Source organism: Rutidosis leptorrhynchoides, chromosome 3 (genome assembly GCF_046630445.1).
Source record: "Rutidosis leptorrhynchoides isolate AG116_Rl617_1_P2 chromosome 3, CSIRO_AGI_Rlap_v1, whole genome shotgun sequence".
Taxonomy (NCBI): domain Eukaryota; kingdom Viridiplantae; phylum Streptophyta; class Magnoliopsida; order Asterales; family Asteraceae; genus Rutidosis; species Rutidosis leptorrhynchoides.
The window spans coordinates 606119590-606263768 of NC_092335.1; the positions used below are offsets into that span (position 1 = coordinate 606119590).

Below are 144179 nucleotides of genomic sequence, written 5' to 3' on the forward strand. Positions count from 1 at the left end.
TCTTGTATCCTGTCTACCCCATCCAAATAATCTTTCAAACATACACATACTTTCACAGCTTGGGGGGTAAGTTTTGACCTTCTTTCCGATATAATTCGACCACTCAAAGAAAAGGCCGATTCGGAAGCTACGGTTGAAGCTTGAACGGTAAATAAGTCACGAGCCATAATGCTTAATATCGGATATGTGTCTTGTTTTGTTTTCCACCATTTTAAAATGTCAAGGTTGTTAAATTGTTCTTCACTCATGTTTAGTGCAAAGTTTGCTATCTTATAATTTCCCAACTCGCTTGTGGGTGCCGATGTCCGTGCGCGTTTGGAAGCGTCTTCACGTACCAAGTTAAAAAGACTTATTTTGAGGTCTCGGCTCCTTCGAGAAGATGATCCGGGTTGGTCAACAATTGGGTTTGATTGTCGACCATATTTTGTTGCATAAATACCAAACATATTTTGAAAAAACTCAAAAAAACTGCAAAAAAAAAAAAGGCTGAAACTGCAAAAAAAAAAAAAAAAAAAAAAAACGGATCGGATCCGGATCCGGATCCCAAACCGGATCGGACAAAATCCGGTTTATATCCGGAAAAAATCCGGTTTTCTTGAAAAACTGGATCCGGGTGGAACCGGATCGGATCTCGGATCCGGATCCGGTTTTTGCTGTGTCCGGTTTTGCTTGGATCCGGTTCCGGATCGGGTCACCGGATCGGATCTGGATCCGGTTTTTTTGCCCATCTATAATCGGACATGATAAAACATCGAAGTACTAAAGCATCCGCTACAACGGATGGGGTTTGTTGGGCCCAATAGATATATTTTTAGGATTCACGTCAATTAGTAGACTGGTTTACTAATTCTTAGGTTACCAAGCAAAAAAGGGCATATTCGGCTTCGATCATTCAACCATATAATGTAGTTTCAATTACTTGTGTCTATTTCGTAAAACATTTATAAAAGCGCATGTATTCTCAGTCCCAAAAATATATATTGCAAAAGAATTTAAAAAGGGAGCAAATGAAACTCACAATATTGTATTTTGTAGTAAAAATACATATGACGATATTGAACAACTGAACAATGCAGAGTTGGCCTCGGATTCGCGAACCTATATCATTTGTATATATATTAATACACATAATCGTAATCGGATAAGTTTATATTTATAATTTATTAATTATATTATTTTTATATTATATATATATATATATATATATATATATATATATATATATATATATATATCATATATTCTTTTTGTATATAAAAATATTAAATTTGGTTATGTTATATGTTTTCCATATAGTTTTATATATATATATCTATAATCTTAATAATAATATCTAAAAAAAATAAAACTTTTATTTTCATAATCATAATACTTTCAATGATAATACTACTTTTAACAAAAACGACAGATTTTAAAAATAATGTTTATTTTAATAATAATAATAATAATAATAATAATAATAATAATAATAATAATAATAATAATAATAATAATTAATTAATTTATAGCCATAATTTTTATCACACATACAAATTATATTTGTAATTAAGTTTTATAATAAATATATATCATACTCATAATATATAACTTCTTATTTAAATTATTATCATGAAATTATCATTAAAGTTTATAAAGTTTATAATTATATCATTAATAATATTAATTATAATAAAGATAATAATATTACGAATACTAATTATACCTCAAAAATGTATACGGGCCAGAAGTTCTAGCTCACCAAAAGCCCAATCGATCAAGAAGTCCATCCTAGATTAATGGACTAGTCTGATTCTTTAATAAACCCAACTAGCAAAACTCTTTTTAATTATGGCCTAGTCCATTAACATCTAACTAAAACTATCAGCTCAAGTTTGAAATTTTTAGCCCAACAATAACAATCCACTTTAACTAAGTCCATTAATCCATTGTCTGAAAAATAAATCTGGAAAAGATTCGTTAGTTTTACGAGTTTTAGTTTATCATCATCCTATATCATCATCTATCATCATCATTATCATCACCATGTACTATCATCATCATCCTTTATCCACATCATCATCTAATCATACCATCATCATAACTATCATGATAGTCCTATATTCTTCTCACCATCATCTATTGTTTTCACATCATCATGCTCATTTTATCATTTCTGTTTCAAAACCGTCACCAACATCTACCATCTATATTATAACATCTTCGTTATTAACAATATTTCTTGTATTCATGTTCATACGTATCAATCTTCATTTGATCATGTATAGGCGTGTATATATCCACCCATTTTAAATCAGTACCCAAACTCCCTTTGATTAATAAAAAAAAAACGGAATGGGAAATCACTTTATCACCCCGCTGTATATCGATTGAAAGTATGATTAGACCAAACATGTCCCAACAAGAAAACAGTGGTCCATATAACTTTCAAAAAGTAGCTCATCCACTAAGAATTAATTATTGCAACTTGAGGTAATTGGTTCCAACGTAAAACACTTATTTAATATATCACTATATTGGTAATTGGATCGAGGATATATAAGAGTAACATGCGAAAAAGAATGCCTGGGCAGTAAGGCCGATATCATCAACAAAATAAGTTTCATGTTTGAGCACTCATTGATGAAGAAACTTGACAGAAAACCTCTAAACCGTTTAACCTCCATGGCCATCTTAAACGCCAAAGAAAGACGTTGAGTTGTCCAAGTCAAGCAAAAGAACAGGAACAAAGAGGAAGCAGCAACAAAGGACGGTTGATGGTGGTTAATGGGTAGCGGATTCTTGTGGTTATTTACAACGTTTGCAGCAGCAATAAAAGTCGAGCATTAGAAGAAAAAAAAATTTTGCAACGGCTGTGATGGTGTTGTGGTGATCAAAAGGCGGTGGTTTGTTTTAAATGGGTTCACCAAGAAGGATAGGAGAGAGATGCGGTGAGGGTTCCCGGTCATAATCATAAACGAAACAGTAAGTGAGTTTAGGGTGTCGGTTTCAATTGGTGGTGATTTAAGAAGAGAGAGAGAAGAGAGAAGGTGGTTTGTGGTGACCTTCGGTGGTTCTCCGGTGGCTCGTGGTGGACATGAGGACATCGGAGGTGAGGTGCTCAGTGATGGTTTGGTGTGATAGAGGTGATCGGGTATTTGGCAAACGAGAGTGGGAAGATGCAGTGGTGATGAATGTATTTTCAATATGTATCATCATGTACATATATAATAAACATATTCATATTATGATTAAAACAAAAACAGTAGGTTAATAATTTAATCACGGGAGGAAATAACTATTAGTTCTGACGATACTTCTCCACGGTCCGTGTATCGTGTACTATTTGAAATCAGGGGCGGATAAAAGTCTTCGGAAAAATCCTAAATTTTTAGATTAACTATATTTATTTATTTTGGTCATTATGGTATAAAATTCAATCATTAATTTAATAAATAAAAATTACATCAACTGTCCCTCTCATTTATGGGTGAAATATAAAAAATGTTAAAACTTAACAAATAGTTCCTAAATACATTTTTAATAAGCCTAAAATTTATAGAACTCATTTTCGTATCACCGTTTATTTTAAAAATTATATAAGTTTGAATTTAACTTGCTTAATATCAATCGAAACATCAAACGAGTATTACAATCATTTAATATTTATTTTTAATATACTTTATTTATATATAGAGATATATTTTAAATACTAATTATTATAATATCCTATTTTTATTTTATTAATTTTTAATAACAACAACATATAATACTTCAATTTATATTTCGAATTATTATTCATATATACATACATACATACATATCTATTTACAATTAATTGTTCGTGAATCGTCGAGAGCAGTCGAAGGTCAATTGAATATATGAACATCGTTTCAAAATTTTCTAGACTCAACATTACATACTTTGCTTATCGTATCGAAATCATATAAAGATTAAGTTTAAATTTAGTCGAAAATTTCCGGGTCGTCACAGTAACTTCCCGTTAAAGAAATTTCGTCCCGAAATTTGATTGGGATGGTCATGGCTGACAATAAGTATGTTTTTAAGACGTATATGAGCTAGAAATTAGAGTTTTATTGTGATGACCCGTCCTAATCCACCTGGACGAATACATCAACATCTGGTCCCATTGCGAGGTTTTGACCTCTATGTGATACGTTTTGTAACATTGCATTCGTTTGAAAAGGTATTTCATAAATGAATATATAAATTCTAGGTTTTTAACATCTGATGATTTTTACGTATAGACAATCACCATTTAAATGGTTTACAATAATACATCTGTTGACAATACAGTCAAAATAAGGTACATGGTAATGGTTTGGTGAATGCAAGTTTCTTGTATATAGCATGTATGACTCCAAGCACATAACTTGTATCACGTATCAGCAAACAGCGGAAGACTTCTAGAAACCTGAGAATAAACATGCTTCAAGTGTCAACACAAAGGTTGGTGAGTTCATAGTTTTAATATTACACATAATCCGTATATCAATGTGGATTACAAAAGTTCAGTTGTTTCATTCAAAACGTTTATCAATATGTTTTAAATAAAAGGTGGACCACAAGATTTCAGTTGTTTCATCCGAAACGTTTATCAATCGGTTCTACAAAGTTGAGCACCCTGGTAACTAAACTTTAATGTTTATATAATTTGTACCCTTTGTATAATCATCTTAATAATACACGCAAACCAACGTGTACGCTTCTCAAATAGCATACGTCCGTTAAAAGGCTAGTGCTCTAGCTCGGACGAGGATATCAAGCCCTATGGATCCATATACTACTACTCGCGCCCACCAGTTCTTATAACTGGCAGTTAGTAGTTACCAAAGCTAAGGGATTTTCGGTTCAAACTCAGTGTAGAATTTAGTATGTACTTGTATCCATTGCGTTTAAAATAAAGTGCATGTATTCTCAGCCCAAAAATATAGATTGCAAAAGCAATTAAAAAGGGAGCAAATGAAACTCACGCATATAAATATTGTATATCGGTTAATAAAGCATTTGCATGTATTCTCAGCCCAAAAATGTAGAAAGTAAAAGGGATCTTATGAAACTCACTGTTTAATATTGATATACAATATTGTAGGAAAGCACGTAGACGCATCGGAGATGATAAACACGAGGTTTGCTTCACAAAAATACCCCCAAACATTACCCATAACCTCCTTGGTAATAACCCATATTTTCCCTAGCTCTAGCTCGCTTGGAAACTCGTTTTGAAAATTACTTGGACAGCACTCCGTCGTAATATTTTATGTACATTATTATTTTTGTATCGCAAAAATAATAACACTAATAATAATAATAATAATAATAATAATAATAATAATAATAATAATAATAATAATAATATTAATAATAATAAATATTATACGGAGTAATATATGTGAAAAAAAAATGGAACGAATTCGACTGAATTTATAGATGTTTTCTGGATCCAGCCTCCATGCGATCGCATGGAGTTTCTTTGGTATGCTCATGCGATCGCATGAGCTTAAATGACAGCTCAAATTTGATTTGTTTTGTAGTTCGTCGACATAATTAAATATTAATATAATATATATAATTTATATAATTAATTATATATTATATTAAATTCACGTGCATAGTTGATTTGAAATTTTCGTTCCGATAAGCCGTACGTCATCACTCGACTTATGTCCCGGTTCCGGTTTCTCGAACGCATTTTCGTACGCTTAGAAAACTAGTACTTTTCGTTTTGTGACTCGTACCTTTGTCACAATATAAACTTAAATTATCCCTAAATTATATCACTCAAATTATAACTTATACATTTGAGTGTTTTGGTCATTTACTTCTATAAATCATCGTCTCGCTATTTGTTAAAATACATTTTAAAATAGTGTTTTACTGTAGTAAAGTTGCTGTAGCAAAGCCAATTTTTACTGTAGCAATTCACTGTAGCAAAGTCAATTTCACTGTAGCAAATAGTGATTTTCGAAAACACTGTTACATTTTGAGTAATGTGGCAATTTGAAAACACTGTAGCAAATTAGTGTTTTACTGGTTCATCTTAAACGCTTTAGTTAACTTATCTAAATATCAATCGAATCAATAAACGAATGTTACTATCGTTTACTAAATAACTTGAAATCATATATATTCAAATAGATATATAAACCAATAAGTTTAATGTATGGTATCATGCAATTAAAACTTTGTTACGTTTTCAAGTTATAGTATATATATGTATCTATTTACATATAATGGTTCGCGAATCGTTGAGAACAACCGAAGGGTAATTGAATAGTTCAAAATTTTGAGATTCAACTTCATAGGCTTTGCTTATCGTGTCGAAATCATTAATCATTTAAGATTAAGTTTAAATTTAGTCGAAATTTCCGGGTCATTACATTTATCATCATCGAGTAATATTGATAAAACAATTTGATTTGTGAAGAGTACGAGTGAAGCTATCACAAAAGAGTGAAATGAGGAGATAGAGATTCATCTTAGCTTTTGACGTAGTAACGGTTGATTTTCGGAATTCAAGGGATTTAGAGAAAATCTTGTAATAAGATTTGGTTCTTCGGTAATTAAGGAAATTAAGATTCTCTTTGCTTAAATGCGATAATCTGTTTCGATTGCTCTATCGGATAATTTACTATAAATCCACTCCCTTCGTTTCCTTTATATTTTGGAGTTCCATTCTCTTGTTTTCTCTTCTCGACTTTAAGTCAGACGAATAATGGTCCAGAATTCGTAGGTATGAAGTTTCGAATGAACATAACTAATGTTCTAAGAAAGAAATTGTAATAACACGATCTTGATTGGTTAAATTACCAGAAGTTACGGGAAAGGATAGAAGTTTCAAGAAAATATGTTCTTGATTTGTTTGGAGATTTAGTAGAATGTAAGAGTCGTGTAACATAGCACATGATGACATTATAGTCTGTGAATCACCACGTTTCATTAGAAACTCAGCATGACTTACTGTAATATAATCACGTTGATCAAGTGTCATTATATTATACTAACTTATGCATCAATTTCCAACACTACTTCAAAATCATTCATAATTCAAATTCGAATTTTTCAGAATTATAAAAACTAAAACAGTTTCTTTTATGATATAACACAGATAGAGCAGAGAGATAATTAATATCGTACAAGAATATTTATGAAGATATCTTCAGAAATATTGAGGATATTTACAATGAAAGATACGATAATATCGTAGAATTTTAGATTCAAAGTGTGATGAAGAATTCACAATGATTTAGAGCGATTAAGGAGTAAGGTATTCGCTAAAGATTTATCAGAAACAAAATTATCGGGATTCTTTAAATACAGGGTTTGGTCCTTGTATTTTCCCTTGATCTCCTTCATGGTTTGCTCGATTCATTTTTCAGTATCAAAACTTTTGAGCTTTTTCAGTATGCCGATCTTTATTATCAAACTTTTGACTGTTTAAATAGTCTTTAGTTTTTGCTGCTTCATCAGCTTTTACAGAACTCAGAGATATGATTCGTAAGCTAAAGTGCTTTTCAGAAATTCAGAGATTCCGAATTGAAATTCATCACTCCAGAAGATATATGTTATATATAGATATATAACTGGTGACGTAGGAACGCTGCAAAATTCGAGAATTAATGATTAATGCTTCCCGGTATTTGGTATGAACACTATTGTTACAAGATGTCAATGAGTATATGATAGGGTTTCAATAAATAAGTATAGCAATTTTTCGGAGAGATTTAAGCCATGGAGCAACGAGGTTGCTAGTACGTTTGTTGGTAATATTGCAGAATATAAAAGGTTTCCCGGTAACAATAACAATGTCAAACATATATATCAAAGTTATAATAAGGTTGATTCGAACGAAAAGTCGAAGTTGACTTGCTGGAGCTGTGACAAAACTGACTATTGTGAAAGAGAATTGCAATATTATTTTCTGTAATAACAATGCCAAATGAGCTAGCACAGATACATTTTAAACGTTTACTCAGGTTCCAAGAGTTTTTTTTTTTTGGGTGCATAACTATATGCATAAATCTTTCCTTCCGTAGATGAAGTGCGGTTGGTTCATCCTCTCGATTGAGGTGTTTTCAAGAATCATGAAAGGTTTGAACGCAGATAGTAATCGTCAAAATACAAATGAGGTTTAAGATGAAATCAAGTGGCAAACTTGAAGAAATGTTTAGTTTCATATGTTATAATCAATATTTTAATTCATTTTTAATTGTCCAATGTTGGTAGTCCACAATTAGTAATTCAATAATTCATATATAATATTCGAATTAATTAATACGTATCGTGACCCATTGTATACATGTCTCAGACTCAATCACAACTCAAAGTATATATATTATTGTAGAATCAACCTCAACCCTGTATAGCTAACTCAAGCATTACTGTATATAGAGTGTCTATGGTTATTCCAAATAATATATATAGATGCGTCGATATGATATGTCAAAACCTTGTATACGTGTCCCGATATTTAAAGTGCGTAAAATAAATAACAGAAATTAAATGACGATAAATAAAATTACAGGAATATAAATTGCGATAATTAAATTGCGATAAATAAAATGTAACCAGTTAGCTAGGAACAATTAGTGTGGATTCTTAACAAAATTTCTCATAGTTAATTTGTTTGTTTCTAACAAATTTTATTTTTGTCCAATGTTTTCTTCATTATGCCACTTGTTGGATTCTGATAGGTCAATATCCAAATATGAAATTGAATGAAAATGGTTACTCTGCGGTGAACGGATACGTATATCGGTGGTTGTAAGTAGGATAGTAAATGAACGTTGAATCAGATTTGAAGAATGTACAGTGTAACTTATTAATGTGAAATTTAAATATTCTTCGGGTATTACCTACCCGTTAAAATATTTTCACCATTAACAGTTTGTACAAAAGAATTTTTATTTCCAATCCTTATGAAAATATATATACATATATATTTTCTTCAGATATAATCATGGATTTAATGAGTTAATATAATATTAATCTCATTTGATTTACCGTTAGAACAAGAGTATATAATCTCTAAAATATTAGAGATTACATAATCGCCATGTCGAACGAAGATAAATGATGTAGAACGTCATGTAGAATGAAGATAATCGATGTAGGACATCATGTAGTATGATGATTATACTGGAGGCACAGACTGTGAGTGTGAGGCGTGTAGTCTTGAGGCTTGTGTTGCGGATGTTGTTGTTGGTGATACTGGTGTTGCCGGTGTTGCCGCTGGTGCTTGTAATCTTTGCACCATATTCTCCAAAGTCACTACCCGAGCGCGAAGCTCGTTGACTTCTTCTATTACACCGGGATGATTGTCGGTTCGGACGAGTGGATGAATAAGATCTAGAATCTGAATTAGTATATAATCGTGACGAGATACTCTGGAAATAAGAGAGAAAATGGTGTCTCGAATAGGTTCGCCGGTAAGTGCTTCAGGTTCATCGTCAAGAGGGCAATATGGTGGGTGGAAGGGATCACCTTCTTCTTGTCCCTAATAATTAAGTAGACTACGAACCCATCCCCAATTCATCCAGAATTGGTGATGACTAATTGGTTGATCCATTCCGGTTACACTGTCTTCGGAGCTTGAGTCGAAATCCATATCAGATTAGCTGTCGAAATCTAAGGAATTTGAACTAGTTGCGAGTTCCGTCTTGTACGGTTAGATAAAGGATTTTTGATATGAAATGATTTTCAGATATCAGATGATATTCTAATTGCATAGAATACCTAAATATAGTACAGAAGATCCCGTAGGTTACGGAGGAGTTTACGGAATATGTCAGGCAAAGTTTACAGTAGTAGATACGCTAAGATATGAATTAGCAGATACGCTAAGATATGAATTTTGTCTATACACTATTCATGCAATCAATGCAATAAGATGTGTCTAGACTAAGAATGATAAGCAGGTAATTTTCTAAGGATGATAAGTAGATGATTTTCGACACGAAATGATAAGCAAAACTTTTGACATGCAGACACGGTCGAAGTCCAGACCCACTAATTCATCTAAACAACTATCAGTTAGACACACTAATGCAAGACCTGGTTCGCTAAGACCACCGCTCTGATACCAACTTTCATGACCCGTCCTAATCCATCTGGACGAATACATTACATTTGGTTACATCGCGAGGTACTTGACATCTACATGATACATTTTACAAACATTGCATTCGTTTTTAAAAGACAAACTTTCATCACATCGAAAGTTGACAGCATGCATACCATTTCATAATATATCCAACTATAAATGACTTAATAATATTCTTGATGAACTCAACGACTTGAATGCAACGTCTTTTGAAATATGCCATGAATGACTCCAAGTAATATCTCTATAATGAGCAAATGCACAGCGGAAGATTTCTTTCATACCTGAGAATAAACATGCTTTCAAGTGTCAACCAAAAGGTTGGTGAGTTCATTAGTTTATCGTAATCAATCATTTCTATAATTTTAATAGACTACAAGATTTTCATTTTCATTTCTCATAAATATACGTCCCATGCATAGAGACAAAAATAATTCATATGGATTGAACACCTGGTAACCGACATTAACAAGATGCATATAAGAATATCCCCTATCATTCCGGGACATTCATCGGACATGATAAAACAACATCGAAGTACTAAAGCATCCGCTACAACGGATGGGGTTTGTTGGGCCCAATAGATCTATCTTTAGGATTCGCGTCAATTAGTAGACTGGTTTACTAATTCTTAGGTCACCAAGCAAAAAGGGGCATATTCGGCTTCGATCATTCAACCATATAATGTAGTTTCAATTACTTATGTCTATTTTGTAAAACATTTATAAAAGCGCATGTATTCTTAGTCCCAAAAATATATATTGCAAAAGCATTTAAAAAGGGAGCAAATGAAACTCACAATACTGTATTTTGTAGTAAAAATACATATGACGATATTGAACAACTGAACAATGCAGGCAGGGGCTGCCCTGGTGGGTGGCGAAGGGTGCGATCGCACCGGGCATCAAAAATTTTAGGGCATCAAATTTTCGGTTCATGCGATGTTATATTAGACAATTTTTGAATAAATTACGTAATTATGATGACTATATAATGTTTTAAGTAAAGAATAAGCTATTATTCAAGTTGATTAAAAAAATCAAGCTTTCTTAGTTTAACTTTAATGGGGGGCAACCAACGATGAAGACAAGTACAAAGAATTGTGGGGTGGGGTCCACATATCTAAGAAAATGTTTCTTGCTTCTGATTTTTTTTTTACTAAAACCCTTTAAAGTTAGTAAAATTTACACATAAACCCTTAAAGTTACTAATATTATAACTTCATTTCTACTTTTACATATATGGAGTCCATAAATATTTAGGGAACACTAATTTCTTTATATAATCATCAGCATCTACAGTAAAAATTATAAAAAGATTAGAGATAAAGATTTGTGTATACTAAATGTTTATTGATAACAAAAATATAATATTACAATCAAATTAAATTTTTTCACATTTATAAAAAACATAAATATATAGCCAAAAATATACTTCAAATCTTGTGATATATACGTCTTAATTTTTTAACAAATCTTACGAGTATATAGTGCAATGAAAATTATGAAAATCTGAAAATCCACCAACTTTTTATAATATATAAAGTTAAATAGTTAGTTATTTGTTTAAAAAGTTTAGTAGGGCATAAACTGATTATTTCACCCTGGGCATCATTATACTCAGGACCGGCCCTGAATGCAGGGTTGGCCTCGGATTCACGAACCTATATCATTTGTATATATATTAATACACATAATCGTAATCGGATAAGTTTATATTTATAATTTATTAATTATATTATTTTTATATTAATTATATATATATATATATATATATATATATATATATATATATATCATATATTCTTTTTGTATATAAAAATATTAAATTTGGTTATGTTATATGTTTTCCATATAGTTTTATATATATACCTATAATCTTAATAATAATATCTAAAAAAAATAAAACTTTTATTTTCATAATCATAATACTTTTAATAGTAAGAATATTGATATTAATAATAATAATAATAATGATAGTAAAAAACGTTACTTTCAATGATAATACTAGTTTTAACAAAAACGACAGATTTTTAAAATAATGTTTATTTTAATAATAATAATAATAATAATAATAATAATAATAATAATAATAATAATAATAATAATAATACTTATAATTAATTTATAGCCATAATTTTTATCACACATACAAATTATATTTGTAATTAAGTTTTAAAATAAATATATATCATACTCATAATATATAACTTCTTATTTAAATTATTATCATGAAATTATCATTAAAGTTTATAATTATATCATTAATTAATAATTAATAATATTAATTATAATAAAGATAATAATATTACAAATACTAATTATACCTCAAAAATGTATACGGGCCAGAAGTTCTAGCTCACCAAAAGCCCAATCGATCAAGAAGTCCATCCTAGATTAATGGACTAGTCTGATTCTTTAATAAACCCAACTAGCAAAACTCTTTTTAATTATGGCCTAGTCCATTAACATTTAACTAAAACTATCAGCCCAAGTTTGAAATTTTTAGCCCAACAATAACAATCCACTTTAACTAAGTCCATTAATCCATTGTCTGAAAAATAAATCTGGAAAAGATTCGTTAGTTTTATGAGTTTTAGTTTATCATCATCCTATATCATTATCTATCATCATCATATTCATCACCATGTACTATCATCATCATCCTTTATCCACATCATCATCTAATCATACCATCATCATAACTATCATGATAGTCCTATATTCTTCTCACCATCATCTATTATTTTCACATCATCATGCTCATTTTATCATTTCTGTTTCAAAACCGTCACCAACATCTACCATCTATATTATAACATCTTCGTTATTAACAATATTTCTTATTTTCATGTTCATACGTATCAATCTTCATTTGATCATGTATAGGCGTGTATATATCCACCCATTTTAAATCAGTACCCAAACTCCCTTTAATTAATAAAAAAAACGGAATGGGAAATCACTTTATCACCCCGCTGTATATCGATTGAAAGTATGATTAGACCAAACATGTCCCAACAAGAAAACAGTGGTCCATATAACTTTCAAAAAGTAGCTCATCCACTAAGAATTAATTATTGCAACTTGAGGTAATTGGTTCCAACGTAAAACACTTATTTAATATATCACTATATTGGTAATTGGATCGAGGATATATAAGAGTAACCTGCGAAAAAGAATGCCTGGGCAGTAGGGCCGATATCATCAACAAAATAAGTTTCATGTTTGAGCACTCATTGATGAAGAAACTTGACAGAAAACCTCTAAACCGTTTAACCTCCATGGCCATCTTAAACGCCAAAGAAAGACGTTGAGTTGTCCAAGTCAAGCAAAAGAACAGGAACAAAGAGGAAGCAACAACAAAGGGCGATTGATGGTGGTTAATGGGTAGCGGATTCTTGTGGTTATTTACAACGTTTGCAGCAGCAATAAAAGTCGAGCATTAGAAAGAAAAAAAAAACTTTGCAACGGCTGTGATGGTGTTGTGGTGATCAAAAGGTGGTGGTTTGTTTTAAATGGGTTCACCAAGAAGGATATGAGAGAGATGTGGTGAGGGTTCCCGGTCACAAACATAAACGAAACAGTAAGTGAGTTTAGGGTGTCGGTTTCAATTGGTGGTGATTTAAGAAGAGAGAGAGAAGAGAGAAGGTGGTTTGTGGTGACCTTCGGTGGTTCTCCGGTGGCTCGTGGTGGTCATGAGGACATTGGAGGTGAGGTGCTCGGTGATGGCTTGGTGTGATAGAGGTGATCGGGGTATTTGGCAAACGAGAGTGGGAAGGTGCAGTGGTGATGAATGTATTTTCAATATGTATCATCATGTACATATATAATAAACATATTCATATTATGATTAAAACAAAAACAGTAGGTTAATAATTTAATCACGGGAGGAAATAACTATTAGTTCTGCCGACACTTCTCCACGGTCCGTGTATCGTGTACTATTTGAAATCAGGGGCGGATAAAAGTATTCGGAAAAATCCCAAATTTTTAGATTAACTATATTTATTTATTTTGGTCATTATGGTATAAAATTCAATCATTAATTTAATAAATAAAAATTACATCAACTGTCCCTCTCATTTATGGGTGAAATATAAAAAATGTTAAAACTTAACAAATAGTTCCTAAATACATTTTTAATAAGCTTAAAATTTATAGAACTCATTTTCGTATCACCGTTTATTTTAAAAATTACATAAGTTTGAATTTAACTTGTTTAATATCAATCGAAACATCAAACGAATATTACAATCATTTAATATTTATTTTTAATATACTTTATTTATATATAGAGATATATTTTAAATACTAATTATTATAATATCCTATTTTTATTTTATTAATTTTTAATAACAACAACTTATAATACTTCAATTTATATTTCGAATTATTATTCATATATACATACATACATATCTATTTACAATTAATTGTTCGTGAATCGTCGAGAGCAGTCGAAGGTCAATTGAATATATGAACATCGTTTCAAAATTTTCTAGACTCAACATTACATACTTTGCTTATCGTATCGAAATCATATAAAGATTAAGTTTAAATTTAGTCGGAAATTTCCGGGTCGTCACAGTTAATATGGAAAATTATGACCCATTTGGGTCATAAGGGTCTATTTCCACCCGTATGCAGATTATGAAAATTTTTGTTACTTTGTTAAACGGTATGAAATTTGTTTTTGTATCAGTTATTGTAAAGTTTGAAACTTGATGTTATTTTAATATTTAATTGGAAAACTTTATGACGTTAATTTTGAATTGAGGATGAAAAGAGTAAGCTTATAATTTCATAATATTGGTTGGAATATATTGCTAATATGTATAACTTTAAATATTGATTTACTAAGCATATTTTTGTACACTTAAAATAACTCCAGTTTTTAACCCTATATGCTGTATTTTATTGGCATGCTTTATATCGTTAGATTTGTTTGCTGGTATAAAGATTTTTGATGTAGCCAAGTTTTAAAGAAAGAGGAAATGTTGAAGAGTTTTGCTGCTAATTTGTAAGTTAATATATCTTTTCTTCTTTTTTGGTTGATTTGATGAAAGTCATGTACAATAATTGATTTCTGATAAGCTGTTATGAATATAAAATAAATAGGTTGTTTTTCTTCTAACTTACAACACAACAAAATTATATTCCAAATGTTATTTCTTAATGGTGAAGTGGAGGTAGGAGTTTCTTAATGGTGAAGTGGAGGTGATATTGTCAACAATTATAAAGGTATGTTGATACCTGTGCATAGGTACTGCTGAAAATGCTATATTATGAGGTGAAATTCATTTACTGTTTAATTGAATAATGAGTCTAGCTATCATAATCCAACGACACTGATGCAACCTTCTTCTTAGAGCTATATACTACCTTATAAAAGTCTTAGTTCATGTGTGTGTGACTACTTATGAAATGTCTACAAAGATGGAATTATAAAAAGATAGAATTATCTGGTATTGCTTCCTTTATAGATGCTTTCATTTACTATATGAGAATTTTACTTTTCTTAAGAGTTATACGTTTTGTAATTATTTTATGGATCTTTTGATGAACCTCAAGTTGAAAGTTTAATAACTTTGTTATCTATCTAAATGTAGGAAGGAATAAAATATTTTGCATTTATTGTTGATTATGAAGATACATTTGAATCCATAAGGTTGTTTTCTGTTATCTATAAATGGACGTGTTTAAGAAGAAGAGAGACTAATGAACAAGAGAAACGCCCTCTACGTGTACAATTTGTCAAGTAATAATGTATATGTGCAGTAGTAATGTATCTATAGTGGACAACCTTAATTATTTAGTAATGTATTATGTGTATGTAATACATATGACCACTGTACAAAACCTCTTGAACACATACATATCAACGAAATACCTAACAAAAAGTTCACAAAATCCGCAGCAACGCGCGGACCACAATCCTAGTTATCATATATATTACTGACTATCATACTTGGAGTTTTTTTATTGGTCCAATTTTACCATTCACAACTTGACATTATTCACCTTTTTTTACTGTACGCTTTTTTTTACACATTTGTTTTTTTTTTTTTTTTAATTTTATCACTTGGAAAAACCGAGAGAGATAATATATATGAACATATATAACAACTATTATATCTGATTTTTTTGAGTCACTTTTTTTTATTATATTATACCTATATCTAAAAGAGATAGAGGTAATGAATAGTACCCAAGGATTTTTTGGACTTTTCCTTTTTTTTTTTTTTTAAACTTAACTAAATTTCGTTTTCACAACAATGCCCCCACACTTTCTCAAAAAAAAAAAAAAAAAAACAAATCGACACCCCATACAGGGGGTAAATTGTCACATTACCATTCTCATAAAAAATCTTAAATAAACTCCACCCAAATATTTAACGGGCAATATCTTCTCGCTCGCAATGAGTCAAATTTTTCCGACACCATCGTTAAACTCGAAATAATTTTAGGAACTCAATGTCACTAGCTATACGCAAAACGGACGATTTTTAAAAAAGACTAAATATTTGGGTTACTTTTCATACACGTTGATTTCGCGTTAAATTTTTAAAAGTCGACAATTCCATAGCGAAACGCGGAGATGCACATATGTTGTTAATTTAAAATAACATTTAAATTTTTCACGGGTTATACCTTTTAGTTCGACTCGAGTTGCGCTTCAACAACATCATCGTTAGCCACGAAATAATTTTACAAACAAAACGCAATAAAATACATTGAAAACCGAACCCTCAGCGCTAAGCGAGGGTTTGAACACTAGTTAAAATCATTTTAGCAAAAGAGAACCCCCACAACTCATGTTGTTATTATTATCAATAAAATGAAAACATGCAGCACAAAATTGTCGTTACAATCCGTTCAAGACGAGTGGCCAAAACTCCTTACAAAGTCAATTTAAGTACAAGTTAAACAAATAAAAGATTGCATCCTTGTAATTTAAGAAATATATAAGAGCACACATATTCAAGCCCAAAGCTTTTGTAAGCTGAAAAAATACAACAAAAAATAAAATAAGGATGCATGGTGGATACTTCAGGTCAGGAATAATATTGAGTGCAATGTTGCAATTCAGCGGAGTCGAACTCCTAACATCTCGCTAAGAGAATCAGGCCACTACTAGCTGAGCTACAACTCAATGTTAATAATATAAGTATGTTAATCTGTTAAAGAAGAATTAGTTATTAACTAATGATTTTTTTATTACAATCATCTGTATAGTATATACGATCATTTTTTTTTTTTTAACCATAGTTTGAGATCACTCAATATATATTCATTAATGTAAAATGTTAATCCACCTCATAGTGACTTCTACTCTTTTACCATCTGTTTGTCTTATTATCAACTGTCACTGCTAGAAAATCGCAAAATGGGGTTAACGCTTTTTCGGATGACATTATGTCGTCCGGAAACATCCAGTAAACGACAAAAGTGACTGCTTTATTGGTCAGCTTTTCTGAAAAGTTTGACCAAACTTTCCAGAAGACATGATGTCGTTCCGAAAAGTGTTTTTATTTTTTATTTTTCTTACGTGAAAAAACATTGGCTCCAAAAATTGGAGCAATGTCGTCCGGAATAAGAATCGAGTATTTTTGCCTCCATTTTTTAGCTTCAAAAAGTAATTTTTTGGCGCCAACCTTTGACGACATGTCGTACGGAAAAGGTGGTATATAAATCAATATTAACTTGTATGATTATTATGTTTACTTTTTTAATTTATTATTATTTATTAATGAAGTTTTTCTTAATATTCATACATATAATAGTTAATTAAAAATCTTATTATTATTAAATAAAATAAATATTATATTCCAAGTTGTGGGGGCGGTGTTAAGTACAAGTAGTTATTATAAGTATAAATATGTAATATAAGTATTTATAAATATATAATAAGTATTAGTATGTAATATATATATATATATATATATATATATATATATATATATATATATATATATATATATATTGTATGTATGAACATTGTTATGTTATTGTTGTAGGAACATGATTATATATGCTTAATGTTGTATGAACATTGTTAGGTTTAGTGGTTAATTTCGTATTAATAATACTTTAGGTTCGAAATTAACCAATTATATAGAATACCCGTCCGAAGTTTATTTATTAGAAATTAACTTTGAAAGGTCCTCTATTTGGGACTGCTTTTAGAGTGTTTTGTTTCTTTTAGGATTTTGATGCTTATAATGAATTTACTAGTTAAGAAAAATTTGCTAAACATTTTCCCTTTAGTCCTACAACTATGCATTTAATACGACATATTTGGAGAGTTTAGGAGAAATATTGCCGGATTTTTCTTAACTAGTAAATTACTTGTACACACCCAAAGCTGAGACAAAAAGTTTAGAGAGTGGGTTAGATTTCCTTCCATAGTTGGACTACATACCCTTGATTATATATGTAACAAGTTATTGTACTATAAAAGTTTTTGATTGTTGTTAACTTGATTTAATTAGGTAGCATCTATGATATGATGAATCATAAGAGTTGGATTCATACACGACATCAACTTGATCCTGTCTTTCATACTGGTCTTATTGCCTTTATTGAGAGGTGTAAAATGACACGAATATTAAGTTTTTTTTTACTTAAATGTTCCAATTTATAGGATTACATTATCTTAACATAATTATAATTATAATAATTATATAATAATAATTAATAATATAATTATTATTATACATATACACAATTGAGCAAATCCAATTACTATTCCTCAATAGTAAATTTTTTGTCCTTTTGTGTGTGTGTGTGTTTTTATTTTTTTTTTTCATCCCAAACTATTTTCGTTTTTGTTCCAACAACATCTAACCACCATACTTCTGGTAACACAGCTTTTAGAACCTACCCACATAGCTTTTAGACCTAAAAAACCTCATAAACCCACCCCAAACTTTGAACGCAAATACTTTCATTTTTTTAGCGAAATAAAAAGACACCACCTACACAAATTAACTCGCAGCATATTTTCGAACGTACAATTTTTACCAGCAATCGGTCTGAAGTGCACTGCCATACGCCACACACATAGATCATCGAAAATCTCTCCCGCCACTATTTATGAGTTTTTCCATGTAGTATAGATCTGTTCTTAAGTGAGAACAAAAGATATCAGCGACAAAAAAAAGGAAAGAAAGAAGAAAAGTCCGGACGTTCGGAGGATACCAGAAGCCGGAACGACGCTGAAAAAAATCAGGTTTTAGGCGAGACACATGAGAGAAGGCAGAGTCAACAAAAATGTAGAGACTCATAGAGCAAATATTCAGAAGATATTGTAAATGGTTACCTGAGAAGAAGACCGGAGACCAGAGAATCAAATGGAAAAGGCAAAATGAGATGAGTAGATTTTCAAGTAAGAGAGGAATAGAGAATGGAGCATGTGATGACTTTTTTTTAATACTAGCTACATAGATATAGCCCTTGCTCCAATTAAAGACTTGGAGTCATTAATAAAATATCCCTTTAATGTGTAACACAAATTACATTACAATTACAATTATATATTACATCAAAATTGGGCCATTCTTTTCTAACTTAAATTTTCAAACCTTATTAAATCATTCTTCTAATTTATACGGAGTAATTTTTATTACGTGTATAAAAATTTATTTACGTGTTATATAGTAATTATTTATAACAATTAATTTGATACATCTCAACAAAAATATTATACAATATAATTTGGACACCTCATGATAATTAATTTGTTAGAACCCATATAGTAATATATATGACACTATGTTTTTTTGCAATTGTATTAGATGTTTAATATGTTAAAACGAATTATTGTCTTATAGGTTACGTTAACTGCCTTGCTTCAATATATTTTTATTAGAATATATAATTGGATGCTACAATAAAATTTTACGTAAACGAGGGGTGGCCGCCGCAACGCGCGGCTGACCACCCTGCTTGTTACAATTACAATTGAGCAAATTTTTACTACTATTCACCAATTGTGACCGAGGGTATATTGGACATTTTACGCATATATTCATTTCACTCCAAAAAAACCTTCTTCATAGTTCATACCCAAATAAAACTTGGCACCTCCTGAAATGTCCCGTTCTTATTGATTAAAAACGTTCCATATTAATTGATTTCGTTGCGAGGTTTTGACCTCTATATGAGACGTTTTTCAAAGACTGCATTCATTTTTAAAACAAACCATAACCTTTATTTCATAAATAAAGGTTTAAAAAGCTTTACGTAGATTATCAAATAATGATAATCTAAAATATCCTGTTTACACACGACCATTACATAATGGTTTACAATACAAATATGTTACATCGAAATCAGTTTCTTGAATGCAGTTTTTACACAATATGATACAAACATGGACTCCAAATCTTGTCCTTATTTTAGTATGCAACAGCGGAAGCTCTTAATATTCACCTGAGAATAAACATGCTTTAAACGTCAACAAAAATGTTGGTGAGTTATAGGTTTAACCTATATATATCAAATCGTAACAATAGACCACAAGATTTCATATTTCAATACACATCCCATACATAGAGATAAAAATCATTCATATGGTGAACACCTGGTAACCGACAATAACAAGATGCATTTTTAAGAATATCCCCATCATTCCGGGACACCCTTCGGATATGATATAAATTTCGAAGTACTAAAGCATCCGGTACTTTGGATGGGGTTTGTTAGGCCCAATAGATCTATCTTTAGGATTCGCGTCAATTAGGGTGTCTGTTCCCTAATTCTTAGATTACCAGACTTAATAAAAAGGGGCATATTCGATTTCGATAATTCAACCATAGAATGTAGTTTCACGTACTTGTGTCTATTTTGTAAATCATTTATAAAACCTGCATGTATTCTCATCCCAAAAATATTAGATTTTAAAAGTGGGACTATAACTCACTTTCACAGATTTTTACTTCGTCGGGAAGTAAGACTTGGCCACTGGTTGATTCACGAACCTATAACAATATATACATATATATCAAAGTATGTTCAAAATATATTTACAACACTTTTAATATATTTTGATGTTTTAAGTTTATTAAGTCAGCTGTCCTCGTTAACCTACAACTAGTTGTCCACAGTTAGATATACAGAAATAAATCGATAAATATTATCTTGAATCAATCCACGACCCAGTGTATACGTATCTCAGTATTGATCACAACTCAAACTATACATATTTTGGAATCAACCTCAACCCTGTATAGCTAACTCCAACATTCACATATAGAGTGTCTATGGTTGTTCCGAAATATATATAGATGTGTCGACATGATAGGTCGAAACATTGTATACGTGTCTATGGTATCTCAAGATTACATAATATACAATACAAGTTGATTAAGTTATGGTTGGAATAGATTTGTTACCAATTTTCACGTAGCTAAAATGAGAAAAATTATCCAATCTTGTTTTACCCATAACTTCTTCATTTTAAATCCGTTTTGAGTGAATCAAATTGCTATGGTTTCATATTGAACTCTATTTTATGAATCTAAACAGAAAAAGTAAAGGTTTATAGTCGGAAAAATAAGTTACAAGTCGTTTTTGTAAAGGTAGTCATTTCAGTCGAAAGAACGACGTCTAGATGACCATTTTAGAAAACATACTTCCACTTTGAGTTTAACTATAATTTTTGGATATAGTTTCATGTTCATAATAAAAATCATTTTCTCAGAATAACAACTTTTAAATCAAAGTTTATCATAGTTTTTAATTAACTAACCCAAAACAGCCCGCGGTGTTACTACGACGGCGTAAATCCGGTTTTACGGTGTTTTTCGTGTTTCCAGGTTTTAAATCATTAAGTTAGCATATCATATAGATATAGAACATGTGTTTAGTTGATTTTAAAAGTCAAGTTAGAAGGATTAACTTTTGTTTGCGAACAAGTTTAGAATTAACTAAACTATGTTCTAGTGATTACGAGTTTAAATCTTCGAATAAGATAGTTTTATATATATGAATCGAATGATGTTATGAACATCATTACTACCTCAAGTTTAGTAGGTAAACCTACTGGAAGTGACAAGAAATGATCTAGCTTCAAAGGATCTTGGATGGCTTGAAAGTTCTTGAAGTAGGATCATGACACAAAAACAAGTTCAAGTAAGATTTTTACTCGAATTAAGATAGTTTATAGTTATAGAAATTGAATCAAAGTTTGAATATGAATATTACCTTGAATAAGAAAGATAACCTACTGTATATAACAAAGGTTTCTTGATCTTAGATGATTACTTGGAATGGATTAGAAAGCTTGGAAGTAAATTAGTAAACTTGAAGGGATTTTTGAAGTGTTCTTGAAGTGTTCTTCCTATGATGATTATAGCTTGATTCTTGAAGTGATTTTTGATGAAGATGATGATTAACTACTGGAAAAATACGTTCATAATAGTGTGGGTGTGTTGAGAGAGAATTAGAAAGAGAATTGGAAGTGAAATGGAGTGAATGATGAGTGGTAATTGGTGAGTGGTGAGTGGGGTTAAAAGGAGTTCTAGTTAGTTGACTAGCTCATGGTAGAAGTTAAAATTGATTAGTCATACATGACATAATCAAGAGTGGAATCCCATGCTAGTTCCTATTGGTATATACCCATAGTAAGTACGTTTTGAAGCTGTGTATAATACGGGTAAAAATACGACTAGAATTCTTGATGAAAGAAAAGAATGGAAAAGTAACTGTAACCATTTTCGTTAAGTATGAGTGTTTTGATATTTGTCTTGAAGTCTTCCAAAAGTATTTTAATACATCTAAATACACTACATGTATATACATTTTAACTGAGTCGTTAAGTCATCGTTAGTCGTTACATGTAAGTGTTGTTTTGAAACCTTTAAGTTAACGATCTCAATTAATGTTGTTAACCCATTATTTATTATATCTAATGAGATGTTAAATTATTATATTATCATGATATTATGATATATTAATATATCTTAATATGATATATATACATTTAAATGTCATTACAACGATAATCGTTACATATATGTCTCGTTTCGAAATCCTTAAGTTAGTAGTCTTGTTTATATGTATATAACTCATTGTTAATATACTTATGGAGATACTTACTTATCATAATCTCATGTTAACCATATGTATATCCATATATATATCGTCATGCCGTTTTTACAAGTTTTAACGTTCGTGAATCGCCGGTCAACTTGGGTGGTCAATTGTCTATATGAAACATATTTCAATTAATCAAGTCTTAACAAGTTTGATTGCTTAACATGTTGGAAACATTTAATCATGTAAATATCAATCTCAATTAATATATATAAACATGTAAAAGTTCGGGTCACTACAGTACCTACCCGTTAAATAAATTTTGTCCCGAAATTTTAAGCTGTTGAAGGTGTTGACGAATCTTCTGGAAATAGATGCGGGTATTTCTTCTTCATCTGATCTTCACGCTCCCAGGTGAACTCGGGTCCTCTACGAGCATTCCATCGAACCTTAACAATTGGTATCTTGTTTTGCTTAAGTCTTTTAACCTCACGATCCATTATTTCGACGGGTTCTTCGATGAATTGGAGTTTTTCGTTGATTTGGATTTCATCTAATGGAATAGTGAGATCTTCTTTAGCAAAACATTTCTTCAAATTCGAGACATGGAAAGTGTTATGTACAGCCGCGAGTTGTTGAGGTAACTCAAGTCGGTAAGCTACTGGTCCGACACGATCAATAATCTTGAATGGTCTAATATACCTTGGATTTAATTTCCCTCGTTTACCAAATCGAACAACGCCTTTCCAAGGTGCAACTTTAAGCATGACCATCTCTCCAATTTCAAATTCTATATCTTTTCTTTTAATGTCAGCGTAGCTCTTTTGTCGACTTTGGGCGGTTTTCAACCGTTGTTGAATTTGGATGATCTTCTCGGTAGTTTCTTGTATAATCTCCGGACCCGTAATCTGTCTATCCCCCACTTCACTCCAACAAATCGGAGACCTGCACTTTCTACCATAAAGTGCTTCAAACGGCGCCATCTCAATGCTTGAATGGTAGCTGTTGTTGTAGGAAAATTCTGCTAACGGTAGATGTCGATCCCAACTGTTTCCGAAATCAATAACACATGCTCGTAGCATGTCTTCAAGCGTTTGTATCGTCCTTTCGCTCTGCCCATCAGTTTGTGGATGATAGGCAGTACTCATGTCTAGACGAGTTCCTAATGCTTGCTGTAATGTCTGCCAGAATCGTGAAATAAATCTGCCATCCCTATCAGAGATAATAGAGATTGGTATTCCATGTCTGGAGACGACTTCCTTCAAATACAGTCGTGCTAACTTCTCCATCTTGTCATCTTCTCTTATTGGCAGGAAGTGTGCTGATTTGGTGAGACGATCAACTATTATCCAAATAGTATCAAAACCACTTGCAGTCCTTGGCAATTTAGTGATGAAATCCATGGTAATGTTTTCCCATTTCCATTCCGGGATTTCGGGTTGTTGAAGTAGACCTGATGGTTTCTGATGCTCAGCTTTGACCTTAGAACACGTCAAACATTCTCCTACGTATTTAGCAACATCGGCTTTCATACCCGGCCACCAAAAATGTTTCTTGAGATCCTTGTACATCTTCCCCGTTCTAGGATGTATTGAGTATCTGGTTTTATGAGCTTCTCTAAGTACCATTTCTCTCATATCTCCAAATTTTGGTACCCAAATCCTTTCAGCCCTATACCGGGTTCCGTCTTCCCGAATATTAAGATGCTTCTCCGATCCTTTGGGTATTTCATCCTTTAAATTTTCCTCTTTTAAAACTCCTTGTTGCGCCTCCTTTATTTGAGTAGTAAGGTTATTATGAATCATTATATTCATAGATTTTACTCGAATGGGTTCTCTGTCCTTCCTGCTCAAGGCATCGGCTACCACATTTGCCTTCCCCGGGTGGTAACGAATCTCAAAGTCGTAATCATTCAATAATTCAATCCACCTACGCTGCCTCATATTCAGTTGTTTCTGATTAAATATGTGTTGAAGACTTTTGTGGTCGGTATATATAATACTTTTGACCCCATATAAGTAGTGCCTCCAAGTCTTTAATGCAAAAACAACCGCGCCTAATTCCAAATCATGCGTCATATAATTTTGTTCGTGAATCTTCAATTGTCTAGACGCATAAGCAATCACCTTCGTTCGTTGCATTAATACACAACCGAGACCTTGCTTTGATGCGTCACAATAAATCACAAAATCATCATTTCCTTCAGGCAATGACAATATAGGTGCCGTAGTTAGCTTTTTCTTCAATAACTGAAACGCTTTCTCTTGTTCATCATTCCATTCAAATTTCTTCCCTTTATGCGTTAATGCAGTCAAGGGTTTTGCTATTCTGGAAAAGTCTTGGATGAACCTTCTGTAGTAACCAGCTAGTCCTAAAAACTGGCGTATGTGTTTCGGAGTTTTCGGGGTTTCCCACTTTTCAACAGTTTCTATCTTTGCCGGATCCACCTTAATACCTTCTTTGTTCACTATGTGACCGAGGAATTGAACTTCTTCTAACCAAAATGCACACTTTGAAAACTTAGCGTACAGTTTTTCCTTCCTCAATACTTCTAACACCTTTCTCAAATGTTCACCGTGTTCTTGGTCATTCTTTGAGTAAATAAGTATGTCATCAATGAAAACAATGACAAACTTGTCAAGGTATGGTCCACACACTCGGTTCATAAGGTCCATGAACACAGCTGGTGCATTAGTTAAACCAAATGGCATGACCATAAACTCGTAATGACCGTAACGTGTTCTGAAAGCAGTCTTTGGAATATCATCTTCTTTCACCCGCATTTGATGATACCCGGAACGTAAGTCAATCTTTGAATAAACAGTCGAGCCTTGTAGTTGATCAAATAAGTCGTCGATTCTCGGTAGTGGGTAGCGGTTCTTGATGGTAAGTTTGTTCAACTCTCGGTAGTCGATACACAACCTGAATGTACCATCTTTCTTCTTGACAAACAAAATAGGAGCTCCCCACGGTGATGTGCTTGGTCGAATGAAACCACGCTCTAAAAGTTCTTGTAATTGGCTTTGCAGTTCTTTCATCTCGCTGGGTGCGAGTCTGTAAGGAGCACGAGCTATTGGTGCAGCTCCTGGTACAAGATCTATTTGAAATTCAACGGATCGATGTGGGGGTAATCCCGGTAATTCTTTCGGAAATACATCGGGAAATTCTTTTGCAATGGGAACATCATTGATGCTCTTTTCTTCAGTTTGTACTTTTTCAACGTGTGCTAGAACAGCATAGCAACCTTTTCTTATTAGTTTTTGTGCCTTCAAATTACTAATAAGATATAGCTTCGTGTTGCCCTTTTCTCCGTACACCATTAAGGGTTTTCCTTTTTCTCGTATAATGCGAATTGCATTTTTGTAACAAACGATCTCTGCTTTCACTTCTTTCAACCAGTCCATACCGATTATCACATCAAAACTCCCTAACTCTACTGGTATCAAATCAATCTTAAATGTTTCGCTAACCAGTTTAATTTCTCGATTCCGACATATATTATCTGCTGAAATTAATTTACCATTTGCTAATTCGAGTAAAAATTTACTATCCAAAGGCGTCAATGGACAACTTAATTTAGCACAAAAATCTCTACTCATATAGCTTCTATCCGCACCCGAATCAAATAAAACGTAAGCAGATTTATTGTCAATAAGAAACGTACCCGTAACAAGCTCCGGGTCTTCTTGTGCCTCTGCCGCATTAATATTGAAAACTCTTCCGCGGCCTTGTCCATTCGTGTTCTCCTGGTTCGGGCAATTTCTAATAATGTGGCCCGGTTTTTCACATTTATAACAAACTACATTGGCATAACTTGCTCCGACACTACTTGCTCCGCCATTACTCGTTCCGACACCATTTGTTCCTTTCGTTCTATTAACCCCTGGTCCGTAGACCTCACACTTCGCCGCGCTATGACCATTTCTTTTACACTTGTTGCAAAATTTGGTGCAGAACCCCGAGTGATACTTTTCACACCTTTGGCATAGCTGCTTCTGATTGTTGTTGTTGTTGCGGTTATTATTGTTGTTGGGATGATTGTTGTAGTTGCTGCTGTTGTTGTTGTTGTTGTTGTTGTTGTTGGGCCGTTGGTTGTAGTTGCGATTGATGTTGCGATTGTTGGGATAATTGTTGCGATTGCTGTTGTTGTTGTATTGGTAATTCTTATCACCGTTTTCCTCCCACTTTCTTTTGACTTGCTTCACATTGGCCTCTTCAGCAGTCTGTTCTTTAATTCTTTCTTCAATCTGGTTCACTAGTTTGTGAGCCATTCTACATGCCTGTTGTATGGAGGCGGGCTCGTGTGAACTTATATCTTCTTGGATTCTTTCCGGTAATCCTTTCACAAACGCGTCGATCTTCTCTTCCTCATCTTCGAATGCCCCCGGACACAATAGGCACAATTCTGTGAATCGTCTTTCGTACGTGGTGAAATGACCCATTCATATACATTATAAACGATTCACAATAGTTGATTACATTGCGAGGTATTTGACCTCTATATGATACATTTTACAAACATTGCATTCATTTTTAAAAGAAAAAATTTCTTTACATCGAAAATTGACAGGTATGCATACCATTTCATAATATCCACTATCCAACTATAAATTGATTTAATAATAATCTTTGATGAACTCAATGACTCGAATGCAACGTTCTTCAAAATATGCTATGAAAGACTCCAAGTAATATCTTTAAAATGAGCAAATGCACAGTGGAAGATTTCTTTAACACATGAGAATAAACATGCTTTAAAGTGTCAACCAAAAGGTTGGTGAGTTCATTAGTTTATCATAATCATTTATTTCCATCATTTTAATAGACCACAAGAATTTCATTTCCAGTTCTCATAAATATACGTCCCATGCATAGAGACAAAAATAATCATTCATATGGTGAACACCTGGTAACCGACATTAACTAGATACATATAAGAATATCCCCTATCATTCCGGGATCCTCCTTCGAACATGATATAAATTTCGAAGTACTAAAGCATCCGGTACTTTGGATGGGGTTTGTTAGGCCCAATAGATCTATCTTTAGGATTCGCGTCAATTAGGGTGTATGTTCCCTAATTCTTAGATTACCAGACTTTAATAAAAAGGGGCATATTCGATTTCGATAATTCAACCATAGAATGTAGTTTCAATTACTTGTGTCTATTTCTTCAAACATTTATAAAAGCGCATGTATTCTCAGTCCCAAAAATATAAAGGGTAAAAAGGCAAATGAAACTCACCATACTGTATTTCGTAGTAAAAATACATATAACGTCATTGAACAAGTGCAAGGTTGGCCTCGGATTCACAAACCTAAATTAATTATATATAATTATGTGTTGGTCAATATTTGTCTAACAAATTAGGCCAAGTCATAGTGTACCACAATCCTAATGCTCGAGACTAATATGCAAAAGTCAACAAAAGTAAATTTGACTCAAAATAATTTCCAAAAATCTATACATGATTAATATATAGTTTAAATATCGTCGTTTTATATTTTTAAATATTTTTAAAAGATTTATTAGAGTAAATAATATAATTTATTTATTAATAAATAAAATTTCATATTAAATTTATATAATATAATATACTTTTATATATATTAAGTAATAAAATTTATAGGGTTCATTTAATATCATAAAGATAATATGATAGGTATTATTAAAGTAAGTTATTACACGTAGTAAAATATGTTTGTATCACATATTTATTTGATAAAATAATATCTATAATGATAGTAAGTAAAAGTTGTATTATTTTGTAATAATAATAATTATTATAAAAATATCAATATTTATAATTACTAAGATGACATTATGATAAAACGATAATTCTAATTATGATAACTTTAATATTTACGATAATTTTTAATATTATCTTTAAAATAATAATTCTATTTAAAATAATAATAATAATGATATTTTATAGTAACAATGACATTTCTATTAAAATGATAATTTTTGTTAAAATGATAGTTTTAATACTAACGATATTTTTAATAATAATAGTAATGATAAAAATAATAAGAACGATAATTTTATCTAAATCAATATCTTATAATATTTTAATTTCATCATGATACTCTTACTCATTATTTCCTAATCGTTCCGTTTAATAGCTTTTAATCATCTTTTATATCGTGTTCATAATAATGATAATAATAGTAATCAAAATAATTAGGTGTTACAAATATTTGTTTTAATTACACTAATATTAATAATGATAGTTACTATAACATTTTTAACGATAATACTAATAATTATCTTAATGATAATATTGTAATAATAATAATAACAATGACAATATCCATTTTTAAATAATGATATATATATTAATAATGATAATAATAATAATAATACTAATAATAATAATAATAATAATAATAATTGGATAATAATAATAATAATACTAATTATAACTTTAACGATAATAACGATAGTAATAATAAAAAAAATAACAATTTTTAATGATAAATCCCTTTTATTGATAAAGATAATAATAATGATAATAATAAGATAAAACTAGAACGACGATAAAAACGACGATAATAATAATCATTTTTAATAAAAATATAGAAAATTCAATTGATTATAACTTCTAATCCGTTCATCGAAACCATTCGATATCTAAAGGAAAAGTCCTTAATTTTTCGCTAGCTTTCCAAGGACATGCATATCTTATACCTTATCTCAACCGCAAGTGTAACTAATTCAATATTCAACCTAACCTGTCTAAGGGCAATATCAAAAGTACAAGCATGCATAATCCTAAATACTCGAGCACTAGTCAGGGATACACTATTAGTATGTAAAAGTTAAATTATGAGTACTCACGTATCAATATTGAGATTCAATATTGCAGGAAAGGTACGTAGACGCAACGAAAATGATAAACACTATATTGACCTCACGAGCATACCCATGAACCATACTCAATCACCTCCATAGCTATAACCCATAATTTCCTTAATCCTATCCTACTCGAAAAACAATTTCGAAATCACTCGGACAGCACTCCGTCGTAATATTTTATGTATACTAATAATATCTTGAAATAATAAGGAGTAAATATATATATGTAAATCGATTGAGAGAGTTTAGAGAAAAATATTTTCAAGTTTCTATGAAATAATGAAACCTATTGAATTCTATTTATAATAGATTTTTGAATTATTAAAGTGAATTATTAAAGTATGAATTATTAAAGTGAATTATTAAAGTATGAATTATTAAAGTGAATTATTAAAGTATGAATTATTAAAGTGAATTATTAAAGTATGAATTATTAAAGTATGAATTATTAAAGTATGAATTATTAAAGTTAAAGTTAAAGTAAAGTAAAAATAAAGTAAAGGTAAAGTTTAAGTATAGTAAAAGTATAAAACTACATAATACGTATAATACGCGTATAAATATATATAATATTAATTTAAATTATTATATATATTTAATAAAATAAAATATAAATATCGTTATCTTTATCATACTAGTTAAGTAATGAGTTGTCAAAAGTGGTTCTAGATATTTATAAAAGTTATATACGTTTTAATAATAAAGTTCTTTTTAAACTGAAAACGTTTTTGTACGTTTGAAACTAAATAGATCAATCGAGTCTTTATGAGATTCAATCTTCCACTATCCTTTGTCTAGTTCTCAATGATTAACAATTTGTTCTTATTTATAAATCACTTTACCGTTTTCCGAATATTGTTAAAATAGAAAGATTTCTCAAATCAACGTGGGCTTTTCAACAGAGACTTGTAATCATAATTGAATATATCTAATAATTCAATCATTTGATCTTATCTTCTAATTCCATTGATAAACATTTTGAAACAGATACAATCATATAAAGTATTTAATCTAATATTTTGTTTACGTTTCAAGTTATAATATATATATACACATATACATATATAATCATATTCATTTAATGGTTCGTGAATCGTTGGAACTTGGTCGAGGTCGAATGAATGTATGAACATAGTTTAAAATTCTTGAAATTTAACTTAACAAATATTGCTTATCGTGTCGGAAACATATAAAGATTAAAGTTTAAATTTGGTTGGAAATTTCCGGGTTGTCACACGTGGTAATATCAAATCCTTGGGTTCGTAACCCTCTAAGTTCTGTCTTGAGCTTATTGACCTCGGTTCTGGGACGGTACTTCTCGTTCATCAAGTGCTTGAATGCTGACCACGGTAGTGCGTATGCATCGTCTTGTCCCACTTGCTCTAGATAGGTATTCCACCATGTTAACGCAGAACCTGTGAAGGTATGCGTAGCGTACTTCACTTTGTCCTCTTCAGTACACTTACTTATGGCAAACACCGATTCGACCTTCTCGGTCCACCGTTTCAATCCGATCGGTCCTTCGGTTCCATCAAATTCCAAAGGTTTGCAGGCAGTGAATTCTTTGTAGGTGCATCCTACACGATTTCCTGTACTGCTAGATCCAAGGTTATTGTTGGTATGTAGCGCAGCCTGTACTGCGGCTATGTTTGAAGCTAGAAAAGTAAGGAATTCCTCTTCATTCATATTTACGGTGTGTCGAGTAGTCGGTGCCATTTCCTTCAAAATAGTCAAATGGAACAAGTTAATCATACAGAATATTAAGAGTAGTTAATAGTATTTCGTAGCATAATATGAACTCATTTATAAAAGCTTTTTCTTCATATTAGCGTTTTATAAGTTTAAATTCGGGTAGTACCTACCCGTTAAGTTCATACTTAGTAGCTAATATACAATTCAACTACTACAATTCTATATGAAAAACTGATTATAATAATAATTCGCGTTCAAACTTTTATACAATATTTTACAAACTTACAATACCGCTTATTTTACATAAAGCATGAAATATAGCACACAATAACTTTGATACAAGATAGTTGTGAAGATTATTCTAGCTAGTACACAAGTCGTTCAGCAAAGGCAATAAAGACACGTAATTCATACGTCCAGAAACAAGTCATGTATTCTGGTTTTACTAGGACTACTTTCCATCCTTGGTCTTGTGGAACATAACCGTTATGGCCGTTGATAAGACAGCGTGTTGTAACGTCGTCAAAGGGACGAGGGTTACGTAATGTCCAACAGTCCCGTAACAATCTAAAAACCTCATTTCTTACCCCAATTACCGACTCCGTCACTTGTGGGAACGTTTTGTTTAATAGTTGTAGGCCGATGTTCTTGTTCTCACTTTGGTGAGAAGCGAACATTACTAATCCGTAAGCATAACATGCTTCTTTATGTTGCATGTTAGCCGCTTTTTCTAAATCTCGAAGTCCAATATTCGGATATATTGAGTCAAAATAATTTCTTAACCCATTGCGTAAAATAGCATTTGGGTTCCCTGCAATATATGCGTCAAAGTAAACACATCGTAACTTATGGATTTCCCAATGTGATATCCCCCATCTTTCGAACGAAAGCCTTTTATAAACCAAGGCATTCTTGGAACGTTCTTCGAATGTCTTACAAACTGATCTCGCCTTAAATAGTTGTGCCGAAGAATTCTGACCGACTCTAGACAAGATTTCATCAATCATGTCTCCGGGTAGGTCTCTTAAAATATTGGGTTGTCTATCCATTTTGTGTTTTTATACTGTAAAATAGACAAGAGTTAGATTCATAAAAAAATACTTATTAATACAAGCAATTTTTACATATATCATAAAGCATAAGCACACTATATTACATATATTACACCACACGAATACAACTATCTTATTCCGACTCGCTTGTTTCTTCTTCTTCGGTTTTGGTTCGTTTTGCCAAGTTTCTAGGGATATATGATGTTCCCCTAATACTAGCTGTTATTTTCCACATTGGTTTAGAAAAACCTGGTGGTTTAGAGGTTCCCGGGTCATTGTTACAACTTAAGGACTTCGGGGGTTGACGATACATATAAAGTTCGTCGGGGTTGGAATTAGATTTCTCTATTTTTATGCCCTTTCCCTTATTATTTTCTTTTGCCTTTTTAAATTCAGTTGGGGTAATTTCTATTACATCATCGGAATTCTCGTCAGAATCCGATTCATCGGAGAATTGGTAATCCTCCCAATATTTTGCTTCTTTAGCGGAAACACCATTGACCATAATTAACCTTGGTCGGTTGGTTGAGGATTTTCTTTTACTTAACCGTTTTATTATTTCCCCCACCGGTTCTATTTCTTCATCCGGTTCCGATTCTTCTTCCGGTTCTGATTCTTCTTCTGGTTCCGACTCTTCTTCCGGTTCCTCTTCGGGAACTTGTGAATCAGTCCACGAATCATTCCAATTTACATTTGACTCTTCATTATTATTAGGTGAGTCAATGGGACTTGTTCTAGAGGTAGACATCTATCACATAATATCAAACACGTTAAGAGATTAATATATCACATAATATTCATATGTTAAAAATATATAGTTTCCAACAAAATTTGTTAAGCAATCATTTTTCAAGTAAACACGGTCGAAGTCCAGACTCACTAATGCATCCTAACAAACTCGATAAGACACACTAATGTAAAATTCTGGTTCTCTAAGACCAACGCTCTGATACCAACTGAAATGTCCCGTTTTTATTGATTAAAAACGTTCCATATTAATTGATTTCGTTGCGAGGTTTTGACCTCTATATGAGACGTTTTTCAAAGACTGCATTCATTTTTAAAACAAACCATAACCTTTATTTCATAAATAAAGGTTTAAAAAGCTTTACGTAGATTATCAAATAATGATAATCTAAAATATCCTGTTTACACACGACCATTACATAATGGTTTACAATACAAATATGTTACATCGAAATCAGTTTCTTGAATGCAGTTTTTACACAATATGATACAAACATGGACTCCAAATCTTGTCCTTATTTTAGTATGCAACAGCGGAAGCTCTTAATATTCACCTGAGAATAAACATGCTTTAAACGTCAACAAAAATGTTGGTGAGTTATAGGTTTAACCTATATATATCAAATCGTAACAATAGACCACAAGATTTCATATTTCAATACACATCCCATACATAGAGATAAAAATCATTCATATGGTGAACACCTGGTAACCGACAATAACAAGATGCATTTTTAAGAATATCCCCATCATTCCGGGACACCCTTCGGATATGATATAAATTTCGAAGTACTAAAGCATCCGGTACTTTGGATGGGGTTTGTTAGGCCCAATAGATCTATCTTTAGGATTCACGTCAATTAGGGTGTCTGTTCCCTAATTCTTAGATTACCAGACTTAATAAAAAGGGGCATATTCGATTTCGATAATTCAACCATAGAATGTAGTTTCACGTACTTGTGTCTATTTTGTAAATCATTTATAAAACCTGCATGTATTCTCATTCCAAAAATATTAGATTTTAAAAGTGGGACTATCACTCACTTTCACAGATTTTTACTTCGTCGGGAAGTAAGACTTGGCCACTGGTTGATTCACGAACCTATAACAATATATACATATATATCAAAGTATGTTCAAAATATATTTACAACACTTTTAATATATTTTGATGTTTTAAGTTTATTAAGTCAGCTGTCCTCGTTAGTAACCTACAACTAGTTGTCCACAGTTAGATATACAGAAATAAATCGATAAATATTATCTTGAATCAATCCACGACCCAGTGTATACGTATCTCAGTATTGATCACAACTCAAACTATACATATTTTGGAATCAACCTCAACCCTGTATAGCTAACTCCAACATTCACATATAGAGTGTCTATGGTTGTTCCGAAATATATATAGATGTGTCGACATGATAGGTCGAAACATTGTATACGTGTCTATGGTATCTCAAGATTACATAATATACAATACAAGTTGATTAAGTTATGGTTGGAATAGATTTGTTACCAATTTTCACGTAGCTAAAATGAGAAAAATTATCCAATCTTGTTTTACCCATAACTTCTTCATTTTAAATCCGTTTTGAGTGAATCAAATTGCTATGGTTTCATATTGAACTCTATTTTATGAATCTAAACAGAAAAAGTATAGGTTTATAGTCGGAAAAATAAGTTACAAGTCGTTTTTGTAAAGGTAGTCATTTCAGTCGAAAGAACGACGTCTAGATGACCATTTTAGAAAACATACTTCCACTTTGAGTTTAACTATAATTTTTGGATATAGTTTCATGTTCATAATAAAAATCATTTTCTCAGAATAACAACTTTTAAATCAAAGTTTATCATAGTTTTTAATTAACTAACCCAAAACAGCCCGCGGTGTTACTACGACGGCGTAAATCCGGTTTTACGGTGTTTTTCGTGTTTCCAGGTTTTAAATCATTAAGTTAGCATATCATATAGATATAGAACATGTGTTTAGTTGATTTTAAAAGTCAAGTTAGAAGGATTAACTTTTGTTTGCGAACAAGTTTAGAATTAACTAAACTATGTTCTAGTGATTACGAGTTTAAATCTTCGAATAAGATAGTTTTATATATATGAATCGAATGATGTTATGAACATCATTACTACCTCAAGTTTAGTAGGTAAACCTACTGGAAGTGACAAGAAATGATCTAGCTTCAAAGGATCTTGGATGGCTTGAAAGTTCTTGAAGTAGGATCATGACACAAAAACAAGTTCAAGTAAGATTTTTACTCGAATTAAGATAGTTTATAGTTATAGAAATTGAATCAAAGTTTGAATATGAATATTACCTTGAATAAGAAAGATAACCTACTGTATATAACAAAGGTTTCTTGATCTTAGATGATTACTTGGAATGGATTAGAAAGCTTGGAAGTAAATTAGTAAACTTGAAGGGATTTTTGAAGTGTTCTTGAAGTGTTCTTCCTATGATGATTATAGCTTGATTCTTGAAGTGATTTTTGATGAAGATGATGATTAACTACTGGAAAAATACGTTCATAATAGTGTGGGTGTGTTGAGAGAGAATTAGAAAGAGAATTGGAAGTGAAATGGAGTGAATGATGAGTGGTAATTGGTGAGTGGTGAGTGGGGTTAAAAGGAGTTCTAGTTAGTTGACTAGCTCATGGTAGAAGTTAAAATTGATTAGTCATACATGACATAATCAAGAGTGGAATCCCATGCTAGTTCCTATTGGTATATACCCATAGTAAGTACGTTTTGAAGCTGTGTATAATACGGGTAAAAATACGACTAGAATTCTTGATGAAAGAAAAGAATGGAAAAGTAACTGTAACCATTTTCGTTAAGTATGAGTGTTTTGATATTTGTCTTGAAGTCTTCCAAAAGTATTTTAATACATCTAAATACACTACATGTATATACATTTTAACTGAGTCGTTAAGTCATCGTTAGTCGTTACATGTAAGTGTTGTTTTGAAACCTTTAAGTTAACGATCTCAATTAATGTTGTTAACCCATTGTTTATTATATCTAATGAGATGTTAAATTATTATATTATCATGATATTATGATATATTAATATATCTTAATATGATATATATACATTTAAATGTCGTTACAACGATAATCGTTACATATATGTCTCGTTTCGAAATCCTTAAGTTAGTAGTCTTGTTTATATGTATATAACTCATTGTTAATATACTTATGGAGATACTTACTTATCATAATCTCATGTTAACCATATGTATATCCATATATATATCGTCATGCCATTTTTACAAGTTTTAACGTTCGTGAATCGCCGGTCAACTTGGGTGGTCAATTGTCTATATGAAACATATTTCAATTAATCAAGTCTTAACAAGTTTGATTGCTTAACATGTTGGAAACATTTAATCATGTAAATATCAATCTCAATTAATATATATAAACATGTAAAAGTTCGGGTCACTACACCTCCTTCACTACCATCATCATCATTTATAAAATTTGCAACTAGCCTTAAATAACTTTTTAAAAACAGAATATTCATCGCATTCAGGACCACCCGTGAAGCTTCGTTTAACTTATTACCCTTTTACACTTCTCCTACTTAAACCCTCATTTTACGTTTAACTTCAACATTTTCAAACCATATTAAATGTTAAATCAATTTAATCGGAAAATGCAAGCATTTGTGGTGGTGCTATTCTCGCCGATCTCATCCCCATTCCGGCCGCCGTAACTCCACCGACCTCTGGACCAACTCAACTGGTGTCTACTCTAAACTCAACCCTTTTCAATCAAAAATCAATCACTTTGTTGATCAACACACCTCTACTCTTAATCGCAAACGACCCCATTCTTCTTCAGGTACCTTTTTTCCATCTTAATTTTATGACACGTGTAATCGTTCAGGGCCTCAAATCAATCTCCAATTTTCCAGGCATAAATTTGTTATTCTAAAATTTGCCTTTTTGCCTTTTTTTAATAGTCAGAAAAGAAAAAACTTGTATGTTTACCATTTTGTAAAACTACAGGGGGTGAAAGTGAAAATTGCAAGAACCGTAAGCAGAGGAAGAATCCTTCATTATTTAATTAAAAAACATAAAACAACAACAACAACAATGCCCAATCCCACGAATGTAGGGTATGTGGGAGGTGGAGTGTAGACGATCATTCCTCGAACCCTAGATTAGAAGGAAGTCACTACTCCACCCGCGGGTATAGAACCCGTGACTAGATAAGATCGTCCATCTCTCTACTCGAGTTATCCTTCACCGCCAATACCATTTAACTCTAAATAATTTTAGGAACATAACGCAACTAACTATAATCGAAACGGAAATTTCTATTTTTATCTATTTATGGGAGTTGAGTATTAATTTGAGACGGTCCATAAAGGATAGGTTTATTATTAATATGGGACGAATGAAGTACCAAATAATATGCAACGACAAAAAACAAAGGGAAAAAAAATCCATACTATTTGAATAACTGCAGAAATATTCACTTCGCGGCGAAGCACGGACCTAAAAACTAGTTTATAACAAATATAATAATTCTATCTGTATACCGTCAAATATGTTAAAAAAGTCAAATAATATGTAATACATGGCAATAAAAAACGTACGTTTTATAATATTTTACACATTCACACACTACATACCGATAAGCAGGCAACGATATCCTATATCCTATATACATAAAAGTTCAGACAGCTAAATTGCAAGCATACATATTGTACATCAACACTACACATCATCAAACCACATTGGTAATCAAGCCCCCATAGCGTATTATTGTCACATTATACAACCACACATTTGACTGACTGCACACACATTTAATTAGACACAACACAATCTCAGACCAACTTATTAATTTCAAGTAATCCCACAATATCAAACATACTATAGTATCCCATTATATTTCTTGTCCACGTGTATGTACGCTGAAAGTATATCGTGCATATATCGTGCATATATCTTCTTAATACCTCGAAAACGAAGAGTTAAGTACTCATAGAGTCAACTAGAAGAGCTTTAATATGATTTATCAGCTCTTCTCCAACATCACTACTGGAAAAACCCCAATTGGGGACAACAAAATTTTGTTTTTAGGGACGACATGTCGTCCTCAATAATCTTTGGGGACGACATGTCGTCCCCATAAAGTCGTCCCCAGTGTTCTGTCGCGAAAAGTTTTTCGGGACGACTGATTTTTTTTTAGGGACGACGGTGGGACCCACTTTGACTTTTCAATTGTTAATCTTGTCCATTTTTTGGGGACGACTTTTAGGGACGGCATGTCGTCCCTAAAGAAATAATATTAAAAAAATCATTTTTCCAACGAATTAATAATTATAATATTTTTAATCTAATTGGGACGACTCTTTAGGGACGACATGTCGTCTCTAAAAAAATAATATTAAAATATCCTATTTTCATTCTAAATAATAATAATAATATTAAAATGTAATTGGGGACGACAAAAGGGTACAACATGTCGTCCCCAATAAGCTGTTATCGTTTTTGGGCCGATTAAAAACTGCTTTTCCAGCCGTAAAAACGGCACATTTAAACCAAATCAAAACCTGTTGCACAAAACACAATATATTTCACAAACACAAGCTCAACATTAATTAAAACATGTCCGAAACATTATCCAACCGTTACAAACTTAATCCGAATACTAAAAGATTACAATCCGACACAAAGTTTACAACCTTAAAACATTATCCAAAGTTTACAAACTTAAACCAAATCCGAATAGCAAACAAACTTACAAACTTACCTTGCTTCATCTTCATTTTCTTCATCACTTTCGCTTTGAGACGCACCACTTTCTTCCATGTCTTCATCGTCATCACCTTCGTCTTCACCTTCGGTTTCTTGAGTTTGATTGGGGGTTGGGAAAAAAGATTGCCATTGGGGCGGGATTGCCATATTGTTAAAGGCAAAAGTATCGTATACCGCTTCCTTTAGCAATGGGTTTTCGGAACCCGGTGGTGGTGGTCGTCTTGTTTGACAAGTTGATGATGAAGATGATGTACTAGCCGATCCGGGTAACGTTTTACCCACTCCGCGACGGTACCCGCGACGTTTGCCTAAAACTTCCAACATAATGACTTCATCACTCCTTTCCGGATATTTTTCTTTTAATTTCAACATTTTTTCCTACATAGTTAACAAATATTATTATTAGTATTATCATATAACAATACGACAACCCATATTCACCATTTGACCCATATACACATATACATATACTTATATTGACCCATATTGACTAAATGACTCAATTGGGGACGATTTTAATCCACATTGACCCCAATTGACCATTTGACCCATATTGACCATTTGACCCGTATATACATATACATATACTTATATTGACCCATATTGACTAATTGACTCAATTTAACCCAATTTTAACCCATATTGACCATTTGGCCCACATATACATATACATATACTTATATTGACCAATTGACTTCATTTAAATCAATTTTAACCCATATTGACCAATTGACTAAATTTAACCCAATTTTAACCCAATTGACTTTTGTTGACTTCGTTTGACTTTATATATATATATATATATATATATATATATATATATATATATATATATATATATATATATATATATATATATATATATATATATATATATATATATATATATGTAAGTACTTACGTGGTTCACCCTAGCTTTATCCCCACTCCATCCACCTTTCTTAAAAGTGTGGTTGTTCTTGAAGTTTTCGATAAGACTCGGAGGATCCAGAGAGGCCTGCAAACACATATTAATATTTGACCATTTAAAATTTACAGACACGTATTAATATTTTCCATAAACTAAAGTTAAAAATAGGATTTACCACACGGTCGGCAATTGACCTGCTACCCTGCGTACTGGCGTATTCCATCTTCGCCCTATTTTTCTTGTTCTGCGCAGAACGAGCCCGGAATTTACTTGAAAGCATTAGGTCCACAAATGGGTCCCATAGACGTTGTTGAACATTCGGTGGGGGTCGGTTTCGAAGGTTATTGGGAAGTGCGTACCCGTCATTATCCGTGAAATATTTTTTTTGTTTACTTTTAGCATTTCTCCATCGGTCCGCGCACAAAGAATTTACCCCGGCTTCCACCACCTTTTGGGTATGTCCACCATCTAGCCAGTCGCCCATCTTAAAAAACCCCTACAACAATTTGAAAAAAAAAAGTTACAAAATTCTATTAGTATAATAAGTAATATATTATATAAAGTTTAAGATTAAATAAGTCAACTATAATATAATTAACCGAATAAACTTACACCGAGATCAAGCCAAATTTTTTCTTTGTTTTCGCCAGGAACCTTTTCCCAACTCTCGTAATGCTTTGGAAATAACGGGTCCTTAACGATTCCCGCGAGCATGTTAATACACATCGACTTGTGTGGGCCTATCGGGCGACCGGTCCCCAACACACTAACATCAAACTGAATCGGCAATGGTCCACCAATGTCAGCCCACATTTTTCGTAATTTACCATTTGTTGTTGGTCCACGACCACCTCTACGTCGAGTTAAAAGTCCACTTATATAATTTATAACCCAAATTTAACTCACCATTATGGTCACGAGTTAAAAGTCAGCAATCCACACTATTTACATACTTATACCATTTACAATCCAATTATAACTAGAAAAATGGGTCATAGTCTAAAAACGACGAAACCAATCACTACTAAATTAACACGAACGATTCGGGGTCCAAACGGGTAACCCGAACCATCTCGCGTACCAAAAATCGACAAACACCGCCACCATCCGTCAACCGCCACCACTGGCCACCAGCTGCCGCGGGCAGCCGTGGTGGCAGTGGTGGCAGCCCACCGAACAGCAGCAGTAGCAGCTAAAAGCTGCTGTCCACTCCCATGGTACACCAATTTTTTTTAGCTATATTCAAACCCAAAATTATTTGCTAGCAATTATTCAACTTAAATCTAACATTTATCAAGCAATTTCATCACCAAAATCAAAAGATTCAAGCACCCATTTGCATCATTTAATAACAAATAGTAAAACCCTAAATAAACATAGATTAAGCATAAATTAAAGACAAACCTTGATGCTAGATGTTAAAGGAAGCACGAATCATGATTGAAAGCTTTCAATTTTATCATCCTCTTCAACAATAAAAACTAGGTCTTTCAATGGTGATGGCGAGTGGTGCGTGACAGAGACGAGAGGGAGAGAGATGAACAAACCCACAATTTAATCTTCAATTACATCTTCATCATCAACAATTTTGGCTAGGCTTTAGTGTTTGTGATGTGTGTGTTTTTATTTGATCTAGATAAAAAGAAAATAAAACAATGTACTGGAACCACAAAAACCACGAGCAGTTTTACTTAATTAAATGGGTTTTAAACCCATTCCCGATAATACACGGGTATTTATCTGTTATCAGATATCTTTCGTATTTAATTCAGCAAAGCATACGATGTCATAATTAAATAATATAACCTGTTTCGGGACCCTGGTCATAAAACGGACCCAATGGTCTAACAATTAATTATAAATAATTAATAATTATATATTTCATTAAAATTCACTTTAACACTCCTAAAGGGCAAAAAGGTAAATTTCACCTAGGCCCGATGTCAGGATGTTACACATAGGGATTTGAACACATGAAACTCACACGGTCTATTTGGCCCGTCCTCATATCTGTCAGGCCGATTAAATCTCGTTTGTACTCCTTCAAGAGACATTGAACATGTTGTTAACGCTTCGTCGGCAACGTACCCCTCTGCTATACAACCTTCAGGCTTAGCTTTATTTCTAACATAATTTTTTAATTTCTTCATGTATCTCTCAACTGGATACATCCACCTCATGTAAACGTTATGTTATTCATAATTCATGCATGTATGAATGAACATTCGTGATGAAGTGCCAACATACACAATTTCTGTCTTTCAGATTTTCGTATTTGTCTACAATCTACAAGTAACTATCACTTGTACCACTTCCTAACAAATAACCATCATATGAGAAATGATAAATCCACAATTGAAATTGAATATATAGTAAATAAAAAATTAAAGTAAAAAAACAACTAGTAATATTAATAATAATAATTTTTGACGGATCGTTAATAAAAAAATAAATAAAAATGGACAACCATATAGTATGATAGTGTGTGACGCAATACTTATACTAGAAAATAATATTACTAGTTGAATTCAACCTTTTTTCGTTTGTACCTTTAGTGGCGCTGGTGCGCCACAAAAGGCGCCACAAATGTCATCCCCAAAAGTTTTTAGAGACGACGTGTCGTCCCCAAAAAATAGCACGAAATTTTCCCGCCTTTGGAGCCAAATATTTCTGCGCCAAAAAAACAATTAAATATAATTCTTTTTTTGGGGACGACATTTAGGGACGACATGTCGTCCCCAAAAGTTTGGCGGGATTTTTTTTGCTTTTTGGAGCCAGTTTTTTACCAAAAAAATAAATGAAAAATGGTAATTTCTTTGGGGACGACATGTCGTCCCTAAATGTCGTCCCCAAAAAACTGGTCAAACGTCTCAGAAAAAGCTGGCCCATTTTTTGTCGTTTTCCTTATTTTTGGGGACGACATTATGTCGTCCCGAAAAAGGTCGTCCCCAATTTATACTTTTCTAGTAGTGATGTGTGAAATTATCTTTATACTTGTACAAAACCTCAATCGCACGTGCCAAATTGACCACTCGCATAACTAACTGCATCGGAACAACATCTCTGCAATAAGGGACTCCAAATTCATTTCTTTCCATGACGTTTCGACTTTCTGTAAGAGCAAGTCAATTACATATTCTTTGGATACATTGCTTTCCTTCAAGTAGCATTCAACGGTAGATACAACATGTTTTCTTTCTTGCTCCTCCTGCACTAAATTTTTGTTATTTTTCGGGGAAATTTAAAAAAAATAAGAACACATGTACGACACATAAGCTCATGAATTCTACATTACTCTAAAACCAATTGATGATAAAATGAGGTTCCCATTAGCTTATATATGTACATTTCTTTCTATCAGTTTCCAATGTGGGACTAATTTGCATTTCCTTAACCGATTATCTCCAACATATAAATCCAAAAAAAGCTTAATGTTACTTATTATGATGTAATAAGTTGTAGATTAATCGTACCTCGTGGGTGACAACATCATCCTGAAACCTACAAAGTGCGCAACAGGCATTAAGGAGAGGAGGATTAGAGAGAGCCCAGTTGAATGACTCATTTGTGATTACGTCACCCATACCAAAAAAACCCGATATCAGAAGGAATTTGTAGCCACAACTAAGCAAACTAACTGATGTGTGCTCCTCCGTTGTTGGTATATACTCTTCATGTCTCCATTTTGCTTCAATCATGTAGCTTCCCACGAATTCCTTCGTCTAGTATATATTGAAATATTGAATAATCACATCCATGTAGTCATTTCTTTTGACAAAACAATTATACCTATGTTTTAGGTACTTTCTATTTAAATTTCCTTAATTAAATTACTGTGGCACTTATAAACTCAGGTTTAAACCTCACTAGCAGACTAGCAGTGTATCTTGAGGTCAGGGGTCTGAGAAAAGGGTTGCTTAATAACCCATTTAAGAGGCGTATATCTGAGTAAAAATTACCCCCTTGCTCGGGTATAGCCTAAACATAGGAAACCTTATACGTTTAGTTTGGCACTAATGAACTCTATATATAGATGAGGGTGTCAAGAGTACTTACGGCCTCTTTCAAATATTCTAGATAATGTGCCTTTCCCTCTTTAGCCATGATTTCCTTCATTTCATTATAAACTCCCATAAACATTTGGTATGTTAGTTTCATGCCTTCCGGGAGCACATCAGAGCACATAATGGACCAACTACAAACAATTTATGTGTTGTGTAAATGATAAATTTGATCTGAAATAGGTTGTTCTAAATATTGGAAAAGTTACCAACGAGCTTCTAGCTCAGTGGTACCCGATGCCTTTGATCCCTGGGCCCACAGTGGGGGAAGCTTTGACCAATAAAGGCGCAAGTTCGATTCTCAGTCTGGGCGCCCCGCATGGAATTATTTTCCCCTCCGGGGGGGGGGGGGGGGGGGGGGGGGGGGATATGTGAAGTGCTTCGGGGGACTAGCTAGTTGGGGTAAAGATCGCCTTGCCGTCACTGTGGTACCTGGGAGGAGGTGCTTTTCCGGCACAGGTCCCTTTCGGGGTGGGATTGGTGGGTGCTACGGCACACAGAGTTAGCGTGTCTCTGCCAATATACACGTTTTGACCAATATTGGAAAAGTTCACGCATATTGTGCTAACCTTTGAAAAGCTTCCGTAAAAATCAAAAGCTCTTCATATGTAGCATAAGCATCATAAATGTCATCCAGAATAGTTGCCACTGCGAAAATTTTTGCCAGAAAAATTCTCGCTTTAGAATATTGAGGTTCAAAGTACACGCCTTGTGACCAAAAGTAGGATTCGACCAATCTGTTTCTTGCATAAGGCATATTTTTTGGAACATCAAAAGCCTTCCACCATCTACATTAGATTAGCAAGTCCATAAGTCTAAGAAATGAATATCCAATAATAACATGAACGATGCTTATATAACACAATTTTTTAATTCATAAAAACAAAAAAGAAGGTAATAATTAAGGGGTGGTTGTAAGATTGTACTTAGTGAGTTGGCTAAGCTCCTTCTTATGGAGTGATTGAAGCAAGTTGAACCCTGACTTGGCAAGTTTTAGTAAATTCTCATTATGGGATGCTTGTTGTTGGTAGAAAGGTATGTATTGTATCGCCTCTAGCCTCGGCAATCTCTTTCTTATAGGTTGTTTTAGTGCATTTTTTATTAGGTTAGTGTCGATATCGTTTCCCAAATTTGGATTATTTGCAATTTCATCAAGTATGACTTCCACTGGTACACTCATAAACGTTGCCTCATACAAATCAAGCATGTCTTGTACATCATTCTTTAAGCTCTCCTTAAATGTTCCATCGCTCTCATATGTATTGAATATATCTGTCCAAATATTACATGCAATATGATAAGTTTCGGTTGCAACAAGTAAATTGTTTTGGAATATAAACACAGAGGCATATCACGAATATCCACAAATATTTATAAATAGTCCCACTAGTCCACCACCCTAAATGGGTTGCAGCGGCGAGTTTAAAGAGAAGTTCGTGGAGTCACGGAACACCAGTAGTTTGAAATTTTTTTAGTAGAAAATACCTTTTAAATTGTGTAGACACCACTAAATTTAACTGCAGGACCCCGTATATTTTCAAATTTATAGTTTTTCTTTTAAATTGGAAAAGACACCACTAAGTTTAATTACTCGGGTCCCGTATATTTTTCGAATTTATAGTTTTTTGAAAGTAAACTCACTACATGAAACAAAGAAGCCTTGTTGTCTCTGTTGGAAAATCGTGTGTACTTTTAAATCAGATTAACGCAGCGGATAGTTAAAATAATAATCAATTATTATTTTATAAACCATTTACAAATTTAAATATTCATATATTTAAATTTAATAAAACATGTACATGATTAACGATCCCAAAGATCCAGTTACACCACTAATAATTGTCAAAATATGTAATTCACAAAGTGAGTAAACGATATACCTTTCTTGAAGAAACTGATTGAAGGAGAGAAACCTTTCTTGAAGAAACTGATCGAAGGAGAGAAACCTACGATTAAAAATATGATCGTCTCTTAGGATAGTCCACACTACACTTCAAACGACCGTAAATGGATGCTAGTCCAAACTAAAATAACTTATTAATATAATTCAATTATATTAATACTTTAATAATACTCCGTATGGTTTTGATCTTTATACCAACAACAATAACAATCAATATTATTACTTCGTTCGTTTACTTCTCAAAAGGAAACCCCAAAAATAAATATGATGCTTTTGCTTACCGATTGATTTAGACTAGTATTATTAAGTCCTCATTCTTATGCTATGTGTATCTCTATTTATAAGCAACCATCATCGATCTCTTAAGGATAAATTATTGAAGACAAAAATCCATGATTTTGTGGAATTCGATGGATACAGAGTATCCTATTTTAAATCTTGAAAAGATAGTGTGATTTCCTTTTGCGTTTATAAAGTTGTATTTCTCAAATACTTTAGGGGTATATTATGTAACTTATAATTAATAATTTCTATCATGTCGCTTTCATGTGAATAGTAAATTAATTAATTTCGTTTCATTTACTATTCATATAAATAGTAAATGAATTAATTTCGATTTACTATTTTGTTACCTGAGTAATATATACATCATATATATATATATATATATTTTATTTGACGTCTCGGTGTATATGTGTGTGACCCCGAAGGCTCAAATGAAGTTGGTCATATAGTTATATGTTGTACCTTGCACATTAATTCTACAGACTCCCACTTGTGCATGGCACAACACCAAGTAACTATACAAACAATGGTAAGCGTCTAGAAACACATCATTGTCCCCAAATTCATGTGAGGGTAGTTTCTCGAAACTGTTTATGGTAAGTTTTAAATGTCATTCGTCCTTTTGTTTCAGATACTTTAGTTAAACTTGAGATATGGATCATCGGTCATTCTCATTTGTTTAACAATTTTGTTTTTCGATCTTAGAACTGAATTAGATCACCAAATTAATTAAGTATCATCTTAATTACATCTGGGTGCGGCCACACAAATATCTTATTCATTCATCGAGGAGCTCAAAAAGTATCTAACTCCAAACATTTTAGAGGAACAAATCCTATATTGCATACACGTGTCTATCACGAGCTTTACATTATACCCAATAATGGCCTTTATAACAGCCTTATTCAGGACAGCATTTAACCATATCAAAGTACAATGCTACACTCATCAAGACGGGCATGCATCTCAAGTTTTAGGACACAAAGACATAATCACTAAAAGATTCACTACTGACTACGATCCATGTAGTGACATCTCATGGTTGGGTCATTTCAATATTCATCATCAATGAATACATATGAATTTTGGTCTCAACAAGTTAACTATTCATCATCAATGAATCTAACCAAAATTTCACATTAATCTTAATTCATGTTATTCCCATAACATGACCGATTATGGAGATTTTGAATAATCAACAATTATCCATGGATTAAACATGCTAATATAGAACACAGTTATATAAATGAAAATGATCATACCAAGTATATATCAATTCATTAATATAAAACTGCTTAATGTTCCAAAAATATCCAAATACTAAATTACAAATGAAAAAGATCAACCGCATAACGAAGTCCAGTATTACTACAATGATCATCATGCTTGTTGTGCATCATGGGCTTCATGAACGGGTCAGCCACATTATCATTTGTATGAACCTTTAAGAATACTAATATCATTCCTCTTAATGACTTAATGAATGTAGTCAAACTTTTGAAGAATGTGCCAGATACTTTTATGTACATGTGATTCTTTCAAAAGTATATTAATATTCGAACTATCACAGTACATATTATAGAAGATTAAATGTTGTTTACTACTCTGAGTATAACAACAAGCTTCCTTATCCAGACAGCTTTCTGAGCAGCTTCTCAGTCAACAATGTATTCTGCTTTTGTTGTAGATTGTTCAATAGTGCTCTGCCTAGAGCTCTTCCAATCAACTGTCTTGCCCATCATGACAAAGAAACAACGTGATTGGATCGAGAATCATCTTGATCAGTTTGAAAACTAGAATCAGTATAAAACTTAATACTTAACTCTTCTTCCAAACCACCGTAAACCAAGAACATATCATTAGTACTCTGCAAATACTAAAGAATATTCTTAACAACAATCCAATGTACTTCACCTGAATTATGTTGACAATGACTCGTCAAACTCAAAATTAACGAAACATCGAATATTGTACATATCATGGCATACATAATGGATCATATAGCCGAAGCATATGTGATACATTTTATTTGTCTCATCTCATCTGCTGTGATAGGACTTTTGAGACTTTCTCACGGTTATGCCCTTTTGCATTGGCAAAGCTCCATTCTTTGAGTTTTGCATGCTAAATCTCTGCAAGATAATGTATGTACTTTGATTCAAACCAATAAGCCAATTGGATCTATTGTATAGATCCTCTTTCCAATAATATAAGTAGCTTCATCAAGATCCTTTATGGAAATACATTTTCCAAGCCAAGACTTGACATCTTGCAAGTTAGAATGTTATTTCTAATAAGTAATATGTCATCAACATATAAGATCAAGAAGACTACTTTGCTCCCACTAGCTCTAATGTAAACTCAGGGCTTATCTTGGTTTTGAAGAAAATTAAACACTTTGATTTTCTCATTAAACTTAAGATTCTAGCTCCTGGATGCTTGCTTTAATTCATAAATGGATTTTGGAAGCTTGCATACTTTATTAGGATGCTTAGGATTCATAAACCCTTCCGGCTGAACCATATATACGTCCACGCTTAGGTCGCCATTTAGGAAAGCGGTTTTGACATCCATTAGCCATATTTTGTTATCACGAAGAGTAACCATGGCAATAAGTATCCTAATTGTTTTAAGGCTCGCGACTGGTGAAAAACTTTCATCATAACCTTTTGTCACCAATCGAGCTTTAAAAGTGTTTACATTACCGTCCATATCAGTCTTCCTTTGAAGACCCATTTTTACCTCATTGTCTTACAATTGGGTAGAAGATCAATCAAGTCTCATACTTGATTATCCTTCATGGACTGCATATATGTATTCATAGAATCTAGTCATTTTCAGATTCAGGATCTGATATGGCCTCACGCAGCTAGAGAGTTCATCATAATCCCTTAGTTGAGGTTTATCTGAATTAATCAGTTTAAACCTCATAAGCCGATGAGTTCTACTAGATCTATAAAGTGCATGTGTAACACGTTCTGGCTCACCAACAGTGCGCTCAGTTTCAATGTGTGGATTGATAGTGCTTACTGAAGGTATGTTACTTTAAAGTACTTGAATTTCTTCAAGATCTACTTTACTCCCACTGACTTCTTGTAAGAGAAGATCTCTTTCCAGGAATTCAGCCGACCGAGCAGAAAACACGTTGTCTTCAGCTTGGTAGTAAAAGTAGTAACTCATTGTTTCCTTTATGTATCGTACAAAGTAACATTAGATAGTTCTGGGTTCTAATTTGTTTGAAGTGTCATTGCTTCACGTACGCTTTACAACCCCAGACTTTCAGATAAGACAACTTGGGATTCTTCCCATGCCATAACTCATATGGTGTCTTTTCTACCTTCATAGTTGGAATCACATTGAGTATGCCTGCAGCAGACTCTCATGCATATCCCTAAAAGATGGTAGTAGAGAAATCAGACTCATCATAAATCAAACTATATCAAGTAAAGTTCGATTCCTCTTACTCAGACACACCATCGTGTTGTGGTGTGTAAGGTATAGTGAACTATGAGACAATCCCACAATTCTTTAGGTGGTCCAAAAAAAACTCTTGATTCATAAACTTACTTACTCAATCGGAGTGAAGTGCTTTAATGGTCTTTCCAAGCTGGTTATCTACTTCATTTTGGAATACTTTTGAATGTGAAAATAGCTTTATGTTTATGTTTCAGCAAGTGAACATAATCATAGCTACTGTACTCATCAGTAAATGTAATGAAGTAAAATTAACTAAATCTATACATTGTTCTTAAAGGGCTACATACAACAGTATGTATTAGTCCTAAAAGATCTTTAGCTCTTTTACCTAAATTGGAGAAAGAAACATTTGTCATCTTTTCACATAAACATGACTCGCATATATCAAATGACTCAGAGTCAATTGATTCCAAAAGTCTATTAGATTGGAGTTTTGAAATGCATTGTTTGTTTATATGACCAATATGACAATGTCATAGATATGTCTTATTCAAGTCTTGCTTGAAGACTTTGGCGATGTAGGTATACACAGAATTCTCATTTAAAATTACACTATGCATATCAATTTCAAAAATATCATCACGTGGATAGGTATTAAGATAAATATATTATCCTTAGAAACTGAAATACCTAAGTGTGTAAATGCAAGTTCAATACTAACATCTTTCAAACTATGTCGCTCGCAGTATTGAGAGCATAATTTTATTATTCCAACAAAACAATAAGACCACTTAGAGAAGTAAGTTCAGAGGTACCAATAGCTTTAACAAAAGCTTGATCCCCCTTGCCTACTTGCAAATCCAGTGTGTCTTTCTTCAGTCTATTACTACTTCTCATTTCCTTCATATTGTTACAGGTGTAAAGACCACAACCAGTTAAAAAAGATCTAGGAATCACTAGAAGAAGTATATAACTATATATGGAATATACCTGATTTACTAGTCTCACCAGTGTTGCCTTTTCTCAGCTCAGATTGGAAGATAGGACAACTTCCTTCTCAAATTGCCAACCTTTCCACAATGGAAACATTTGGCGTCTTTTGTTGGGCTTTCCTTCTTGGAAGGTGGAATATTTTTTCTAGCAAATGATTTGTCATTTTCCTTCCACCAAGTATTCGGTTTATTCTTTTTCACCCTTCAATCCTATTTCTTCCCGATCATTGAACAATATTCGATAATCATTTTGCTGAGCAGCAGCAACTGCCACAACAGGAAGAAAGAATATGGGTTCTAAACTTTATTCAACTTCCAATTATGCTTGAGAACAATTCTCAGGTTGCAGTGCCAGTCTAGGAAGTTTGAACATTGAGTTTATCCTTTTCCAACAAAGAAGGAAGTGTGTTTTTATTTACGTTTTGATTATTTGACATCTACAACAGATATAAGATTCAATTTGGTATTTTCGATATTGAGCTTTAATAAATTAACTACCCAAGTTTTTATAATATTTTTAAAAAACAATTAATTTACGAAAGTCTAAGATCCACATAGAGGTTCCATAGCCACATCTGTTGATCAGCTAGCAGTTATGGAGTCTATTGGTAGGTAGCGGGTACCAATTGCATTACAAGTACAACTCTTAGATCTTTATGAGACCTAGAGATATTTATAGTCCAACAAACCACTATTATCTAATGGCATGTTTGTCCCATCATTGCCTCGAACTAAGGTCTCACCGTGAATACGATTAAGTCGTCCAATTTGGAAACAGTGGAAATTCACGCTAATCTCACTAGATCGAAAAATCCACCTCGTGGCTATAATTCAGCCTAGTCTCACTAGATCATAAAAATAACGAGGAGTGTTTGCAAGCTCATTGGATGGCATGACTTAAATTTGACGGGTATTTTGGAAAAAGTTTGTGTCAACGAATAATGCATGCACACAAGATTCGCTACACTATTAATTAAAAAACATTTTAACCAATTGTATATGTCGATTATGTTTGTGATCTAATTTGTTATTTAATTTATAGGATATAAAAATAACAAATACACAAACGTGTATCGTTTTAAAACAGTTTTAAAAGATGTCGTCTATATATATTATTTGACTTTTAAAATCATTTAACATTAAACTCGTTAGAGTTTAAGTTATTTTAAAATCATCAATTTTAATCTTTGAAACTCGTTTAGAGTTTTATTTAATGTTTTCATCAAAAACATATATAACTTGAGTCTCAAAATTATTTAACTTTAAACTCGTTATAGTTTAACCTTTTAAAATCATCAATTTTAATATTTGAAACTCGTTACCGGTTTCATTTAATGTTTTCATCAAAAAAATTTAGCATATATATTCTAATCAACAATTATATATAAATGCAAAATTAAAACACAACCATGCATCACACACACATAGCCTAGCTCAAAAATCCTATGCTTGATCCCATGAGCCAACATGGGATCAAGAGGTCAAACTAAGGGTAATATCGTAGCTCTCACTTAATTCAAGAATCAAGTGAAAACTTGACAAATGCCATCGTTGTCAACTTGACCTGTTCGCCATCTTCTAAGTCAAACTCCACGTTGCATCTTTATCTTTAATCTTCATCTTATTACATTTATTAAAATTAAAAAATATAACTAATCTAATACTTTTACAAATTAGAATAAACTTAAATACAATACTATAAAAATGAAAAATAAATATAATACAACTTTGGCTTCAAAATGGCTTTTCTTATAAATAATAAATAATCAATATGACTTAATATTGCCGTAATCAACAATCACAACAATCATACATAGGTCGGGGCATTATAGACTATGTGTGCAATCATAATTTTTAATAACTACGTTATTAAAACCTACATATAGCTTGTCCATGGTTACAATGCATGTGTACAACCATGGAATCAAATAAACAACAATTATTCAAGCCATAATAAATAAATTCAAAATTTATAACAGTGACTTTTTTCAGATCTTATTCGTGCGTCATGAGGTAATCAACAAAGTTGACTTTCAAAACCATAAAGCATTTGACTCTTACCAATTTACCACAAAGCTAAATCTAAAGAAAATCACGCGACAACTAAGATGGTGTAAAGGCGGCTCTGATACCACTGTTGGAAAATCGTGTGTACTTTTAAATCAGATTAACGCAGCGGATAGTTAAAATAATAATCAATTATTATTTTATAAAGCATTTACAAAATTAAATATTCATATATTTAAATTTAATAAAACATGTACATGATTAACGATTCCAAATATCCAGTTACACCAATAATAATTGTCAAAATATGTAATTCACAAAGTAAGTAAATGATATACCTTTCTTGAAGAAACTGATTGAAGGAGAGAAACCTTTCTTGAAGAAACTGATTGAAGGAGAGAAACCTACGATAAAAAATATGACCGTCTCTTAGGATAGTCCACACTACACTTCAAACGACCGTCAATGGATGCTAGTCTAAACTCAAATAACTTATTAATATAATCCAATTATATTAATACTTTAATAATACTCCGTATGGTTTTGATCTTTATACCAACAGCAATAACAATCAATAATATTACTTCGTTCGTTTACTTCTCATAAGGAAACCCAAAAATAAATATGATGCTTTTGCTTAATGATTGATTTAGACTAGTATTATTAAGTCCTCATTCTTATGCTATGTGTATCTCTATTTATAAGCAACTATCATAGATCTCTTAAGGATAAATTATTGAAGACAAAAATCCATGATTTTGTGGGATTCGATGGATACAGAGTATCCTATTTTAAATCTTGAAAAGATAGTGTGATTTCCTTTTGCGTTTATAAAGTCGTATTTTTCAAATACTTTAGGGGTATATTATGTAACTAATAATTAATAATTTCTATCATGTCGTTTTCATGTGAATAGTAAATTAATTAATTTCGTTTCAATTACTATTTATATGAATAGTAAATGAATTAATTTCGATTTACTATTTTGTTACTTGAGTAATATATATACATCATATATATATATATATATATTTTATTTGACGTCTCGGTGTATATGTGTGTGACCTCGAAGGCTCAAATGAAGTTGGCCATATAGTTATATGTTGTACCTTGCACATTAATCCTACAGTCTCATGAGTCGAAACCAGAGTGAAATGCAGCCACCATTCCAATCATTACCATATGCATCGTAAATACGCTTCAAGGCTTGATTAATCTCTTCCTCGAAATAATACGCTATTCCTAAGCGTTGAATTGCATCGACTAGTTTTAACAAATTTGTATGTTCTAATGGAACATTCAAACTTGCCAATATTTTCTTCTTTACTTTATCCTTCAAGCTTTGGATTTCTTGCTCAACCTCGTATTGCTCTTCTTGCTTTTTAATTATAAACATGAGCAACAATGGTATCAACAATAAATAAAAATTTAATTTTGATAATGGGTCATTAGTTATTAAGTTGGTCATTTTATAACCTAGTAAGCTCCAACAAACTTAAATAATTTCACTAACAAAATTAAGATATTTAATTAGCATATACCTGTTCATTTATAAGAAATTGGTTTCCCCAAACGCTAAGAGGGAAATTTGCAGTGGGACGAATAACATTCTCGTTTTGTGTAGACATTGGGTATAGAGGATTTTAGGATAACTATTGATTTACTTTCTTATTATGGAGGATTAAGATTAAGGCCAGAGTATATATAGAACAACGAGAGATGCTATGGTGAACATCGTGATTAATTTCATCTTTGAGTGCAAAGTGTGTGGGGTTTATGTGTGATTAATTTTTACTACTTTAGCATGCGTCACAATCCTCATGTCACAATCCCCATGTTAATTTTATGGGTAGTATTAAGTATAAATACTCTTTAGGCCAAAGGTTTCTACATATTTATAATTTATAATACTATAAAAATGTCATAAGTAGTAGCATCATTCAATATGATAGTTATAAAAAAAAACGTAATATCAAAATCTTATAAATAAATGGACTATAGATAAATATTAACTTTTTTAATTTCAAAAACTTATAAATAAATAGACCATATATTGATACATATTGTTGCCGTTATATTTTTTATTATTAGGATTTGTAGTGGACGCTAACAAAAAATATGTGATTGTGGTATTGTCAATCACAACTCACGAACGACAAACGGAAAAGTAAAATATAAAACGATAAATAAGTTATAAACGACACAAAAATTTAACGTTGTTATCCCAACTCCAAACATAGAGAAGAAATTAGTCAACGAGCGCAAAACATAGAATTTTGTCACTACTTTCGTGCACACTGATTATAGGAGGCTAGGTTACAATGTATAAGAGAATATGTAAGTAACTAAAGAAGGGGGGGGTGAATAGTTACTTAATACGTTTTTAACACTTTTTCGATTGATCACCGAATTCGATTAACTATGATCAACCAATTCAACTCAAACTTAATGTGTGTGGTGTGTATGTTCAAAATGATGAATAAAGTAATATAAAGAACATAGACACAAAGATTTATAGTAGTTAGGGTGGATGTTAACTAATCCACGTTAATCCACTCCCCGATTACACTAATCGGGATTTCTTGCTTCACTAACCACTTTTCTCCAAACCTGGTGGAGATCTGATTTACAAGTCTTCAAATTCTTTGGTAGACAACAAACCTAATCTTTCTATCCCTTTGAAAGATCAACTCCAACCTAGATCAACTTGTCTTCACCTTGGACAAGTATTAATCTTCAAATAAGATTAATCAACTTCCTAAGTCCCTTTAAGGAAGTAGATCACAAAGCTAGCCTATGCTTCTACTAATTGAAGTTACAAGACTTATACACTTTGCAATGATGATCCTAAGACAATACTAGGACATACATTACACTAAGTAAACTCACAAGATTAATGATTTTGATCAGTAAGTTTACATCAACCAAATTCTATATCTATAAGATCATAGAATCTTCTCTTGCTTGATCACATTTGAGTAGTAATTAGTGCCTTTGTGATCTCTATAAATAAGCCTTTGAAATATGCAAGAGGGTCAGCTTCAAATGCTCTTCAATGCTTGCCTTTTATAGTAGAATTCAAAAAATAGCCGTTGACACACGGTTGCCAGCACGGTCGATCGTGGTTTGACCGTGCGTGCTCCAGTCCAAAATTGATATCCGTTGTATAGCCGTTTGACTCAAATTTGAACACCACATTTTGGCACCTTTACTCCTTCTAGCACCTGCAAAAGAAACCCAACATCCTATACAAGTACTATATGCATTAAGTGTGAGATTTGGTCTTATTGAGTGAAAGTGACATAACACTCCAATAATGGTAAACCCAACATTCTTGGAGAAGGGCCTTGATTGATATTTTCGGAAATCTCAGTTTGGTCAAAACTTAGTTAGTCACATTAATGCATTTGGTTCAATTCTAAAGACTAGTCAATATGTCATTAACTTCCTAGTTTCAGTTAATCACAAGTCATGTTCAATTTAAGAATAGGTGGAGATTAATTAAATGATGTCTTTCTAAGATAATAATTAAATGTGTAGAGACATCAAAGTTAAGTGATACTTGAACATGCAATCACAATTTGTTACTTAGACAGGACTAAACAAATAATTGACCATAGTTCCATTGTGAACCATTTTACACTTAATCTATTGGAGTAGGCTAGTTACTTGAATTCTAACTAGTAAGCACATAGCAAGCATATTAATTAAGTTGACAAATTTATGAGTATTAAACATATTAGCAAGTAGCAAGTAATACTTACACATAGCAAGAGATAGTAACTCTAAGATCAATCATATAGATATTTGCACAACTTATAATTTTAAGCTTTAAGTAAGCTTACTTGCAATATAACATATTGCATGATTAATGTGTAAGCACACATTAATGTCCAACACGTGCACAAGGAAAGAGCAATCTCTAGTTGGGACTTGGTGACCATCCTAAATGTATCTAAGTGTATTTTAGGATTACAAGTCTTTACTAGTTACACTTGAAAGCATTGTTCTTCATTTAGCCTTAATTAATCACCAAGTCATCTTTAATAATAATTATTGTTCTAGTGATATTGGCTTAAGTGTGTTGGTACTTGATGATCATACTAAGGATGTCTAGATAAGATTTAAGATCACAAGTTATTGTTTAACACTTATGTGTTATGCCCAATCTTGGTTAATTTGTCATTAAGATGCCATTAGGTGTAATTAACCACGATTAGTGTTTTTATGACCAAAACTTGATTGAGTATGGAGAAGGCATCTATTCTAAGCATGTTGAGAAAGGTTTCATGAATTATAGATGTCGGGAACTAGTCAAACTTAATTTGGTCAAAATTGGTGACAGAGAAAACTACGGTCGCACTGCGGTTGACCGTAGTGGCGACCGTGCAACTTGTTTTCATAAAACTGCGTTACAATTCAGTTTGGGGTTCTACGGCTGGGTATACGGTCGACCGTACCTTGACCGTGTATTTTACTGATCTTTAATTCCATTATTTAGGCTATGTTTAACTTGGTCATTTGCAAGATAAAGTATGGATTAGTGACCTTGCGTGTTTTATGTTAAGATGTCGGTCATCACTTATGCGTATGTATGTGTCATTATCAAAACATATTCTTTGGTTAATCATCATGCTTAACTTTGTCGTTTAGTTCATTAACCAACATTTAACCTAGAGTGAAGCAAGTCATTTCTCCACCTAGAGTGAAGCACTCTCAAAAGTAGAAAAAGTCATCACTCACTCTATTCGACGGATAAAGAGATTGCTTCTAAGTGGACCTCCCGCTAATAAGTAGAGAATTTTTAAAAAAAATAGTAAAATAAATATTGAGAAGCCATGAAAAATGGTAGAATCAAATTTTCATGAGTTTCAAATCCAGCTTGGAATTTTCAAATGCTCGACTCTATTTCTCACATTCTGACTTGCTACCTCACATCTGGTGACATACCCTCGCCATTCATTTCCTTGTTCCGTGTTTAAAGCTCTCCATACTCAACTTTTAGCCCCTTTGAAGTATGTGAAACTTCAACTACATGATTTAAACATGAGATAAATCGCCTCACTAATCGCTCTAGACATGTGCAATACTGCCACTGACATGTCAATGATCACCCGTACCAAATTTTTGTCTATCTCTGATTTTCCTTCCCATCAATTAGAAAATTCGAAAGATGCCTTCGTAGACTCTTCATCAACGCTCCAATGAGAACACAATCACAACCTCGAATTTGACACCTTTCAAATTTCCGCTTTCACGTTGGTACTCTAACTTCCTCTAGCGCTATGGATCCACAAACCTGTCTCCTCATTCACAAGCATGCTCAAACTGTACGAGTAAGAATAAAACAACAATTACCTGAGAAGAAAGTTGGTTCGTACCACAGATCAGTCGCAAAGTTCTTTGTCACTAGAGAGTAAACAAGTACTTGAGTCCCCTAGTGTCCTGGAATCAACACACTAACAATGCGAAAACGTTAGAGACGCACGTTGCATAATCGTCTTCATAACTCCACTATCCGTCCAATTCCCACTAGACCAAAACTTCCATCGGTTACCAAACTATCACCGAGTTCCCTACACCCTCGACAATTCTAGAAAGCTCAAGTTCCGAAATTTATGGATTATCTACTCCATCCATCACCTAAACACTCCTAATTGGTCACCTCCGATAAAATTGCTTGTTTGTTGAATCAACCATCAACCAAAACCCTAGCACCGGTCAAACGCGTTCTATCCAACACCATTCGACAACCAATTTCCTTAGTGAGAGAAGCTCAAATCCGCTCACATATTCTGAATACCATGGAATTTCCGACCAATCACATTGGTCATCCCATTTCAAAACTTTTCAATGTCGGGGGCAGTAGCAAACCACCTTTTTTTATTCACAAATGATTGTGATTGTGGAGTTGAGGCAGGAACGGTACTGCAAGTATCCAAACTTCCCCAATAACTCCTACTATCGATTTCTGAACGTATGTGTTCCTATTCGTTACCGCACCGTCAAAACCTGAGAGAAACCGCCCTCTTGAGATTCCGTAACAAACCATCATCTCTGAAAATTCAACCCGTATCACCCGTAGTTTCCCAAGGTAAAACCATCTCGCCACTCGCTTCTTCAAACCTGATATTCACCTAGAAACTGCAACAAGATCGCATTACTATAACCGAAAATCCAACGGTCCGATTGTCTGCAAATCACCCTCATAATGCAACCATAATGCAACCATCGTTATGATTACATCATAAACCGTCAGAACCATCACCCAATCCTAGTGTGATCAACTCTACATACATGTTAGATGAAACCCTAGCTGTCATTTTATTAACCATGATGAAAACACCGAATCATCTATATATCAAAAACCTATTTTAAATCCGCCGTAGTGCCCGAACTTCAAACCTTGAAGTTTTGATACCACTTGTTAGGATTTGTAGCGGACTATAACAAGAAAATATGTTTGTGGTACCATTAATCATATAACCCACGAAAAACAAACGAATAAAATAAAGCTTCAAACGATAAATAAAATGATAAACAACACAAGGATTTAACACGGTTATATATCAACTCCAATATGGAGAAGAGTTTATTCCACGAACGCAAACAAGACAAATCCATTATATTTTCCGTGCACAATGTTGCAATGAAGCTAGGAGTCTATTTATAGTGAAATATTAAACCCAGTTCCTTATTGCACAAGTTAACTTGAACTCCAAGTACAAAAACTTTCGTAGATATTTTTTTACACAAGTAAACTTGGTTCCCAAAAAAATTTGTTTTCTTTCATTTTTGTTCCAATTTCACACTCCTAACATTTATTTAGATGGGTTCCATGATGAGACGTTCGTTTCAATGCAAGAGGTTATGGAACAAGTCTTGTCTTATTGTATTATTCTTCAAAATGGCTATAAAACGTGAATGGAGTTAGACTACTCTTATTCATGACACTAATCATACAATCACATTGTGCCACATCAGCGTCACCTCGATAGCTTTTTTCTATCACTTAACTCATCACACTCTCTAGAATCCATGACATACCCCTTTACCATAAAATGGACACACCAAAATTAATTAATTAATATAATGTATAAGTTTAATACATATGGTACAGACAAATAAAGCCATTTAATATGATATACAACAACATGTTGCATCACGTTCCTCCCAACGAAGCTCCAACACGCTCGCTAGCATCGGCGTCTTTGCAAACGCCGCTCAACGGCGCTTCAACCACCCAATTGATACGAGTGGTCTTATAACCTGCGGCTGATAGCACATGGAGGCTTTTCACCGGACTCCTAGACAAAGTACATTGTATATTGATTGGTAAAATGTATCTTTCGGACTCTATATATTGGAGACATCACCAAACGGTTGAAGTGTGCAAAACGTATCCGGAATGATTTAGGTTAACTGCTTGGCCCGCACAGAGTGAAAGATACTAGATGCACAACTTTGGAGAAAACTCACACTCCAGGATTTGAACCTGCATCTATATTTTCAAGGATACGGATCCAGAACCAATTGAGCCTTTTTACCACTAAACCAATAGTTCGGTGGTGTTGTTTTCTTTTTCGTTATGCAGATCTTGCTATGTCTTTATGTGTGCACGTTCAAAGATGTTTAGGCGCTCGTAGATATTTTTAAAGATATAAGATAAACTAGTGTCTTCTTTTGTCTGTAAATTTGTAGACTTAGGAAATAGCTTTTCATAGCCGCAGAACGAATATAAAGACAAATGAAAAGTAAAATTTTTTTAAATACAATTTTTATTTTTAATACTCATTTTATTATTATTATTATTATTATTATTATTATTATTATTATTATTATTATTGATTTCTTTATTATTATTATTATTATTATTATTATTAATATAATTATTATTAATATTATTATTACTATTATATATTATTATTATTATTATTACTATTTTTATTATTATTTGAAAGGTAAGCATAATATTTAAAAAAAAAAAAAAAAACTAGCAAGAAGTTAGACAATACACGAACACGACTCAAGAAAAGCGACCTACAAAACAACACAACTTACACGACAAGAGACCAACAACAACACACACGACAAAATAACCTGAAACAATAACACATGAGACTACGACGATAACACCAGCAAAACAACACATCGAGGAACGAAACAAAACAAAATCTACAAGACTACATCGAGCCTTCAACGCCAAACAAAACTTATGAGCCACGAAATGTAACTACAAAATTGTCAGCATCTTCCAAAGCCGCGATCACCCTTTTAATTATTATTATTATTATTATTATTATTATTATTATTATTATTATTATTATTACCATATCTACTAATATCAAACAAAATTTTGGTCGTTTCATTCTTTGGTACATGTAGTTTTTGTCAAGGGAAATTTATGTAAAGTGGGTTATACATAAGGGATAGAAGATGTAAATATATAGGGTTAAAAATACCATATATAATAACTAGGATGGCTAAAGTGTAATGTCTTTATTCAACATAATAACTCTTAGATAAAACTCACCCAATTTTATGACTAGATTTATCTTTTTTTTTCGCTGCGATTTAGGTTTCATCGTTATCACCGTTAAACTCGAATTAGTTTTACGAACAAAACGCAACTAGCTATATTTGAAACGGATATCTTTTTTTATGAAAGAAAACATTATACGTAGTATATGATAAACAAACCCAACTAATTATATCAATTAGATGTTTAGAGCAAGTCGTAAGATTATGAGTTTTTAAGAGAAAAGACTTGAGTTCAAGTCCTCATGCCCCCTTTTCTTTCTTTTTGTTTGCAACTTTTTTATCACAATTCTCGCTCAACATTATGTATATATGTAAACATGATGTTATGGTTATGTTTCCTTATTTATGCGATTTTTCTGGCGTTAAAAATGTGGAGTCCATTAGGTATATTAGGTACTAACAACGTGTTTCCAAACATACCCGTAGCAACGCGTTTTTAAATCTGTAAATACATAACGTCACATTAAATATGAGTATGAAATTCGAAGGCCCCGCCGCATCGCGTGAGCCGGTAATTTTCTAGTTATTATTATTATTATGGGTGTATTGAAGTTATAAAAAACTTATGAATATTATATAAATAATTCTAGTGAATTATGTACTCTGTACATTTTAGAAGGTTATGAATTTTATTTTTTTGAATGGTTCTATTGATTATATACATATATTCATATAAATTTTGTACATTTAGTTTATAGATATCATATTGACTAAAAATATCAAGATATTGTACCTTTTATGAATGTGTTATTTTTACGAGTTAAATTATACTATTGTAATACTTGTTCGAAACTTTGCGAAAATTATTATTAATAATATATATTTTTTTTTTCCATTTTTATAGTATTATTTATTATTATTTTGACTTAGTTATTAAATTTCTTAACATCGTGTCATCGTGTGCGTATTGAAAAGTTCATTAAAAAAATAATCTATTATGAATAATTTTATACAAACCATATGTATATTAAATGATTACAATATTTGTACAAGTAACTTTCTCGTTATTACATTGTTTACAAAATGTTCCCATACTGTAACATTTGTGAATCTATTAACTATATGAATTAATTCTATTAATGTGACTTTTGCTAAAAAGAAATTCTTATTGCTTTTTTATTCCAAGATTGTTAATAATTAAAACTGGATTACAATAATTCAAGATTTTAAATTATATTTAGTAGATATAGAACAAACTGTCTCCGATATTCAGCCTATAGACCTTTAGACTATATCTTATCTATAAACGTGGTTCGCAGATCTTTAGATTAAACCCAAACAACATTTGAGTGTATCTAAACTAACGGAACGCGACACGATTTTAATTTATAAAGTGAAAATTTACCTTAGAGAAGGTTTTATAAGGATGTTAGCTAGGGTTGAGAATTGAATATTTATTTGGAGTAAGACTGACCTGGACCAATATGGCGGGCCAACCCAATTAGGTTAACGACTTGATCGTGTATGGCTCTATGACATATAGAGTCTATGTGTTAGGGCTAACATGGACAGACTAGAGTATAAATATTTTCTTGTTTGTCAAACGTCTGCGCCATTTGAAATCGGATCTAATTATGTGAATCGCGTCCTCTTATGAAGATCGTAATGTAGGTGGCGTTACATTCCAAAAATTAGAATTTGTTCCTTTGTGGGTTCGAGCTAGAGCAAGAGCGTATCTAGGTTGAAGATAGTGGGATCAAATGACACCATTAGTATAACTAATATTTACAAATTATTTTCAAATTTTATGAGACACCACTAAATTTAAGTGTAACATATATTTGTGGAATTTATAGTTTTTTTATTTTTTTTTTGAGTAAACAACGACTAAAGTGCCTATAAAATATAATTAGTTTTGAAAAGAAGTATAGAACCTATTGAATTTTGATCCTAGATTCGCCACTGAGCTAGAATAACTACTCACCAACAGTCTATTAATGTTATGCAAATAATTATTATATTAATGTTAATATTAATGTTAATGTTAATATTAATGTTAATATTAAATGCTAATGTTAAATTTAAGATTAATAATATTTATCTTAATCTTAATCTTAATCTTAATATTAATACTAATGTTAATATTAATATTAATACTAATGTCAATCTAAATATTAATATTAATATTAATATTAATATTAATAATAATATAATAGTATATGTTAGAGTTTTAATTTTAATAAATTTGATGTTGTATCATATGAAATTGTAAGCTGTTAATTGTGGACTTTAGAGGATAAGATCTAGGTCACAAACTAGTGGGATAATATGTGACATAGGTCAAATAGTTTTTGTTTTAGAATATCTTTTTTTCTTTATTTTTTGTTGAGAAATTGATTATAATGTCCTTATTTTTCAAAATGTTTAATAATATGTCTTCAAAGAACGTAACTGTAAAATGCCCCCGACATCATTTAAAAAATGGCATGTAGTGCGTAATCAGGAGACATTTTGGAATTACGGTTTTTTATGACTCATTGTATAACAACCCGAAAATTTTCGACTAAATTTAAACTTAATCCTTATGTGATTCTGACACGATAATCAAAGTCAGTTAAACTGAATCTCAAAAATTTTGAAATGTGTTCATAATTTCATCTAAACTTCGACAAATTTCTGACGATTCACGAATAGTTATTTGTAAATAATAATACATTAGTATTAATTAATAATATTAATATAATATTTAACAATATTATCATTAATCATTATCATTATCATTATCATTTACAAGTATTATTATTATTATTATTATTATTATTATTATTATTATTATTATTATTATTATTATTATTATTAATCATTATTACCATTAATATAACTACTAATGTTAATATTACTATTAATATTAATAGTATCATCACTACTACTAAAATTATTATAAATATCATTATTATAATAATAATACAATTTATTATTATTATTAATAATATTATTATTAACATTATTAGTTATTATTATCAAAAATTATTATTATTGTGATCATTTTATTATTTTGATATTGTTATTATTATTAATTTTATTAAAAGTATTATTATTAATATATATATTTATTAATACTAATCAGAAAAATACAGAAACTTGTTAGTTAACATAATCTGCATTATTGATCAAAATCTGCAATCTAATTTCTTATTCCATCGTGATCTGTTTCCAGTTTTATATAGTTGCCTTTTTTATTTTTTTTTATTTCTTTCCCATCGTGAATTTTTGCTTTTCATTTTTTTTAATCGTGACCCAATGTTGACTATAACAGCAAATGGTGCTGCATTAATTATTGTTAAAACTCATCATAATCGTTTATAAATTTACTGATGATCGATGCTAATTAAAAATCAAAACAGAAACCCATTTAACAAAGTTCAACCTCTGTTCTTGATAAATTATCCCATAATTCGAAATCGAATCATTCTTCAAAATCTAATAATGTAGTCGTGTTAGGATTCTTTCTTTTAAACTATGTGCAAAATCTCAGGTTCCAATTTCCATTATCGAGTTGTAATTTCGGAGTCAAACTTTTAAAATCAAAAGTCAAACAATGTGTTCATCGAGAAATTCGTATTCATTTTGATGTTTCAGATTCAATTGAGGATCTCAGAAGTTTATAGGAACGATTTGAAACATATTTAATGTTATAATTTCAAGCTAAAACAGTCTTTAAATCAAGATTCAACTTTTTATTTTTTTTTATTTTCACGACTGCAGTAGCAGCAATAATAATTTTTTTTCTTTTTCTTCGTTTCAAGTAATTCAAAGTTTTTATAAATTGAGTACATTCTGTTTGGAAGTCTAAAACCGATTTCTTAATCACTACTATGATTATTTGGGCCTGTGTAATTTTGAGAGGAAGAAGAAGATGAACATAAAAAAAATGGGTTATATGAAATTGTGTTCTAATAAATTCAGAAAACAGAAATAGAAGGATGGTGTTGGGTGATGTCGGGGAACGAGAGGTCGCGGGTTCGAGTCCCGGTCATAGCAGTTTATTTTTTAAAACCTATTCTTGTGAGGTATACTTTTACTTTTACTATAATTATTATTTCATTATTATTATTATTATTATTATTATTATAATAATTATTATTATAATTATTATTATTATTATTATTATTATTATTATTATTATTATTATTATTATTATTATTATTATTATTATTACTAATATTATTATTATTATTATTGTTACTAGTATTAAAAGTATTATTAGTATTACTAGTATTATTATTACAATTATTAGTATTATCATTATAACTATTGGTATTATTAAAACTATCATTATTATTATCGTTTTAAAAATTACTATCATTATTATGATTAGAATTATTATTATTATTATTATTATTATTATTTTGAAAACAATACAAACTATTATTATCATTGTTATTAGTACTAGTATCATTTTATATAAGTATTATTATTAATGTTATCATTATTATTGTTACTAATATGACTATCTTTATTAGCATTATTATTATTAAAAAGTATTATCATGTTTTACAAAAATTATTATTTTTGCTATCATTAACACTATAGTATTATTATTATTTTTACTACTAATATCACTCTTACTATTACTAATATTATGATTATTATTGTAGATATTACAAAAATTATTAATATCATTACTACTATAAACATATAACATTTTAATTATTATAAGAACTTTCACTTTTACAATTATTATAATAATTATTATTAATTTTACACCTTATTATGATTATTATCATTTTTACTACCAGTATTATTATTATTACAAAATAATACAACTCTTTATTTATTAACATTATTAATAATATTTTATCAAATAAATACTTATATGTAGAATATATACATAACAGTATTTATATATATATATATATATATATATATATATATATATATATATATATATATATATATGTATATGTATATATATATATATATATATATATATATATATATATATATATATATAAACTTATTCAATTACGAATATATGTGTTAATATATATACTTGATATAGGTTCGTGAATCCGAGGACAACTCTGCACTTGTTCAGTGCCATCATACACATATTTACTACAAACTATTATATCGTATCGTGAGTTCATCTGCTCCCTTTTTATATATATTTTTGGGCTGAGAATACATGCACAACTTTTATAACTGTTTTTATGAAATGAATACAAATACTAAAACTGATTTTTCGTGAGTTTATATATCCCTTTTACTCTTTACATTTTTGGGCTGAGAATATATGCGCTACTTTTATAACTGTTTTTATGAAATGAATACAAATACTAAAACTGATTTTTCATGAGTTTTCATAGTTCCCTTTTTATCTATATTTTTGGGCTGAGAATACATGCGCTACTTTTATAACTGTTTTTATGAAATGAGTACAAATACTAAAACTGATTTTTCGTGAGTTTATTTGAATCCCTTTTACTATTTACATTTTTGGGCTGAGAATACATGCGCAACTTCTATAACTGTTTTACACGCTAGACACAAGTACCAACTTTAAACTATGCTATACCCGGCTATGTCCGACTAGGTCTCTAACCGACAAGTATAAACACAACTTGTCTTTGGGGCAAACTTTGAACAACTTTTGGATCTGCGTGATCTACTAATTGGTCCCTGCGAGACCAAACTTATGAACAACTTTTGGATCTGCGAAATCTACTAATTGGTCCATGTGAGACCAAGCTTATGAACAACTTTTGGATCTGCGAGATCTACTAATTGGTCCATCTACTAATTGGTCCATGTGAGACCAAGCTTATGAACAACTTTTGGATCTACGTGATCTACTAATTGGTCCATGTAAGACCAAGCTTATGAATAACTTTTGAATCTGCGTGATTTACTAATTGGTCCCTGCGAGACCAAGCTTATGAACAACTTTTGGATCTGCGTGATCTACTAATTGGTCCCTGCGAGACCAAGCTTATGAACAAAAATCTTGTGGTCTAACACTATTACTGAAATCATTATTTATGACAAACCTATGAACTCACTCAACCTAGTGTTGACTTTTTAAGCATGTTTATTCTCAGGTATTTAAATATTGCTTCCGCTGTATATCTGCTGCTTTGATGATGATTGCTTGCCATGCTTGGAGTCATGCATTTCATATCATATCAATTAAAGACATTTAATGCATTGTTCATTAAATACAATGTAATTTATTTATCTTCTGCTGCAAAACTCAATAAAACGTCTCATATAGAGTCGTTCTCGTTTATACAATTGTGATTTGATATATTTAGTGACGTTATTCTTCCAGGCCCTATCTGGAGGACGTCACACATTGACAAAAACTTTAGAAAATGAGGGCATTTTAACCATTTTTCAAATATTTTTAAGAGAACATTCACAAAAAGGCTTGTAGTTTTGAGAGTGGTGAGCCATTGGGATGGATATGAGTTTGGTGTTGGAGCCGCATTGAGAGAAAGCTTGAGGCCCGTCTGAAATGTCCCGTTCTTATTGATTAAAAACGTTCCATATTAATTGATTTCGTTGCGAGGTTTTGACCTCTATATGAGACGTTTTTCAAAGACTGCATTCATTTTAAAACAAACCATAACCTTTATTTCATCAATAAAGGTTTAAAAAGCTTTACGTAGATTATCAAATAATGATAATCTAAAATATCCTGTTTACACATGACCATTACATAATGGTTTACAATACAAATATGTTACAACAAAATAAGTTTCTTGAATGCAGTTTTTACACAATATCATACAAGCATGGACTCCAAATCTCGTCCTTATTTAAGTATGCGACAGCGGAAGCTCTTAATAATCACCTGAGAATAAACATGCTTAAAACGTCAACAAAAATGTTGATGAGTTATAGGTTTAACCTATATATATCAAATCATAATAATAGACCACAAGATTTCATATTTCAATACACATCCCATACATAGAGATAAAAATCATTCATATGGTGAACACCTGGTAACCGACATTAACAAAATGCATATATAAGAATATCCCCATCATTCCGGGACACCCTTCGGATATGATATAAATTTCGAAGTACTAAAGCATCCGGTACTTTGGATGGGGCTTGTTGGGCCCGATAGATCTATCTTTAGGATTCGCGTCAATTAGGGTGTCTGTTCCCTAATTCTTAGATTACCAGACTTAATAAAAAGGGGCATATTCGATTTCGATAATTCAACCATAGAATGTAGTTTCACGTACTTGTGTCTATTTTGTAAATCATTTATAAAACCTGCATGTATTCTCATCCCAAAAATATTAGATTTTAAAAGTGGGACTATAACTCACTTTCACAGATTTTTACTTCGTCGGGAAGTAAGACTTGGCCACTGGTTGATTCACGAACCTATAACAATATATACATATATATCAAAGTATGTTCAAAATATATTTACAACACTTTTAATATATTTTGATGTTTTAAGTTTATTAAGTCAGCTGTCCTCATTAGTAACCTACAACTAGTTGTCCACAGTTAGATGTACAGAAATAAATCGATAAATATTATCTTGAATCAATCCACGACCCAGTGTATACGTATCTCAGTATTGATCACAACTCAAACTATATATATTTTGGAATCAACCTCAACCCTGTATAGCTAACTCCAACATTCACATATAGAGTGTCTATGGTTGTTCCGAAATATATATAGATGTGTCGACATGATAGGTCGAAACATTGTATACGTGTCTATGGTATCTCAAGATTACATAATATACAATACAAGTTGATTAAGTTATGGTTGGAATAGATTTGTTACTAATTTTCACGTAGCTAAAATGAGAAAAATTATCCAATCTTGTTTTACCCATAACTTCTTCATTTTAAATCCGTTTTGAGTGAATCAAATTGCTATGGTTTCATATTGAACTCTATTTTATGAATCTAAACAGAAAAAGTATAGGTTTATAGTCGGAAAAATAAGTTACAAGTCATTTTTGTAAAGGTAGTCATTTCAGTCGAAAGAACGACGTCTAGATGACCATTTTAGAAAACATACTTCCACTTTGAGTTTAAACATAATTTTTGGATATAGTTTCATGTTCATAATAAAAATCATTTTCTCAGAATAACAACTTTTAAATCAAAGTTTATAATAGTTTTTAATTAACTAACCCAAAACAGCCCGCGGTGTTACTACGACGGCGTAAATCCGGTTTTACGGTGTTTTTCGTGTTTCCAGGTTTTAAATCATTAAGTTAGCATATCATATAGATATAGAACATGTGTTTAGTTGATTTTAAAAGTCAAGTTAGAAGGATTAACTTTTGTTTGCGAACAAGTTTAGAATTAACTAAACTATGTTCTAGTGATTACAAGTTTAAACCTTCGAATAAGATAGCTTTATATGTATGAATCGAATGATGTTATGAACATCATTACTACCTTAAGTTCCTTGGATGAACCTACTGGAAAAAATAAAAATGGATCTAGCTTCAATGGATCCTTGGATGGCTCAAAGTTCTTGAAGCAAAATCATGACACGAAAACAAGTTCAAGTAAGATCATCACTTGAAATAAGATTGTTATAGTTATAGAAATTGAACCAAAGTTTGAATATGATTATTACCTTGTATTAGAATGATAACCTACTGTAAGAAACAAAGATTTCTTGAGGTTGGATGATCACCTTACAAGATTGGAAGTGAGCTAGCAATCTTGAAAGTATTCTTGATTTTATGAAACTAGAACTTTTGGAATTTATGAAGAACACTTAGAACTTGAAGATAGAACTTGAGAGAGATCAATTAGATGAAGAAAATTGAAGAATGAAAGTGTTTGTAGGTGTTTTTGGTCGTTGGTGTATGGATTAGATATAAAGGATATGTAATTTTGTTTTCATGTAAATAAGTCATGAATGATTACTCATATTTTTGTAATTTTATGAGATATTTCATGCTAGTTGCCAAATGATGGTTCCCACATGTGTTAGGTGACTCACATGGGCTGCTAAGAGCTGATCATTGGAGTGTATATACCAATAGTACATACATCTAAAAGCTGTGTATTGTACGAGTACGAATACGGGTGCATACGAGTAGAATTGTTGATGAAACTGAACGAGGATGTAATTGTAAGCATTTTTGTTAAGTAGAAGTATTTTGATAAGTGTATTGAAGTCTTTCAAAAGTGTATAAATACATATTAAAACACTACATGTATATATATTTTAACTGAGTCGTTAACTCATCGTTAGTCGTTACATGTAAATGTTGTTTTGAAACCTTTAGGTTAACGATCTTGTTTAATGTTGTTAACCCATTGTTTATTATAACAAATGAGATGTTAAATTGTTATATTATCATGATATTATGATATATAATATATCTTAGTATGATGTATATACTGTTAAATGTCGTTACAACGATAATCGTTACATATATGTCTCGTTTCGAAATCATTAAGTTAGTAGTCTTATTTTTACATATGTAATTCATTGTTAATACACTTAATAATATATTTACTTATCATTTAACATAATTAACCAAGTGTATCAATATCTTAATATGATTCATATGTACCTAGTAAGACGTTGTTATAACGATAATCGTTATATATATCGTTTTCGAGTTTCTTAAATTAATAGTCTCATTTTTATGTATATAACTCATTGTTAAAATACCTAATGAGATACATACTTATAATAAAATTATGTTAACTATATATATAACCATATATATGTCATCGTATAGTTTTTACATGTTTTAACGTTCGTGAATCACCGGTCAACTTGGGTGGTCAATTGTCTATATGAAACATATTTCAATTAATCAAGTCTTAACAAGTTTAATTGCTTAACATGTTGGAAACATTTAATCAAGTAAATATCAATCTCAATTAATATATATAAACATGGAAAAGTTCGGGTCACTACAGTACCTACCCGTTAAATAAATTTCGTCCCGAAATTTTAAGCTGTTGAAGGTGTTGACGAATCTTCTGGAAATAGATGCGGGTATTTCTTCTTCATCTGATCTTCACGCTCCCAGGTGAACTCGGGTCCTCTACGAGCATTCCATCGAACCTTAACAATTGGTATCTTGTTTTGCTTAAGTCTTTTAACCTCACGATCCATTATTTCGACGGGTTCTTCGATGAATTGAAGTTTTTCGTTGATTTGGATTTCATCTAACGGAATAGTGAGATCTTCTTTAGCAAAACATTTCTTCAAATTCGAGACGTGGAAAGTGTTATGTACAGCCGCGAGTTGTTGAGGTAACTCTAGTCGGTAAGCTACTGGTCCGACACGATCAATAATCTTGAATGGTCCAATATACCTTGGATTTAATTTCCCTCGTTTACCAAATCGAACAACGCCTTTCCAAGGTGCAACTTTAAGCATGACCATCTCTCCAATTTCAAATTCTATATCTTTTCTTTTAATGTCAGCGTAGCTCTTTTGTCGACTTTGGGCGGTTTTCAACCGTTGTTGAATTTGGATGATCTTCTCGGTAGTTTCTTGTATAATCTCCGGACCCGTAATCTGTCTATCCCCCACTTCACTCCAACAAATCGGAGACCTGCACTTTCTACCATAAAGTGCTTCAAACGGCGCCATCTCAATGCTTGAATGGTAGCTGTTGTTGTAGGAAAATTCTGCTAACGGTAGATGTCGATCCCAACTGTTTCCGAAATCAATAACACATGCTCGTAGCATGTCTTCAAGCGTTTGTATCGTCCTTTCGCTCTGCCCATCAGTTTGTGGATGATAGGCAGTACTCATGTCTAGACGAGTTCCTAATGCTTGCTGTAATGTCTGCCAGAATCTTGAAATAAATCTGCCATCCCTATCAGAGATAATAGAGATTGGTATTCCATGTCTGGAGACGACTTCCTTCAAATACAGTCGTGCTAACTTCTCCATCTTGTCATCTTCTTTTACTGGCAGGAAGTGTGCTGATTTGGTGAGACGATCAACTATTACCCAAATAGTATCAAAACCACTTGCAGTCCTTGGCAATTTAGTGATGAAATCCATGGTAATGTTTTCCCATTTCCATTCTGGGATTTCGGGTTGTTGAAGTAGACCTGATGGTTTCTGATGCTCAGCTTTGACCTTAGAACATGTCAAACATTCTCCTACGTATTTAGCAACATCGGCTTTCATACCCGGCCACCAAAAATGTTTCTTGAGATCCTTGTACATCTTTCCCGTTCCAGGATGTATTGAGTATCTGGTTTTATGAGCTTCTCTAAGTACCATTTCTCTCATATCTCCAAATTTTGGTACCCAAATCCTTTCAGCCCTATACCGGGTTCCGTCTTCCCGAATATTAAGATGCTTCTCCGATCCTTTGGGTATTTCATCCTTTAAATTTCCCTCTTTTAAAACTCCTTGTTGCGCCTCCTTTATTTGAGTAGTAAGGTTATTATGAATCATTATATTCATAGATTTTACTCGAATGGGTTCTCTGTCCTTCCTGCTCAAGGCATCGGCTACCACATTTGCCTTCCCCGGGTGGTAACGAATCTCAAAGTCGTAATCATTCAACAATTCAATCCACCTACGCTGCCTCATATTCAGTTGTTTCTGATTAAATATGTGTTGAAGACTTTTGTGGTCGGTATATATAATACTTTTGACCCCATATAAGTAGTGCCTCCAAGTCTTTAATGCAAAAACAACCGCGCCTAATTCCAAATCATGCGTCGTATAATTTTGCTCGTGAATCTTCAATTGTCTAGACGCATAAGCAATCACCTTCGTTCGTTGCATTAATACACAACCGAGACCTTGCTTTGATGCGTCACAATAAATCACAAAATCATCATTCCCTTCAGGCAATGACAATATAGGTGCCGTAGTTAGCTTTTTCTTCAATAACTGAAACGCTTTCTCTTGTTCATCCTTCCATTCAAATTTCTTCCCTTTATGCGTTAATGCAGTCAAGGGTTTTGCTATTCTGGAAAAGTCTTGGATGAACCTTCTGTAGTAACCAGCTAGTCCTAAAAACTGGCGTATGTGTTTCGGAGTTTTCGGGGTTTCCCACTTTTCAACAGTTTCTATCTTTGCCGGATCCACCTTAATACCTTCTTTGTTCACTATGTGACCGAGGAATTGAACTTCTTCCAACCAAAATGCACACTTTGAAAACTTAGCGTACAATTCTTCCTTCCTCAATACTTCTAACACCTTTCTCAAATGTTCACCGTGTTCTTGGTCATTCTTTGAGTAAATAAGTATGTCATCAATGAAAACAATGACAAACTTGTCAAGGTATGGTCCACACACTCGGTTCATAAGGTCCATGAACACAGCTGGTGCATTAGTTAAACCAAATGGCATGACCATAAACTCGTAATGACCGTAACGTGTTCTGAAAGCAGTCTTTGGAATATCTTCTTCTTTCACCCGCATTTGATGATACCCGGAACGTAAGTCAGTCTTTGAATAAACAGACGAGCCTTGTAGTTGATCAAATAAGTCGTCGATTCTCGGTAGTGGATAGCGGTTCTTGATGGTAAGTTTGTTCAACTCTCGGTAGTCGATACACAACCTGAATGTACCATCTTTCTTCTTGACAAACAAAACAGGAGCTCCCCACGGTGATGTGCTTGGTCGAATGAAACCACGCTCTAAAAGTTCTTGTAATTGGCTTTGCAGTTCTTTCATCTCGCTGGGTGCGAGTCTGTAAGGAGCACGAGCTATTGGTGCAGCTCCTGGTACAAGATCTATTTGAAATTCAACGGATCGATGTGGGGGTAATCCCGGTAATTCTTTCGGAAATACATCGGGAAATTCTTTTGCGACGGGAACATCATTGATGCTCTTTTCTTCAGTTTGTACTTTCTCGACGTGTGCTAGAACAGCATAGCAACCTTTTCTTATTAGTTTTTGTGCCTTCAAATTACTAATAAGATGTAGCTTCGTGTTGCCCTTTTCTCCGTACACCATTAAGGGTTTTCCTTTTTCTCGTATAATGCGAATTGCATTTTTGTAACAAACGATCTCTGCTTTCACTTCTTTCAACCAGTCCATACCGATTATCACATCAAAACTCCCTAACTCTACTGGTATCAAATCAATCTTAAATGTTTCGCTAACCAGTTTAATTTCTCGATTCCGACATATATTATCTGCTGAAATTAATTTACCATTTGCTAATTCGAGTAAAAATTTACTATCCAAAGGCGTCAATGGACAACTTAATTTAGCACAAAAATCTCTACTCATATAGCTTCTATCCGCACCCGAATCAAATAAAACGTAAGCAGATTTATTGTCAATAAGAAACGTACCCGTAACAATCTAAAAACCTCATTTCTTACCCCAATTACCGACTCCGTCACTTGTGGGAACGTTTTGTTTAATAGTTGTAGGCCGATGTTCTTGTTCTCACTTTGGTGAGAAGCGAACATTACTAATCCGTAAGCATAACATGCTTCTTTATGTTGCATGTTAGCCGCTTTTTCTAAATCACGAAGTCCAATATTCGGATATATTGAGTCAATATAATTTCTTAACCCATTGCGTAAAATAGCATTTGGGTTCCCCGCAATATATGCGTCAAAGTAAACACATCGTAACTTATGGATTTCCCAATGTGATATCCCCCATCTTTCGAACGAAAGCCTTTTATAAACTAAGGCATTCTTGGAACGTTCTTCGAATGTCTTACAAACTGATCTCGCCTTAAATAGTTGTGCCGAAGAATTCTGACCGACTCTAGACAAGATTTCATTAATCATGTCTCCGGGTAGGTCTCTTAAAATATTGGGTTGTCTATCCATTTTGTGTTTTTATACTGTAAAATAGACAAGAGTTAGATTCATAAAAAAAAAATACTTATTAATACAAGCAATTTTTACATATATCATAAAGCATAAGCACACTATATTACATATATTACACCACACGAATACAACTATCTTATTCCGACTCGCTTGTTTCTTCTTCTTCGGTTTTGGTTCGTTTTGCCAAGTTTCTAGGGATATATGATGTTCCCCTAATACGAGCCGTCGTGATCCACATTGGTTTAGAAAAACCTGGTGGTTTAGAGGTTCCCGGGTCATTGTTACAACTTAAGGACTTCGGGGGTTGACGATACATATAAAGTTCATCGGGGTTGGAATTATATTTCTCTATTTTTATGCCCTTTCCCTTATTATTTTCTTTTGCCTTTTTAAATTCAGTTGGGGTAATTTCTATAACATCATCGGAATTCTCGTCGGAATCCGATTCATCGGAGAATTGGTAATCCTCCCAATATTTTGCTTCCTTGGCGGAAACACCATTGACCATAATTAACCTTGGTCGGTTGGTTGAGGATTTTCTTTTACTTAACCGTTTTATTATTTCCCCCACCGGTTCTATTTCTTCATCTGGTTCCGATTCTTCTTCCGGTTCCGATTCTTCTTCCGGTTCCGACTCTTCTTCCGGTTCCTCTTCGGGAACTTGTGAATCAGTCCACGAATCATTCCAATTTACATTTGACTCTTCATTATTATTAGGTGAGTCAATGGGACTTGTTCTAGAGGTAGACATCTATCACATAATATCAAACTTGTTAAGAGATTAATATATCACATAATATTCACATGTTAAAAATATATAGTTTCCAACAAAATTTGTTAAGCAATGATTTTTCAAGTAAACACGGTCGAAGTCCAGACTCACTAATGCATCCTAACAAACTCGATAAGACACACTAATGCAAAATTCTGGTTCTCTAAGACCAACGCTCTGATACCAACTGAAATTTCCCGTTCTTATTGATTAAAAACGTTCCATATTAATTGATTTCGTTGCGAGGTTTTGACCTCTATATGAGACGTTTTTCAAAGACTGCATTCATTTTAAAACAAACCATAACCTTTATTTCATCAATAAAGGTTTAAAAAGCTTTACGTAGATTATCAAATAATGATAATCTAAAATATCCTGTTTACACATGACCATTACATAATGGTTTACAATACAAATATGTTACAACAAAATAAGTTTCTTGAATGCAGTTTTTACACAATATCATACAAGCATGGACTCCAAATCTCGTCCTTATTTAAGTATGCGACAGCGGAAGCTCTTAATAATCACCTGAGAATAAACATGCTTAAAACGTCAACAAAAATGTTGGTGAGTTATAGGTTTAACCTATATATATCAAATCATAATAATAGACCACAAGATTTCATATTTCAATACACATCCCATACATAGAGATAAAAATCATTCATATGGTGAACACCTGGTAACCGACATTAACAAAATGCATATATAAGAATATCCCCATCATTCCGGGACACCCTTCGGATATGATATAAATTTCGAAGTACTAAAGCATCCGGTACTTTGGATGGGGCTTGTTGGGCCCGATAGATCTATCTTTAGGATTCGCGTCAATTAGGGTGTCTGTTCCCTAATTCTTAGATTACCAGACTTAATAAAAAGGGGCATATTCGATTTCGATAATTCAACCATAGAATGTAGTTTCACGTACTTGTGTCTATTTTGTAAATCATTTATAAAACCTGCATGTATTCTCATCCCAAAAATATTAGATTTTAAAAGTGGGACTATAACTCACTTTCACAGATTTTTACTTCGTCGGGAAGTAAGACTTGGCCACTGGTTGATTCACGAACCTATAACAATATATACATATATATCAAAGTATGTTCAAAATATATTTACAACACTTTTAATATATTTTGATGTTTTAAGTTTATTAAGTCAGCTGTCCTCATTAGTAACCTACAACTAGTTGTTCACAGTTAGATGTACAGAAATAAATCGATAAATATTATCTTGAATCAATCCACGACCCAGTGTATACGTATCTCAGTATTGATCACAACTCAAACTATATATATTTTGGAATCAACCTCAACCCTGTATAGCTAACTCCAACATTCACATATAGAGTGTCTATGGTTGTTCCGAAATATATATAGATGTGTCGACATGATAGGTCGAAACATTGTATACGTGTCTATGGTATCTCAAGATTACATAATATACAATACAAGTTGATTAAGTTATGGTTGGAATAGATTTGTTACTAATTTTCACGTAGCTAAAATGAGAAAAATTATCCAATCTTGTTTTACCCATAACTTCTTCATTTTAAATCCGTTTTGAGTGAATCAAATTGCTATGGTTTCATATTGAACTCTATTTTATGAATCTAAACAGAAAAAGTATAGGTTTATAGTCGGAAAAATAAGTTACAAGTCATTTTTGTAAAGGTATTCATTTCAGTCGAAAGAACGACGTCTAGATGACCATTTTAGAAAACATACTTCCACTTTGAGTTTAAACATAATTTTTGGATATAGTTTCATGTTCATAATAAAAATCATTTTCTCAGAATAACAACTTTTAAATCAAAGTTTATCATAGTTTTTAATTAACTAACCCAAAACAGCCCGCGGTGTTACTACGACGGCGTAAATCCGGTTTTACGGTGTTTTTCGTGTTTCCAGGTTTTAAATCATTAAGTTAGCATATCATATAGATATAGAACATGTGTTTAGTTGATTTTAAAAGTTAAGTTAGAAGGATTAACTTTTGTTTGCGAACAAGTTTAGAATTAACTAAACTATGTTCTAGTGATTACAAGTTTAAACCTTCGAATAAGATAGCTTTATATGTATGAATCGAATGATGTTATGAACATCATTACTACCTTAAGTTCCTTGGATGAACCTACTGGAAAAGAGAAAAATGGATCTAGCTTCAATGGATCCTTGGATGGCTCAAAGTTCTTGAAGCAAAATCATGACACGAAAACAAGTTCAAGTAAGATCATCACTTGAAATAAGATTGTTATAGTTATAGAAATTGAACCAAAGTTTGAATATGATTATTACCTTGTATTAGAATGATAACCTACTGTAAGAAACAAAGATTTCTTGAGGTTGGATGATCACCTTACAAGATTGGAAGTGAGCTAGCAATCTTGAAAGTATTCTTGATTTTATGAAACTAGAACTTTTGGAATTTATGAAGAACACTTAGAACTTGAAGATAGAACTTGAGAGAGATCAATTAGATGAAGAAAATTGAAGAATGAAAGTGTTTGTAGGTGTTTTTGGTCGTTGGTGTATGGATTAGATATAAAGGATATGTAATTTTGTTTTCATGTAAATAAGTCATGAATGATTACTCATATTTTTGTAATTTTATGAGATATTTCATGCTAGTTGCCAAATGATGGTTCCCACATGTGTTAGGTGACTCACATGGGCTGCTAAGAGATGATCATTGGAGTGTATATACCAATAGTACATACATCTAAAAGCTGTGTATTGTACGAGTACGAATACGGGTGCATACGAGTAGAATTGTTGATGAAACTGAACGAGGATGTAATTGTAAGCATTTTTGTTAAGTAGAAGTATTTTGATAAGTGTATTGAAGTCTTTCAAAAGTGTATAAATACATATTAAAACACTACATGTATATATATTTTAACTGAGTCGTTAACTCATCGTTAGTCGTTACATGTAAATGTTGTTTTGAAACCTTTAGGTTAACGATCTTGTTTAATGTTGTTAACCCATTGTTTATTATAACAAATGAGATGTTAAATTGTTATATTATCATGATATTATGATATATAATATATCTTAGTATGATGTATATACTGTTAAATGTCGTTACAACGATAATCGTTACATATATGTCTCGTTTCGAAATCATTAAGTTAGTAGTCTTATTTTTACATATGTAATTCATTGTTAATACACTTAATAATATATTTACTTATCATTTAACATAATTAACCAAGTGTATCAATATCTTAATATGATTCATATGTACCTAGTAAGACATTGTTATAACGATAATCGTTATATATATCGTTTTCGAGTTTCTTAAATTAATAGTCTCATTTTTATGTATATAACTCATTGTTAAAATACCTAATGAGATACATACTTATAATAAAATTATGTTAACTATATATATAACCATATATATGTCATCGTATAGTTTTTACATGTTTTAACGTTCGTGAATCACCGGTCAACTTGGGTGGTCAATTGTCTATATGAAACATATTTCAATTAATCAAGTCTTAACAAGTTTAATTGCTTAACATGTTGGAAACATTTAATCAAGTAAATATCAATCTCAATTAATATATATAAACATGGAAAAGTTCGGGTCACTACACCGTCCCTATATCATCAATCCAAGATGCATGTACTCCCAGGGCTGGGAAGGAGCAGGGAGTGCTTCCCTTAAAAGAAGCACGAGTGAATCATTCTTTACTGGGGTCACTGTTTCAAGCTCATGGTGTAGCCCAAACAGCGTAATCCATGAGCATTTGAATTGGGCATGATTACCCGCATAAATAATAAATGGGGTTCGACGCATGGCTAACTGGTGTGTTAGTGCTTTTTCTGTGCAGAATGTGAATCTTAATACTTATTTTGGTTATTCAATCAGTTGATTTTCTACCTTAGTTATGTCTGGCTTATCCATAGAGGCTCAGTCTATTTTTCAAGATATCTTTCTAGAATCTGGCATCCCATATAGACTAGTTTGCTCCCGGCGCGACTTCATAAGAAGCAATCAAAGATAATATCGAAGAAATTGAAACGTATTAGTGGTCATTATAGCAATTCCTTATGATCCTAGAAAACTTTTTGAAAAACTTGCTACGAAACTACCGAGCAGGGGCAAAAATATGATAAGTACATACGTAATTACAAGTGTGTTCAGACAATCAAAAATCAAACAATGAAAAGCGACATGTGATTCGCGATTGATGAACGCCCAAGGCCCATTTTAATGGTTTAATGTTGTATAATATAAATGCACAAGTTGTTAATTGTTGACTTTAGAGGAATAAGATCTAGGTCATAGATTTGTGATCAAACTGTAGAGACCCGTCCTAATCCATCTGGACGAATACATTACATTTGGTTACATCGCGAGGTACTTGACCTCTATATGATACATTTTACAAACATTGCATTCGTTTTTAAAAGACAAACTTTCATTTCATCGACAGTTGACGGCATGCATACCATTTCATAATATATCCAACTATAATTGACTTAATAATAATCTTGTTGAACTCGACGACTCGAATGCAACGTCTTTTGAAATATGTCATGAATGACTCCAAGTAATATCTCTAATATGAGCAAATGCACAGCGGAAGATTTCTTTCATACCTGAGAATAAACATGCTTTCAAGTGTCAACTAAAAGGTTGGTGAGTTCATAGGTTTATCATAAAGCAATAAAATTCATCATTTTGATAGACCACAAGATTTAAATCCTGCATGGTACAAATGGGCCCGAATCCTATACCCACCTGTAATGTACATGCTATATCTTTTAAATACAGTACATCTTTCTCGTATACGAAACCATTTTCATAAATCATAGTAATCATACACATATCTTGTGCACAAAAATAGCATACACATAACTTGTGTATAAAATCATTCTCTCGATATATAACATTCACATCAACTGGTGGCAATTATCATGTCCACATAATTCAATGGTGGCAATTATCATGTCCACATAATTCAATGGTGGCAATTATCATGTCCACATAATTCAATAATAATCCGCAGAACTTCTGTCTGCATAATAGTTCATTCGAGGAATGTTTTGCTTGTGTCTATCTCATCAAACATTTATAAAAGCATTTCATGTATTCGCAGTTCAAATATATTTCAAAAGCATTTAATAAAGCAGTTGTAAAAACAGCGCATGTATTCTCAGTCCCAAAAATGTAAAGAGTAAAAGGGAATCAAATGAACTCACCATACTGTATTTTGTAGTAAAAATACATATGACGTCATTGAAAAAGTGTAGGGTTAGTCTCGGATTCACGAACCTATATTATCCATATATTTATTAAAACATATACTTGTAATCGAACAAGTTTAGATATTATTATTAATTGTTATTTCAGTTACTTGTATGTTTCATTGGTAACTATTTTTACTATATTTAATTTATATACCTTAGATAAATAATTAGTATTTTTTATGAAAATATTAATGTTGTTATGCGATATGTTTTAAATATATTCTTATATAGCTATTTATTTGTTAAAATAATATCAATAATAATAAATAATAAATTTGTATCTTTTTATGATAATAATAATAATAATAATACTAAAAGTAATTAGATTTAGTAATAATACTATAATACTTATAATAAAAGTAATGTTAGTAATAATAATAATTTTAAATAAAAAGATAATAATGATAAAATAAAAATGTTAGTTTTTATAAAAATAATATTTTAAATAATAATGGTACTTAAAAAAAATGATGATTCTAATGTAAATTTTAATAATCATATTAATAATAATACTATACATTTTAATAATAATAATAATGATAATAATATTAATCTTACTAATAATCTTATTTCTATTATTGGTAATAATAATAATTACTTAATAACAATCAATAATAAATAATAATAATAATAACAATAAGAATAATAATGAAATAATAATAATAAGAGTATTAATAAAAACAACCTCAAAGGAGTAGCCCTTAGAAAGATGCCCACGTCCGAGTTTGAACCCGCGACCTCGCACTAACCCAAAACACTCTTAACCATTCATCCATTATTGTTTTTTTGAAATTAGGCCAACTAAAATCTATATAACTCGCTTATTTTTATTTCGGCCCAACAGATCAAACCCTACACGGCCCAACAGAAATCTTGTAATATCTCAGCCCAACTGATCGTTTCTGGCCCAACCCTTAAGACATCTTTTATTGAAAAAAAATGTATGCTTATTCCTGGTTTCGAACCCACGACCTCATGTTCAACTTCGACACTACCAACCGTTCCTCCATGTCTTCCTTTCTGCTTAAGTTCTAACTTAAATTTATCTAACTTATTTTCTCTATCACCTCCTTCTTTAGATTATCATCATATACATGTCCTATTCTATCACCTTTAACATAATTATCTTCAACTTTTCTCAAACATCATCATCAACTATCAACTAGCAATATAAATAATATGGGTGTAATGATACAGCTCGGTTGCTATCAAACTTTAGAAGCACGATTATTTAATTTATATAAGTTATATCCTTACATCATCATCCTTATGATCTATCATTATTTTCATCAATCGACTTTCATTTTCCATATCTCCTTTATCATTGTAAAAAGGAATACATCAGTAGCACGTCGGCAACACAACTAGACTAAATGGGTTTTTGGTTAATCATTAACACTCATCTTCATCATCAAATCATCCTATTTTATCATCATCAATACCTTCATCTTCATCATAACTATTATTATTCTATCATCTATATCGTTGTACATCAACATCCTACCCTCACGTCATCATTCACCATCTTAATGTGATTTATAATCATCATCATCGTATATCTCCTAATATCGTGATCATCATCATCTTTTTCATCATGCTCGATCCAAAACAGAAAAGGCTGTAGAGATAGCGAACTGTAGTAGCAGTTTGGGTTTGGTTTGCGAACATGAGCAAGAAAATAATTAGGTTTGATCGATAAAGATGGTGCTTTTTGGGTATTGGTTGAACCAGGAACTGTAGCAGTTGAACGAAAGAAGTACTACAAGTGATCGAGCATTTACAGTTTATTTAGAACCAGGAAAACAGTAAGAGGGTACGGTTTTCATGGGTGGTGCTCAGCTCGGACTGACAGAAATATAATAGCCAGCGGTAGCAGTCAAAACAAGTCACAGGTTGGTTTGGGGTGATTTTTGGTTGTGGCGGTTGGTATATTCCAAGGTGGAGCTCCGGTTTGTTCGCAACAGAAACAGCAAAAAAAAATAAAAAAAAATAATAGCCTGATTCGGTAATGATTGTCGAAGAAGAAGAAAAGAAATGCAGTAGCGGTTATGGTTTACATGATGAGTAAGAAAGGTGGCTTTGTGAAGGTGAGGGTGTTGATAGTAACGGTATCTCCGGTGGGTTTTTGGTTGATCGAATAGTGGTGATAGTAAAACGAAGATGGTGAGGATGGTTTCGAACCATGGGGGTTTGTGTTCAATCGAAGTAGAAAAACAGAAGTATATATGGTGGTTGTGATGGATGATTATGGCCGATGGTGGAGTGGCCGAAGGTGATGACGGGTTTTCTTTGCAAGTGGGTTTAAACAATGGTGAAGCTTTGATGAAAGTGGTGGCGGGTGTTGCTCACAAAGTAGAAGAAGTAGGAGAGTAAAGAAGATAAATGGTTTTGTTTTCTTCATGTTGCAGATGGATATGTCTAAATATGTATACACTCATTATAGGAGTAGTATATGATATGATAGTGGAAATGGACAGAAAGAAAAACAGTAGAAGTAGAACAGTAATTCAATTAAATACAATTATGAATCGTGTAGTACAGATTGTGGTTTGACAAAAGAATAAAGCAGAGATATAAATATCTCTAATATCCATAAACAAGAGGAAAATAACAAAAACATAACTGTCACTTTTGATATTCTAATACACACGTAAATGATATTGGTTTATTTCTTACCGACAGTTTTCACGGACTATTATTTTGTACCGCGTTGTTAAATCAGTGGCGGATAAAAGTCTTTAGAAAAATCCCATATTTTTAAATTAACTATATTTATTTATTTTAGTCATTATGACATAAAATTTGGTCATTAGTTATTAAATAAAAATTACATCAACTGTCCCTCTCATTTTTGGGTAAAATATAAAAAGTGTTAAAATTAAATAACTAGATCCTAAATACCTTTTTAGTAAGCCTAAAATTTATAGAACATATTTTCGAATCACCGTTTATTTTAAAATTACATAAGTTTAAATTTAACTTGCTTAATATCAATCGAAACATCAAACGAGTATTACAATCATTTAATATTTATTTTTAATATACTTTATTTATATATAGAGATATATTTTAAATAATAATTATTATAATATCATATTTTTATTTTATTAATCTTTAATAACAACAACATAAAATACTTCAAATTATATTTTGAATTATTATTTATATATACATACACACATATCTGTTTACAATTAATTGTTCGTGAATCGTCGAGCACAGTCAAAGGGTAATTGATTACATGAATATAGATTTCAAAACATACGAGACTCAACATTACAGATTTTCCTTATCGTGTTGGAAACATATAAAGATTAAAGTTTAAATTTGATCGGAAATTCCCGGGTCATCACACAAATACCGTACTTTGGTTTTTTTAGTTGGTTGTCTAGTTAATTAGGACCGCTTTTACTATTTTTTTGTTTTGTTTATGTTTGTTGTTTGCTTATATTTTTGCGTGCTTTTGTTTGCTTCTTTAATTTAGTTAGGATTGGTTAGTCAGTTTAGGCTCCGGTTAAGCTCGTTTGTAGATAGTGATTGTTATTGTAGTTTTGTTTTCTAGTTTTGAGCTTAGCTGTTTTATTTCGTTGTATGTTGTTCGGTTTCATTTATCTTTCGATTAAAATTAACCTTCACATATAGTTTTCGTTTGTTTACCAAAAATAATAATAATAAATAAATAAAAATTAAAAAAGATTTGTGAGATACGTCATAGATTTTCTAGTTTTAGAAAGCAAATTACTTTTATTTAAAAAAAAAAAACATTTACTATTATAAGGCTGGCACAATAGGCCCATTTTTCTGTTTAGTGTATATTTAATAATACTAATAATAACCTATTAATTAATTATTCATTTTTTTATAAATCAGGATTTTAACTTTAATGATTTGATATTCTATATTATATAATATATAATTTATATTAGTATTGTACGTTGTTAATTGTGGACTTTAGAGGAAATAGGATTTTCTAGTTTTATAAAACATTTGACAAAATACGTTTTAATTAGTGTGTGTCAACATTGTATTATATTTTTTCACTATGGAGTGTGAAAATTTAAAGTGATGCATATGTTACTTCCATTTTAAATTAAATGGGTTTGATCGACTACGTTTGGTAGTTCGTGACGGTTGGTACCAGGGGCGAAAGTGTGTAGGGACAGAGGGGGGCGGCCGCCCCCAGTGGATTTTTTTTTCAGTGTAAAATTTTTGGGTTTTTCGACTTTGCCCCTGACATATTTTTTTTTTGCCCCGAAAACTACAAATTTTGCCCCAAAACCTTCAAATTTTGCCCCAAATTCTCCAACTTTTGCCCCAAAATCTTCAGATTTTTCCTCCAAATCTCCAACTTTTGCCACACAATCTTCGAATTTTGTTCAAAAAAATTGCTACGGTTTAAATTTTTTTTTTTTGCCCCCGGTGAAAAAAATCCTAGTTTCGCCTCTGGTTGGTACCTCAAACGGTATTCAATGGTGGTTGATTGGGTGATTGATCACGGCTCTTTACCTCGAGGTTTTGCGGTTTGCTCTTTATTCATTGTTCCTTCTTCAGAATTTTACAGAGATCATTGATATCAATTGCTTCAAGGTGGCCATTTTTATGGGTTTCACTTGTTTCAATTCGTGTTTAAATATGGGGTATGTTAGTCTAAATGGTTTTCAACGTTGGTTATAGCTTGTAGGATTGGTTGTATTGTTTGTTTGTGTTACGTTGTATCAATGGTGTTAGCATCGGCTTCGGTAGAAGCTTGTAGTTCAACTACACGCTTGCTGACTCAATTAAAGCCAATCTCTCCAAGAACAAATGTAACATTAAAATACATAAATTTAGCAATTTGCAGTGCGAAGAATAAGAACGCAATTCGACAATAAAAGATGATTTTTTTATTATATATCTCTTATGGTCTTCAAAGGTAAAAGATCGTATTTGTAGCAATAAAAGTGTTGTCATCTTCCTGTTGAATCATCAACATCATAAATCATAATTAATGATGTGCCAGTTCACATGACCATTTATGCCCTTGAAGTCAAGCTTGGTATTAAAACAAAAACATTACTATAAGCACATAATCATAGATGACAGTGAATCAAAGTTTTGCTAGAATCGAAACCTTTTTTTGTTGAACAAATATCCATATCGACTCTAATCATAGATGCTCACAAACCCAATCCACTTGGTCAACATATGCAAAACATAGTAACTTCTTTAGAATCTTAGGCTGAATTGCAAATATCAAAATGTGAATATTAGAAGAAACTAGTCCGGACCGGCCCGCGCGATGCGGCGGGAGCTTTCGGCGGGCGTATTCATATTTAACGCAGTTTTATTTACAGAAGGGAAAACGGACCATCTGTTATGCGTCCTTGTTGGTGTCGTCGTCTTTAGTGTTTTTTAAAATCTGTCCGGTTCGAACGTAGTTAGTTTCGTTTTGTTGATAAAATTATTTCGAGTCTAATGGTGCTGACGAAAAAATTTAATTTGCGGCGAGCAGGAAGATACAGGTTGTTGTTGTGTTTAGCATTTTGTTTTTAAAAGTGTCCGTTTCGAACGTAGTTAGTATCGTTTTGTTCATAAAATTATTTCGAGTCTGACGCTGCCCTCGAAAAAATTTAACACGTGCCGAGCGGGAAGATACAGGTTGTCGTTGTGTTTAGCGTTTTTTTGAGAAGTGTCCGTTTCGCGTGTAGTTAGTCCCGTTGGGTTCGTAAGATTTTTCCGAGTTGAACGGTGGTCTCTGAAAAATTTAACTCGCACCCAGCGAGAAGATATGACCCGTTATAAATTCGGGTGGAATAAGTTTCTTATATTTTAATTAAATTATACATTTACAATTTTTACCCCTTAAAAAGTGTGAATTTGAAGGACCGTTGTGGAAATATAGGCAAAGTTGAAGGACCGTTTGTAATGTGAACGCAAATTTAAAACTACAAACAAATATAATTAAAACTAACATTTTCCATCTCTTTTCTTTTAGTATATAAAATATATAAATTTTTTTAAATGTTATTTCTACTTTTTATTAATTCCAACCTACATAAAAAATTAAAAGTTTTTGTCCTAATTAGATTTTCATTTTATTATATTTATTCTAATTTATTCTAATGTGGCATATTATTTTTTGAGTATAGGCAAGTTGAATCTGTGGTTTAAAAAACAAACAAATATACTAATTTTATAATTCTTCAAAAGTATTTTATAGATTTAAATAATATTACTTTAAGTTTTGGAATCGTGCTTAGCGTCATGGGAGGGAATAACCGCATGTACTCTAGATAGGGAATACTCTGATCATTGTCCCATCATATTGAAGAACTCTGATAATGACTTTGGACCGAGACCAACTAGAATTTTTAACAATTGGTTCGAAGACGGTAAAAGCCAGTGACAATTTAATCAAAGCTGCGTGGGGGGTAAATATTAGAAATCCGAGGGCTGACTGTGTATTTCGCGATAAGTTAAAGAAAGTCAAAGAGATATTGAAAGAGAAATGCAATCCCAAATTTAATAGTCTAAATGTCGAAATCGACACACTCCAAAAAGTGGTTGCTAAGCGGGATGATATTGTTGGAACCCGTGACCTTACGGAAGCGGAAATTGCGTCATGGTTAGATTCTAGGAAAAATGGTTTCAAAATGACAAAGAGAAAGGCGAAATCTTGAAACAATAAGCTAGGATTAAAGGGTGACCGATGGGGATGAAAATAGCAAATTCTTTCATTCATGTATCAAACGAAGGCAAAACAAAAACAATATACGGGGCATTATATCTAACGGATTATGGATGGAAAATCCGGAGGCAATAAAATCGGCGGCTTTTAGCTATTTCCAAAACAGGTTCAGTGACTCAAATGTAAGAACTTTCAAAATACGAGGGCCCCTAAACAAGCAACTTACCAACGAAGAGGCGTCGGGTATAGAAACACCTTTTACTCTCACCTAAATCCACGAAGCTATAAAGGATTGTGGGGGCGAAAATGCTCCAGGACCCGATGGTTTTAACATGGATTCTTTAATACATATTGGGAGTTGGTAAAAGATGACCTTCTCGCGACATTTACTCGATTTTGGGAAGTGGGGGAAATTTCAAGAGGATGTAATTATTCCTTTGTAGCATTAATTCCGAAAAAATGACCCTAAAGGTTTTGGCGATTACCGTCCCATTAGTTTAATCGGGAGCTTTTTCAAAATATTATCCAAGGTATTGACTAAAAGGCTTCAAAGGGTAATCTCGTCGGTTATTGGTTTTGAACAAAGTGCTTACATTAAAAACCGATACATTCTTGATGGGGTCTTAATTGCTAATGAAGTGCTTCATGACATCAAAGTAACCAAAAGAAAAGGCTTCCTTTTTAAAGTAGATTTCGAGAAGGCGTTTGATAGCATTAATTGGGACTTCTTAATGGAAAACATGGGGCACATGGGGTTCGGTCAAAGGTGGCGGAAATGGATTTACTCATGTTTATCATCCGCATCTATCTCTATTTTGATTAAAGGGTCCCTACAAAATAATTCTCCGTTCAAAAAGGAGTGCGACAAGGTGATCCATTATCTCCCTACCTCTTCATCATGGTAGCCGAGGGTTTGAACCACCTAACCAAAACCGCTGCTGCAAACAATCGTTTCTCTGGAATCTAAATCGGGCTGGGGGATGCCCGGGTCACGCACCTTCTGTATGCGGATGGTAGCTTATTTTTTGGCGAATGGAATAGAAGGAACGTGCAATATCTCACAAAAATCCTCAAATGTTTTGAATCGACACCGGGTTTAAAAATTAACTTTCATAAAAGTTGTGTTTATGGTCTTGGGGTTTCAAAAGAAGAGACGGAAGATATGGCTGAATGGTTGGGTTGCGTGGCGGGTACCTTACCTATCACTTTCCTCATTCTTCCGATTGGCTCGTTGATGAAACAATCAAAAGCATGAGACCCGTTCTTTGAAAAGTTTGGTAAAAGGCTCGCTGATTGGAAATCTAGGTCTCTCTCGTTTGGAGGCAGGCTCACACTAATTAAATCGGTATTATCTAGCCTACCTCTTTATTTTTTTTCATTGTATTCGGCCCCCTCTTGTGTCATTGATAAATTGGAGGGTTTGAGGCGTCGGTTCTTTTGGGGCAGGTCGTATGACGTCTCCAAAATGGCTTGAATTAAATGGGACACTTATCTTAGGCCTCGGGATTTTGGTGGGTTAGATATTGCCCCTCTGGCCCTTAAAAATCATGCTTTGCTTGCAAAATAGTGGTGGCGTTTTAAACATAAAAGCGGGTCACTTTGGGTGTCTATTATAAAAAGTATATATGGCGAGGGGAGGCCTAAGCACCTCTCTTTCTTTTCCATCTTGTCAACTTTCGTCTACATGGGCGGTCATCCTTAAAGTGGGTAAAAATATATATAATCTTGAATCTGCCTTTGCTAATTCGTTTAAAAAAAAGTCGTGGATGGTTCAATCACTAGCTTTTGGGAAGAAAGGTGGCTTGGTGATGTTTTACTAAAAGACAAATTTAATAGACTCTATCGGCTTGAAACCAACAAAAACCTTACCATCCGTGACCGGGTCCGTTTGGAGGGTAACAATGTTCACACGCTTTGGTGTTGGTCACGCAATATCTCGGGGAGATTGTGCGGGGACCTCACCAATCTTATTAACAGTTTGTCTAGTTTTTTTTCCGTGTAGTTCGGGTCTTGAAGAATGGGCATGGTCATGGAGCAATGATGAATCGTTTTCAGTGAGCAGGCTCACGGACATTTTGGTTCCGGCTGAAATGGTTAATCAAACTTCGGTTACTAAGACCCATTGCAATAGCCTTGTCCCTCTCAAGGTTGAGTTGTTCATATGGCGTGCTAGATTCAAACGTTTACCTACTAGGGTGGAATTGGATAAGCGTGGTATGGATTTAGGGACAGTTCGTTGTCTCGTTTGTGATAATGGATTAGAGACGGTGGAACATTCTATCATCTTATTCAACTTTGCCCTAGATATTTAGAAACGTGTTTTTGATTGGTGGAATCTTGGCCCATTTACAAACATGAGCATAAATGAATCCTTTATGGGTAACGGTTACTCATTTTCTTCAATACAACATCTCCTATACCTTTAATCTCGAGGCCTTTGTTGTTTGCCAATCTAACTTTACCTTGATACGACCGAAAATTCTTCATCACGCTCTTAGTGGGTGTAGCATGAAATGAAGCTCCCGAATCCAAGACCCAAGACTCCACCGAACTTTCAATACTAGATAATGCATCATCCGTATCTTCCGCGGTCAAGTTAAAATCTTTAACCAGAGCATTCTTACAATATCTTTGATAATGCCCCTTTTGATTGCAACCCCAATAAATAACATCACTTCGGTCTTTCGATGGATACCACTTCTTGAACTTCCCTTTACTCTTCTTCACACCGCGATCAATTTTTCTACAACCGTTGTCGGTACTTAACAAAGAACCGGATAACAATTCCCCCAAACTTCTCATACGAGTGTCTTCACCGAGAATCAAATCCCTAATTCCTTCATACGCAAGCTTAGTAGTACCGGTCGAGCTACTAACCGCGGTAACCCTACTCGACCAACTTTCTGGTAATGATGAAAGCAAGATTAGTGGTTTTAGTTCATCATCAAATTTGATTTCAACCGACTCTAATCTTGAAACAAGATTGTTGAATTTGTTGATATGATCCGTTGCACTCATACCTTCCTCCATCTTCGTGTTGAACAATTGTCGCATGAGAAAAACCTTATTCGTCACCGTAGGTTTCTCATACATGTTGGAGAGTGCCTTCAAACAATTAAACGTTGTCTTTTCGTTCATAATATTACCAACAACGTTCTTGGCGAGTGCAAGACGAACCACACCCAAAGCTTAACGATCCAAGAGCATCCAATCAGTATCGTTCATGCCTTCGGGTTTGGTCCCCAACAAAGGTTTGTGAAGTTTCTTTTTATACAAGTAGTCTTCTATTTGCATTTTCTAAAAGGCGAAGTCTTCGCCATCAAACCGCTCAATCTTCAATTTACCGTCTTCCGCCATCGATCTCAACACGAACCTTGAGATCTAGATACCAATTATAAGGATTATAGGACCCAAAAAATAGAGTAATTCCAGAGAATTACCCTTCCACAATCGACAAACGAAAGAATAATAATAAAATTAAAGAACGTGAGCTTTAGCGTGGTTATATGTAATCGAATGTCGATTACATTAATCCACGGACCAACTAAGGAGATTTTATTGATATAATTCGTGCACATACATGAGGGTTATAATAGGATGCTTATATAGGCCAAAAACAACTTGGAGAACAAGAAAAAACTTAAATATGGAAACTGCCCGTCAGACGCTAGCCGCACCGCGCCCAGATGGGCCACGCCGTGCCTCTAAGGCAAAACTCCGGACAAACGTTTTCTTTAAACTGATGCTCTGTTCTTGTGTTAGGCCGCGTCGCGCCTTCCAAGGTCGCGACGCGCCTCCTCCCTTGAACCGATTCCTTCGACTTGTTTTGATATCCTTCACATCCAACATACACTATCAGAGAACCATAATCAACAACAACATAATAGAAATTTAGGAAGAAAATAACATGGGAAAAGCTAATTTTCAACAGCATGCAATAAATGAAATACGGGGATTAATATAATATATACTCCGTATATATAAAAAGGCTCTTAACATAAAAATTTAAAAAGAATACCTCTTACCATAACTCGTATCTACTCGTTCAGTGCCAACATGATGAACAAATTGCTCTTTATGTTTCACTTAGATCTGCCATGAAGACTTTTTTCAAAGGCGATAAATCACTACTGAAAGATTATAAAAGATGACATAATACCTCAAGACTTGCATTCCTTCGCACCGACTATATCTAAGTGGATTCAGGGAGTTGAATGACAATCGTCCTCATAAGTATATTTTAACCATATTTAATTTATTGATATCTGAAAGGCCGAAATGTTAGCCTTCTTGCATACAATTGTAAAAGATCAGCATAAAAAGATAAAATAAAATAAAAATATATTCCATATTAATACATTCATGAGTCTTAAAACATCAATAAGACAAGAGATCATCCACGTCGCTCAAGTTCCCATTAGACATCTATACTCACCTATAGGAAGATCCAAAAATATTAAAAAATCATTCATGTATTTCTCTATTAGTGTTTTTGTTTATGTTTGATGCAGTAAATTCAGAAGATCAGATTCTAGAGTTTTTTTCACGGTTAACCACACACTTCATTTAACCGAATAATACATAAATACATGAAAGACTCCTGAAAACTTGGTAACTGATGTGCCCACTTCTTGAAATAAAACTGACAGCCTATAACTTATACTACACTTACATAGACAAACACATTACATATAATGTCACTAACTGAACGTGTGACAACCTGATATAATTATAACAGACATGTAGGACTTGAACATTAGCTGCAACGTAGTTAGATTTGAGCTTAGCACTATCAAATTCCTCCCTTAAGCTCAAATCTCTTCCATCTTTCATTCCGAGCATCCTCTTATAGTTTTCAAACAACTATGTTGGTAATGCCTTTGTGAATATATCAGCTGTTTCCTCTCGACTTGCAACATGATCCAATTGAATTCTCTTCTTTTGTACTTTTTCTCGAATAAAATGGAACTTCACATCGATATGGTTACTTCTCTCGTGATGAACTGGATTCTTGGCCAAGTCGATTGCTGACTTGTTATCAACTCGAACTTCTGTTGCTTCCTTCATATCAAAATACAATTCACTTAGCAGATTTCTTAACCAAATAGCATGACATACACACCAAGAAGCTGCTACATATTTAGTTTCACATGTTGAGAAGGTGACAATTGGTTGTTTCTTTGATGCCCAAGTAAAAGCCGTGTTTCCCATATAAAACACATAGCCCCGATGTAGTTTTTCGATCACCAACATCATCTCTCCAATCACTATCCGTATACCCTATCAACTTATACTCACTTGAATTTGAGTAGAATAAATTGAGTGACAGTGTTCCTTTAATATATCGAAGGATTCTTTTCATGACGTTCAAGTGAACATACATTGGATTTTCTATGTACCTGCTAATTACTCCAACACTGAAACAGATATCCGGTCTTGTACACGTTAGATATCTGAGGCTTCCAACTAAGCGTCTATACACATTTGCATCAACTTTTTATCCTCCCTCGAACTTGGACAGCTTTACACCTAGCTCCATTGGTGTTGCTTCAGAATTACAATCTTCCATTTTGGCTTTCTTCAATATATTCTTAACGCATGCTTCCTGTGAAACGAATATACCAGAATTTTGCAATTTTTTTAGACCCATGAAGTATTTCATTCTTCCCAAATGAGTCATCTCAAATTCTTTGGTCATGGCTTCCTTGAATTCTCTTATCATTTTGTCATCATTGCCCGTGAATATTAAATCATCAACATATAAGAGATTATCTTTAACCTTCTTCACATATAATGTGTGTTCATAAGGGCATTGATGACACCTATTTCTTTTCAGATATGAAGCAATTCGAGTGCTCCATGCTCGAGGTGCCTGCTTTAAACCGTAGATGGCCTTCTTCAACTTTAATACTTTTGTTTCCTTTCTGACCTTCATGTAACCTGGTGGTTGCTCTATATACACCTTTTCTTTGAGCACTCCATTCAAAATGCCAATTTAACGTCCATCTGGTATACTTGCCACTTATGTTGTGCTACTTGAGAAATAAGCAGCCTTATTGTTTCCATTCATGTGGCTAGTGCAAACACTTCTCCGTAATCAATCCCCAATTTCTGACCATAGTCTTTGCTACGAGCCTTGCTTTGTATCTATATACTTCTCCTTTTGCATTCATCATTTTCTTGTAACCCCATTTTACTCCTATGGGTTGGCACCCATTTGGGATGTTGATGAGATCTCATGTATCGTTTCTTTCGATCGTTTCAATTTCTTCATCCATGGCCTTTTTCCATTTTTCACTTCTTACAGGTTCTTCAAATGTTACACTTTCTTGGTCGACCATTAAACACGCCATATGTATCTCATCTATTGCTTCATACAAATCTTGTATGCTTCTCATTTTTGATTGAACGGGTTCATCTTCATCATATGAATTATGCTCAACTTGTGTGGGATTCGAACTTTCTCCCACTTTATAAGTTGCACAAGTCACTTGTGGTTCATAAGGTGAAGTTTGGTTTTCAACAAAAGCTTGTGTTTTCTGTGGTTCCATTTGATTGACCTAATCCCACGATGCTTCTTCATTTACATTAACATCCATACTCATGATAACTTTCTTATTAATTGGATCAAACAATTTATATGCTTTCGTCTTTTCATCATAACCGATGAACACAAATTTTTTGCTTTTATCATCCAACTTAGTCCTTCTTTGATCAGGTACACGTGCGTAACATATGCTGCCAAATATCTTATGGTGTGAAACAATGGGTTTTATCCCACTCCATACTTCTTGAGGTGTACGGTCTTCTAATTTTGAATGTGGGCATCGGTTTTGTACATAAATAGCACACCTAACAGCCTCTACCCAGAATTCTTTTGGTACATTTTCACATTTCAACATTGATCGAACCATGTAGAGAATGGTTCGATTTTTTCTCTCTGATACTCCGTTTTGTTGTGGTGAATAGGATGAAGTTAAAAATCTTTTTATACCTTACGAAAGTAAACGACATGTATTATCCTCCTCAATCCGATCATAGTGCCTTTATTGAACAACCAGTTTCTTTTCTACCATCACCTTAAATCTCTTGAATGTTTCAAAAGCTTTAGATTTTTCTTTCAATAAATACACCTATGTTTTTCTTGTATATTTATCAATAAAGGTGATGAAGTATTTGTTCTCACCAAATGAGTTGGGTGTAATTGGACCACGAATATCACTGTGAATTGATTCAAGGATTTTCTTTGCACGAAATCCTGGCATCTTTGGAAAGGAGGTTCTGGTGTGTTTCTCGATTACACAATCTTCACAAAACTGTTTCGTGTAATCCATATCGAGTAAGCCATAAACCATATCTTTTTTTTGTCAGTTCTTGCATCCCTCGATAGTTTAGATGTCCAAACCGCATATTCCAAAGTGATGTCACGTCTATCAATGTGGTTTACAAACATTTTTCGGTTGCATATTGCAGGTTCAATTTGAACATGTGATTTTTGGCCATTTCTACTTGTGCAATTACTTTATTCTTTGCATTCTTCACAGTCATCCTTATGCCCTTCATGTCTATTTCAAACCCCTTTTCCAACATTTGTCCCAGACTCAATATATTGCTCCTCATATCAGGTATGTAACATACATCTTCAATTGTGGTCCGTTTACCATCATAGAGAAGACGTATTTTACCTCATCCTTTTACTTTAATTCTTGAAACATCACCGAAAGTGACTTGTCCATCTTTCACTTCTACCATGTCTACAAAAAATTGTTTGTGTCTACACATGTGATTGCTTGCACCTGTATCAACATACCATTCGGTATTTTCATTTGAAATGGTATCTTCATACGCCATCATAAGAATGTCATCCTATTCCTCTGTGACTAAGTTGGTGTTTTTTCTACTTTCTTAGCCAATCTACATTCTCTTGCAAAGTGTCCAAATTTACCATAATTATAACATTCTATACTTGAATGAAAACCTCGACCACCTCGACTTCTAGCACGTCCTCTACCATGATTACTTTGTTGATGGTGACAATTCTTTATCACGAGAATAATTTTCTCTACCACAATAAGATCCATGGCCTCTACCTCTTCCTTGATTTTTGTGTACATACAACACTTTATCTTCTTTCACTGTTTTATCATCGATTGCCTCATGTTTATTTTTCTTCTTTCTTTCTTTCTTTCTTCATGAGCCTCTAATGAACCTGCTAGTTCTCAAACTTTTACTTTTCTATTGTACATACTACGCTCTCAAATTTTTCTGTTAGTGATCGTAATATCTTCTCGACCACTCTAGTATCGGACAATGTTTCTCCATTCCTTTTCAACTGATTCACCACTGTTTGTACACGAGTGATGTATTCCGATACTACCTATGCTTCCTTCATCTTCATGCTTTCTAACTCACCACGAAGTATTTAAAGCCTTAATTGTTTAACTCCATCTGCACCCTTATACGTGCCTTGTAATATGTCCCATGCCTCCTTACACGTTGAAGCATTTGCAATCTTTTCAAATCCAGACTCGTCTATTGTTTGAAATAGTAGTTAAAGTCCACTTTTGTCCTTCATTCTCTTCTCCTTCCATGTCTTTAATTGTGCTGCACTCATAGCCCCAATTGCACTTGGTTCTTCATATCCGTTTGTTATAGATACCCAAATATCTTGTGCGCCTAATGATGCCTTCATCTGTATGCTACAGTTTTCATAATTTGTTTTATTGAGTTTTGGTAACAAAACACGGAAGAATGTTGTGCTTGTGGGATTCATGTTTCTGGCTCTGATACCAAATTGTTAGTGTTTTTGTTTATGTTTTGATGCAGTAAATTCAGAAGATCAGATTCTAGAGTTTTTTTCACGGTTAACTACACACTTCATTTAACTAAATAACACAAAAATAATACATGCGAGATCTAACGACCCGTCCTAATCCATCCGGACGAAGTCCACATTGATTATAAACGATTCACAATAGTTGATTACATCGCGAGGTACTTGACCTCTATATGATACATTTTACAAACATTGCATTCGTTTTTGAAAAGACAATCTTTCATTACATCGAAAGTGGACGGCATGCATACCATTTTATAATATATCTAACTATAATTGACTTAATAATAATCTTATGAAATCAATGACTCGAATGCAACGTCTTTTGAAATATATCATGAATGACTCCAAGTAATATCTCTAAGATGAGCAAATGCACAGCGGAAGATTTTTTTCATACCTGAGAATAAACATGCTTTAAAGTGTCAACCAAAAGGTTGGTGAGTTCATTAGTTTAACATAAATAATCATTTCCATCATTTTAATAGACCACAAGATTTTCATTTCTCATAAATATACGTCCCATGCATAGAGACAAAAATAATCATTCATATGGATTGGACACCTGGTAACCGACGTTAACTTTAATGCATAGAATATCCCCAAACAGAACCTCTCGTCTGTTTAATAATAATCTCGAAGTACTAATGCATTCGTACCCCGAATGAGACTTGTCAAGGTCCATAGATCTATCTTTAGGATTCGCGTCAATCAGGGGCCATTTCCCTAAATTCTTAGGTTTCCAGACTTGAAGGGCGATATTCGGTTTAATAATCCAATCATATAATGTAGTTTTTGATCACTTGTGTCTATTTCTTAAAACATTTATAAAAACAGCGCATGTATTCTCATTCTCAAAAATAGATATTGCAAAAGCATTGAAAAGGGGAGCAAATGAAACTCACCTAATGTATTTTGTAGTAAAAATACATATGACGACATTAGACAAACTGAACAATGCAGGGTTGGCCTCGGATTCACGAACCTATATCATTTGTATATTTATTAATATACTTAATTGTAATCGAACAAATATATATATGTATTTATTATTAGTGATATAATTTTTATGTTAATAACCTATATATATATATATATATATATATATATATATATATATATATATATATATATATATATATATATATATATATATATATATATATATATATATATATATATATATAATATATATATATATAAGTAAATAAACATTTTTATATAGTTACGTTTTGTATTAAATATATATGTATATATATTTATATACATTTGTATACCTATATCTATTCTATAAACATATTTTGTTTGTTAACTTAATGATAATACTAATAACAATAATACTAACAGTAATAATAATATTATTGATAATAATTATAATAATAATACTGATAGTTTTATTTGATAGCTTTAGTAAAATTGATAGTAATGATAGTAAATTTTAATAATAACAATATAGATAATGATAATCATAATAACAATAGTAAATATTAATGATGATACTTATAACAATAATAATGATAACTATGATATTAATAATTATAAGTATATTGATAAAACTAATATTTATAAAAGGATAACAATTCTAATATTAATGATAATAATAATATATTTTTATTACTTTCATAATAATAATAAAAATAATAATGATATTCCTCATACTTAATAATAATAATAATACTAATAATAATAATACCAATACTTAATAATAATAATAATTATAATTATGATACATGTATTAATATCAATTAATAATAATAACAATTATAATAATAATAATAATAATAATAATAATAATAATAATAATAATAATAATAATAATAAAAATTTTAAGAACTACCTCTTAAAAAAATGGCTTTTAAAAAGAATACACCATGCGCCACTGCCCAGACTCGAACCCGCGACCTCTCTCGCTCACCCGCCAAGTACCCAACCATCCGTCTGCTCTCATTTATCTGTTTTAAAACCGTTTCCATTTTTATTTAATCTTTTTTTTATTTCTCTCAATTGTTCTTCTTCTTCATAAAATCTTAACATCATCGATCTTCATCTTTACTATCGTTATCATTCCCGTACGTATTCCTCATCATCTTTTATTTAATCAAAATAGAATACACTGATTGTATCATTATCATAAATATTAAATTATCAACATAAAATCATACAAGATAATCATCATCACCATCGTGGTTTAACAGGTCATAAACGAGCACGTATAGTAGCAAGTGTTATGGACTTTGCAGTTGCTACAGTAGACAGAAGTTAAACAAGACGATGAACAGTAACTATTGCAGTTTTTTGGTGGTTCATGGTGTTGATGGTCGACAATAGAAATAGCAAAATTTGCAGGTGCAGAAGCGAATAAGTGGGCTCGTGGTTTGAACTGGAATAGAATTATCAACAACCAAGGTCTCGTGCAGCTGTAGCACTAATAGTTGATGACGGCTGCAGGTTGATTCGGGGTTGTTGGCTGTGACCGGAATAGGAACTAATGAAAATAGATGGGATGTTTTCCAGCTGCAAGAGAGGCTGGATGGTGGTGTTAAGGTGACGGCAGGAGTAGCAAAACAGAAGTGAAACAAAATTAGTAGTGGAGGTGGTGGTGATTGATGTTTTACGAAAAGAAGAAGGAGAGAGATAGAGAGTTGGTGATAGTCCATGGTGGAAGGGGTGGAGTGATTCTCTGGTGGTGTTGGTTGTAGTTCTTAACAAAAAAAAAAAATTAAATTAAGACCGTGGTTTAGTTTCTTCCATCCGAAATGAATAGAGGGATAGATGAGAGAGGAGAGAAGACAAACGAGATAGTGAGTTGAAGAATGGTGATCGAAGGTAGCGTTCATTGATGGTTGTCGATGGTTGTGAGATTGGTAAAAGGATGATGGATTGCGAATAATCGTGGGTGGTGGAGATGGCTGTAGAGGTGGTGCACGATAGTGGTGCCAAGGTGGTCATGGTGATAGCAAACGGCAGAGGTGGTGGTGATGATGGTGATTACGAGTGGTGATCAAGGTGGGGGTTGAGGTATATGTATGCAGCATAGATATAGTACTTGTATATATATATATATATATATATATATATATATATATATATATATATATATACAAGCACTAAATAATAAATATAATACACATGCTAAGTTAAACGAATGGTGCAGCAGGTACAATGATCAACTTAAATCACGGATGAAATTATTGTTAGTATGTCTCAAGTTGACAGATAAAGTGAAAGGTGGTTGAATATATGTATCTCATATACCTATACATATATATATATAAAAGAAGTTATCATATAATAATAAATTAATATTATATAATTATGATATGAATTAATATCGTGCATAATTCCTTAGCCACCACCAATTATTATTTTAACTTTCTATCATGGACTGGATTTCGCGTTCCGTTGTTAAACAGTGGCGGATAAAAGTGTTCAAAAAAATCCCATATTCTTAAATTAACTATATTTATTTATTTTGGTCATTATGGTATAAAATTCAATCATTAATTTGATAAAAAAAAATTACATCAACTGTCCCTATCAATTATGAGTGAAATATAAAAAGTTTTAAAATTAAATAATTAGATCCTAAATATACTTTTAATAAGCCTATAACTTATATAACTCATTTTCGGATCACCTTTTATTTTAAAATTACATAAGTTTGAATTTAACTTGTTTAATATTAATCGCAACATCAAACGAGTATTACAATCATTAAATTTATATTTTTTTATATATATACTTTATATATATGTATTTATTTTAGTAATAATATTTTATTTTATTTTTATTTTACATAGTTAACTAAAGCATATAGTATTTTAAATTTAGACTTCAAATATATATACATATCTATATATATTGAAATATATTTATCTATTTACAAATAGTTGTTTCGTGAATCATTGGGAATGGTCAAGGTCAAATGAATGTACGAAAATAGTTCAAAATTTTTGAGATTCCACATTACAGAATTTGCTTATCGTGTCGGAAATATATAAAGATTAAGTTTAAATTTGGTCGAAAATTCCCGGGTCGTCACAGTACCTACCCGTTAAAGAAATTTCGTCCCGAAATTTGAGTGAGGTGGTCATGGTTAACAATAAAAATGTTTTCATGATGAATATGAGTTGATAAATAGAGTTTTATCACCATAAAGTAATATAGATAAAATAATTCGATTACTGGAAGAGTACGAGTGAAGCTATCACAAAAGAGTGAAATGTGGAAATAACTGTTCGCCTTTACTTTTGACGTAGTTACTGCTGAATTCCGGAATTCAAGGGATTTAAAAAAAAATCTTGTAAATCTATAAGATCTGATTCTTTAGGATTTATGGAAATTAAGATTTCTATAATTAAATTTGATCATCTGTCTCGATTACCTTGTCTGATATCTTCACTATAAATGAACTTCTTCCGTTCCATTACTTCCCACCACTCCCATTTTCTATATTTTAATTCATACTTTCAAATCATCAGTCAATATGCTTCATCCAGTTTTAATTCTGGATATATTACTGGTCTTCATATCGACCGTTCTCCTTTTTCATCTACCACCGAAGGAATCTGTTTACTTCTACTTCGCTCTTGGTTTTGTAGTGTTTTTAGTTCTCCCGAGTCTTTATATTACTATTCGTATTAATATCCACGGTTTGTGACCTCCATGTCGTCATTGGGCTTTATATTATCTCTTATATTTTTGGAGCTCTTTGGCTTTTTATTCTCTTCTCGACCTCTAGTTAAGCGAGTAATGGTCCAGAATTCGTAGGTATAAAGTTTCGAATGAACAGGGCTAACGTTCTAAGAGAGAAATTGTAATGGCACGATCTTGATTCGCGGATTTACTAGGATTCAAGAGAAAAGATAAAACTATCAGGAAATTATGTTCTTGATATGTTTATCTATTAGATAGAACGTAAGAGTCGTGTAACATGGCACATTGATAATGCTAAAAACGAACATATATTTCATAGCATTATCCCTCAAGAAAGACAAGCTTTTAGTTGCAATTGTTCTATTTACAAGTGATGTTCATTTAAATAATATAAGGTGAAGACAAAAGACAGATTCGACGAATTGAAGACGCAAATGACCAAAAAGCTCAAAAGTACAAAGTACAATCAAATTGGTTCAAATTATTGATGAGAAACGTCTCAAAATTACAAGAGTAGAAGACGCAAAATGCAAAATACAAGATATTAAATTGTACGCAAGGACGTTCGAAAATCCGGAACCGAGACCAAAGTCAACTCTCAATGCACGACGCAACGGACCTAAAATTACAAGTCAACTATGCACATGAATATAATATAATATATAATTAATTCTTAAAATTAATATAAATTATATTATATATTATAAACGTCGGCAAGCTAGGAAACAAGCTCTTGTGAGCTGGAGAAAGGGGCCATGCAATCGCATGGCTTGGAAGAACAAATTCCATGCGATCGCATGGCAGTAGGTGGCTAGCCACATCCTATAAATTTTGCAGTTTGGTGATCAGTTTTATTTATCTTTCCTCTATCTCTCACTCGTATAATATATATATATATATATATATATATATATATATATATATATATATATATATATATATACATATATATATATTATAATTTTAATTTTAATTTTAATTTTAATTTTAATTCTAATAATAAGGGTATGTTAGCGAATGTTGTAAGGGTGTGAGTCGAAATTCTGTCCGTGTAACGCTACGCTATTTTTAATCATTGTAAGTTATGTTCAACCTTTTTAATTTAATGTCTCATAGCTAAGTTATTATTATGCTTATTTAATACCGAAGTAATCGTGATGTTGGGCTAAATATTAAAATTGGGTAATTGGGCTTTGTACCATAATTGATGTTTGGACAAAAGAACGACACTTGTGGAAATTAGACTATGAGCTATTAATGGGCTTTATATTAACTAAATGATACCTCGTTGATTTAATATATAGACTTATAATTTGACGTATTTATATATAACCACTTACGCTTGACTGGGTACGGTGGGCGGGATATCTATAAATACCAATAATTGTTCATTTTACCGGACACGGAACTGGATTAATAGTTAATAGACTTGTTGAAACAGGGGTGGATTACATTCAAGGGTAATTGGTGTAATTGTTAACAAAGTAGTAAAACCTTGGTCTACACGCAGTCGATAACCTGGTGTATTCATTAAACAAAGTATTAAGACCTTGTTACAATTCGAATCCCCAATTAGTTGGAATATTTGACTTCGGGAATAAGAATAATTTGACGAAGACTCTCGCACTTTATGATTATGACTGATGGACTATTATGGACAAATCCGTATGGACATATCAAATAATCCAGAACAAAGGACAATTAACCCATGGTAATAAAACTAAAATCAACACGTCAAACATCATGATTACCGAAGTTTAAATAAGCATAATTTATATATTTCATATTTAATTGCACTTTTAATTATCGCACTTTTATTTATTGTCATTTTATTTAATTGTATTTTTAATTATCGTACTCTTTAATTATAGCAATTTTATTTTATCGCAATTTTATTTATCACAATTTCATTATCGTTATTTACTTTACGCTTTAAATTAAGTTATATTTATTTTTAATATTTTACATTATGTTTTAACTGCGACTAAAAGTTTTAAAATCGACAAACCGGTCATTAAACGGTAAAAACCCCTTTTATAATAATAATATTACTTTTATATATTTTTGTATTTTTACAATTATAAGTTACAAATATAGCGTTAAGCTTGGCTAGAGTTCCCTGTGGACGAACCGGACTTACTAAAAACTACACTACTGTACGATTAGGTACACTGCCTATAAGTGTTGTAGCAAGGTTTAGGTATATCCACTCTATAAATAAATAAATCACTTGTGTAAAATTGTATCGTATTTAATAGTATTTCCTTGTAAAAATATAACTATTTTATACACCACCTCGCACACATCAAGTATTTTTGGCGCCGCTGCCGGGGAAACTAAAATGCCGAAAGCGCAACGCTATAAAAAATTTTTTTATTAAGTTCTTTGTATAAAAAAAAATATACGTTTTTTTAAAAATATATATAAAAAGAAAAACAAAATATATATATATTTAAGAGTTTGTTACATATATATATAAAATTATAAAGTTTCTTTATCTTTATTTTTAGTTTTTAAGAATTAAGTTTTTATTTAATTTATATAAATATTTATTTATATTAAAAACAGAAAAAACAGAAAGAAAAAAAAAATATAAAAAACACTCGAGGCCCGGTACTGTAGCAGCCCAGAACCTGGCCCGAAACCCTAGCTCATGCGACCGCATGAGCCCGAAGGCAAAAGTCCATGCGATCGCATGAACATACCTGACACGCCACAGTTGACTGATTCCTGCATTAATTACGGAGTATTTATTATTATTATTATTCTAAACCCTAATTAGGGTTAGTTAATTAAATAATTAATTTAGTTTTTGTTTTAGTTTTTAGTTTTAATTTATATTTTAAGTATTAATTAGTTTTAATAAATTATAAAATTAATACTTTTATAAAATAAATAATATAAAAATAATATTTTTTTTTGTATTTTTACAACTTTAAGTATATTTTTATATTTTGTACCCTTTTAATCGTTTATTCATAATATTTGTATTTTTCGCTCGTATTTAGTTTTAAGACATAGTTTTTGCCATAGTTATTTTTATTTCTAGATTTTTAGGCTTTGCCGTAAAATCCCTTAAGTGCTTTTTCTTTAGACTAAGATTTAGGTGCTTTAGAATTTTGCGACGCCGTTTTTAATATTTTAGTACCTTTTTAAGTTATTGCCATTTTGGGATATAATATTTCTTTTAAGCTTTAATATTTTTAGACGTAACTTTTAATTCTTAGTTTTTAGTTCCTTTTTAAGTTTCGACGCGCTACTTTCTTATTTTTATTTTTCGACGCCTATTATTTTTCGACCTTTTATTTTTTGACGTTTTTCGACGTGCTCTTTTTCTTTCTTATTTTTCGCCGCTCTAGTTTTTTAGGACTTAGATTTTTTTCTATTTCTTATCTAAAATTTCTTTAAACTTCAACGAAAAATTATTTTAAGTGGTTGAATTGATAGACATCCAAATTTTCTGCTTCGTAGTAATAGTTGGATTTGTTAGTGGCTGAGTTGTGAGCTTCCGATTTAAAGGGTTCTGGCTCCCTGCTACATCTTTTGGCTATTCGAAACGTGGGCAAAAGCAAAAAAGTCTATTAATTTGATATCTTAAATAATTTTTATCTTTTATAACTAATAGGATATTCAGTGAATGCACCGAGCAAAACGTTCACCACCTTTTGTACGTTCACCACCTGTAACTAGATCAAGACATCTAGCAAATATTGTCGCCGTTGATTTTTCTTTAGAATCGTCTTCCAGTCGACCAAGTACTCCAATTCAAATTTCCGATAATCCATTTTTTGAACCCGACCTCACAATTGATAACCCGGAGAATATTCAGGGACAATTCAGAGATCCTGAACCATTAATCTTTCCTCCGGAACCACCAATCATTCAAACAGAGATTGTTGAGGAACCAACCATTAAATCAGAATTCTCTAGTGATTCAGATTCAACAAATTCAATTATGTAGAATCTGGAACCTCTAAGTATGGAAGACCGAATGAGAGCTAAACGCACTGGCCAAGGTCACGCAATTACTCAACCTGACATTAATGCGCCAGATTATGAAATCAAAGGACAAATCCTACACATGGTAACTAATCAGTGTCAATTTAGTGTTGCGCTGAAGGAAGATCCAATTGAACATCTTCGTACCTTTAATAGGATCTGTTCACTATTTAAAATCCGAGAAGTTGAGGATGAACAGATATATCTCATGTTATTTCCCTGGACTTTAAAGGGAGAAGCCAAAGATTGGTTAGAATCATTACCTGAAGGGGCGATTGATACATGGGACGTTTTAGTTGAAAAATTTCTTAAACAATTCTTTCCGGCATCTAAAGCCGTAAGACTTCAAGGAGAAATTGTTACGTTCACACAAAAGCCAAATGAAACTCTATATGAGGCGTGGACAAGATTTGAAAAATTATTGAGAGGATGTCCGCAACATGGTTTAGACACTTGTCAAATAGTACAAATATTCTACCAAGGATGCGACATCACTACAAGAAAAGACATCGATATAGCAGCTGGTGGTTCCATTATGAAGAAAACCGCAACTGATGCTTACAAAATTATTGATAAAACTGCTTCCCACTCACATGAGTGGCATCAAGAAAAAGATATCGTTAGATCATCTAAAGCAGCTAGAGCCGATTCTAGCCATGACTTCGATTCCATTTCTGCAAAGATAGATGCTGTTGAGAGACGAATGGAAAAGATGACTAAGGATATTCACTCAATACGAATTAGTTGTGAGCAGTGTGGAGGACCACATTTGACAAAAGATTGTCTCAGTATTGAACTAACAATGGAACAAAGGGAGAATGTTTCATACATAAACCAAAGGCCTGGAAATAATTATCAGAATAATTATCAATCGCCAAGACCAATCTACAATCAAAACCAGAATTATAACCGAAATGTTCCATACAACAACCAACAAGGTCCAAGCAATCAACAAGTATCCAATAATACTTACAACCAGCAAAGACCTATTTTTCAAAACAAACCACCATAAACCGATGATAAAAAACCAAATTTAGAAGATATGATGTCGAAGCTAGTTGAATCTCAAACTCAGTTTTTCACATCTCAGAAACAAACCAATGAACAAAATGCTCAAGCATTTAGAAATCAACAAGCTTTTATTCAAAATTTGGAACAAGAAGTGAGTAACCTAGCAAGGTTGATAGGTGAAAGAAAACTGGAAAGTTTACCTAGTGATACAAATGCTAACTCCCGGAATGAAACAGCTAAAGCCATTACCACAAGAAGTGGTATTACACTTAAACCACCTGAAATACCTGTAATTTCTGATGAAGCTATTCCTACTCCACAAGAACCACAACCTGAGCAAGATAAGGAAAAAGAACCGGTAGTTGAAAAGGTTAATGAAGATAACACAGTTAAGGCTAAACCTTATGTTAAACCATACCAACCACCACTTCCTTACCCGAGTAAAATGAGAAAAGAGAGACTTGAAGCCGAGCAATCCAAATTTTTAGATATGTTTAAACAAATAAATGTCAATCTTCCTTTCATTGATGTAATTTCAGGAATGCCTAGATATGCCAAATTCTTGAAAGATCTAATCACAAATAGAAAGAAAATGGAAGAACTCTTGGCTGTTACTATGAATGCTAATTGCTCTGCAGTACTATTGAATAAGATACCAGAAAAATTATCAGATCCAGGAAGTTTCACAATTCCATGTTTTTTGGGTAGTCTTAGTTCAAGAGAAGCATTGGCAGACTTAGGTGCTAGTATAAATCTAATGCCGTATTCACTATACGCTAAACTAGACCTTGAAGAATTGAAACCAACACGAATAAGCATACAACTAGCCGATCGATCAGTAAAATATCCTAGAGGGATAATGGAGAACATGCTAGTTAAAGTTGGTACTTTAGTATTTCCAGTAGATTTTGTTATTCTGGACATGGAAGAAGATTCTCGAGTTCCTCTCATATTAGGAAGACCATTCTTAAACACGGCTAAAGCAATAATAGACGTGTTTGGTAAGAAACTGACCCTAAGTATAGAGGACGAGAGTGTTACCTTTTTTGTTGATAGAGCCATGCAACAACCGCAATCTGCAGATGATACATGTTATTATATTCAAACTATAGATTCACATGCAGAATTGTTAGAAGAATTTCCAGAATTACAAGGAACAGGAGAATGTTCTTTAGGAGAAGGAACTGAACCAATTGATGAAACTGAAATGTTAGCTACACTTATGGCTAATGGATATGAACCAACAACAGAAGAAATTCAAATGCTAAAAGAAGAAGACAGATATCGATATAAATCATCGATAGAAGAACCACCGACATTAGAGTTAAAGCCACTTCCAAACTATTTGGAATACGCTTATTTACATGGTGAATCTGAATTACCTGTAATAATATCGTCTTCTCTTACGGAAAATGAAAAATCTCAACTCATTACTGTGCTAAAAGCTCATAAACCAGCTATTGCATGGAAGATTCATGATATTAAAGGAATAAGTCCTTCGTATTGCACACATAAAATCCTTATGGAAGAAGGTCATAAAATGTATGTGCAACGCCAACGAAGACTAAATCCTAATATGCAAGAAGTTGTTAAGAAAGAAATTTTAAAACTGCTAGATGCAGGTTTAATTTATCCAATCTCTGATAGTCCATGGGTAAGCCTAGTTCAATGCGTACCTAAGAAGGGTGGCATGACTGTCATCACAAATGAGAAAAATGAGCTTATTCCTACTAGGACTGTAACAGGATGGTGTGTTTGTATTGATTATAGAAAATTAAATGACGCCACCAGAAAAGATCACTTTCCCTTACCTTTCATTGATCAAATGTTGGAAAGATTAGCCGCAAATAGTTACTATTGTTTTCTTGATGGTTTTTCGGGATATTTTCAAATTCCAATAGCACCCGAGGACCAAGAGAAAACCACGTTCACGTGCCCTTATGGTACTTTTGCTTACAAACGCATGCCATTTGGACTTTGCAACGCCCCTGCAACCTTTCAAAGGTGCATGATGGCGATTTTTCACGACATGATAGAAGAATGCATGGAAGTTTTCATGGATGACTTTTCAGTCTTCGGTGATACATTTGAATCATGTCTAGTTAATCTTGAACGAATGCTTATTAGATGCGAACAATCAAATCTAGTACTTAATTGGGAGAAATGCCATTTCATGGTTAAAGAAGGCATCGTTCTTGGTCATAAAATTTCAAAGGAAGGAATTGAAGTGGATAGAGCTAAAGTAGATGTAATTGCTAAACTTCCACATCCTACCAATGTTAGAGGAGTTAGGAGTTTTCTAGGGCATGCCGGTTTTTACCAACGTTTCATAAAAGATTTTTCTAAAATTGCCACTCCTTTGAACAAACTCCTAGAAAAGGATGCTCCATTCATCTTTTCAGATGAATGCATCAAATCTTTTAATATTCTTAAAGAAAAACTCACTAATGCGCCGATCATGATAACTCCAAATTGGAATCTACCATTTGAACTTATGTGCGATGCAAGTGATTTTACAATGGGAGCCGTTTTAGGACAAAGGATTGAAAAACGATTTCAACCTATTTATTATGCTAGTAAGACGTTACAAGGAGCACAAACAAACAACTACTGAAAAAGAACTTCTTGCTATTGTCTTTGCTTTTGACAAATTTCGTTCATATCTCGTTCTAGCTAAAACGGTGGTCTATACTGACCATTCTGCTCTTAGATACATATTTTCGAAACAAGACGCCAAACCAAGATTAATCCGTTGGATCTTACTCTTACAAGAGTTCGATATTGAAATTCGAGATAAAAAGGGAGCAGAAAATCTCGCCGCTTATCATCTTTCTCGTCTTGTAAATCCTGAATTAGAAGTTCTAAATGAATCGGTAATACAAGACAACTTTTCTGATGAATATCTATTGAAGATAGATTATAATGAAATTCCATGGTTTGCAGACTATGCAAACTACTTAGTATGTGGATTCCTTGAAAAAGGATTATCGTACCAAAAACGAAAGAAATTCTTTTGCGATATAAAACACTATTTCTGGGAAGATCCACATTTGTTTAAAAGTTGTCCCGATGGAATAATACGCCGATGCATATTCGGGGATGAAGCTAGTCAAATCTTAAACCATTTTCACACAGGACCAACAGGAGGGCATTATGGGCCTCAACTCACAGCAAGAAAAATTTACGATGTTGGATTCTATTGGCCTACAATTTTCAAAGACCCACACCTTCTTTGCAAATCCTGTGATGCTTGTCAAAGGGCCGGAAAAATAAGTCAACGTGATGAAATGCCACAAAATGTCATTCAAGTATGTGAAGTATTTGACGTTTGGGGTATTGACTTTATGGGTCCATTTCTAAAATCTCATAATAATCTCTACATTCTCGTTGCCATTGATTATGTATCTAAATGGGCGGAAGAACAAACTCTCCTAACTAACGATGCACGAGTTGTAGTCAACTTTTTAAAACGTCTTTTTGCAAGGTTCGGAACACCGAAAGCTTTAATAAGTGATCGGGGTACTCATTTTTGTAACAATCAACTTGAGAAAGTTCTCAAAAGATATGGAGTAACTCATAAAATCTCCACTGCTTATCATCCAGAGACAAGTGGACAAGTTGAAAATACCAACCGAGCTTTAAAACGTATTCTAGAGAAAACCGTAGGATCAAATCCGAAGGAATGGTCCATGAAATTGGAGGATGCACTTTGGGCTTTTAGAACAGCCTACAAAACTCCAATTGGAACCACACCTTTTAGACTCGTTTAAGGAAAAGCATGTCATCTTTCAGTAGAAATTGAACACAAAGCATTTTGGGCTTTGAAGACATGTAATCTTGATTTACATGAAGCTGGACATCTACGATTAAGTCAACTAAATGAATTAGAAGAATTGAGACATGAAGCATACGAAAATTCGTTAATCTATAAAGAAAGAACGAAGAAATGGCACGATAAAAGAATCAGAAGTTCAAAAGAATTTAAAGAAGGAGATAGAGTTCTTCTTTTTAATTCACGATTCAAGCTATTTCCTGGAAAATTGAAATCAAGATGGTCTGGACCATTTATAGTCAAAAGAGTTTCCCATATGGAACAATAGAGTTAATAAATTCAAATGGGATTGAATTTAAAGTTAATGGTCACAGAGTTAAACATTACGTACATGATCCGATGGAAGTTGACAATGAAGTCAATCACAATTTCAACACCACATCTAACTGAGTGTGGGGAGGTTCGAATCTTTTTAGGGTAATATGTATTTATGTTAGAGTTAGATTTTCTGTTTTCGTGTAGTTCTCGAGAATGGAATCCGAATGGTCTTTCCCTCGCAGACTCTAAAGAACTAGTCTTCTCCCCCCATTCTGAATTTTTATTTTTATTAGGTTTTACGAGATGAAGAATTCCTTTGATTTAAACCATGGTCTAATACTACACGCTTTGATTACTAAACGTAATAATGACACCCTTCCGAGTGACCTGGTGTCAGTAATAAGAGCCAAATTGGACGGAGTAAGAAAAGAACTCAGAAACGATCATAATAAGTTACATTTTGGTAAAGGAAAATCAAAATCCACAGCGAAAAGAAGAGCACGACAACTTGAAAGATGTCACAAATGCGGAAAATGGTCACACGAAGGAAAATGCTCTACGAATCAGACATATTCCAATACCGAGTTCGTTACTTTATGTAGAGAAGGACCGTTCATATGTTTTGAAGGAAAATCGTTGAATGCTCGAGGTTACGCTTATGTAGCTATGGAAAACCAATTAGTCCGACTATCTTATGAGTGGGCTAAAGCAGGTCACTGAGAATTCTATCTCACAGGTAAGTTTGTACAGTTTTTATTTTTATTGCTTTTAACCTTTTGATAATAAACGCTAAATCGTTCGCTATAAAGTATTAAATTGACACTCAATAAAATTAGGTTTTGCGACCGAAATTATTGATATCATACAAAAATTTATTACATCACTGCAAAATTTACCGTTTATTTTTAAGGTATAAATATCTTTAATCAATCAACCCAAAATATTTCAAAAATTCGTCAGGAGTAAAACTAGGTAATATAGCCGAAATTACTTTACCGAAAAGAGGGGCGTATATTTTTGATAATATTTGATTGATTAAAGTGGGATAAAAGACCAAAAAGATTTTTAATTTTATTTTTACTTTGTTTTTAAAATTAATATTAAAATAATATTATAACTTTTTAAAATCAATATATTTAAGTTTGTAAATGTTTGAAAAATTTATGTTTTTAATATAAGTTTGTATGTATAAAAACAAAATTATAATATAAATTTGGTGTAAATTTTTAAAATTTTAATAATATAAATTTTTAATTTTATGCATTTAAGTTTGGTGTGAATTTAAAAACAAAAATTTACTTTATTTCGTTAAGTTAAAAATATGATTTTTAAAAAATTCGTCGTGAGTTGAAAACTAGGTCGTTGAACCGAAATTGCTCTACCCAAGGGAGGGACGAGAACTTTTATTATCATTATTTTTAATCTTATTGAATTAAAGTATGCCAAAAACATTTAAAAAACCCCAAAACCTTTGCTTTTAAAACTGCGCTTAAAATTGACAAATTTTAAAATTTTGTCGAGGGACGGACTAGGACATCGTTTCGAAACGCCCTCATCCTAAAAAGAAACAAATTTTTAAAATTTAATTTAATTATATGTTTTAAAAAGTGTAAGGTTTTATAAAAAAAAAAAAGCCAAAATACACTGTACCCGAACCCCATGCGATCACATGGGATTTGGCCTTCCAGTCCATGCGATTGCATGGAGCTGGAAAATAGGCCAGGATCAAATATCAGTCGAGCTATTCTGCTCTCTCCACAAAACACACACATATACACGACCTACTCCCAAATCACCTCTAAAATTCGCAAATTTTCACCGTAATTCGTCAAATTTCTTGCTCTAATCATGCCTAGGTTCGGATTCTTCAACAAAAAGGTAAAAATTACACCCCTAAACTCATAAATTTGCTAGTTTTTGTGATATTTACCAATATTGTATCTAATTTAATTTTGTTAATTTCTAGTGTAATTAGTGTTAAATTGTTAGTATTTTATGCATGTATAACCTAGATTGATGCTATTTAACATGATTTGAAGCCAAAAACTTCAAAATTTTTAGAAATCTAGGGTTTGTGTTCTTGAGCAATTTGGGGCTTTTTGATATAAACAGGATATGGCCGATTTTTGTCATGAATTATTGCCAAATTAAGTAGTGTAACATATTTAGGTAGCTAAATGATCCAAACTTTGATCCTAAACATGATTTTTGGAGATTAAAGTAGACTTTTTAAGTCTAAAATTCATGAACTTGATAAATTTGATATAATTGCCATTTGAGACTTGTTTAATTGTTAGTAATGACAATTTTGACATGTTATTTGAGTTAAATGCTTATGAACTTTGTATACATTTTCAAATAGGCTTATTTGAAAAAGTGTAGAATTGATAAAATTGTGAAAATGTGTATAAGTTTAATTTTGATTTAACATGTTATTGTAATTGTTTCAAGTTGTTATTTTGCAAACACTAATGCATATTTGGATGCACAAATTTTGTATTTAATGTGTTTTGCAGAAAACCGATACTGCTGGTGCTTCATCATCATCTAGACAACCACAACAGGAACCTGAACCAGAATATGAGCCGCAATACGAGCCTGAACCGGAACAACAACAGAAACCACAACAACAGCCTGATCAACACGTACCTTATTATGATCCGCTACAATTTGTTGATGCCTTCACAGTATTTCCGATGCATCCACCAGTATAATACTCAACAATTCCTGAACACACATTGCATCCTAATCTGAGATTCGATAGAAGCTGGAGGGATTACCCGGCATATTAAAGTAATAAATTCAAACTGCTACCGAAAAATATAGAAGTGCCAAGGGTAATCGATTGGGATCCTTTGGAAAGGGTCCAACTAGCTAACTCAGTTAGGGAGCATCTGATCCAAAGGTATGGCAGTTCTTATTTTCACGATTGGGAACGTTTATTCACCATCCGTAAACCTGTATATAAGGAATGGTGTGTTGAGCTGATGAGTACTATAGCATTAAATGTAGATGTAGATAGATTAGATGATAGAAGTTTTCTTAGATTTATACTTGGCCGTAGGATGTACAGGATGTCCATGCTAGACATGGCCAGGGCTTTACAGATATATACTCCCGGTGAATTACTACTACCCGATTGTATGAATTTGATTTATCATGGTGAAAGGGTAGATAGGAATTTTGACGCGAACGCCGTCTGGAGGCGTATGTCAAACTATAATGTTTTTACGCTGGGAGGAAAACACTCCTACTTACATATTAACAAAGCCGAACTTCGTATAATTCATAGATTTCTGGCTAACTCGATTACACAGAGAGGTCACAACAAGGAGAAAATGACCTTACATGATTTATTTTACCTAAAGTGTATTCGAGACCCAAGAAGCTTTGTTAATATCCTCTACTGTGTTGGTTTTTATTTGTCTAAGATGGTGGAAGGAATACAGGAAGGGGGGATTATAGGAGGAGGTATTTTTGATACTCTCATTGGAGAGTATTTAGGTGTAGATAGGAACCAAGGGGGTCCACTTTTGGAATGTAGGGAACAGGTTGAGCCTTTAGGATTGAAGTTCTATCAGGGTGCTAAGGTATTAAAGAGCAGACGCAACCAGACAGTACCCTATGAAGGTAGTCATCCTCAGGTAGAGAGAGTTTCAGATGAGGAAATGGAGGAAGCGGATGACATTGGATGTCATTAGGGAGGCTATGACTGATGTCTACCAGCGTGTAGACGAGGTAGATATGACAAACAGGGAGAGATTTAGTCGGATGGAGCAGTGGCAAGCCCGTAATGATTACGAGCATTCCAGGCAACGACAGCATGATAGATGGGACTATCATCAGCAACAGATTATGAGCGATGTCACCTCAGGATCACTACGTTCTGACCCGACCCGCTTACTATCCTCCACACCAGCCCGAGATGAGACCACCATATACTCTCTATGACCCTAACCAGGCCTACCAGTACACCTATCACCAACCATGGAACCCGGACGACGAGATGAACTGGAACCCCCTATCCAGATTGATATAGTTCCGTTGGTGATTTCTATGATTTTTATCTTTTTATGATTTTTATTTATGTTTAAACATATGATATTGTGATACATTAATGTATTGTTTAATATTTTTATTATTTTGTACTAATATTTCATATTTGATTTGAAAGTGGGATTTTAAGTCCCATTTCAAATTACCATGCATGTTTATATTTGTATGTATGTATATTGTCAATTGTACACAACAGGGTAAAACAGCGCATTTTCAAAGACTGACATTAAGTTCAGCAAAAGCTAGTACTTTTGACGACAAAATGAAAAACAAATGTGATGTAACAACAAGACAGAATGAACAAATGATGTGCACCATTTATCATTCAACAAACAAACGCCAATATGTTTGTAAACTTTGGTAAAATTTAATCATTTTTCTACGCTAATCACCCTCAATAATTTAAATTGTTACTAATTTCTTGCAAATGAGGGCATTGCAAGATCTTAAGTGTGGGAAGGGGTTAAATTCTTTCTGATTTTTAATTTTAAATTTAAACACTTGGTTACCATTAAAAATACTAGTAAAGCAGTAGTTGTATTAGAATCTAGTGTTCTCTGATAATAAAGAACAGCCCTAGTCTTATATACTGACTACCCAATTCTAGTAAAATTTTCAAAATTTTCAATTAAATGAATTCAAAATCATGTTTATACATATTTATAAACGATAAAACTAAGTGTTAATACCGAAATTATTGTTACCTCGGAAAGGACATAAATTGAGAAACAAACCAAAATATTAGAATTCATTTAAAATGGAATAGAGGACAATAAAAAGGCAAAGAAAGGAAAATAAAAGCCAAGTGTGGGAAAAATTTACCAAGTTATTTTGAACATATATTACATATTTTTGTACAAATAACTGAAGATGCTTTTACTTTAGACTAAACTAATCAGTTTTACCCGATTTACTGTAATCTATTTGAAAGAAAGATGGATCTACACGATGAATCAATTCCATCATTAAAAGGAAGTAAAGTCTTCCGAAAAAGACACGCGCTTCTTGATTTAGGTCATGAAGTTGTCGTCCAGACCAGCTGTAGGTTGACGAAAAATCTAGAAAAGTCATCTCTAAAATCAGCAGGGAATCCACGGACCTCAACATCAAACAGGGTAGCCAAGTGGTCAGACTTATCCTAACCATGAGAGGATCTGTCTCGTAAAATGGGGAGGACACCGTGCAAATTAGCTTGATAAGACTAATGAATCAGACCCCCAGAAAAGGATAATCTCCTTAAAGATCAAAAATCAGCCTTTAAGCATGATATTACTCAATCCAAGAGATTGACTTTAAAGATTGAGAATTACAAACTCGTGGAATTCGATGATATCTAAACTCGAGCTTGAACGAGAAAATATTTTGATTAAAATTACAAACCGATTTGTTTTCTGAAAAACCCATTTTTAATGCGTTCATTATCATTGAACGTAAAATCCTAGGAATTCACCTGGAATTCATTAGGTCACCTGAACCAAATCCGGTGTCAACCGTAAGAACGGTGGTTGCATAGTATGGTCGAAGACAGAACCTTGTGCCAAACCGAAAAATTATAAGGGTGAGCTTTACTATTGCTCCTACCAAGGATAGTAATTGCATCCGACACGTTATAGACCATAATTAAAAGCATGTCAGGGGACATTGCCTTAACAGTTGCTTGTTCAACGCTTTCCTTTACAATCGGATAGTAGTTTACCGAAAGGTAATATACGGAGCAAGTATACTGGATGTGTTGCTTTCCCAATACAAGGTTAGCGAGTGGGTGACACAAAACTGCAAGTTTTGAGCTAAAATTTTTAAATCTGAAACCCACCAAACCCACAAAAACATTTTGCAACACCGGTGAAGGGTTATTCCGGAAAACTTATCTAGGGTAAAAGCTAGATTTAATTTTCAAAAGATCAAATGTTTTCATAAAGATCCAATTTCCTTAAGGGATCTAAATTTTATAGTCATGTGGGACTGTAAACCACATTGTTACTACCATTTTTCATACCGCCGTATAGAAATCACTGATGTACAAAGTGTGAAGAATAAAGAAGTGATTCTAGTATATTTTTATTTCAAGACTATATTGCTTGAGGACAAGCAACGCTCAAGTGTGAAAATATTTGATAATGCTAAAAACGAACATATATTTCATAGCATTATCCCTCAAGAAAGACAAGCTTTTAGTTGCAATTGTTCTATTTACAAGTGATGTTCGTTTAAATAATAAAAGGTGAAGACAAAAGACAGATTCGACGAATTGAAGACGTAAACGACGAAAAAGCTCAAAAGTACAAAGTACAAACAAAGTGGTTCAAATTATTGATGAGAAACGTCTCAAAATTACAAGAGTACAAGACGCAAAACGCAAAATACAAGATATTAAATTGTACACAAGGATGTTCGAAAATCCGGAACCGGGACCAAAGTCAACTCTCAATTCTCGACGCAACGGACCTAAAATTACAAGTCAACTATGCACATGAATATAATATAATATATAATTAATTCTTAAAATTAATATATATATTATATTATATATTATAAACGTAAGCTCTTGTGAGCTAGAAAAAGGGGCCATGGAATCGCATGGCCTGGAAGAACAAATTCCATGCGATCGCATGGCAGTAGATGGCTGGCCACATCCTATAAATTTCGCAGTTTGGTGATCAGTTTTATTTATCTTTCCTCTATCTCTCACTCGTATAATATATATATATATATATATATATATATATATATATATATATATATATATATATATATATATATATATTATCATTTTAATTTTAATTCTAATAATAAGGGTATGTTAGCGAATGTTGTAAGGGTGTAAGTCGAAATTCTGTCCGTGTAACGCTACGCTATTTTTAATCATTGTAAGTTATGTTCAACCTTTTTAATTTAATATCTTGTAGCTAAGTTATTATTATGCTTATTTAATACCGAAATAATCGTGATGTTGGGCTAAATATTAAAATTGGGTAATTGGACTTTGTACCATAATTGGGGTTTGGACAAAAGAACGACACTTGTGGAAATTAGACTATGAGCTATTAATGGGATTTATATTAACTAAATGATACCTCGTTGATTTAATATATAGACTTATAATTTGACGTATTTATATATAACCACTTACGCTTGACTGGGTACGGTGGGCGGGATATCTATAAATACCAATAATTGTTCATTTTACCGGACACGGAACTGGATTAATAGTTAATAAACTTGTTGAAATAGGGGTGGATTACATTCAAGGGTAATTGGTGTAATTGTTAACAAAGTAGTAAAACCTTGGTCTACACGCAGTCGATAACCTGGTGTATTCATTAAACAAAGTATTAAGACCTTGTTACAATTCGAATCCCCAATTAGTTGGAATATTTGACTTCGGGAATAAGAATAATTTGACGAAGACTGTCTCACTTTATGATTATGAATGATGGACTATTATGGACAAATCCGTATGGACATATCAAATAATCCAGGACAAAGGACATTTAACCCATGGTAATAAAACTAAAATCAACACGTCAAACATCATGATTACGGAAGTTTAAATAAGCATAATTTATATATTTCATATTTAATTGCACTTTTAATTATCGCACTTTTATTTATTGTCATTTTATTTAATTGCATTTTTAATTATCGTACTCTTTAATTATAGCAATTTTATTTTATCGCAATTTTATTTATCGCAATTTCATTATCGTTATTTACTTTACGCTTTAAATTAAGTTATATTTATTTTTAATATTTTACATTAGTTTTAACTGCGACTAAAAGTTTTAAAATCGACAAACCGGTCATCAAACGGTAAAAACTCCCTTTTATAATAATAATATTACTTTTATATATTTTTGTATTTTTACAATTATAAGTTACAAATATAGCGTTAAGCTTGGCTAGAGTTCCCTGTGGATGAACCGGACTTACTAAAAACTACACTACTGTACGATTAGGTACACTGCCTATAAGTTTTGTAGCAAGGTTTAGGTATATCCACTCTATAAATAAATAAATCACTTGTGTAAAATTGTATCGTATTTAATAGTATTTCCTTGTAAAAATATAACTATTTTATACACTACCTCGCACACATCACACATGATGACATTATGATCTGTGAATCATCACGTTTCATTTAGAAACTCAGCATGACTTACTGTAATATAATCACGTTGATCAAGTGCCATTATATTATACTAACTCATGTATCAATTTTCAACACTACTTCAAAATCATTCATAATTCAAACTCGAATTTTTTATTTTTTTATTTTATTTTTTTTAAAGAATTTTAGAAACTAAAGTAGTTTTCCTTTATGATGTAATATAGATAGCACGAAGAGATAAATAATTTCGGACAAGAATATTTATGAAAATATCCTCAGAAATATCGAAGATATTTATGATGATATTTTGGAATTTCTAAGTTCGATGGTTGATGAAGAAAGATTTTCCGCAAGATTTTAACATGACTTCGGAGCAAGATATTCTCTAAAGATTTCAACGGAGCCAGAATTATCTGGATTCTTTGAATATAGGGTATGGTCCTTGTATTTGTCTTTGGTCTCCTTCGTGGTTAGCTGATGTGTGAAATCTAGTATATAATTTATCTCTGGAAAATAACGGTTTAAAGATTACTACACACTCACGGGCAGTGTACCCGATCGTGCAATAGTATAGAAAATGGTAAATACCGGTTATCGTTCCAAGGACAGTATAATAGCAATTAGAGATTAATAACTAAATGTGATTAATTAAAAGAAAATGAAATAAAAGAAATAACAAATATTAGGGTTGGCTATTTAACGATTAACCAATCAAGATAGATTTAAATATAAAGACAATATTTTTGTGTTTTTAAGTTTATAGAAAATAAATGCAGACTCAACAAACAAATTAAAGATAGTTTTGAATTCAATAGACAAATAAATGCTCGCCTAGATTTTTTACCGTCAGTGTCGGATGATATAGTATTAAGCACAAGTTATAGTGATAAAATGCATGCAATTACTAAGTCGGTTCGTTTAGAGTTCTCTTTTACGAACACTCAAGCTAGGATTTATCGGCTTAGGGTTCCCTCTCACCAAAGACCTCGTTGCTTGTGACTAAGTAATTAACTAATTCAGAGATATAGATTAAATTGGTTATGCGTTCGTGATGTTATGCGAGGTGTATATAAAATAGTTATTAATTTTAGCAGAAAACACTATTAAATACGATACAATTTTACACAAGATATTTATTTATTTATAGAATGGATATACTTAAACCTTGCTACAACACTTATAGGCAGTGTACCTAATCGTACAGTAGTGTAGTTTTTAGTAAGTCCGGTTCGTTCCACAGGGAAATCTTTAAACAAAGCTCAACGCTATATTAGTTTACTTTTATAAAAATACAAACATATATATAAGTAATATTATTATTATAAAGGGGGGTTTTTACCGTTTAAGGACCGGTTTGTCGATTTTAAGACTTTAGTCGCAGTTAAAACCTAATGTAAAATATTAAATAAATAAAAGACTTAATTTAAAGCGTAAAGTAAATAACGATAATGAAATTGCGAATAATAAAAGTGCGATAAAATAAAATTGCGATAATTAAAAAGTACGATAATTAAAAGTGCGATTAAATAACAATAAATAAAAATGCGATAATTAGAAGTGCAATTAAATATAAAATAAAGGAAATTAAATATGAAATAAAAGAATTATGCTTATTTAAACTTCCGTAATCATGATGTTTGACGTGTTGATTTTAGTTTTATGCCCATGGGTTAATTGTCCTTTGTCCTGGATTATTTAATATGTCCGTCTGGTTTTTGTCCATAACAGTCCATCAGTCATAAATATAAAGTGCGAGTGTCCTCATCAGTTTATTCTTATACCCGAAGTTAAATATTCCAACTAATTGGGGATTCGAATTGTAACAAGGTTTTAATACTTTGTTTAATGAATACACCAGGTTATCGACTGCGTGTAAACCAAGGTTTTACTACTTTGTTAACAATTACACCAATTACCCTTGAATGTAATTTCACCCCTGTTTTAATTATTCTAGTGGCTATTAATCCATTCCCGTGTCCGGTTAAATGAACGATTATTCGTACATATAAATACCCCGCCCATCGTGTCCGATTGAGTGTATATGGTAATTTATAGGGACGCCCAATTGTAAATTTTTATATTAACATTAACAAACTATCATTTAGTTAAACAAATATAAAGCCCATTAATAGCCCATAGTTTAATTTCCACAAGTGTCGTTCTTTTGTCCAAACCCCAATTATGGTACAAAGCCCAATTACCCAATTTTAGTAATTAGCCCAACATCATGATTACTTCGTTTTAAATAAGCATAATAATAACTTAGCTACGAGACATTAATGTAAAAAGGTTGAACATAACTTACAATGATTAAAAATAGCGTAGCGTTACACGAACAGAATTTCGACTTACACCCTTACAATATTTGCTAACATACCCTTATTATTAGAATTATAATTAAAATTAAAATATAAATTATAAATATAAATATAAATTTTACGTATGAATGAGGAAGAAAAAAGATGATGATTTTGATCAGAATTCGGTTGGCTTTATAGGCAGTTTTCAATTTTGGGGCTCCGCGACTCGCGGTGAAAACCTCTTCAAACTCCGCGAGTCGCGGAGGTTACTTTTACAGCTCAGTCCTAGGAGTTTTTCTCTGCCGAAGGTTTTTTATTTATAAATATAATATATATATAATTAATATAATTAATTATATATTATATTATATTTATATACATAGTTAACTTGTAATTTTTAGTCCGTTGCGTCGAGCGTTAAGAGTTGACTCTGGTCCCGGTTCCGGATTTTCGAACGTCCTCGCGTACAATTTAATATCTTGTACTTTGTGTTTTGAATCTTGTACTTTTGTAATTTCGAGACGTTTCTTATCAATAATTGGAACCTTTTTGATTGTCTTTTGTACTTTTGAGCTTTTTGGTCGTTTGCGTCTAAAATTCGTCGAATCTGTCTTTTGTCTTCACCTTTTATTATACAAACGAATATCACTTGTAAATAGAACAATTGCAACTAAAAGCTTGTCTTTCTTGAGGAATAATGCTATGAAATATATGTTCGTTTTTAGCATTATCAAATATTCCCACACTTGAGCGTTGCTTGTCCTCAAGCAATATTGTCTTGAAATACTAGAATCACTTCTTTATTCTTCACACTTTGTACATCAGTGATTTCTATACGGCGGTATAAACAATGGTAGTAACGATATGGTTTACAGTCCCACATGACTATAAAAATTTAGATCCATTAAGGAAATTGGATCTTTATGAAAACATTTGATTTTTTTTTGAAATCTAGTTTTTACCCTAGATAAGTTTTCCGGAATAACCCTTTACCGGTGTTTGCAAAATATTTGTGGGTTTGGTGGGTTTCAGATTTGAAAATTTCAGCTCAAAACTTGCGGTTTTGTGTCACCCACTTGCTAACCTTGTATTTGGAAAGCAACACGTCCAGTTTACTTGTCCCGTATATTACCTTTCGGTAAACTACCGTCCGGTTGAAAGGAAAGCGTTGAACAAGCAACTGTTAAGGCAATGTCCCGTGACATGCTTTTGATTATGGTCTATAACGTGTCGGACGCAATTACTATCCTTGGTAGGAGCAATAGTAAAGTTCACCCTTATAATTTTTCGGCCTGGAACAAGGTCCTGTCTTTGACCATGCTATGCAACCACCGTTCTTACGGTTGACACCCGATTTAGTTCAGGTGACCTAATGAATTCCAGGTGAATTCCTAGGATTTTACGTTCAATGGTAATGAACGCATTGAAAATAGGGTTTTCAGAAAACAAATCGGTTTATAATTTTGATCAAAATATTTTCTCGTTTAAGCTCGAGTTTAGATATCATCGAATTCCATGAGTTTGTAATTCTCAATCTTTAAGGTCAATCTCTAGGATTGAGTAATATCAGTCTTAAAAGCTGATTTTTAATCTTTAAGGAGATTATCCTTTCTGGGGATCTGATTCATTAGTCTTATCCAGCTAATTTGCATGGTGCCCCCCCCTTGTACGAGATAAATCCTTCTCATGGTTAGGATAAATCTGACCACTTGGCGACCCTGTTTAATGCTGAGGTCCGTGGATTTCCTGCTGATTTTAGTGATGACTTTTCTAGATTTTTCGTCAACCTACAGCTGGTCTGGACGACAACTTCATGACCTAAATCAAGAAGCGCGTTTCTTTTTCGGAAGACTTTACTTCCTTTTAGTGATGGAATTGATTCATCGTGTAGATCCATCTCTTCTTTTCTTTCATCGGGTAAAAACAGTTTAGTTTAGTCCAAAGCAAAAGTATTTTCAGTTATTTGTTACAGATATATGTGACATATATTTAAAATAACTTGGTAAATTTTCCCACACTTGGCTTTTATTTTCCTTTTTATCGTCCTCTATTCCATTTTAAATGAATTTTAACATTTTAGTTTGTTTCTCAATTTATGTCCTTTCCGAGGTAACAATAATTTCGGTGTTAAAACCTAGTTTTATCGTTCATAAATATGTATAAACATGATTTTGAATTCATTTAATTGAAAATTTTGAAAAATTTTACTAGAATTGGGTAGTCAGTATATTAGACTAGGGCTGTTCTTTTTTATCAGAGAGCACTAGATTCTAATACAACTACTGCTTTACTAGTATTTTTAATGGTAACCAAGTGTATAAAGTAAAAATTTTTAAAATCCGAAAGAATTTAACCCCTTCCCACACTTAAGATCTTGCAATGCCCTCATTTGCAAGAAATCAGTAACAATTTAAATTATTGAGGGTGATTTGTGTGAAAATGATTAAATTTTACCAAAGTTTCCAAATATATTGGCGTTTGTTTGCTGAATGATAAATGGTGCACATCATTTGTTCATTCCGTCTTGTTGTTATTTCACATATATTTTGCATCTTGTCGTCAAAATTAGTTGCTTTTGCTGAACTTAATGCCAGTCTTTGAAAATGCGTTGTTTTACCCTGTTGTGTACATAAGATAAACTGCAAATATATATACATATTTTTGAAGTTTGGTATATTACCCCACATTCAAAAATTATTAAAGTCTAAGAATAAAAGTTAGATAATTATAAAAATGATTACAATATTAACAAAAGTATTAAACGTATCAATAATTACAAATTACAAAATAAAAAAAAATAATAAGTAAACTAAGGATGATATTGGTACCAATAGGGGTTCCAGGCATAACCGTAAGTGCTATAGAATGCTTCGGCAGGGTCATACGTAGGATATGGTGGCTGCATCTCTATAGACCAAGGAGGGAAGATGGGTTTCGGTGTAGGAATATAGTTTCTTCCTATATGTTGGCAATGAGCTATGATCTGGTTCTGATGAACTTGCCAATCTTCAAATGCTCTCTGTCTAGCATTTTCGTATTCCTGAGAAGCTATAAACCTATGCATTTCTTGCATCTCATTCCCCCCTCCTACATTACCTTGTTGCTGGTTTCTCTCCACCTGTGGATGTCTACCATGGTATCGTACTGCGGCGTTATTTCGCCTCTTCAAAACTTTCGCACCATGGTATACATTTAAACCTATAGTATCGCGGGGTTCCGGCTCTTCTAGTAATAATCCCCCCCGACTTATATCCACACCGAGATATTCACCAATCAAAGTAATAAAAATACCACCTCCTATTATGCTATGTGGACGCATCCCCCGAACCATAGCTGATAAATAATAACCCACACAATATGGTATACTTACAGCGCTCTGTGGGTCTCGAATACACATATGGTAAAACAAATCTTGTTCATTTACCTTTTCTTCGTTCTTACCCCTTTGTGTAATCGAATTAGCTAAAAACCTATGTATCACTCTTAATTCGGCTCTATCTATATCCAAATAAGAGTAATTTCCCCCTTTGAAACGGTGATGGCTTGTCATTTGACTCCACACACCGTGTGTATCAAAATTCTCATCTATCTTTCTACCGTTTAGTATCAATCCTCTACAATCGGCAGACGCTAACTCCTCAGGCGTATATATACGTAAAGCCTGAGCCATGTCCAGTAAAGACATGTGGCGCATTGAACCGCCTAACAAAAATCTAATAAAAGAACGATCGGTTAAACTAGCTACCCGATCATTCAACTCTATACTACATAACAATTCTTCACACCATACTTTATATACAGGTCTACGTATGGTGAATAAACATATCTAGTCATTAAAAGAAGAATTACCATACCTCTGTACAAGTAATTCCCTAATTGGCCCGGCCAATTCTACAGCTTCTAAGGGTCCCCATTCTATGACCCTCGGTACCTCAACAACCTTAGAATGAAGAGTATGCAAACTCCGTTGATATTTTGGATAATCTATCCAAAGTCTGTCAAATCTCAGGTTCGGGTGCAACTCTTCCAAGTGCATATCAGAAAAGGTCATGACTGGATGAGGTTTATCCTGCTTGTAGTAGTTATCCACCTCCTGTTGTTCCAAATTCTCAGCAGGAGCATTGCGGGCTTGGGATGAAGATTCACCCCTTTCATTCTGCAAAACACATCAAACACAATTTTTGTGCATCCAAATATGCATTAGTGTCAGCAAAATCATCAATCAAAATAATTATAATGACATTATCAATTTATATCAAACTTGAGCTCATTTTCATCAAATCTACACTTTTTCAAATAAGCATATACGAAAATGTTCGCCAAGTTCATAAGCATTCAACTCAAATAACATGTCAAAATAATCATTACTAGCAATTAAACAAGTCTCAAATGGCATTATCTTTCAAAAATCAAGTTCATGAATTTTAGACTTGAAAAAGTCCACTTTAATTCTCAAAATCATGTTTAGGCTCAAAGTTTGGATCATTTAACTACCTAAACATGTTACACTACTTAATTTAGCAACAATTCATGACAAAAATCGGCCATAACCTGTTTATATCAAAAAGCCCCAAATTGCTCAAGAACACAAACCCTAGATTATTCAAAATTTGAAGTTTAAGGCTTCTAATCATGTTAAACAGCATCAATCTAGGTTATACAAGCATAATACATAAACAATTTAAGTCTAATTACACTAAAAAGCATCAAAATCGAATTGGGGAAAAATTTGCTCAAGAACACCAAATTTCGAATTAAATGGTGTTTAGGTGTAGAAATTTACCCTTTTTCTTGAGTAATTCTTAGATAGCATCCTTCTCAACATGATTTTAGCAAAAAATTTGGTGATTAACGGTTAAAAATTGGGATTTTTGGGGGTGTTTTTCGGGTTTTTCGGGTGCAGAATTCGCTGTGTTTTTGTTGTTTTGGGTTGGGGACTGATCTGTTCTGCAGTTATATTTTTTTTTCGGTTTTTAGTCTCTCCGCGACTCGCGGGGATTTACCCTCCAAATTCCGCGACTCGCGGAGCTTTTTTTTTTTTTTTTTTTTTATAATCATTAACTTTTGAAACAATTAAGTACTTAATTTTAAAATTTTGTTTCCCTTGTTATTTAGGACGAGGTCGTTTCGGATCGATGTCCTAGTCCGTCCCTCGACAAAATTTTAAAATTTGTCTTTTTGTAACGATTGTTTTAAAAGCTAAGATTTTTGGGTTTTTTCAATGTTTTTGGCATACTCTAATTCAATAAGATTAAAAATAATGATATTAAAAGTTCTCGTCCCTCCCTCGGGTAAAGCAATTTCGGTTCAAAGACCTAGTCTTCAACTTACGACGAATTTTAAAAATCATATTCTTAACTTAATGAGATAAAGTAAATTTTTGTTTTTAAATTCACACAACTTAAATATAAAATTCAAAATTTATATTAAAAGTTCACACCAAACTTAAAATTTGAAATGCATAAAATTAAAAATTTATATTTTAGAAATTAAAAATTCACACCAAACTTAATTTAAAAATTTATAAATTCATACCAAACTTATATTATGGTTCAAATATTTACAATTTTAATTATATTGTTTTTACAAAATTTACAATATTAATTTAAGATTTAAATATTAATTTTAAAAACAAGGTAAAAATAAATTTAAAAATCTTTTTTTTTCTTTTTATCCCACCTTAATCAATCAAATATTATCATAAATATGCGCCCCTCTTTTCGGTAAAGTAATTTCGGTTCCAAGACCTAATTTAACTCATGACGAATTTTTGAAATATTTTGGGTTGATTGATTAAAGATATTTATACCTTAAGAATAAACGTTAAATTTCGCAGTGATGTAATAAATTTTTGAATGATATCAATAATTTCGGTCGCCAAACCTAATTTTATTCAATACCAATTTAATACTTTTTAGCGAACAAATTAGCGTTTATTATCAAAAGGTTAAAAATAAAAATAAAAACTGTACAGACATACCTGTGAAATAGATTTCTTAGTTATATGATCTATCCCATTCATAAGATAGTCGGTTTAATTGGTTTTCCATGGCTACATAGGCGTAACCTCGAGCATTCAGCGTCTTTTCTTCTAAACATATGAACGGTCCGTCTCTGCATAAAGTAACAAATTCGGTATTTGAATAGGTTTGATTATTTGAACATTTACCTCCATGTGACCATTTTTCGCATTTGTGACATCTTTCTAGGTGTCGTGCTCTTCTTTTCGCTGCGGATTTTGATTTTCCTTTACCAAATTGTAACTTATTATCTTCGCATCTGGATTCTTTTCTAACTCCGTCCATTCTTTCTCTGATTACTGATACTATTTCACTCGGTAGTATGTCATTATTACGTTTAGTGATCAAAGCGTGTAGCATTAGACCATGGTTTAGTTCACAGGCAGTCTTCATTTCGTAAAAACCTAAAAAAATAAAAATTCAGAATGGGGGGAGAAGACTAGTTCTTTAGGGTCTGCTAGGGAAAGACCAATCGAGTTCCATTCTTGGAACTACACGAGAACAGAACAACTAACTCTAGATAGCATTTTCTTTTTAGAACATTTGAATCTCCCCACACTTAGGTATCCGTGGTGTCAAAATTGTGATTAACTTCATCGTTAATTTCTCTTGGTCCATAATCAACTTGCATATCCGTGACTTTTTCTTTAAGCCATTGGTCGGATTCCTGTGTAATTTCCACAATTTCAACTAGTTTCTCCTTTTCTTTAGGTGATAGATTGGATACTAACCGGTTACATAACTTAAAGTTCCCCTTGGTTCTAGCATCGCGAATCCGTTTAATAAGTTTCTTCATTGAACTATTAATAACGGGATCATTTAATTTCGTATCAACAACGGGGTTCTTTGTTATCATGTCATCATTAGGTGTTACTTCATTTTCCCCACACTTAGGCGTTTCATTATTGCTAAGTATTACCGTTGGAGTTGGTAAAAACACATGGTTCTTACCAATTGTTTTTACTGGTTCAACGGTTTTGGCTGGTGGAGATTTAGACTTTCGAATCATAAAGGTGATCGATTTGTCACCACTTTTAAGTGTCATTCTTCCATTTCCTACATCAAATAACGCCTTGGTGGACGCTAAGAATGGCCGACCTAAAATTAGAGGAATGTTTGGGTCCTCTTCTATGTCAATGACAATAAATTCGACTAGAAAGGTTAAATTGCCTACTTGAACGGGTAGGTTGTCAGCAATTCCAACTGGGTGCTTAATGGTTTGATCAAAGAGTCGAACACTCATATCCGTTGGACTTAACTTACCTACTCCTAATCTCTTATATAATGAAAGAGGCATAATACTTACACTTGCACCTAAATCTGCTAGTGCATCATACATGACACAATCACTAAGTAGACAGGGAACAATAAATTCACCCGGATCACCTACCCTAGGTGGAGGTTTTGGTGGAACTGTCTTCACCGGGTTTACTTCTACGGCTTTTGTTTCTTGTACTTTCTTATTCTTTTTCTTCTTCTTCTTTCCAGAAGTATCACAATCTTTATTACTTATTACTTGCTCATACTCAACTCCTTTTCTTGGAAACGGGATGGGTGGTTTGTATGGTGCCACCACTGGCTTTACATACTCGGGTGGTGGTGGTGTAACTTCTTCATTGTTACTCTCATCTAAAACCTTCCCATCTTCTGGTGCTGGTTTTTCAGAATTCGTTGAAACCATATTAACATTCTCATTCCGAGGATTTACTTCAGTATTACTCGGTAGCTTTCCTTGTTCCCTCTCACTCATCATGCTAGCAAGAGTACCTACGTGTTTTTCTAGATTCAAAATGGAAGCTTGTTGAGTTCTTAATGACTGATCAAATCTCTCGTTCGTTTGGGTTTGAGTTTCAATAAATTGTGTTTGAGATTCAACTAGCTTGAATTCCACGTCTTCCATATTTGACTTTTTCTCTTCGGTTTGTTGTTGTGGTTTATATAAGCCAGGTCTTTGTTGATTGAAAGTGTTGTTTTGAGTTGGTTGGTTATTCGGACCTTGTTGGTTATACCAGTTATTTTCGGGTCCTTTTGGATTGTAAAGAATGTTTTGATTTCGATTGAAGTTTAGCTTTGGCGGTTGATAATTATTTCCAGGCCTTTGGTTCATATAGGAAACATTCTCTCGTTGTTCCAATGTTGGTTCAATGTGACAATCTTTCAATAAGTGTGGTCCACCGCATAGCTCACAACTGATTCGTATTGCGTGAATATCTTTATTCATCTTTTCCATTCGTCTTTCGAAAGCATCTATTTTTGCTGAAATGGAATCAAAGTCATGGCTAGAATCGGCTCTAGCCACTTTAGATGAACGAAAAATATCTTTTTCTTGGTGCCACTCATGCGAGTGGGAGGCTGTGTTATCAATAATTTTGTAAGCTTCAGTTGCGGTTTTCTTCATAATGGAACCACCAGCTGTTATGTCGATGTCTTTTCGTGTAGCAACGTTGACACCTTGGTAGAATATTTGTACTATTTGATAAGTGTCTAAACCGTGTTGAGGACATCCTCTCAACATCCTTCCGAATCTTGTCCACGCCTCATATAATGTTTCATTTGGCTTTTGTGTGAACGTAACAATTTCTCCTTGAAGTCTCACGGCTTTAGATGCCGGAAAGAATCTTTGAAGAAATTTTTCAACTAAGACATCCCATGTGTCAATCGCCCCTTCAGGTAACGATTCTAACCAATCTTTGGCTTCTCCTTTTAAAGTCCAAGGAAACAACATGAGATAGATCTGCTCATCTTCCACTTCTCGGATTTTGAATAGTGTACAAATTCTTTTAAACGTACGAAGGTGTTCGTTAGGATCTTCATTCGGTGCACCACTGAATTGGCATTGGTTAGTTACCATGTGTAGAATTTGTCCTTTGATTTCATAATCTGGCGCATTAACTTCTGGATGAGTAATTGCGTGACCTTGGCCAGTGCGTTTAGCTCTCATTCGGTCTTCCATACTTAAAGGTTCCAGATTCTCCATAATTGAATTTGTTGAATCGGTATCACTAGATGATTCTGATTTAATAGTTCGTTCCTCAACAATCTCTGTTTGAATGATTGGTGGCTCCGGAGGAAAGTTTAATGGTTCAGGATCTACGAACCGTTCCTGAATATTTTCCGGATTCTCAATTGTGATGTTGGGTTCAAAAAATGGATTATCGGAAATTTGAACTGAAGTACTTGGTCGACTGGATGACGATTCTAAAGAAAAATCAACGGCTGTTATATTTGCTAAATGTCTTGATCTAGTTACAGGTGGTGAACGTACAAAAGGTGATGAACGTCTTGCTCGGTGCATTCACTGAATATCCTATTAGTTTTTAAAAAGGAAAGAAAAATTATAATAAGTTATCCAATTAATAGACTTTTCTGATTTTGCCCACGTTTCGAATAGCCAAAAGATGCAGCAGAGGGGCAGGATTCGTTTGGTCTCAATATAATTGAGGACTGTTTGGCTCCAATAACCCGGTCCACGTACAAATCCAACTATTACTACGAACCAGAAAATTTTGATGTCTATCAATTTAACCACTCAAAATAAATTTTCGTAAATTTAAGAAATTTAGATAAGAAGTAGAATAAAAATCTATGTCCTAAAACTAGAATAGCGAGAAATAAAAAAGAAAAAGAGTTCGTCGAAAAAGGTCGAAAAAGAAAAAAAAAAATGGTTGAAAAATAAAAGGTGACGGAAAAATAAAAGAAACTTATAACAACTTAAAAATACTTAACTAACCTAATCTTATTATTACAACTAACTTAAAATTATAATCGCAAATTGAAATTACTAATTGGAATGACAATTGGTACATAGTAAAAGTTGTCTAAAAATATTAAAGCTTACAGGAAAAACTAAATTCCAAATGGAAATAACTTAAAAAGAAACTAAAACTTAAAATGGCGTCGCAAAATTCTAAAGCACCTAAATCTTAGTCTAAAGAAAAAGCACTTAAGGAATTCTACGGCAAAGCCTAAAAATCTAGGAGTAAAAATAACTATAGCAAAAACTAAGTTTAAAATTAAATATGAGCTAAAAATACAAAAGTTATGCTACAACGATTAAAAAGGGACAAAATATAAAAATATACAAAAAGTTGTAAAAAGTACAATTTTTATAAAAATATTATTTTTATATTATTTTTTTTAATAAAACTACTAATTTTACAATTTAATAAATTAATTAAACTAAAAATACAAATTAATTAAAAAGTAAAAGTTAAAATAAACTAATAATAATAATAATAATTATTAGGGTTAAATAATAATAATAATTAATTAATACCCGTAATTAATGCTGAATTAGGGCTTCTGTCCGTGTGTCAGATGGTCTCCGCGAGTCGCGGTATTTTATGCTTCAAACCCCGCGAGTCGCGGGGTTCCAGAATTCAGATGACAGCTTTCAATATTCGACGCGTTTTTTCTTTATTTATTTTTTTTTTTTATTTTCTGTTTTCTGTTTTTTAATTAAATAAAAGATATTAAAACTTATATTTTTATAAACTAAAATAAAAATAAAGAAACTTATAAAACTTAAATATTTAACAAAATCTTAAAAATACTTATATTTTTGTTTTTCTTTTTATATTTTTGAATAATTAAAACGTATTTTTACAAAAACGAATTTTTAATAGAAGTAAGCTAAAAATCTTTTTTTTTTTTATATTAGCGTTGCGCTTCCGGCTTTTAAGAAAATCCCCGGCAGCGGCGCCAAAAATACTTGATGTTATGCGAGGTGTATATAAAATAGTTATTAATTTTAGCAGAAAACACTATTAAATACGATACAATTTTACACAAGATATTTATTTATTTATAGAATGGATATACTTAAACCTTGCTACAACACTTATAGGCAGTGTACCTAATCGTACAGTAGTGTAGTTTTTAGTAAGTCCGGTTCGTTCCACAGGAAAATCTTTAAACAAAGCTCAACGCTATATTAGTTTACTTTTATAAAAATACAAACATATATATAAGTAATATTATTATTATAAAGGGGGGTTTTTACCGTTTAAGGACCGGTTTGTCGATTTTAAGACTTTAGTCGCAGTTAAAACCTAATGTAAAATATTAAATAAATAAAAGACTTAATTTAAAGCGTAAAGTAAATAACGATAATGAAATTGCGAATAATAAAAGTGCGATAAAATAAAATTGCGATAATTAAAAAGTACGATAATTAAAAGTGCGATTAAATAACAATAAATAAAAATGCGATAATTAGAAGTGCAATTAAATATAAAATAAAGGAAATTAAATATGAAATAAAAGAATTATGCTTATTTAAACTTCCGTAATCATGATGTTTGATGTGTTGATTTTAGTTTTATGTCCATGGGTTAATTGTCCTTTGTCCTGGATTATTTAATATGTCCGTCTGGTTTTTGTCCATAACAGTCCATCAGTCATAAATATAAAGTGCGAGTGTCCTCATCAGTTTATTCTTATACCCGAAGTTAAATATTCCAACTAATTGGGGATTCGAATTGTAACAAGGTTTTAATACTTTGTTTAATGAATACACCAGGTTATCGACTGCGTGTAAACCAAGGTTTTACTACTTTGTTAACAATTACACCAATTACCCTTGAATGTAATTTCACCCCTGTTTTAATTATTCTAGTGGCTATTAATCCATTCCCGTGTCCGGTTAAATGAACGATTATTCGTACATATAAATACCCCGCCCATCGTGTCCGATTGAGTGTATATGGTAATTTATAGGGACGCCCAATTGTAAATCTTTATATTAACATTAACAAACTATCATTTAGTTAAACAAATATAAAGCCCATTAATAGCCCATAGTTTAATTTCCACAAGTGTCGTTCTTTTGTCCAAACCCCAATTATGGTACAAAGCCCAATTACCCAATTTTAGTAATTAGCCCAACATCATGATTACTTCGTTTTAAATAAGCATAATAATAACTTAGCTACGAGACATTAATGTAAAAAGGTTGAACATAACTTACAATGATTAAAAATAGCGTAGCGTTACACGGACAGAATTTCGACTTACACCCTTACAATATTTGCTAACATACCCTTATTATTAGAATTATAATTAAAATTAAAATATAAATTATAAATATAAATATAAATTTTACGTATGAATGAGGAAGAAAAAAGATGATGATTTTGATCAGAATTCGGTTGGCTTTATAGGCAGTTTTCAATTTTGGGGCTCCGCGACTCGCGGTGAAAACCTCTTCAAACTCCGCGAGTCGCGGAGGTTACTTTTACAGCTCAGTCCTTGGAGTTTTTCTCTGCCGACGGTTTTTTATTTATAAATATAATATATATATATAATTAATATAATTAATTATATATTATATTATATTTATATACATAGTTAACTTGTAATTTTTAGTCCGTTGCGTCGAGCGTTAAGAGTTGACTCTGGTCCCGGTTCCGGATTTTCGAACGTCCTCGCGTACAATTTAATATCTTGTACTTTGCATTTTGAATCTTGTACTTTTGTAATTTCGAGACGTTTCTTATCAATAATTGGAACCTTTTTGATTGTCTTTTGTACTTTTGAGCTTTTTGGTCGTTTGCGTCTAAAATTCGTCGAATCTGTCTTTTGTCTTCACCTTTTATTATACAAACGAATATCACTTGTAAATAGAACAATTGCAACTAAAAGCTTGTCTTTCTTGAGGAATAATGCTATGAAATATATGTTCGTTTTTAGCATTATCAGTTCGCTCCACACAATTCACCCCTGTTTTGTTCAACATATGTTACCCAATTTATCCCCTTGGTGCAGTAAGCACCCAATTAATTAAGACAAATCAATTAGAAATTAATGCACTAAATTGAAACAGGGTTTCCTTTTGTCCAAACAAGTACACTAATCAATCTCATAACATACATCAACACCCACAAGTGCGGTTCTTTATCAAAACTCTAATTTATCATGAAAAAAATCATATAACTATAAAAGAAATCATCCAACACTAAGGTTATTAATCTAGATGAACATAATTAAATTTAGCTCGTAACAATTATATATATATATATATATATATATATATATATATATATATATATATATATATATATATATATATATATATATATTGTGCACAAACATAAATCATTAATGCATAAATAAATCATCATTCACATAGACATGAATAATAAAATTTAACTAGCAAAAATATATGTTGTGTAAACAATTATCAAAAAGTATGAGTTAAATAAAAATACTCAAAAGTGAATGATAAAAATCAAAACAAATTGTGACCACCTTTTCTCTTGTGTCCACGTGATCAATCAGAAGCAAAACAAAACACACCTTTTTTTTTTATCTTTTTGCAAGGCACAAAACTAATAACCTCTAAGGTGGGTCCCACGGCTTGCTATGACCAAACTTATTTCTTTCCTTTGCTGTTGGCTCACGAAAATAATAGCCCCAAGAGATGTGGGTCCCACGGCTTGGACACAAGAACAACACTCTTTTCTTTTTCTCCTCGTTGGAAACAACCCCCAAGAGGGGTCCACGGCTGCACACCAACCTTTTTTTTCATGAACGACTAAAAGATTAAATATATATCCAAGGGTTTAGTAGAATATCCATCTTAACACATTCAGGCCTTTGTTTTAGTTCGGCCCATCACCACACTTAAGCACAACCAACTTTTTCTTTTGTTAAACATACGGCCCAAAAATGCATATTTGCATACTTAAGCCACTAATCCTCACGTGTCTTGATCTCAGTTCACATTTTAACAACTTTTGGGACAGTGAAGATATAACTAGCGAACTCAAGCATGAATAAAATTGAACTTTGCAAAAATTTCCTCCGTTTTGTTTTCAATCTTGCACATAAATTGTCAAATCTCACCAAGTGAACCTGTGACCGATCTTTTCTGAAATTTAAGCTTCAAAACACATTGAAATCACCAAAAAACACCTCAAGTAATCTTCTTGACTCTAAAACTCATATCTTTCATAATAACCGCCAATTATCTCCAAACCATATCTAAAAGGACCAAAATATGAATGATATTGCTAAGATAAACGTATGTAAAATATGCAATATCAAATCACCCCACACTAGAGTCTTGCTTGTCCTCAAGCAAATCCGACTCGAAAATAATCTTCTACCATAAAGTAATATCTTTAAAAGTATATGTAGGACCAAACGAACAACAGACCAAACAAGTACTAGCGTGGGCACGGATTTGGAGTAGATATCAACCATGGCTCCCACTTGCATTCCCAAATCAACATCTTCCCAAAACTCAAGCAATATGTAATGAATAAAGTAACCAAAGATAGTCTCGATAACGTACCATAATGATGAAATAGAGAATCTCGAACCATAATATAAGTCTTCAAATAAACCGGGAATCAAGTGGGAACCGAGCACCAAGGATATAGCAAACGAACATATCTGCCGAAAAGAATGCACGGGCTACCCCGCAATTGGTCAAGCCAATGCCTCCAACAAGTACCTAACATCGTAATGATGTCGGTAAGAAAATAATGTAGCTTAGGAGGATACTACATTACGTCCAGATATCATCGATAGTCATGAGGTAACCATCTAATCTGTTAAATCAATCATGAAGATTGAGGTTCATCAGGCTTAAAAGCTGATTAATCTTTAAGGAGATCATCCTTTCGGGGATCTGATAAATCACTGACATTTTATGTGTGCATGGTGCCCCCCGTTTTACGAGACATATCTCCCTCATTGAGATAAGTCTGACCACTAGCTCCCTGTTTGATGCTGAGGCCTAGTGGATTTTCAGCAGATGAAAGAGAAGACTTTTCAAGACTGTTCGTCAACCTACAGCTGGTCTGGACCACAACTTATGACAAGAGTCATCAAGTGTGTCGATCAGGAGACTTGATTCCCTTAAGGATGGAATAGATACATCCTATGGTCAGAAAAGGTGGTCGGACGCAACATTGTCCTTGTTAGGAGAAACAATGAGGATCGCCCTGTTTTAGTTTCCGATCTAGCGCATGGCCCGGTTTCGACCATGCGATCCGATCACCGTTCATACGGTTGACACCCGTTTTGGTACAAGTGACCTACTATTGAATTCCGAAGAATTCGTAGGATTTCACGTTCAATGGGAATGAACGTGGTTCGGTTTATGGCTAGTGTCACCCACAGTTCCCCTGGGTTTTGAGAAACGACACGGAACAAGTATAATTTCCGAGCCAACTAAACCTGGTATCGGCGTAGGGCAGAAAGAATACAGGAAACGTCATTTTGTAATCATCAATTCAAGGGTAACAACTTGCCAAACTTCATAACTTTAAGATTTTGGCTTCTTTGAAATCACGAATTAAACCATAAAATTTTTAAAATTCCCCAAAAATGGCCTAAAACGTGATGTTTCACTCTTTTTAAAGTTCAAAATACCAAGCCAAATGTAAACCAACACTCATGTTTTAAAAAACATATTTTACCAACCCGCAAGAATTTACATCCCCACCCCACACTTGAGATCAAGTAATGTCCCCATTACTTGAGATCAAAAATAGATTAAATTCGGAAGGGTAAAAGGAGAAATAAGGTAAAACTTGCCAAGTTACAACCATGAACCGCGGAATGCTAGTGACAGACCGGCCTGCACTCAATGACATTCCACAATAGCTATCACATGATGTTCAACATCAAAAGTGCCTGCAATGAATCCAAACAAATATACAATACTCTATAAAAATGGTGCATTTCATCGAGTCGTGCACCTGACTCGACCCCCATAATCAGCCTTTAGTGGGGTCTAAATCACCCACACTTAGCTGACGGTACGCGAAATCAGTAGAGTATGTTCCACGAATCAGCAATGTCAACCAGTCATTTACACCGCGGGTTGTGAACATTAACTTTGGGAGTTCATCTACATTCTTCATGGAGAACTCTAAAATAACCCGAAATTTAGAAGACGTGTCACCCTTAAAATCAGATTGGGACACTCAAATGTACCTCACAGTCATGCTCAAATCAAATGGGTCCTTATATACCATCTCCTCCACACTATACACATTATGATGTCTACTTGCATATGAACACTCACTTACATCATCGTCAGGAACCTCAATATTTACAGTTGATCTGCTCTGTTTTTTCTCAATATTGCTAGACTCAACCTCTATCCTCAGTTTACCTAGTTCCTCAATTGTAGGCTCATAACCATTAGCCATTAAAGAAGCTAACAAACCCTCTTCTTCATCTACAACAACCTCATCTTCATTACCAGAAGAATAAATGTGTAACTCATGCAACTCGGGAAAAAGCATGTAAAAGTTCGGCAAGTGGATCTAGACGAGTACGTTTTTCAATAACCAGTTCCTCTTGCAAAATAGATTGTGAAGTTATAAGTTGTGGAGCTCGATCGGACTCTATCACATTTGAATGTTCCAGGAAGAGAATCAATGGTGAATAAAGATCGATAGCAAGTTTCTTAGTAGGTAGGGGACTCGAATGTTTTACGTCCGGATTCAGGCAACATTGCCAAGACCCATAAAAACACGGGCAGAAACCTTCAGCTATCATCCTTTCTTTCATAGACATTTTTCGAGTGTTAACCACAGTTTCATCGACTTTTTTCTCTTGGTACCCCTCATTGGTAACACTAGGAGATGAATATAATGCGATTAGTTTCCTCCGTTCAACTCTCATTCTCTCAGCCATTGTCATATTCCTATAGTCAACCATTTCCCTGCAACTGACAAAAACAAAGAAAATAATAAAAGCACCGACTCTAGAAAATGATAAATACTATAAAGAAACAAGAACTGCCTAAAAATAAAAAGACTCAGACAAATCACAACTAGCAACAATCTCAAATTGACACAACTGTCCCCGGCAGCGGTGCCAAAAACTTGATGTGTGAAATCAAGTATATAATTTATCTCTGAAAAATAACGGTTTAAAGATTACTACACACTCACGGGCAGTGTACCCGATCGTGCAATAGTATAGAAAATGGTAAATACCGGTTATCGTTCCAAGGACAGTATAATAGCAATTAGAGATTAATAACTAAATGTGATTAATTAAAAGAAAATGAAATAAAAGAAATAACAAATATTAGGGGTTGGCTATTTAACGATTAACCAATCAAGATAGATTTAAATATAAAGACAATATTTTTGTGTTTTTAAGTTTATAGAAAATAAATGCAGACTCAACAAACAAATTAAAGATAGTTTTGAATTCAATAGACAAAGAAATGCTCGCCTAGATTTTTTACCATCAGTGTCGGATGATATAGTATTAAGCACAAGTTATAGTGATAAAATGCATGCAATTACTAAGTCGGTTCGTTTAGAGTTCTCTTTTACGAACACTCAAGCTAGAATTTATCGGCTTAGGGTTCCCTCTCACCAAAGACCTCATTGCTTGTGACTAAGTAATTAACTAATTCAGAGATTTAGATTTAATTGGTTACGCGTTCGCTCCACACAATTCACCCCTGTTTTGTTCAACATATGTTACCCAATTTACCCATTTGGTCCAGTAAGCACCCAATTAATTAAGACAAATCAATTGAAAATTAATGCACTAAATTGAAACAGGGTTCTCTTTTGTCCAAACAAGTACACTAATCAATCTCATAACATACATCAATACCCACAAGTGCGGTTCTTTATCAAAACTCTAATTTATCGTGAAAAAAATCATATAACTATAAAAGAAATCATCCAACACTAAGGTTATTAATCTAGATGAACATAATTAAATTTAGCTCATAACAATTATATATATATATATATATATATATATATATATATATATATATATATATATATATGTATGTATATATATTGTGCACAAACATAAATCATTAATGCATAAATAAATCATCATTCACATAGACATGAATAATAAAATTTAACTAGCAAAAATATATGTTGTGTAAACAATTATCAAAAAGTATGAGTTAAATAAAAATACTCAAAAGTGAATGATAAAAATCAAAACAAATTGTGACCACCTTTTCTCTTGTGTCCACGTTATCAATCAGAAGCAAAACAAAGCACACCTTTTTTTTTCTTTTTGCAAGGCACAAAACTAATAACCTCTAAGGTGGGTCCCACGACTTGCTATGACCAAACTTATTTCTTTCCTTTGCTGTTGGCTCACGAAAATAATAGCCCCAAGAGATGTGGGTCCCACGGCTTGCACACAAGAACAACACTCTTTTCTTTTTCTCCTCGTTGGCTTGCGACAGAAAACAACCCCCAAGAGGGGTCCACGGCTGCACATCAACCTTTTTTTCATGAACGACTAAAAGATTTAATATATATCCAAGGGTTTAGTAGAATATCCATCTTAACACATTCAGGCCTTTGTTTTAGTTCGGCCAATCACCACACTTAAGCACAACCAACTTTTTCTTTTGTTAAACATACGGCCCAAAAATGCATATTTGCAATACTTAAGCTACTAATCCTCACGTGTCTTGATCTCAGTTCACATTTTAACAACTTTTGGGACAGTGAAGATATAACTAGCAAACTCAAGCATGAATAAAATTGAACTTTGCAAAAATTTCCTCCGTTTTGTTTTCAATCTTGCACATAAATTGTCAAATCTCACCAAGTGGACCTGTGACCGATCTTTTCCGAAATTTAAGCTTCAAAACACATTGAAATCACCAAAAAACACCTCAAGTAATCTACTTGACTCTTAAACTCATATCTTTCATAATAACCGCCAATTATCTCCAAACCGTATCCAAAAGGACCAAAATATGAACGATATTGCTAAGATAAACGTATGTAAAATATGCAATATCATTAGCTCAATCCATTTTCCAGTTCCAAATTTTCTGAGCTTTTCCAACATACTATTCTTTATCTTTAAACTTCCGACGATTAAGGTCATTTACGGTTGTCTACAGTTTCTGCTGCTTCATTCAGCTTTTTCAACATTCAGAGTATTGATTTGTAGACTGAGTGTTGTTCAGAATTTCAGAATGGAAGATCATAGTTCTAAGAGATAAATGTTATATGGATACATATAACTGTTGATGTGGAAACGTTGCCAGACTCACAATATAGATTTGCTGATTCCCGGTAATTGGTATGGCAATTCTTGTTACAAGATGCAGATGAGTACATGATGAGACTTCAATAGATAAATATAGTGATTTATCGGAGGGATTTAAACCAAGGAGCGATGAGGTTGCTGGTACATCTGCTGGTAATATGGTGGAATATAAAAGGTTCCCCGATAACATTAAAAGAGCACACATATATATCAAGGTTATAATAAGGTTGTTTAGAACGAAAAGTCGAAGTTGATTTTATGGAGCTGTGACAAAATTTTGCTATTTTGAAAGGGATTACTAAGTTATTTTGGGTAATAATAACACTAAAGGAATTAGCACTGCTACGTGCTAACCGTTTACTCATATTCCGAGAGTTTTTCAGATGCATAACTATATGCAGAAATCTTTCCTTCCATAGATGAAGTGCGGTTGGTTCATACTCTCGATTGAGGTGTTTTCAAGAATTACGAAAGGTTTGAACGCAGATTGTAATCGTCAAGATACAAATGAGGTTTATAATGAAATCAAGTGGCAAACTTGAAGAAATGTTTAGTTTCATATGTTATAGTCAATATTTTAATTCATTTTAATTGTCCAATGTTGGTAGTCCACAGTTGATAGTCCACAGTTAGCAATTCAATAATTCATATATAGTTTAATATATAATATTCGAATTAATTAATACGTATCGTGACCCGTATTCGTCTCAGACTCGATCATAACTCAAAGTATATATATTATTATAGAATCAACCTCAACCCTGTATAGAGAACTCGATCGTTACTGCATATAGAGTGTCTATGGTTATTCCAAATAATATATATATATATATATATATGTGATGTGTGCGAGGTGTATATAAAATAGCTATATTTTTACTACGAAATACTATTAAATACGACACATTTTTACACAAGGTATTTATTTATTTATAGAATGGATATACCTAAACCTTGCTACAACACTATAGGCAGTGTACCTAATCGTAGAGTAGTATAGTTTTTAGTAAGTCCGGTTCGTTCCACAGGGAGCGGGCTTATTGCACACTATATTTTTAAACAATTATATTTGTACAAAATATATTATATTGATAATATATAAAAGGGGGTTTACCGTTTAATGACTGGTTTGTCGATTTTATATTTTAAGTTACAATTAAAACCTAATGCAAAATATAAATGACGATAATTAAAGTAGCGAAAAATAAATGACAATAAATAAATGACGTTAAATAAAATAGCGAGTAAATAAAAGTACGATGAAATATGAAATAAAATATATTATGCTTATTTAAACTTCCGTAACCATGATGGTTGACGTGTTGATTTTAATTTTATGCCCATGGGTTAATTGTCCTTTGTCCTGGATTATTTAATATGTCCGTCTGGTTTTTGTCCATAACAGTCCATCGGTCATAAATTTAAAGTGCGAGTGTCCTCGTCAAATTATCCTTATACCCGAAGTCAAATATTCCAACTAATTGGGGACTTAAACTGTAACAAGGTTTTAATACTTCGTTTAATAATTACACCAGGATATCGACTGCGTGTAACCCAAGATTTTAATACTTTGTTATCAATTATGCCAAGTGTCCTTGTACATAATTTCACCCCTGTTTTAATAATTCCATAGACTATTAATCCATTTCCGTGTCCGGTTAAATGAACGATTATTCGTACATATAAATATCCCGCCCATCGTGTCCGATCGAGTGTATATGGTTATTTATAGGGACGTCTAATTGTAAATCTTTATATTAAAATTAACAAACTATCATTTAGTTAAACAAATATAAAGCCCATTAATAGCCCATAGTCTAATTTCCACAAGTGTCGTTCTTTTGTCCAAACCCCAATTAAGGTACAAAGCCCAATTGCCCCGTCTTTAATATTTAGTCCAACATCATGATTACTTTGGCTCAAATAAGCATAATAATAACTTAAGTACGAGACATTAATTTAAAAAGGAGAACATAGCTTACATTGATTATTTATCGCGTAGTGTTACACGGACAGAGCTCCGACTTTAAAACCCGTAAAATAACCTTTACATAACCCAAACTAATCTAATATAAAACTACCCTATACTATATATATATATATATATATATATATATATATATATATATATATATATATATATATATATATATATATATATATATATTTATTTATTTATTACAGAGTATTATTATTATTCTTCTTTATGGCCAAAACTCGTTGCCTTTTATAGATGTGGTCTGATCCTGAGGCCCATGCGATCGCATGGGTTCTCAGTGTTAATCTCATGCGATCGCATGGCCAGTCTGGCCATGCCCAATTGCTTTGTTTTCTAGCTTGTCGACGTTATATTTAATTATATAATATAATATATATAATTTTATATAATTATATATATATTATATTATATTCTTGTGCATAGTAGACTCATAATTTTTGGTCCGTTGCGTCGGGTGTTGATAGTTGGCTCAGGTCCCGGTTTTGGATTTTTGAACGTCCTTTCGTATAATTTAATATCTTGTACTTTGCGTTCCGCAACTTGTACTTTTGTCATTTTTAGACGTTTCTCATCAATAAATTGAACCACTTGGATTGTATCTTGTACATTTGAGCTTTTTGGTCATTTGCGTCTTCAAATCGTCGTTTTCGCCTTTTGTCTTCGCACTTATTTAATATAAACGATTACAACTTAAAATAGGACAATTACAACTAAATAATTTACATATTGGGAGGATATTGCTACTAAATATATGTTCATTTGGAGCACTATCAAATATCCCCACACTTGAACGTTGCTTGTCCTCAAGCAATACAGAACTTGAAATTAAATCACACGAATCACTTCTTTATTCTTCACACTTTATACATTAGTGATTTTGATACGGCGGTATAAACAATGATAGTAACGATGTGGTTTACAGTCCCACATGACTATAAAAATTTAGATCCTTAAGGAAATTGGATCTTTATGAAAACATTTGATCTTTTGAATATTCATTCTAGCTTTTACCCTAGATAAGTTTTCCGGAATACCCCTTCACCGGTGTTTGCAAAATGTTTTTGTGGGTTTTGTGGGTTTCAGATTTGAAAATTTTAGCTCAAAACTTATGATTTTGTGTCACCCACTTGCTAACCTTTTATTGGGAAAGCAACACGTCCAGTATACTTGCTCCGTATATTACCTTTCGGCAAACTACCGTCCGGTTGTAAAGGAAAGCGTTGAACAAGCAACTGTTAAGGCAATGTCTAATGACATGCATTTGTTCATGGTCTAAAACGTGTCGGATGCAATTACTATCCTTTGTAGGAGCAATAGTAAAGATCATCCTATGATTTTTCGGTCTGGCACAAGGTCCTGTCTCCGACCATGCTATGCAACCACCGTTCTTACGGTTGACACCCGATTTGGTTCAGGTGACCTAATGAATTCTAGGTGAATTCCTAGGATTTTACGTTTAATGGCAATGAACGCATTAAAAATGGGTTTTTAGAAAACAAATCGGTTTTAATTTGATCAAAATATTTTCTCGTTCAAGCTCGAGTTTAGATATCATCGAATTCCATGAGTTTGTAATTCTCAATCTTTAAGGTCAATCTCTAGGATTGAGTAATATCAGTCTTAAAAGCTGATTTTTAATCTTTAAGGAGATTATCCTTTCTGGGGGTCTGATTCATTAGTCTTATCAAGCTAATTTGCACGGCGCCCTCCCCATTTTACGAGACAGATCCTTTCATGGTTAGGATAAGTCTGACCACTTGGCGACCCTGTTTGATGCTGAGGTCCGTGGATTTCCTGCTGATTTTAGAGATGACTTTTCTAGATTTTTCGTCAACCTACAGCTGGTCTGGACGACAACTTCTTGACTAAATCAAGAAGCGCGTGTCTTTTTCGGAAGACTTTACTTCCTTTTAATGATGGAATTGATTCATCGTGTAGATCCATCTTTTCTTTCAAATATATTACAGTAAATCGGGTAAAACAGTTAATTTAGTCCAAAACAAAAGCACCTGCAATAAACTTTACAGAAACATGTGATAGATAGTTTTTAATTGAATAACTTGGTACATTCTCCCCACACTTGGCTTTTTTCATGCTTCTTTTTATATCCTAATAAATAAATTCAAGCGTTTTAGTTGTTTCTCAATTTATGTCCTTTTCGAGGTAACGATAATTTCGGCATTAACACCTAGTTTTATCGTTCATAAATATGTATAAACATGATTTTGAATTCATTTAGTTTAAA

The 144179-nt window shown here is 32.6% G+C and overlaps 1 protein-coding gene, 1 non-coding gene and 1 pseudogene across 2 annotated transcripts; 1 reads left to right on the plus strand and 2 right to left on the minus strand.

The window, feature by feature from the left end:
• Window positions 1–38488: 38488 nt before the first annotated feature.
• LOC139898856 (alpha-isocomene synthase-like) lies at window positions 38489–54478 on the minus strand (annotated as a pseudogene).
• Window positions 39082–40998, minus strand: LOC139896396 (uncharacterized). The gene is made up of 4 exons (XM_071879029.1): window positions 40798–40998; window positions 40361–40681; window positions 40177–40272; window positions 39082–39653 (listed from the first exon to the last, which is right to left on the minus strand). The coding sequence occupies exons 1-4, from the start codon at window positions 40996–40998 to the stop codon at window positions 39267–39269; spliced, it is 1005 nt and encodes a 334-aa protein (XP_071735130.1). The 3' UTR covers window positions 39082–39266.
• A 74923-nt stretch (window positions 54479–129401) lies between the features above and the next one.
• On the plus strand, window positions 129402–129508 carry LOC139903547 (small nucleolar RNA R71). The gene has a single exon (XR_011778360.1). It is a non-coding gene; the product is annotated as a small nucleolar RNA R71 (small nucleolar RNA).
• The last annotated feature ends 14671 nt before the right edge of the window (window positions 129509–144179 follow it).

Bases quoted from the DNA above. Each gene is read 5' to 3' on its own strand.
- LOC139896396 (XM_071879029.1), bottom strand. From the start codon at position 40,998: ATGTGGGCTGACATTGGTGGACCATTGCCGATTCAGTTTGATGTTAGT. The intron at 40,682-40,797 runs GTAAGTTTATTC...AAATTGTTGTAG, and splicing joins AAATTTGGCTTGATCTCGGT to GGGTTTTTTAAGATGGGCGA. The intron at 39,654-40,176 runs GTAAGTACTTAC...TTAACTATGTAG, and splicing joins ATAAAGCTAGGGTGAACCAC to GAAAAAATGTTGAAATTAAA.